The sequence below is a fragment of the Vombatus ursinus genome, unplaced genomic scaffold (genome assembly GCF_900497805.2).
Source record: "Vombatus ursinus unplaced genomic scaffold, bare-nosed wombat genome assembly UNPS02014847.1, whole genome shotgun sequence".
Taxonomy (NCBI): Eukaryota; Metazoa; Chordata; class Mammalia; order Diprotodontia; family Vombatidae; genus Vombatus; species Vombatus ursinus.
In genome coordinates, this window is record NW_020954625.1 from 5749964 (window position 1) to 5892147 (window position 142184).

The following is a 142184-nucleotide window of genomic DNA, read 5'->3' on the forward strand; positions in this document are numbered from 1 at the left end:
CGTGTAGGCTCCGCCCAGGGCCGGAGCTGACAGCGGGGGGCGGGGCGGGGCGAGCCGGGGAGGGGGCGGGGCGGGGGAAGCCGGGGAGGGGACGGGGCCGGGCGAGCCGGGGAGGGGGCGGGGCCGGGAGCCTGGGCCACCCTGGGACTCTCCCTGACATCATGGGCTGCCCAGACTTCGGAGACCATCAGCGGCAGCGCGTTCTGGGGGGAAAGCCCTTAGAGGTCTGGGTTAGGACCCTGCCCCCCGCCCCTCCCCCCCGTACCTGTACCTGATGACCAGGTTAACCTCCTGAGCTTTCTGGCCCAGGCGGGGATGACGAGGCTGAAGAGGAACGCTTTGAATGTCTTGACGCCGGGTATAAACGTGCGCTCCGGGGCTGCTGCGACCCTCCGACGGCCCCTCTGCCGCCCTCCTTTCTGTCTGACACAAGGACAAAATCATCTCCTAAATCACAGGGTGGATGAGGTCATTTCACCACTCGAAAACCTTAGTGACTTCCTGTTACTGTTGTTTAGTCGGTCAGACTCTGCCAGACCCCATTTGGGGTTTTCTTGGCAAAGGTACTGGAGTGGTTTGCCACTTCCTTTTCCAGCTCATTTTACAGATTAGGAAACTGAGGCAAACGGATATGTGACTTGGCCAGGGTCACACAGCTTACTTAGTAAGCCAGATTTGAACTCAGGAAGATGAATCTTCCTGACTCCAGGCCCAGAACTCTATCCCTGGATCACCTTAGCTGCCCAAGTCCACTCCTATTACCTCTAGGATAAATTACAAACTCCTTACCTGACATTTCAGGCCTTCATTTTGATGGGAGGCAGTATGATCCAGTAGGAAGACCACTGGTTTGAAAGTCAGAGGACCTAGGTTCAAATCATGGCCCTACCACTTAGTAACCATCACCCAATCTGAGTCTCAGTTTCCTCAAGTGGATTGCAGTAGATGACTTTGAAAGTCCCTTCTGTCTTACTCTCTGATGCTGTAATCTAGCTTCGACCTGATGTTCCAGCTTTATGGTACAACCGAAGTGGGCACCATCTATTGTACTCTATCCCCACCTCCACCTTTGAGAGGCTTTATCTTCTTGCAAGTATCAGTAAAAGTTGAACCACTGTTCCTCAAAAAACAGTTGTTAGCTCTGTCTCCCTTCTGGAGTGTTCCAGATCTCCCCGTTCTCCTTTACTTCTTATCCAAAATAGCCTTTCCCCCGGTGGAGGTAAACTCCTGGATTACAACTTTGTATTATTCTCATAGCCCCAGGGTGCTAACTTTAAGAGTAGGCACTTACACGGTTGTTGAATAAAACAGATTAGACCATCTCTAAACTCCCTTCCTGCTCTAACTTTAGGGATTGATCTATTCCACATCTTCTTTGTGTCTGGTACCCCTATGACAATCTGGTAAAGTCAGGAAGGAAGGGCCCACCGTTCTTATCAAGCAATCAGTCAATTTTTATTAAGTGCCCACTATGTGCTTGTGCTAAATGCTGGGGATACAAAAAGAGGCAAAAGACAGTCCCTGCCATCGAGGAGCTTAAAATTTGATAGGGGGAGACAAGCAAACAAATATATACAAATTGAGCTATATACAGGACAGACAGGATCCAAGAGACGGAAGGCACTGGAATTAAGAGAGGTTGGGGATGGCTTTCTGTGGAAGATGGGATTTTAGTTGAGACTTAAAGGAAGCCACAGAGGTCAGCAGTCAGAGTGGAGGAGTGAGAGCATTCTAAGCATGGGGGACAGGCAAAGAAAATGCCAGGAACCTAGAGATGAGTCTGTTATTCCTGGAACAGACAGGAGGTCAGTGTCCCTGGACCCAAGGATACATGTCAGCCAAGAATATAATAATACGTGTCTGGAAAAATAAGAGGGGGCTAGATCATGAAGGGCTTTGAATGCCAACAATAACATTTTGCATTTGCTCCTGGAGGTGATAGGAAGCCACTGGGGTTTACTGAGTAGCGGGTGTGCTTTTAGGAAAATTACTTTGGTGACTGACTAGAAGATGTGTTGGAGTGGGGAGAGACTTGAGTCAGGAAGACGCACCCATAAGCTATTTGCAGTAGTGCAGGTGTGAAGTGACGAAAGGTGGCAGTTAGAAGAGAGAAAGGGACAGATTCAAGAGATGTTGCAAAGGCAAAATAGGCCTTGCTATAATATCTTGGATGTGGGGGATGAGAGATAGTGAAGAATCCTGGATGGCTCCTATGTTGTGAACCTGAGGAACTGGGAGGATGGTGTTGTCCTTTATACTAACAGGGAAGGTAGGAGGGGCAAGGTTTTAGGGGAGAAAAGATTAAGTTTTGGTACTGATGTCTCATAATAGTCTTAAATAATTGAAGGAAATGCTAAATTTCAGTTAGAGGCTAGTGAAAAGAAAGAGGTAATATTTTTCTCATCCAAGTTCATGGACCTTTTGGGAGATGAACCCCCAGTTAAGACCTCCTGGTATACTCTAAGTCATGTAACCATTCAGAGTCTATTTCTCCTGTGCAAAAGTAAGATATGTGTAGTACCTACCCTGCACTACAAAAACGAACTGTTATGTCTATGTAAATGACTCCCCAAAATCTGTGTCTAGTTGTGATTTCTTCTGAAGTCTAACTGAATGCTTCCTCAATTAGAACTGGAAAAGAAGTTCTTTGGAGGTCATGTGGTAGAACCTAGCCTCTTGCTGTAGATGAGGTGACACAATTTACCTCAGCCACTCACTAAGAAAATGTGATTCTGGATGAGTCACTAGCCTCTCAAAGTAGGTTTCTTTTCAAAATTGGTGAAGTAACTTTGACTGCTCTTCTCACAAGGTTGAAGTGAAGAAAGTGAGTTGCTGATCCTTAAAGCACTATATAAGCGAGAGCTATTAGTGCTTACCCTGAGAATCTGTCCCTTCCCTCCTCTCCCCACACTCGATTTGACTCGTGGAAATTCCTTCCATCTTTCAGAGCCCAGATCAGGTGCTGCCATCTCCCCAGCCTTCAAATACTTTTTAGTATTTTGCCCTTACTCTCATACCTTTATGACATTCTTGTTCAAGGGTAACTGGCTATTTGCCCTTAGACGAGTAATTAATTTCCCTCTTGAGCGAGTTTTCACATCTATGAATTGAAGACTAGAAAATTACAGCTCAGATATTCCACAATTCTAATTCATGGCACAGGTCATTGTGTCCCTGTCCTTTCCCTTACTGAGCTCTAAGGTCCTTAGAAGTGTCTTCCGTCTAATCTCTTCATTTGTTCCCTTGACTCGATCACAATGCCCTGCACAGGGTACAGCAGGCGCTGAAGGAACAATGGCTAAACAGGCCTTCACAGTTCACCTGTGGCACCTGCAGGGCAAAAAAATGATGTGCACTGTATTTATGTGAAGGCCACCTTGTTCTGGATGGGACATGTTCTTCTGTGGCATCTTTCCATTAATGATAGTGAATCTTATCAAACAATCCATGGAAGACTATGGAGTGAGACTCAACTGTACTATGATCCTGGAGTTTTGCCAACATACCAGTTTCAAACAGAAAAGTTCAAAGTAACACATCAAATACCCTAGGAGCCTAACAGCCCAGGAGAGAGACGAATGCATTAAAAGGAAGTAGGCTGGTCATTTTACAAGAGAGAGGGATAGCTGGGCAATGCAGGGTTGGCGTCCTTCACCATTCAGGATGTGGACAACTCACACCAGATGAGAAGGAACAGTGCTAACTCTCTGATTTCCACCTGCAGCTCTCCTTGGTTGGAACTCTACTGAACATGAGGCCCCTACGCCGGAGACCACCTGGCGTCACCCACCCCTACCAGCTTCCTTTTATGTTGTCTTCCATTTGATTGTAAACTCATTGAGGACAGGTACTGCAGTTAGGTGGTGCAGTAGATACAACACCAGGCTTAGAATCAGTAAGACCTGAGTTCAAATATGACCTCAGACACCGAGTGACCCTGGACAATTCACTTAACCTGTTTCCTCATCTATAAAATAGGGATAATATAGCACCTAACTCAAAGAATTGTTTTGAGAATCAAATGATAATAATTGCAACGTGTCTGACATACAGTTTATTGAATTGCATGGATGAGTTGTCATCTGCCCTCCTGGAAGAAATGCCTGTTAGTGACAGCACAGATATACCGAAAGCCCTGGTCCCTTTATGGCTAGAACCATATGCTAAAACGTTTTTTTCCCTTACCACTCACTACCCCTCTCCATTATTACAGAGAGGTCAGTTACACGGCCTCTTCCGATGCCTATTTTCTCTCCCAAATGTACAAAGCATTTGTCACCTTCACAAAACCTTGGAAAGAATCAATGGAACATGAGCGTGGCCTTTGTACAAATTCGGGTAACATTTCCTCAAATGCCCTTTCAGGGCCTCAGCACCCAAAGGTGGTCCTGGGTTCTTGATGGCTACGCCAGTGAAGCCCAAGCTCTCACAGGGCCTACCAACTCAAACAGGTGAGGGATGTGAGCAGGCCTGGCAGCCGACTCAATGTTTACTGCCTGACAACCTGAACTGGACAGAGAAATGTCTACCACCTGAGGCCTGGCTGGTTTTTAGCTACAGAAACTCAAAGGGAGATTCTCCCTAGCAATTCCAGGTGTCCAAAAGATGGCAGGCTGTCCATCTAAGGGGGTGGGCTGGTTCTCTGTCCCTGGGTTTTCAACAAAGGCTAAAAGATCTGTGGTCAGGGTCTTGTAGAGGGGATTTCTGTTCAGATACAGGTTGGACTCAAGGACTTTGGAGATCTTTTTTTCATCTTGAGAATCTGTGAGCCTGGGTAACAAAGACAGTGGGTAGAGAGACAGGACCCACACCAATAAAGTCATGGATTCATGAAGTATTTAAGCAAAGGGAATGAGAAGTTTTGGAAATACTCAGTCTTTACACTTAGTGAAAAGAGACAATAAAAGTTTCTTTTTATTCAAAGGTATAACTGGATAAGTAGATTTATTTTCACACGAATGGTTGGAATGTTATTTTTGAAAAATATGACCAAGTGCTTTTACAAACAGCGGATACATCCCTCAACTATGAAGACCCAATTTGTGGTGAATGATACACATGATCTGACCCAATTAACTAGCTTATATTGGCAGAATTAACTGTTGGAACTTCGTTTCTTGCCCCGACTTCTTGATCTATTTCCACCTCCACGCCTCCTGTTGTCTTGTCGACTCCTTGATCGGCCACCACCCTGCCGGCCACCTGACCGGCCACCACCTTGCCGGCCACCAGAACGGCCACCTGACCGTCCTCCTCCAAAGCGGCCACCTGACCGGCCACCTCTCTGTCTTGTGTTGGATGGTCTCCTTCCGTCATAATATTCTTCTAATTCTGGTAACGCATCTGGCACTGATAATATCCAGTCTGAATCATTCCACTCTGCCTGTGAGGACAATTTACGGGATTAATAAAAATTACACACAATGATTCCAGAAGTAAGCAGAAACCCCTTTCAAAAAACTGCAGCACCCCATGTCATTCAGGAGTCATTTATCCAGCTAGCTAAAGTAAGAGGATGTAGACAAAAGCCAGGAAGTGGAAAAGGGTCTCTGAGAAGCCCAAAAATAAGAAACAAAGCTCATGAGTGACAGCCCTTGAGAGGCTCTGAATCTCTTTAATTTTAGAATTATTTAATAGAGGGGTTTGTAACATAAGGTTTGTGAATGTTTTGTGTTCCCTTTGTAATCCTGTGTTTTATGTATTGATTTATTTATTTTTTCCATATATACTCAATTTATTGTTAAAATACAGAATGCTGCAATATACAAAGTTGGTTTCAGACATTTTTCTTCAATCTTAGTAGCCATTTTGGATTTTTTCCCCCTTTATTTTCAGTTTTCAACATTCACTTCTACAAGATTTTGAGTTCCACATTTTCTCCCCATCTCTCCCCTCTCCCCACCCAAGACTTCTGAATACCCCTTCCCCCAATCTGCCTTCCCTTCTATCACACTCCCCCCCCATCCCCTTCCCCTTCTATTTTCCTGTAGGGCAGGATAGATTTCTATACCTATCTTACGTATTTTAAAACATTATTCTATTGGAAATTGAGAGGATGCCCATCAATTAGGGAATGGCTGAACAAGTTGTAGTATGTAAGAAATGATGAGCTGGCAGACTTCAGAAAAACCTGTAAAGACTTGTATGGTCAGATGCTGAGTGAAGTGAGCAGAACCAGGAGACCGTTGTACATGGCAACAGCCATGTTGTTCGATGACTAACTTTGACAGATTTAACCCTTCTCAGCAATGCAAGGATCTAATTCATCTCCAAAGGCCTCATGATGGAAAATGCTATCCACATCCAAAGAAAGAACTATGGACTTTGAAAGCAGATCGAAAGCATACTATTTGCTGTTTTTTTTTCTTCTGTTGTACTTTGTTTCCTCTTTCTGGTGGTTCCTCCTATTGGTTCTAATTCTTACTTACAACATCACTACTGTGAAGATAGGTTTAATAGGAATGTATATGTATAGTCTATATCAGATAGCGTGCTGTCCTGGGGAAGGAGGTGAGGAGGGAGGGGAAGAAAACTTAAAACTCAAAAGCTTATGGAAGTGATTGTCAATAAATCAAAATAAATTAATAAAAAAATAAAAAATAAATAAAAATTAAAAAAAAAACAAAAAAAAAACATTATTCTAAGAGGGGGTCCATAGGCTTTACTAGATGGACACCAAAAAGGTTAAGAACCACCAGTCTAAACCAACTATTTAGGATGTCAATTTTCTATGCTCTAAAGCATAAGAAAAAACATCATCTGGAATGAGAAAAACCAGGCAAGAGACCAAACCATGAAAAGCTCCAAGAATTTAAGACACAAAGTACTAACTAATGCTGACAATGATGTTCCAGGCAGTACAAGGACCATTACTGCCGCCTGCCTATATTCGTACAGTGAGGCAGGATTTGCTCAAGCCCAGGCCTTCGGACTCCAATGCTAGACCCTTTAGAAGGCCATGAAGTGTGCAATACTTCCAAGGCCTGCAGTTCTGTCCGTGTGGCATTACTTTTTCCACATGGGCAAATCCGAACCTTCACGGCCCTTAGTTTGGAAGGCTGCAGCAGCTGATACATCCATCATCTTTTGGCCGAGCTGCTGATGCCTCCCTCACAAAACCAAGTCAAGCTTGAGCTTCAGATCAGGAGTCCATCACCTGTCCTGTCCTGGAAATCCTTCCAGTGTGGTTGGACTAGCCCTCAAGAAGCCAGGGTCACCTCCATGTCACAATGAAGCATCAGAGCACTACATCAATCAATAGAATTTGTGATGTATTCCAGAAATATTAGCATCCCAATAGTTTTGTTTTTTATATGATGGCTAAAAGGGAAAGTTCAAATTACCAAGGGAAAAAGGGTATGAAAAAACTCATTCCTGATTAGGAGAAATAAATGAGCTTTCAGTGTAACACTGGAGTCAGGAGATAAGGAATCTTAAGTTTACAAACTTATGTGAGGTGTTCACCTTAAGTAGTTAAGGGATTTGATTTGCCCCATCATATCTCACTGTGTGATAATGGGTATCTACTGTTCTTGTAATGGTACACAGAAGGTTCACTGTCAATAGAAAATGGACCAACATTTCCAAACAAGTTATGATAGTGATGCTGCCTTCCCCCCATCCCCCCAAAAAAAGAGCGCCATCGTAACACTTTCTTAAACGCACAGAAGAAAAAAGTTCAGAAGGAAGAACAAGCAAGCAGGAGGGTTTTGAAAGTAACTTGAAGAATTTGTTATATACTTTTTTCATTTTTTAATAGTATTTTCGCCCAATTACGTCAAGACAATTTTTAGCATTCATTTTTACAAGATTTTGAGTTCCAAATTTTTCTCCCTCCCTTCTTCCCCCTCTTTCTTCCTAAAATGATAGACAATAATTTTATATAGGTTTTACATTTGCTATCATGTAAAACAAATTTCTGTATTAGTAACAATTGTGAAAGAAACAGATTAAAAGGAAAAAAAAGCATAAATAAGAATGAAGTAGAAAAAAGTATGCTTTGATTTCCTTTCAGAGTCCATCATTTCTTTATCTGGATGGGGATAACATTTTCCTTCATGAGTCCTTTGTATTTATCTTGGATCACTGTGTTGCTGAGAAGAGCTGAGTCATTCATAATTGATCATCATACAGTGTTTTCCTGGTTCTGCTCATTTCACTTTGTATCAGTTTGTACAAGTCTTTCCAGATTTTTCTTTATTCTGCCTGTTCATCATTTCTTACTGCGCAACAGTATTCCATTACATTCACATGCCACAACTTGTTCACCCATTCCCCTATTGATGGACAGCCCCTCTATTTCCAATATTTTGCCACTACAAAAAGGGCTGCTATAAACATTTTTGCACATGTGGGTCTTTTTCCCCTTTTTTATGATCTCTTTGGCATACAGTAGTGCTATTGCTAGATCAAAGGGATCAGTCTGGTCGCCCTTTGGGCATAGTTCCAAATTGCTCTCCAGAATGGTTGGATCAGTTCACAACTCCACCAACAGTGCATTTTAATGTCCCAATTTCCCCACATTCTCTCTCTCCAATATTTGTCATTTTCCTTTTCTGTCATATTAGCCAACCTGATAGGTATGAGGTGGTACCTCAAAATTGTTTTAATTTGCATTTCTCTAATCAAGTGATTTAGATTACTTCTTCATATGCCTATGGATAGCTTTGATTTCTTCATCTGAAAACTGCCTGTTCATATCCTTTGACCATTTATCAATTGGGGAATGAATGGGCTTGTATTCTTATAAATTTGACTCAGTTCTCTACATATTTGAGAAATGAGGCCTCTTCCAGAGACACATGCTGTAAAGATTGTTTCCCAGTTTTTGGCTTTCTTTCTAATATTGGTTGCACTGGTTTTGTTTGTGCAAAAGTTTTTAAATTTAATATAGTCAAAATTATATATTTTACATTTTCATAATGCTCTCTTATCTCATTTGGTCATGAACCTGTAACTCACTTAACTTCTCTAAGAATATGGATGCCATGCCACTTGGTGCATGTGTTTAGTATTGATATTACTTCATTGTCTATGGTATCTTTTAGCAAGATGTAGTTGCCTTCCTTATCTCTTTTAATGAGGTCTATTTTTGCTTCGTCTGAGATCTGGATTGCTACCCCTACTTTTTTGCTTGAGCCAAAGCATAACAGATTCTGCTCTAGCCCCTTACTTTCACTCGGTGTGTCTCTCTGCTTCAAGTGTGTTTCTTGTAAACAACACACTGTAGGATTCTGGTTTTGATCCACTCTGCCATCTGCTTCCGTTTTATGGGAGAGTTTATCGTGTTCACATTCACAGTTATGATTACTAACTATGCATTTCCCTCCATCTTTTCCTCCTGTTTGCTCTCTCTCTCTCCTTTCACCTCTTCCCTCAACAGTGCTTTGTTTCTAAGACCTCCCCCAAGTCTGCCCTCTCTTCTGTCAGTACCCCCTCCCCTTACTTAATCTCCTCCCTTCCTACTTTCCTGTTGGGTAAGATAGATTTCTATATTCAACTGACTGTGTTTATTATTCCCTCTTTGAGCCAATTCTGATGAGTAAAGTTCAAACAATACCCCTTGCCCCACCATCTTTCCCTCCACTGTTTAATAGGTTTTTCACATTTCTTCATGTGAAATAATTTACCTCATTCTATCTCTCCCTTCCTTCTGCCCCCAATGTACTCCTCTTTCTCATCACTTAATTATTTTTGTCATTCCCTCAAATTCACCTTATATCAGTACCCTCTGTCTATATATAATTTCCTTCTAGTGTACTATTAGTGGTACAATTTTTTAAAGTATTACGAGTATCGGGGCAGGTAGGTGGCGCAGTGGGTAGAGCTCTGACCTTGGAGTCAGGAGGACCCGAGTTCAAATCCAGTCTCAGACACATGATGATTGCCTCACCAAAAAGCCAAAAAAAAAATTTACAAATATCAAACCAAACGCTTTTTTTGGAGGCAATTGGGATTAAGTGACTTGCCCAGGGTCACACAGCTAGTAAGTGTCACGTATCTGAAGCTGGATTTGAACTCAGGTCCTCCTCACTCCAAGGCCAGCGTTCTATCCACTGCGCCACCTAGCTGCCCCTAGAAGAATTACGAGTATCATCTTCCCATGTGGTGACGTAAACAGTTCAGCTCCATTGAAACTCTTATGTTTTCTTTCCCCTTTTTAGGCTTCTCTTTGATCTTGATATTGGAGATCAAATTTTTTGTTCAATTCTGGTTGTGTCTTTATAAAAGCTTGAAGTCCTTCTATTTCACCGAATGACCATTTTTTCCCTTGATGTATCATGCTTAATTTCGCCTCATAAGTGATTCTTGGTTGTGGTTCCTGAATATCATTTCCCTGACCTCCAATCCTTTCATGTTACAGCTGCTAAATACTGTGTAATATGATTGTTGCTCCCCAATATTCGAATTGTTTCTTTCCAGTCACTTGCAGTATTTTTTTCTTTACCTGGTAGTTCTATAATTTGGCTATAATGTTCCTTGGAGTTTTTATTTTGGGATCTCTTTCCTGAGATTATCAGTGGATTCTTTCAGTGTCTATTTTGCCCTCTGGTTCCAAGATATCAAGACAGTTTTCCTTCTTGAAAGATCCTGTCCAGATCCTCCTTTTGATTATGGCTTCCAGGTAGTACAATGATTCTGACATTGCCTCTCCTAGATCTATTTTCCAGGTCAGTTGTTTTTCCAATGAGGTATTTTACATTCTCCTCAATTTTTTTTTCATTTTTCTGAATCTGATTCATTTTTGATGTCTTACAAAGTCATTAGCTTCTACTTGCCCAATTCTAAAAAGTTGTTTCCCTCAGTTAGCTTTTGTACTTCTTTTTCCATTTGGCCAGCTGTACTTTTTAAGCAGTTGTTTTCTTTTTCCAAGCTGTTGGCTCTTTTTTCATAATTCTCTTGCGTCACTCTTACTCTCTTTTTAAGCTCCTTTTTGAGTTTTTCCATGAGTTCCTCCTGGGCTTGAGATCACTTCCCATTTTAACTCTGGGATGTTGCCCATAGGTGTTTTGTCATTGTTACCCACTTCTGAGTTTGTGTCTTGACCTTCCCTGTCACCATAACAACTTTCTATGGTCAGATTCTTTTCTTGTTGGTTTTTTGCTAGTGATTTTTGGCTTTTTTCCTCTTTTAAATTTGAACTCTGCACCCAGGATGGAAGGAGCACTGTCTCAGGCTTCTTGTGCCAGGTGCTGTAGGCCCTGGTTGTTTACCTGGTACTACACTGATGTTGCCCTAAGACTCACGAAGGACGCTCATGTCTGGTACTGTGCTGAGGAATAGGGTAGGAGGGTGGCTGGTGGTGCTAGAGGCCATAGCGGGTCTAGCAGTTTACCTGGTGATGAGCCGGGGTCCTAGCGCTGGTGTCTGGCGTGTGCTGAGAGTGACAGGGTGTTTCTGCATTTTTCTGGGGTTACACTGAAGCACGTGGTGGTTTGGCTGCTGGCAGGTGTCTGTTTGCCCAGGGATATGCTGAAGCACATGGTTGGCTGGTGCTCATGGCTGCCTGTTTGCATAGGCACCCATAGGGTTGGAGCCTACCTGTTTGCTGGGGTCTATGCTAAAGCATGTGGAGCTGGAGTCTGTCCTTCCCCTGGCTAGGTTGAGGCACAGGGGAGCGAGCGGGAGGGTGTTCCTGGAGTTGACATTTGCCTGCTCCATGGCTCAGGATCTCCCACTGGTTTCCTGAAGTGGGGCTTGCTGGGACACTTCCTGTCCTAGACTGCATTCCCCTTTCACCGGAGTGAGACAGACCTTTCTTCTAAGTTTCTTGGGCTAAAAGATTGTTTCACCCCATCTTTTTGCTGGTCCCTGCTGTTCCAGGATTTGTTTGGGGATGCTATATTATAGTTGTTAGGAATGTTGTAAACTTTTAAGAGAAGAGCAGGGAGTGTAAGGTGGAGATCTGCGATGTCATGTAGAATCCTATTTGTGTGCTTTACTGTGTATATGGAAATGTTATTTTTTCAGTGTTTAAGTTCAGAATATAGGAAAGTTTGTTTTTTTTTTTTAAAGCAAGCAACAACTTGCAGCAATCAGTTAATTTCACGGTACAATAGTACTCAGAACAGCTGGTTTAATATTCTTCTAAAAGTAGGCATAAAAAAGATTACCTGCATCAGTTCTGACTCACTTGTTGGAATATCGAAGCATACACCCTGGAAAGAGAATGGTAAAACTTTCTTTAAGTTTGAAATATTTAGGAGGCAATCTTCCCTAAAATAGGCTTTGATGGTAATCTCCCAGCAGTTTACATTTTTTTTTAAGAGAAAGGTTAAGTGAAACCCCATCCAAGTATAATAATAACTTTAAAAATGGGTAGTTTTATGTCATTGTCTCTAAGGCCCAAAGTTACAAAGTGTAATCAAATACCTACCCCTCCTCCAAAACTGCCTATGTGTTAGGATGCCAGACCAAAACATCAGTCCAACTTGAATTAACAGAAGTTACTTCAAAGACTAAGAAATTATGCCTACTTCTAAGGAATTTTGGATTTGGTGAAACAACAAGAGTGACTTTTAGCTTTCTATGGAGATTTTATCAGATATAAGCTAGCAAATCAGAAATCATATTTTCTGTACTGTAAAAAACAAAGTCCCAAACCTGCTAACCTTCTAAACAGTTTTCATTTGGTTACAAAGCTTTGTAGAGGAATTGTGACACCTACCATTTTCCCTTTTAGGAGGCACATGCGGACTATTCGGGACATGGTGTCACTACTCAGCTTCCTGCTGAGCTCCTTCCTAGCAGTGCTGATGTCCTGTAACTCTTCTGGACTTTGCAGAATCATAGTCACAAATCCCTTCAGGAGTAAAGATCACAGTCAACAGGGAGTATGGATTTTAGGATAATGAAAGAAAGCAGATTTTGCCTTTAAAACCACATGCATGAAGCAAGACAAAGACATTATGAATCACATGCTAATGCAGATCTTGCAAACACTCATAATTACAAGCATTTTCATTTTGGTAAATTAGCTAGAAAATCCATTAGGCAACATAACTTTTGTTTTCTAATATAATTTAAAATATAGAGAATTACTATAACAAGACTGAGCACCTAAAAGTCATTCAATATGCCCCACAGCATCTGGCAGAATATCTCAAATAGAGGATTCAGCATTTACTGAATAAATCAACAAACAGCGCCATATTATCTGCATTGTTCATTTGCTGCAGCATTTTAGTAGTTTTTGAAGCAGTTAGAAATTTCAAAAAATCAATATTCAGTAAAACACTGGTATATGCTTCTTCATGTGGCAGACAGACAATAGCGCAGCAGGAGGTGGAGGACGAGGTTCTAGGCCCAGCTCTTGGTAGCGCTCTGCTACTTCTTATGGTGTCACCACAGACAGGTCCCACAAACTACCAAAAGTAGGAAAGGAATGAGGATGTCACCCCTTGTTGGCCTCACACTGCGGAGGGTCAAATGAGGTAATGCACGTAAAGCTGTTCTGAACACTATAAAGCACAAAAGAGTAAGGCATTATTCAAATGGGAACAAACTGGAAAAGAGGTGGTTTATACTGCATATAAGAGACTTCTTATATGAACAGGCCAGATGACCAAAATGTCTCATTAATACAGAAAACAAAATGAAAAGAGGAAGACCGCTGTAGTAGAACTGTCGCTTTCTGCTTTTGAAGTTCACTGCATATTTAAAGAAAAAGAATAGGTTTTAAACTGCTCAGTTCTTATAAATTGAATGTTACTCAGATCTCAGCCTGCGGCCCTGAGCTAAAACCAACAACACAAAAGTTAATAGAGAGAAACAAAGTTGTGCGTTTTGGGTTCATGAAATCAACTCCAACACTTCATAGGAAGATCCTTCTGAGACAAGATCACTACTATGAGAAAGACAGGTATCTTAGGTTGCATTAACAGAAGTGAAAGGTTAGGGTCAATGGAAGTCACAATTATATGCTACTTGGCTTGGTATTGTCGAAAAGTCAGAAGAGCTTTGGATTCTGTCCCTCTGGTTGTGTTACCATGGGTAAATGTGCTTTGCTTTTCTAAGCCTCAGCTTCCTCATCAGTAAAATGGGGATAATAATTACATCTGCCTCGAGGATTTGTTAGAGGCAAATGAGATAATGTATGTAAATCACTTTTGTAACCTTTAAGGCTCTATGTACAAGGTCAGCTATTACTTGTTCTCCATGTGGTCAGACCACATCTACTGCACTGTGTTCAATTTCAGGTACTACATTTTAAGACAGATACTGATAAACTAGTATCCCAAAAAGGTAACCAGCCAATGAGTCAACAGGCATCTACTAAATACCTATTAGAAGATGGAGACGAGGGATAAAAGGGGAGCCAGGTGGCCCCATAGTGCACAGAGCTCCAGGTCTGGAGTCAAGAAGAGAAGTCTCCCCGAGTTCAACTCTGGCCTCAAACACTTACTAGCTGTGTGACGCTGGGCAAGTCACTCAACCCTGTGTGCCTCAGTTCCTCATCTATAAAATGAGATGGAGAAGGAAATGGTAAACCATTCCAGTATCTCTGCCAAGAAAACCCCAAATGAGGTCATGAAGAGTCCGACATGACTGAAAAATGACTGACCAACAGGATATCAGGACCAAAATAAAACCGTCCCTGCCCTCATGGAGCTTACATTCTAGCAGGGCAGCCCATATGTATATAAATAAGTATATTCAAAATACAAAGTAAGCTGGGAGGGAAGGAAGGACGGCCAGGACAAGCTTCATGCAGAAAGTGGCAAACGATCACGGTGTCCCACAAGGCAAAGGTGCGGTGAAGGTGCATCTCCGGCCAGTACAAAGGCCCAGAGGCATAGGAGTGTTAAATGGGTGAAGCAGGCAGGAAAGTTCAGCAGGACAGCAGAATTCAGGATGGGAGAAAAGTCTAATGAGGCTGGAAAGGAAGGTTGGAGCCAGGTTAGGCAACAGGGAGCACTGAGTACTTTAGAAATTTTTAGTTCTGTTCTTTAGGTCACTGAGTGGAAGATGCACCAGAGAGGAGGATGAAGGATAGGCATGAACGTGGGAGCAGAGAGAAGAGGGCTACAAGCAACCATGAACAGAGAAACATTGAGATTTGATGACAGGGTATCAGTGGGACCTTGGGGAGAGGAGAAACAGACGTGGTTATCTGCAGGGGCTGAGGTGAAAAGGAGAACAGCTAAAAGACAAGATCAATCCAAGGGGCTTCCCTGAGGGGAGCATGGCAGCACCAGGACCACTGTGGGGAAGTTTCAGGGAAGCACATCTCCCCTCCATTAAAGGAAGATCTTCTGAGTGACAGGCCTGTCTAGAGGGGAAGTCCACGCTCTCCACTGCTGAACATGTTTAAGGAGAGAGTGGATGGCCATCTGTCAAGGTTGCTTCAAAGAATTTTTGTATTTGGGTCCTTCCCAAGATTATGATTTGGGATAGATGTATGACAGCATTTCCTGAAGGAGGAAATTTCTTGAGAGAGAATGCCTAACAGCACAAACATGTTTTGCTGACACAGGACACAGGAAGCATGGCACATTAAGGGAGTTAAACAATCACAGTACTAAGGCACATTTATCGAGGTTCAGTTAGAATCTGCTGCCCTCCATCATCGCTGCCCCAAGGATTTGTACCTTATCAGAGTTGATCAAGGATCGAGGTTCGAAAGAGGAGGCCCCTGAGATGTGCGCTAATGCTGCTGCCAATGCATCCACTGCCCCCTTCTCCTCTATCAGTCTCTGAGCTGATGGCCGGAAAAATTCAACAGCAACAAAAGAAACTGAAGCCAGGGACCTACAATTTTATTTAATATAACATTTTCTTGGTTATAATGCAGAATTTTTACTTCCAGGTAAGACTGTAGAATTTTTAATCAGAATACAAGTCCATTAAACTGTTCCTTCATATTTAATGCTTTATCCATTAATTATATTTTCAGAAATGATTTGAAAACACCTGCAAAAGTCTAGTGATATTTTGCACATATTTAACTTTGATATGTTTCTTCTAGATTTTAGTATAACATAAGTCATATCATTATTTTTATTTTTGCAACACCAGAATTTCTCCAGATATCCCTCCAAGAGCCATCTCATATAACGAATGTTTTTTAAAGAAAAAACAAAAAAGAAGAGAAACTGGCAAAACTAATAAATGGCATAGAAAAGGTCTGAAAAGATACACAAGGTAGCACATCCATGGAACTGCTGCTCTCAAAAGAGCAGAATGGAGATATCTTCTTTGGGGCCATGCTTGGTTGTAATTTTGCCAAAGTCACTTTTAATTTTCTGGTTTTCTTTCCATTTACGTTGCTGTAGTCAGTGTGTCTGTTGTTTTCTTGGCTCTGTTGACTTCCTTCTTCACCAATGTTTCTCTGTATTTATCACACACATTTCTCACAGCATAGTAAGATTCCATGACGGTAATGGGTCTAAAGGCAATGATTTCTTGCTGGACAACTCCAAATTAATTTCATTATTCTTCATCTCTCTCTGTGTTGTAATATTTTTCACGGACCATAATTTGACAGCTTTATCAATCGATGGGCATCGACTTTGTTTTCAATCCTTTGCTATCACAAAAAGTGCTGCTATATTTTGATGTATATGAAGACTTCTTTATCAATCAAGTCCTCATATTATAAGCCTAGTAGTGGAATCTCTGGATCAAAGGGTATGGTCATTTTAATCATTATTATTTGCTTAATTACAAACTGCTTTCCAAAATAGTTTTACTGATTCACAGTTCCACCAGCAATGCACTGGTTTACCTATTGTCTCAATAGCACCTCCAACATTTTTTTGCCATTTCTGCCAATTTGCAAGGTATGAGGGGAAACTTCAGGGTTGTTCTAATTTTTATTTGTCTTATTATTAGTGATTTGGAGCCTTCTTCCATCTGGTTGTTAGTAATTGGCAATTCTTTTAAGAACTGTTTGTTCATATCCTTTGATTATTTACTGATTAAGGAAATGAATGGATTCTGCTCATATAATGATTATGTATCTTGGATACCAAACCCTTATCTGGGAAATTTGATGCAAAGAGTTTTTTAACCATTTATCTTGTATGTATTAATTTTGTTTGTATATCTTTTTAGTTACAAAGATAACTCTGTAGTCAAAGTTAACTATTTTATCTTTTGCAATTGCCTCTACCCCTTGCTTAAAAATATATCTCTTACCCATAGCTGTAAAAGATATATAATCTCCTTTAAAAAAATTTTTATGTTGTAATCTTTAATATCACAAATTTATTTTGAATTTATCATGAAATGTGGCATAAGATGTTATCTAAGTTTGATTTCTGCCAGACTGCTTTCCATTTTTTTCCCCAACAGTTTTTATCAAATAAGCACTACTTTTATTCTAGATTTTTTTGTTTCTTCAAATGAATTTTATCACTATTTTATTGAGTTCCATAAAGTATCACTTTAATAGACTGATAGCATTATAACTGTAAATTGTTTTGATGGGGTTGTCATTTTTATCAAACAGGCATTGCCATAAGCACTGAATATTCTTCCAAACTGTCCTAAAATTCTGTGTATTTGCATTTCCAATCAGTTATCTCTCTCTTGGGTTTTTTTGGGGTAGGTAGTACGACTTGCCACTATTCAAGTTTTTACTTTTTTGCAAATTATTTCTACTGTGCAGGCCAATAAATCCTGTTTTCATGGTTCTTATTTATCTCTTCAAACATCTGGGAATATACTGCTGTGGGTCCATGCTCCCTTGGGAATCCACAGGGTCCTCTGCCTCACCAGGTGCTGCCTTTGCTTTGTCTTGAAGTATTTATTCAGAAGTATTTGGACTTTTTTAGATGTCCTGAAGGCTATCTTCCCCTCTGTTATTAATATAGTCCCTGTTGGCTTATCTATGCACGTTCAAGGGTTTTAACCAAGTTTACTTCCTTCTGAGGTCTTTGTCAATTTCAGTCTTTTTTCCTTATATTTCCCTACTTTTCACTCTCTGACTCCTTCTTTGATGAAAGTTCCCCTAAGGACTAGACATCAAAGCTTTCTTAGCTTCCTCCCACACTAGGGAATTCACTTTTCACTAGCCTCAGTCTGTTAGACAGGTCTTCTCAAAGGACAGAAATGGCCTCGGCTGGGAGCCAGTCCCCCTTTTCTTCCAACCTGATGGAGCCTTTCCCCCATGCTGGTGTCCTGCCCTAGTTCGCTCTGTTCCTTAATTCTCTGGCTGAGTGTTGTTACAGAACAGAAGGCGAGCTTCCATTTTCTTGTACTCCGTCTCCTCCTCACAGGTAAGGATGGGGAAAGTTGAGTTTTGTTGCTTGTTGCCACAGGATGATGGGGAGAGCAGAGTAAATGGCTGAGGGGAAGGGTGAAGGTTGTGCCAGCAAAGATGACAGTAACATCAAGGAAAATGTCGAAGAGATCCCAGAACACAACCCTATGGGACCCATTATACAGCTGGTGGAGAAAGTGTTGAATGAGCATATTAGAGATTGGGATTAGCCTTCTTGGTTGTCAGTTCATAAAACTGTTACTTCATCAGGGTTCTTAGCATATCTTAATTTGCACAGATAATTACAAATGCCTTATCTTTTATTTCTGGAGAGGTCCAAGGATTCACGAGTGTTGGAGAAAATGTCTAGTCTTCCATCTTGTTGGGTCACATGACCTAGATAACACTCATACATAGCAGTCACTCTTATCTTGACACGTATCAAGTTGATTTAAATATGGATTGGTATGACCACTAACACACTTACTTTTCTCCAGATAGTGCTATAAAACTTCATTGCTGGTTTATGAAAGGGAGTAATGAGTTTAATTTTTCAGTATTGTTCTAGTTAATGAGGAATCAAGATGATTACCAAGTAGCAGTTTACACTTCTTTCTCCTCAAGAAGCAATATATGCAGATTTTCATTGTCCAACTTTGCAAACAGAAATATTTTAACGTAGCTAACCACACTGGTAATAACTGGCCACCTGAACTTTGGAAATTGGAAATATGTTAAATGACGCACTACAGGTGGTCCTTAAGAAACATTTAATGAATTGAAACTGTGTACCACGGACAAGAGAAAAAATATTACTCGATATAAAAAAAACCATACCTGATGGCATCCATACTCCGAGATTTAACTAAATCCATGGTAGTTGGAACACCTACACGTTTAAAAGTTATTCCCTGAAAATGAAAGAATCATATTAAAGAAAATGGAAGTCTCTGGAAATAATTACTAGATTAATCCACTTGGATAATTTTTATTTCCTTGGATATATACTGAAATATTTCCAAACTCCAGATTAAGGTCTATTTATGCCAAAAAAAAAAAAAAACCCCAAAAAAACAAGAAAACCCACAACAAACTGATAAAATAAAATTTTTATGATGTATTTGTTGGTTGTAATAGGATGAACTGGTAATTTCCAAAAGATGACTCCTTTGATATCAACAGAGTCTTTCCTGACAAAAGCTGCTTATCAGCCTATGTATAATTTCTTTCAGAACCTTTATTATGCCATTATTCAACAGGTGGTCCATTGAATCCCTCAGTATAAACATCTTAGACAAGCACCCCACAGATAAACAATGAAATGCACCCAGAACTGAACAGGAGAATAAGCTGGATTACACTGAGAGAGATTACACTGAGCTGGATTAAACTGAGAGAGATTACACTGAGATTACACACACTGCTTTCAACGAGCCCAAGCTGTTTGCTTAGGCAAAAACATTTTTAACACCAATATTTTCCTCCCTGAGAATCATGGAACATCAAGATCTCAGAAGAATCAAAACTGTAGAACTGGCCCAAAAAGCAATGGAAAGAAACAAGGTGGCTTTATGTATGTTGGAGCACATCATCACCAATGATTTGTACACAATAAGTAGTATGAAAGACATCATGCATGAAAGATATGACCAAAAAAGGAAGGGGGCTAGTATGTAGCAAGAGTGAAGCATAAAAAGATGCAATGCCTGATGTGCTTTTCTGGCTTCCTTAAATCCTTAAAAGTCTCAAACAAGATTTTAACTTTCTGTACATTTCATATCCAAGAACAAAAACTGAGAATCAGCAGAAGGTCCATGTCTGTGATTTACAGTTAAAGAGAGAACCTTCCCCCCACTGCAGAGGAGGTAGCAGGCCATAGCTCTACTCACCGCTTTTCCTTCCACATATTTCAGCTGACCTCTTTCATTTGGCTGATAAAAACATATACAAATCCCTGTTCGTCCAGCTCTCCCTGTGCGTCCAGAACGATGGATGTAGGATTCAACATCCTGAATAAGAAGAGATAATCCTCGTGAAACTTCTGGCATGATGCACAACAGATAACTGCATTCAGGAAGATTATTATAATAGCTATAAAATATATAAAATTATATAATAGCTATGTTATAAAAATCTTTTGATCATTTCTTCAAAAACCTTTATTGTAAAGTAAAAGTCAAAGCTTCCTCTCTACTAATGTTTTCCATGGTCTATTTCCTCCTTCTGTTAGTTTTGTTGCCTCCTACTTTGAATACATAAAATCATGGGCCACCCAAGAAGCTTCATGGACAGACTGTGAGAGTGCCAGTCAGGAAGCTCTGACTTCAAATCCTGCCTCAGACACTTCCTTAGCTATGTGACCCTGGGCAAGTCATTTGATCTCTCTGAGCCTCAATATCCTCATCTGTAAAATACAGATAATAAAAGCACCAATAACAGTAAAAGCTATTGCAAAAAGCTAATCTTTGAGAATATATAGGGGGCTAAGAAGCAACAGAAAACAACTCAGCCTTCTCTAAGCCAAAGAACAAACCACTAATGAACAATAAAGTTTATTTAAACCGCTCTCAAAAATGAAAATGGCAGGGCCTTCACATTAAAACCATACCCTCATCACCTACCTGTGGAGGTGAACTCTGAATGACAAGATCAACCTCAGGAATATCCAAACCACGCGCAGCCACGTTAGTTGCCACCAAAACTTTGAAGATGCCTTCCCTGAAGCCTTTCAATGTGATTTCTCTTTGTGACTGTGCAATATCACCATGCAAACACTGTGCATTCTATTTATAAAGAGGGAGAAAAAAAAAAAAGAAAAGTACTGATAGTACTCACTTCTGGCAGAACCAGGCCAGCCGTGACATTTTATAAGCCCTATTTTAACAACATGGCCTGGTAAAGTCCTCCTCTGGTGGGTACCTCATTGTGGCTCAGAGGTGATCCAGCACTGCTGAAGGTTCTGCCTGGGGGCGCAGGTCGTGGCTGATTCAACAAGCCGTTTCAAGTTCAGGTACCCTGGTCCCCTAAGCCAGCGCTTCTTAAGCTGTGGGTTTAAGAAGTGCTGAAGGAGCTCAAGTGGAACACGTTTAGGAAGCCCTGCTCTGAGCTGGTAGGATTGCAGGGTAGGTCATCACCCCAAGGCTGGCCATCAGGTAACGCATTGTTCTGGCCACAGCTCCGCGTGAGTGACCCTCCAAGATGTGGAAGGATTGATTGCTCTGCATCTGGAGAAGACCAGGGTCCCTTGAAGCATTAAAGTACATAACTAAAGGACTTACAACCATTTTAATGAAATGTCATCTAAATCTTTAGAGAAACAAAGCCATAATTTCATCTAGTGTTAACAAAAAGAAGCCACCAAATCATCAATGTTAACTATGTCACCTGTGTTTCACGTAGGGGTCTTCACAGCCATCTCTTTCTGGTTCACTTAAAAGACAAAACATGGCCCAATTGGTTCTAATTCTTCTTTACAACATGACTGAAAATATGTTTAATAGCAATGTATATGTAGAGCCTATATCAGATTGCATGTCATCTTGGGGAGGGAGGAGGGGAGCAAAGGAAGAAAATTTAAAACTTCAAAGCTTACGGAAGTGAATGCTGAAAACTAAAAACAAATAGTAAAAAAAACAAGACATGGTAGTTCTCACTTCGGTCACCACTAATGATGACAACACACTGTCTGATAATAATGGCAACCTCCATGTAGACTGTGTCAAAGAAGCTGACTTGCAGTTCAGAAATCTAAACAGGTTTTTCCCACCCAAGTGATGCTGCAAAAATAGGAGTTAGGTCCTCAAGTTAGCACACAAAAGCCTAAGGAGCCCACATAAGGAATTTCTATTTGGGCCGCCACTTGAAACCCAGTAAGGAGGTCAATTACTCCACTCCCGTAGTGTCAAAAGGCAACACCTACCACTGCAGAGGACTTCCTCTGGCCATCAGAAGCAGGCTCATCGATTCTTGGGCTAGGTATGTAAACTGACTTATGTTTGCATTTGAAAGTGAACTAAGAAACCAAAGGGTATTTTGGAAAGAAGGACAGTCAGGGACCTTGTGTTGAAAGAGGATGTTCCCCTTCAATTGGCTGCCCCAAAAACCCTTCATTTTGCATACAGAGATGGTCTACCTTCTACCCACATGGGCTTCAAAATGGCTACAAGTCCAAATCTGTGACTTATACAAAGAAGAATCTTTAAATATTAATGTTTAAAAACAAAAATTGCGGCTTTTGGGGGAATACTCCTAGCATCTTTTGATCAGCTAACTATCTGTTACCAATTAAATAGTACATGAATTTAAATTCTTAGGTAATTATTTTAAAGAAAATGTTTTCTTTCAAGGCTCATCAAGATAAACAAATGTCAGAGTCACTGTGGTGAAATTCTATTTTACCAAGTGGCACCTAAACTATCCAAGAAGTAGGAGCTCAAATTCTTTAAGGTACAAGACACATTTTAAATCAAGGCATTTTGCAAAACTCCTTCTTCCAACAATCATTCCCTCTGACCCAAGCACATAGGCTCAATTCCCTACAAACAGGGCTGTGTGTTCCATGGCCAAAATCAAATGCTTTAGTAGCTGGAGCCTACCTCTAGAACCTTGTGCCACTTAAGTAATGGCTGGCTACAAACCTGTAAGGACCAGAATGCTATTTATTGTACCCATGGAGTTCACAAATCATTTCTCAAGCAGGTACCAACATAACAATAACTGGGTCTAATCAAAAACTATGTGTTTCGGAATGGTTATTCTGAATAATTAAATATAGAATTGGCACAGAATAATTAAATTGGTCAAAGTAGATCCCGCCTAAAAATTCGATTCAACAAGCATTTATTAATTGCCTCTTCTAAGAGAGGCATGCTGTTACTCATTCTTGTAGCCTCACTTCTTAAATTGGGATTCTGTGTTAAGGCTGGCCCTGCCTATTTCTAGAGAGAATGTTAGGGGTTTGTAGGATTCTAACCTTTATTACCTGGAGTCCTGGTGCTATGTTCTCTGCATAGTGAGTGCTGTGTTCTTCAAGGACCTTAGGGGCAGCTCAGGCCAGAAAGCTACATACTTCCAGACACCCTAAACAGTCTGATCTACTGCAACTTGTCCCAGTCAGGTAGCTGTACAGCTCTGCAGGTCCCCCACCATGCTAAATCCCTCCCTTGGTCACTCATCTGTGGCCTGAATCCATGATCCCTATGCAAGACTTTCTGCTAGATCATGAGGACAAAAAGACCTTAAAGATCCTCTGCATTACCTTTCGTTCTGCTCTTTGTATCTGGAATCACTCCAGAAATTCCATAGGATCATTTAAATGGTCTCTGCTGAAGAACAATTACTACTTGTAACAATGCATACTTGCCATCCAACATCAAAATATAAGCAACTATTAAGAGTGCCTGTTTGCATAGGTTATTTTAAAACCACAGCTGCTTTGCATACAACAGTTAAAATGACAAATGGATGTATTCATCTGTTTAATCTTTTAATAAATCAACCCTCCTTACACTCAGAAACTCACTCAAATCTTATTCCGTTTGATCCCTGCCTCTAATATATTTCAAAAATCAAATTGCTTTGCAGTGGCTTTTAGTCAAAAACAGTAATAATGGAGCAGATGACCTGACCAGAGGGTTGTTCTTTTTCTGGCATTCAGTTCTTTGACCTTAACCGAATTCTGAATGTCAATCCACACGTCCCACAAACCAACAAGCTCCTAATCATTTCCCATTCCCACAGCCTCAACTGCCAGGGCTCTACAGAAGGTAACTACCTGCTTTATGTGAGGATTCAAGGCCATCTCAGCCACGTTTTTCTTCGTCTCACAGAAGATGATGGCTCTCCCGTCATTTCCACTGTAGACCTGAATGACGTCCCCAATCACTGCTGCCCTCTGAGACCAGTGGCACTGGATGGCCAAATGCTTTGAGAGAAAATTTCAAAAATGTGATCTACAAATCACAGAAAGACGGACCCTGTCAGCTCAACTTCCCAAATGATCGGTAACTGCCAAAAGCCTCTTCTGCCTCAGACTGACTACATCGTGAGCTCTGCTGACTGAGCCAAAGAATGAGGCTCGGTCTGCACATGTGCAGAGAATTCAAGTGATGCCCCCTAAATACTTCTAAGGGCACCCACCTCACCAGGTTGTCGTAAAATGCACTTTGCAAACCTTAAAGCACTATGGAAATGCTAGTAATTAGTTCGGCTATAAATGCATGTTTCAAAAATGAGAATTTGCTCCAATTCAATTGATACAGTAGGGAACATTTTGACCAGAACTGGTACTGAGTTTGCTTCCTCAAGATTTCTCCTCCAGAGAAACATTGGCAATGCAGAAAAACTCACCACTTCAAAAGAACTCACAAGCTGCAATCCTTCCATGCCTACTTCCACAAACAAACTTTAGGTGTTTGTCAAGGTAAATTGCCAAATTTACTGTATATGTTCTGGAGCAGTAGGAACTGCAGGCAGAGACGGGCTGGTCCTTATCCCCCACCCCCACCTCAATGGAGGCCCACTGAGGTCAGGATCTCAACCTACCTAACTGGTTTGGACTGTGGAAAGGGACGGACAGGGAGGGAGGAGGCTGAGGAGGAGGCCATGGATGCTGACACTATTTGTAATATTTCTTTTTTTAAACATTTAACATGTATAAAACTGTGCTACAATTTTCATTAGGTTCCTATCATTTTTTGACACATCACTGACAAGGTTTTCCCCCATAAGCTCTGTGGTTTAATTGCAAATTTTGCATAGCGTGATGCTTTTTGGAAACACGTTTCTCGTCATAGCAGAACTATCTTTTTTATTATTTTTAAACAAAATTCCTTACTTCCACAGTGGTTGCAGTCTTTTGAGTCATTTTCCCCACAAGATCAATCTCTTCATATTTGGTTTTCATGTATTTTTTGGCAACTTTATATACCCACTGTGGGCAAGTTGCAGAAAACAGGAGGGTCTGAGGATTGTCTTCGGAACCTTAAACAAATAAATCCGATTCAGTGTCCTAGAACATCATTGTAAGACTCTTTGAAGCTCTCCAGCCCAATCCCCAAACCCAAGATGAATGTACTTTCTAAGTTCAAAGCCCAAATATTTACGCATGCATATGCACACCTCCGAAAACACAAAGGCTTCATGAAGATTTTTTTTAATCCACCTCTAACATTATTTTGAAATACCTGTTTTGTAAGATCCATGGATAACGTCCTCCACTTGGTCAGCAAAGCCCATATCTAACATTTGGTCCACTTCATCAAGCACGACATGACGCAGTTTAGAGAGATCCAAACGGCCACTCTGCAGGTGGTCTTTGATACGGCCAGGGGTCCCAACTAAGATGTCAATACCCCTTCTAATGTGATTAACTAAGGAAGGGGGGAAAAAGCCAATAATATTTGTAAATTAAAGTCTAAGAATTTCTGCTGTTTCCTTTGCTATACCAATAATTGCATGCTTAAAAATTACCACAAACATTCACTCACTCTGGCCTTGATATGGTGTTCCTCCATAAAAACATGCCACACTAAGTTTCCGAGTTATGTCTTGGAAGTCTTTGGCTACTTGGTTTGCCAGTTCCCTTGTCGGAGCCAGAACAAGTACCTGGTTAGTGGTTTAAAAAGAAAGAGAGAAAGAGATGCATTTCCAAGACCTAAATTCACATAAGAGACACATACTTAAAAGCAGGGATTGAATATGGCATCATACATCTCTAAAAAATAAAAAGAACCACCAAAGTCTCCTTTAAAGCAGTTCTAGGGAGGAAAAAACAACTTATTTCTACCATCTGAATGATATTCTAATTTCACATGAAAAAGTGAATTGTTAAAAAAAAAAAAAAATTAGTCCCCATGAACAAGGTGTGGATTTCTAGGAAAAGGTATTACTGAATATAATTACATGTGTAAGTACTTTAAAAATAAGCTTATCAGCTTCATGTTATATGAAGTTATCAAAAAATCTCAAGACCCATAGAGAACACTAACATCCTACTTCAAAAATCTTTACTATGCAACTTCCAAAAGGTAAGAGGATTCTTTCTGAAATGTTTGCTTTGAGACCCAGAAGGCTCATTGGACTTTTTATTCTCAGATATTGAAGCTTAGACAACAATCTCTTTTCCTTCATAATACTATTTAAAGCCATTCATGCCTGTAATTGTAATGGTTACCTTTGGAGATCGGGTTTTTTTCATTTCTTCCTGATCTCTTTGGAGTTTCTCAATCAAAGGGATAGCAAATGAAAATGTCTTCCCTGTTCCTGTCCGTGCCTGAGCAATTAAATCTTTCCCTTCGTATACAGGACTAAATGTCTTCACTTGGATGGGAAACAAATAAGTTACCCCTCGAGCTGTAAAATGAAATGTTGTTAGAATGGTTCTGCAGCATCAGCTCTGGTACTTGCATGACCAATACAGATTCCTCAGGGCTTCTGTAGAGAGGCTGTCCAAATGACAGAAACACTCTTATTTATGCTCCAAAGAAGCAGGGTCGCCATGTTGACCCACCTATAATGTAGATCTGCTTATACCCACACAGAGGGTGGAGGGAACTGGTAAACAGGTTATCCTTCCCACAACTCTTCAAGAACTCCATCAATGCAAAGGGAATTCACTCCAAAGTTGCTGCAAGTAAGTTCATCAGTGAAATAAATTTAGAGCAGCTAACAATGGGGTAAGTTGTCTATACTTAAAAAGAAAGGACCAGGGGCCTGGGAGTCCAAGAAACTGCCTTTGGGACCTCAGAAAAGCTTCAGCCACTTTGAGCCTGAGCTCTCACTGTGTAAGATGGGAGGACGGGACTAAATGTTCACATGGTTCTCTTCCAGTGCTAACACTGTATGATGCCAAATGATAAAATAAATCAATGGCTCAAAAGAATGAATCTGCATACTGGCTCACCAATGGACTGCTAGCTTTAATTTCAACCCAGGCTTAAAAATAGCAGCTTAAAGGGCTGCTAGAACTGATACAATCCCAGGTTTCTTAAAAAACAAAACCCTGAAAATTCCCAGGTAAAATGAAGCAATTTCCAAAATACAGATTACAAGTACTCAAGCAAGTTAAAATTTTTAAAATGATTTTTTTTAGTCTTGATCCAATTTCACTGATACAGGAAACTTCCAATGTAAAGCCTCCACCCACCCACGCAAATCAACAACTGTTCTCAATGTATTCTGTCATCACTTGGGATGTTATGCAGTCAAGGGATCTGCCCAGGCTTATGCAACAAAATCAGTATATATCAGTCAGGAGTTGAACCCAGGTGTTCCTACCTCCTTGGCCAACGCTCTATTGATTATGCCATGCTGCCTCTCATCACTAATAATTATAATAATAATGATAAAAAAATCACATTTGCAAATAATAATTAGTACATAACTAATTCACAATGTTAAAAATAACTTTTGAGACAGGGCTCCTTAAGATAAGAGAAGATCAACAAGGACAGCACAGAAAGAAGCATAATTCAAGATCAGTTGTTTCACACTGTCTTAAATGACACTTTTCTTTTGACCAGAAAAGGCACAAGAGTAGTTTCGCTTCCCTACACACTGACCTAAGCTTCATATTACCTTTGAGAAGTTTTATTGTTTCTTCAGAGATAGGGAATCGGGAGAAGGCACCGTCTTTCTGCTCAGGTGTTTGGTCCTATCAAAATTAAATTCAAGTTCAAATATAGCTCATACTGCATTCTACATTCTATGCTCATGTAAATGTTTTCCAAGACCCCCAAGTTAATATTCACCTACTACTATTTAATTTTATAAAATGCTAAAATTTACAAAACAGATAAAGTGCCAAACTTAAAAAACCAATAAATTTAGGGGACATTATAATTACAATCTTTTAAAAAGTAAAGTGGCCTAGTTCTTTTAATACGATATTTAATTCACATTCACTACTCAAGAATTCATTTAATAAACTAAGGTATATCAATATATGTCTTATGTATATGTCTATATGTACACATGATATAGCAATATTACTACTTATTAAAGTAGAACACTGAGACAAAATACAGACCAGATCAGCCATGGGAACTAAATCAGGTATATAAATCTAGATCTGAAAGAAATCACACAGTGGACATCTTAACTATAACCCATAGCTTCATTAATTGTTTCTTCAGGTCACTAAAATTTACTGACATTACAAGTTCCATCTTTATTTTGGGTACATGGAAAAAGATAAAGGAGAATATTCAGATTAATCGAAGATCTTGCAGGCTTGAATTTGAGGCTAGCTAACTATAAGGCCGTGTGATATTCTAAGGAAACATCTCCTATGAATTCAGCATACTTGTCAATGCATAACATAAAGCAAAGTTTGTCTACAGAGCAGACATTTGGGCACAATTATCCATAAGTTTAAATAAACCAGCCTCATTTTCTAAGGCTGTTATACTGTGCTGGTCTGAATATAGGTCATACTTTCCCCAAAAAATCTGGCTTTGTATAAAACCAAGTCCTTATAACCTGTTTAATTTTTTGGTGTGTGTATGTATGTGTGTGCACGATGTCTACTTCTCACTGTCCAAAGCCATCTCATTCTAGGGATGAAATGTACATTCAGGGGCAGCACATATACACACGTCTTTAGCTTAATGTAAGAGATAAGATGTACATTGTGAACGCCACTACTCTGGCAGCCATGTGATGTTAAAAGGCCTTGGTAAAGAGCTCTAGTATATCATGGGAGTCTCACAGCATGAGAAGGTGCAAATGATGATGAACTGAACCACAGGAGGGAGTACCCACAATGATGATATCAAGGATCCACTGACGGATCTCCCAAATGACAAACGAAGCCTCCATACCTCCTCTGGCTTACTGTACTTGGTTGTGTGGCTGGAGTTGCTAAGGGACGATCTGCTCTTTGAAGTCTTTCCATTTTCTTCAGTACTGGAGAAGTCTTTCTTTTTTGCCTTCTCAGGTTTGGGTGAACCTGAAAATTCACTTGGAAATCTATCTAGCCCTTCTTTTGTGTCTCCATTTAACTTCTCTTTCCTTTTTGATTTTTTGGATATGGGGGGACTGAGTTCATTTACATCATCATTATCTGATGTTTCCAATTTCTTTTTAAAGTCATCTCGGTGGTTCAACTTCCTTTTATCACTCTGTTGATGAAACAAATAACAGTAATAAATAAATTACAATAAAACAAATTAAAAAGACTGCTACAAAGTTCTCTTATTATGCCTTCAGGTGATTTGGAGCAATGCTCACTAATTTAAGTCAACATTTATGAGCACAATGTGTAAGGCCCTGAGCTTATACTATAATAGAAAAAAAAAGCTGTTTAACACAAAAAACTAAGGGATTAGAGAAGAAATGAAGTTAAGGCAATGTGCTATTGTGTTATGAAAAAAGAGAGAGAGCACAGAAATCAAGGAGAATGTCATGGAATATTTCTCAATCTGAGCTGGGCCTTGAATAAAGACTGGGATTTTGATAGATGGGAGTCAAGAAAACAATTCACTCCAAGCATGAGTAATGGCATCAGTAAAGTCATGTAGGGAACGGATGTGAGAAAAATTACAGAGGCAACTTATTGGATATGAGAGGTGAGAAGACAAGGTGATTCCAAGGTTATGAACCTGAGTCACTAGAAGATGGTATTGCCATCAATAGTTACGGGGAGGGGAAAGGATTAGAGAAACAGATAGATAGACAAACAGAACAGAGACAGACAGAAAGAGAATATCTTGATATTTTGGACATTCTGAGTTTGAAGTGTCAGGAGGACATGCAGGCGGAAATACCCAGCAGGCAGTATAGATGAAAGTATGGAACAAGGATCCTGGGAAGAAGTTACAGTAGACGACACAGATAATCTGGGAATCACATGCATAGTGCTAATGATCTGGGACATGGAAGCAGAGAAAAATCAAAGGAGAGAATATACAAAGAGAAAACAGCCAAGGACTGCACTTTGGGTTCATCCACATCTAAAGGGTAGGTAGAAGTTAGGGAAGTAAGACTGCAACCTGCCAGGGGATCCTGAATCTTAGCTGGTGGCTCTCCAAACCAGTACCTACTGCTATGCCCTACCACCCCATTTCCCCCAACACACACACAGACACACAGACAGACAGACAGAGGCGCACACACACGCACACACACACACACCCCCCTACCCCTTGTGGAAATCACAAATAACTCCTCGAGAAAAGATTTCTCGACCATGATTTGGAATGGAGGAAAAGGAAATAAAATTAAAACTAATCAAAGAATTGTTGTATTGTCTATCTGTGGGCCTGTCATGGGAAAACCACTCAGGCCCTAGAAAACAATTGCTCGCAATCCACCTTCCCCATGTGTGATTTATGTATATAAGCTGTGTTTTTACTCCAACTTGGAGAGCACTCCTCATTCTGAAATTGATTAATTAAACTTCTCCTTAGCTACTGGCACCTCTGTCTCTAGGCCTGCTTTGTGTGGCTCTAAGCATTCTTGGGTTAGAGGCTGGCTCAATAACATCCTGTTAACATCTCCGTGCAGATGATCTCCAGATCTATTTATCCAGCTCTAGTCTCTCTTCTGAGCTGTAGTTCTCTATCACCAACGAGCTGCTGGACACTTAAAATGGATGTCCTGCAGGCATCTCAACCTCAACATGTCCAACAGAATCCATTTATTATCAAAATCCTCCCTGCTTCTGAATTTGCTATTACCGTCGAGGGCACCACCATCCAGGCTCATAACCTCTGTGTCTCCCTCAACCTCTCTCATTTACCACATAAATCCAAACAGTTGTCAGATCTCATTCTCTACATGTCTCCTTCTCTCCATCCTAACAGCCACCCCAGAAGAGGCCCTCATCACCTCCTGCCTGAACTATTCCAAAAGCCTTCTTGGTGGTCTGCCTACCTCAAGTCTTTCCCCAATCTCCTCCGTTCCCTAGTCAGCTGCCAACGTGATTTTACTAAAGCAGGTCTATTCATGTCACCTCTCTCCCTCCCCATTACCTCTAGGATGAAATAGAAACTGCTTGGTTTGGCATTAAGACTCTTCCCAATCTGGTCCCTTTCTACCTTTCCAATACTCTTACATTCTGCCTCCCTTAACTCATGCTACAATTCAGCTACATTGCTCTACTTGCTGTGGTTAGCACAAGACATTCCAGAACATTCCCTCCCCAACTCTTAGAATCTGTGCCTCCTTTAAGACTCACCTCACGCACCACCGCCTTCAGGAGGCCTCTTTTGATCCACCTTGGTGCCATTCCCTCTAAAGCATCTTCCATTTATTCTACTATTTATACTGTGTTAATTATTTTGTCTCCCCCCCCTTAGAATGTAAGCTCTTTGAGGGTAGGGACTGTTTTTGCTTTTCCTTTGTATCCTCCAGTGCTTAACACAATGCTTGGTGCATAGTACATCCTAAAAAATGCTTGTTGATTGAAAAAAAATCAAGCTCATTTTGAGAAGGCAATTTCTACATGGCCAAGAACATGAGGAGCAAGTCACTTCCCCTCTCTGCTCAGGCCACTTGCCAAGACTGTAAGCTGCAGAGGAGATGCTGACCTGCACAGGCAGGAGCTACATCACAGAGGAGTTCCCTGTGCTAATGAAATCACAGGTCTAGGCTCTTATCCCTAAAGGGGGAAACTGAGAGCACACGCTCAATGAAACATAACTTATCACTTGATTACATACTTCCCTTTGTTATTTACAAAACTCAGCTCCCAATCAAATAGACAAAGCACTATGAAATACACAAAATATAGTTTGCTGCCACTATCATTAAGCACTCTCCTGACTGCCCCAAAGGTGAGGAGGCTAGAGAGTGACATCTGATTTTTTGTTCCTTCCTCCACTTACACAGCCAACCAGATCATTCAGGCCCTCATTCCCTCTAGAGAGCTACTAAAATGGATCTTAAAGCCTAAGTCTGACCACTGAATTCTCTTGATTAAGAACCTTTAAGAGCTACCTCTAGGGGGTAAAACAAACAACCCTTAGTTTGCCAATTAAAGCCTTCTGGGCCTAGGGTGCAAGACTTCCCTTCCCACACTCCATGTCTGGGACTAAGTGGTCCATCCTCTTACTTTCCCACTGGCTGCCCCCCATCTGCACTGCCTTCTTCACCTCCAACTCTTGGAATCCCAGCACGTGTCACCTCCTGGGGTAACTGTTCCTGGTCCCCCTCCTTCCCTGAATTATCCTCTCTATCCTTCTATGTTTACATGTTGTAGCTCCCCATTAGACTGGTCTCTGTGCTCCCTGAGGGCAGGGACAGTTTTTCCTTTTGTCTTTGTATCCCTGGAGCCTGGGGGTTTGCACATGGTAGACCCAGTAAAACACCTGTTGAACTGAACTGGAAAGAGATAGGACCTCAGAGACGTAAAATTCTAGGCTCAAATCCCAACAATTACTCGGTGCTGCACCCATAGTCAAATCCCATTAAACCTGAACCTCGTTCCCTCAGAACACTCGTAACATCTCTCCAATCCTGAGGGGCTTGCAAGAGAAAATATGCAAGATCTGAGACTACAAAGCGTCCACAACAACGATCAGGAAACATTCGACGGGTGTCGTGCTACGCCTGCAGATCTGCCCTGCGCGGGTCAGAATCGTTACATTCAACGCTGCCCGTCAACACCCAGGAAATCCTGAGACCACCGGCCAAGGGCGGCGGGGCTTTACCAATGGAGGGATAAAGCCCCAAAGGCAAAGCCCCTGGGGTCGGGGTCAATGAAAGCCGCCCCGACCCACTTCCCAGACGCGGGCTGGGCAGGGGCGCCGCGGGACCCGCCCCCGGCTGCGCCCCGGGCCGAGGCGGGAGGCGCCCGGGGCGCAGGTTTCTCCCGTCACGCCCCGAGCTCCCCGGCGCGTCCTCCAGCGCCCAGCCTAGGTTTCCCCGCGAGGATAAGGGACTGGGCGGGTTCGGTCCATCCCCTCCCCCGCGAGGACGCCCCTCCCCCTCCGGCCGAGCCCTTCCGGGCTCTGCGGGGCACTCGCGGTCTCAGCAGCCGCCGGGAGGCGATGGGGGACGAAGAAGGGGTGGTCCGGAGCGGGGGCGCCGGGCCGGGCCTGCCAGGGCGGCCCGAGGCCCCGCCGCGCTCACCTTGTACCGGCCGCTGTCCCTCCGCGGGCTGTCGGGCCCGTCCAGGGGCGCCTCCTCCTCCATCAGGTCTCCCCACAGGACCTTGCTGGGCATCGTCCGCCGTCGGCTCCCTCCCGGGCCGCTCCACACGAGCCCCTCACCTCGAGCAATGGCGAGAAAAGGAAGCCGCTCGGCGTCACTTCCGCTCGGAGGCCACCTCCGCCCGCCCGCCGCGCCAACCCTCCTAGCCCGGACTGACTACTCGGAGCTGTAGAGGCCGGGCGAGCGTCGCGGCCTCGGGCCAATGGGAGGAGAGGGCTTGCTATTGGCTGCTCGCTGAGCCCCCCAGCCAATCCGCGCAAGGGATAACCGCGGCGAACTTGCACCGGAGAAAGAGCAAGCCCTGGGAAATCGACCGGGGACATGAGTGCACAACAGGTGGGTTCTTGACCCAGGCGTCTGCAGAAGCCGCACCGGTCCAATCAGTTTATTAAGTTCAGTGGACCAGGCGCTGTGCTAAGCCCGCCGAAGATATAAAGGCCGAAACAGCCCTTGCCCTCCAGGAGCTTGCAATCTAACAGGGAGCCGTCCTGCAAACAACTGGGTCACCCAGGCTGCCAATGCTGACACCTCGTGGCATACCACAGGGGGTGGGGAGTGGGCTTCCCGAGGTGCCTAGAGAACCCCTATTGCAAGGTGCCTGGGCTGTGAGCTATGTGCATGTGTATATGTGCATGCACTAGACATTACTCTTCAGCCCTTACCGATCTTCATGGTCTTCTTTTGGCTAAAGTACAAACGGGGCATAGAAAAAAAAAAAAAAGCACAGAGAACTCCAGATCCAATTTTTGCAGAGTTCGAACATTTGAACTCTTTGAATAGTAACGGAACCTCAGGACTAAGGGAATTTGGAAAGCACTGTCTCACAATAGTATTACTTATTGTTATAAAATGATTGATGATAATTTTCCCGCCAGACTGCACCACTTTGGACTTATTCATAGTGCCCGGGTGCTGGAGTACCTCCCCTCTGCGCGCCCTTTCTTCAGCCTCCTTCTCCCTTTAGATTATAAGCTCTTTGAGGACAGGGACTGGCTTTTTGCAAACATCTGTCTCTCCAGCCGTAGCACCATGCCTGGCACTTAGAAGGTGCTCAATAAATGTTTGATTGATTGAATGATTAATAAGATAAACAGTCCTTATCAAAATTTCCTAGACTGTAAGAGCTAGAAAGGACCTCAGTTTAAGAAAATTGGCCATTTGGATCATAGGGTCATTGGTTTAGATCAGAAAGGACCCTTAGAGGTCATCTAGTCCACCCTGTTATTTTTACAGGGGGAAAAACCGAGACCCAGAGAGAAGAAAATGCCAGGGCTTAGATTACAAAACCAAACCTCTTGATTTTAGGTCCAGTAGTTCTGTCTACCACACCACACTCCCTTCTCTCCTGCTCAGAAAGCCTCTATTTTTAGAAATTGAAGGACAGGAAGGGTTTGATCTGCCCCCACACATTAGAACAGAACATGTAGCTGGATGAAGTCAGTCTACTGAGTTAGTGTACCAGAGTATAAATATATATATATATGTATATATATATACATCTTAGGCAGTCACAGCAGATGGATGACCAACTGGGCCCAGGATTGAATAAGCAGAAGAATGCCAGTCAGATTGCATTTGGGAAATCACACAGCACTTTCAACGTCCAAAGCCACAACCTGACGTAAAATCTCATCTTTTAACATTAATAGTCTTAGGATTATAGATTTAGACCTGGAAGGATCTTTAGACTCTATCAAGTACAATGATCTCATTTTACAGATGAGAAAGTGAGACCCAGAGAAATGAAGTGACTTGCTCAGCTTAAGGAAGCTGATAATTGCTTGGGACAAGATTTGAACCCAGGTCTTCCAGATTCCAAGTCCAGTACTCTATCCACTACACTATGTTCTATGATTACACGTAGAAAATCCCACACAATCTACAAAGAATTAAAAATTGTGGTTGACCCAAGGTCACCTAGTAATGATATCAATAACCAACAATGTTAATAACAAACAGTGATAATAATAGCTTTTATATAATGCTTTAAGGTTTGCAAAGCATTTTGCTTATATTATCACATTTGAACCTCACAACGAGGAGGTAAGAGTCACATTGTTAGTGACTTCTGAAATAGATTCAAACTCCAATCTTCCTGAAGCTAAGTCTTGCTTTATCCACTATGCCACCTAGTTGAATAATCTAGCATATTGCCAGTGACGTCTTGTACCCTCCAAGTGGCATAGAAGACACCAAGAACTGTATGACCAGAAAAGAAGAATCATTCATCAGTAAGTGGATTAGCATTTGTGAAACACCTACTATGTGCCAGGCATTATGCTAAGTGCTGGGGATACAAAGAAAGGCAAAAATACACCCTGCCCTCATGGCGCTTACGGTCTAACGGAGGAGACACGCAAACAACTGTGCAAACAAGCTACATACAGAATAAAGCGGAGATAATCAACCAAGGGAAGACATTAGAATTAAGGGGAGTCAGGAAAGGCATCTTGTGATGCCCTGGGTGTGAGGGATAACAGACGGACAGTCTGAGTATCGCATTGGTACACAGAAGCACAGAGAAAAAACTTGAATCCATCGGGCAGTTGGCTTTATAGTCAATGGACAAGAATGTTTAAGGATGAGAAGGAGAGGATGGATAGTGACCTACATTAGTGGTAGGGGGTATACACATTGATGAGATGGAGGATCCATTGGTATTGAAATGTACATTTATAGCCAGAAAGTGGAACCAAGAGAGAAGATGAACTCAGATTTCTCTAGTACCTAGTAATTCTAGTTCACAAAGCACTTTCTTCACTGCAGCCTGCCAAAGTATTATCCTTATTTCACAGATGAAGAAATTGAGCTTCTCAGTAACTAAGCAAGTGACTTGTCCAAGGTCACATGAGTGGTAGTTGTCAGAACCCAGACTCAAACCCAGGCTTCCTGAGTATAATTCTGGCCGTCTTCCCACTAATTCATGCAACATGTTGTGCCTGTTATATCAATCTACCTGAACAAGGAAAATAGAACCATCATTTTTTGTCACTTTGCATTTCTATAATTACTAAGGATTTAGAAGATTTTTTTTCATATGATTATTGATAGCTTGGATTTCTTCCTTTGAAAACTGTCTGTTCACATCCTTTGACCATTTATCTTTTGGGGAATGACTCAATTTTACATATTTGAATTAGCTCTTTATATATCTTCTATATAAAACCATTATCAGAGATACTTACTAGAAAGATTTTTTTCCCATTACCTCTTTCCTAGCTTCTAATTTTAACTACATTAGGTTTGTTTGAACAAAAATTTTTAAATTTATGTGATCAAAATTGTCTGTATCATCTTCTGCGATCTCTGTTGCTAGTTTGATCATGAATTCTTCCCCTGTCCATAGATCTGGAATGTAACTTATCCCTTCTTCCTTTCATTTGTTTGTATCTAGGTCACGTATCCATATAGAACTTTAACGTGATGTATAGTAGAAAGTGTTGGTTTAAATCAGAGGTTTAAAGGCCACAAGCTATGTCAAAACTCCTGAAGACTGCTGGAACCAGATTAAAATATAATTGGAAAATGTTTAACAAAATAAATAAAAATACAACACATTTCTAGATAATTATCTATTAATATCTGTTAATTTGTGATTTGCTAAGTCAGTGTGCAGCTGCAGGGATCTGTTTCTATTTGAGGCTGATACCACTAATCTAATCTACTTACAGAAACATCATTTAAAAAAACATTTATTTATTTATTTATTTTTAGTTTTCAACATTCACTTTTTAAGATTTTGAAATCTAATTTTCCCCCTCCCCAACACAGCATGCAATGTGATATAGGCTATACATGTACAATCATATTAAACATATTTCCATATTGGTCATGTTGTGAGAGAAGACTCAGAACAAAAGGGAAAAACCACAAGAAAGAAAAAAAAGAGAAAATAATATGCTTTGATCTGCATTCAGACTCCATAGTTCTTTCTCTGGATGTGGACAGCATTTTCCCTCCTGAGTCTTTTGGAGTTGTCCTGGATCGTTGTATTGCTGAGAAGAGCTAAGTGTATCAAAGTTGGTCATTGCACAGTGTTGTTGTTGTTACCGTGCAAAATGTTCTCCTGGCAGAACTATCATTTTTTTTTCTAGGCAATTGGGGTTAAGTGACTTGCCCAAGGTCACACAGCTAGTAAGTGGCAAGTGTTTGATCTGAGGCTGGATTTGAACTCAGGTCCCCCTGACTTCAGGGCCGGTGCTCTACCCACTGCACCACCTAGCTGCCCCAAAACCGTCATTTTTTAAAAGCGAACCTAGTCACCATAGTCACACTAGAGGATAAGTGGGAGTGATGGGGGAGGGGGGATAACGAATGTCAACTGGTTTTGTTTTTTTTTTTTTTAACAAAATTCAGTTTGTTTTTAAATGAATTCCCTTTTCCTGACCCCTTTCTTATAATAGCTAACATTTACATAGCTCTTCATGGTTTGCAAAGCACTGTACAAATATTACCTCATTTGATCCTCACTACAACCCTGGGAGGTTGGTGCTGTTATTATGCCCATTTTACAGGTAAGGAAACTGAGGCAGCCAGAGGTTAAGTGACTTGCCCAGAGTCACCTAGCCAGTAAGCACCTGAGGTCAAATTTGAACCCTGGTTCTCCCGATTCTGAGTCCTACATTCTATTCATTGTGCCATGCTGTCTTTCTCCTAGGACCTTATGAAATTGGGTAACTCGAAAATCAGCAGGGAAAGGTGGAGTGAAAAGACTGGGAGTGAAGAGACTTTGGTTTGAGTCTTGGCCGTGCTGCGTTTCACCAGCTGTGTGCCCTTCCACAGGTTACTTCCCTTCTCTGGATCTGGCTGCCCCCTCTGTGAAATGAAGGGGGTAGACCAGGCAACCACGCTCTCCAAGTTCCCCTGCAACTCCAAGACCTTATATATGTCATACCTGCATACATATGATCCATATGGATAGGGAGTTCAATGAGTTTTAAGCACGATCTTCTCTTTTCTGTCTGCTCCCTGCAGGAGATAACTGCAGGATGAGAAAAGCACAGAAGGACGATGTGTAACATAAAAACCGAAATCCAACAGTGAATTTTCATGCCAATTCCTGAGTAATCATATTAGGTGGACTCGTTTAAGCCATCTCTCTGGGTGCGTATGTCCCGATTCACCCTGGAATTGTACCCAAAACCACCCTAACGTTCATATCAACTCTCACAGCTTTGGAAGTTCTGAATTTTTCTGTTACAGTTTTGTGTCCCATCAGCTGGGCCGCCAGAGGGCGAGACTCATCAAGAAATGCAATCTGACAACGCAAGCCATACTACACACGGTATCATCACATTCAACACAAAGATTTGCTTGAGACCTACAGAATACACTCATGAACCGCAATGCTTACAATGTGCTCAGCTAACCATGGTCCAAGTTAAGTGTCAGAAAAACCAGCTTCCTATGGGAACCCCAGACTGGTGTAGGAAAGAAAACACTGGACTTGGAGTAGGATAGACCTTCGTGGCCAAGAGCTGCCTCTCCCCCCCCCCCCCACTCCCTTTGTGACATTGGACAGCTCCCAGGTCATAGAAGGTTAGAGCTGGTAGACACCTGCAGGACGCTCTAAGCCGAGCCTATCATTTCACAGAGGAGAAAACTGAGTTTCATTGAGGTAAGATTTGGTTGAGGTGACCAGGATGGCCGAGAGCCTAGCCGATCCTCGGACTCCACATTCTATAAATGCTCTTTCCTGTTTCTGCCACTTGCCCTGGTGAAGTCTCAGTTTCCTCATCTGTAAAAAAAAGGCAACTCCCTGATTCCAGGCTTGTCTCTTCTCTGTCTACTGCTCCATTTGGAAAAAGTGCTTACTTGTATCCCCCCACCTCACAGGGTTGTTGTCAGGAATATAAATGTGAACTCATTATTATTACACTCTTTCCTGATCATCGCTCCTTATATAGGTTGTCTCCCCCAGCAGAATATAAGGCTCCTGAGGGCAAGATGTCTTTCTTTTGTATTTGTAACCCCATTGTTCAATCCAGTGCTGGACACAGTTAGCAAACGTCTTTTTATTCATTCATTCATTCATTCATTCCACAATATACACACTTTCATTTGACAAACATTTATTAATCACCTTTCATGTACAAAGTACTATTCTCTGTTAGGTCCTGGGGAAGATACAAAGATGAATAAAGCAATCCCTGCCCTCAAGGAGCTTACACTCTACTATGAGAAATACCACATTCATGAATAACCAGAATACAAATGAGATTAGGGTAAATGCATAAGTAAAGCGCAAACAATCACGAGATCAGACAAGGGAGCTCAAACTGCCTGAGGGACCCAGGGGAGGTTTCGTGGAGAAGACGGTGTTTGAGCTAGGTCTTGAAGAATGGGGAGGGTATACAGGACATCACCCTGATAGAGAAGAGATGGAACAGATTCCTAGGCACAGGGAATGGTCAAGCAATGATAATAGAGGTGGAAAAACACAGGATGTGTTTAAGGGATAGCAAATAATCCAGTCTTCCTGAAGCACTGATGGGGCAATAGTGTGAGATGGGCAGGAAAGCAGGCAGGAGGCACATGGTGGAGGGAGAAGGCAGTGTGAACCTGAATTTGATTCTTATCTGATGCCTCCTACCTGCTTGACCTTGGGTAAGCTACTCAACCTCTCTGGGCTTCAGTTCCCTCATTTATAAAATGAGGTGAGGATTGGACTCAATGACCTCTAAGGTCTCTTTCTGCTCACAATTCAAGCCAATGGAAACCCATTAAAATAGTGTCGTTCATTGTTCAAATATTAACTATGGTGTGTGGTCACAAATCAGGCTTTTTCTGGAAAATGATTTCTGTACTCTAAATAATTACTATTAATATGATTTTGGTGGGGGAGGGGAGGGAGGTCAGATCTGTAAGTCCAGGATCATGAAGAATACTTGGAGCAGAACTTCCTCCCACCAACTTGGATGAGTGATTCCAGTTTAATGTGTAATCTTAGAGAGTTGCCTGGGACACGGAGAGGTTAGGTGTCTTGCCTGTGATCTGTGTCACCAGTAAATCAATCATATTTGTGTTGGAGGTTGGATGTGAACCCAAGTCTTCTTGACTTCAAGGTCTGTGTGGCCATCTACCATTCCACTCTACCACCGTCTTTTTTTTTTTTTTTTTGCCCATTACTATGATTGCATATGTAATTCCTAGTGTGAAACTCTCTCCACTGATGCAAATCAGCAATTTATCTGCAACTGATAGTCTTAGAAAGTTATTCAACACTAAGTGGTTAAAGTGTTTCACACAAGATCAGAGGTGTTAAGACTTACAGTCTTCCTGATTATTTCCAGGATCATTTATCCATTAAACCACACTGCCTTTCCTATGTATTATTAATTTATTTTCATAAATTATTATTAATTGACATGATATTTAGCCAAAGAAAAAGGATTTAGTAGATGCTCCCAAAATGGAACCCAGCCTTTATAAATTTGGAGCTGTGGACATGGGCCCAGAGATACAAATGGATCTCAATTCTTCACTTGTCGTTTTTTCTGCTTTAGAATTTGTTTAGAACCATTTTTTACAGGTATTTGGAGGGGTTTGGAGGAGAACTCAAGCAAGTCCACCCCTAGTTTTTTCTAAGTAAGGCAGGAGAGATGGGGAGACCTATTTACGGGAGGAGAGGGGGATCTCAATAGACATGGAGCCTTGGGGCTTCCCCTGAAGAAATCCGAGTTTAATAAGACCAATACATCACAGCCAAACCCCTTTGACTAGTCAAGAAGCAAATTATATTTTTGTATCTTCCAGTGGAACTAATTGCCCTTGGAATGTTATTTCTAGGACCAATCAATGCCACTAGGAAGGGTATATGCCTGTTGTGTACATCAATTCAATTCAACCAACATTTATTCAGCACCTTCCCTGTGTAAAGCTTTGGGCTAGGTGGTTGAGAGCTAAGACAAAAAATAAAACAGAACCAAAAACTCCCAACTGGTCCTGCCTTTAAGGAGCCTCCATTTTCCCGGATCCCATTCCCACACAGTCTTCTTTTCGTAAGACCTGCTGTGGAAAGAGCAGCAGCCCTGCAATCGGAAGACCTGGGTTCATACCCCAGCTCTGGTCCTCACTAACTGTGTGAACCTTGAGAAATTACTTGATCTTCCTCAGCCTCAATTTGCTCACCTGAAATGAGGTGGCTGAACTAGATAATCTCTAAGGTTGATTCCAGGGAGAGGGACTTTGACAACCGGCTTAGATGTCAATATACCTACTGGCTTCAGGTATGTCTCTTGTCAAGGTATCTTAAGCTCACTGAGGGCAGAGACTAAAATCCCTTTTTATCTTCACATTCCCGGCTTCTCCCCTAGGCTCTGGCACATAGCAGATGTTTGGTTAATAATTGTCTAATCGACTCTCTTTCATCCACTCTTCTCAAGAACCTTTGGGCCAAGACCCAAAGGAGTGAATGGACGATGGATCTTAAGCTGTCTTGACAAGCAGCAAGTATTTTATAGGGTCAAAAGCTGGAAGTGAGCTTCGAGATCAACCTTCTCATTTCATAGATTAAGGCCCAGTGATGGGCCTAATGATGACTTACTCAAGGTCACCCTGGAAGTGAGTTACCAAAACAAAATGGGTCACAGGACCATAGATTTTGGGCTGAAAGACCTTAGCAGAAACTTAGGCCAACTTCTCTCTCCCATTTTACAAAAATGAGGCACAGGGAGGTGAAGTTAGAGGACCAGGGTCACCCTAGTGTTGGAGGTAGGATTCTAGCCTTGACTTGTAATTCAGTCCTTTTTTCACTATATCACTTTGCCTCCCTGGGAGTCATCTGACAAGGCCAATTCTGTCAACACATGCTAATTTTTTCTTTCTACTTAGAATGAGTCAAGAAAATAGTGAGTCTGCCTGTTTTGTTTTTTTGGTTTTTTTTTCATAAGCAGAGAATAGACAGTCAAAAGGAAAAGAGGTCAAGAGACCCAGTTAAAGTTTTCGTGTCAAATTAATCTATGACACTAGACGTCATATATCTTAGGGAACAATCTTCCCCTGAGCCCTGGGGAATTCACAACAATTTAAGACATTTCTTCCCCCTGTAATTCCTGTGCTTTCATGCGGTGTTTTTGAGATGACAGAGGAACATATCTGGTTTCATAGAGGGCCGTGTTGAGGACACATAATTGCAGACTTGCGTAATCCATGCTGAAAGGGTAGCTGGATGAGTGTGCACATACGTATTGGGCCAAGGCTGGAGGGAGCCTTTGCCTGCCTTCAATCCCTACTACACCAAGAAGGCCCAGTCTCCTAGGCCAAAGTCAGGAGGGAAGTCCAGCGGTTAGTGCTTCCTCTGCTCAGAGATGGCAGGACGGGCCAAAGACCAGGAAGGTCGTAGGATTATAGATCTAGAACTAGGCCAACTAGTTCAACCTCCTCATTTAACAGATAAAGAGACTAAAGCCTAAGGAAGTTAGGTGACTTGTCCACAGTCACACAGGAAGTAAATGGGGTGAAGGTAAGAATTCGAACTCAAGTCCTTTGACTCCAAATCCAGTATTTTTTTTTTAAGGCAATTGGGGTTAAGTGACTTGCCCAGGGTCACACAGCTAGTTAGTGTCAAGTGTTTGGTCTGAGGCCGCATTTGAACTCAGGTCCTTCTGACTTCAGGGCCAGTGCTCTATCCACTGCGCCACCTAGCTGCCCCCAGTATTTTTTCAATGACACCCCACTGCTTCCTGATTTGATAACCCTGGTTGACAAAGTCTCTTGAAAGAAGTTTCTCCTTTAATCACTGGAGCAAATATTCAACTAGCCTCAACTAACCTCTATGTCCTTCCTTCCAAAAATATATACTGACTTCTTGGTTTGCCAAAGCCCAAAAAATTCCTCCGAACAAAACAAAACCCTCTGGCAAAGCTATATGGGTAACATCAGGAAGAGGAATGACTACCTCCCTCTGTCCTCCAGAGTCCCAGCTGGACTTCAGTGAGGCAGAGTGGAAAGAGCCCCCTGGCCTTTGGGTCAGGAGAGACCTGGGCTCAAACACCACCTCTCACATGACCCTGGGTAAGTCATGTCCCATCTCGGAGCCTCAGTTTCCTCATTTGTAAAATGAAGACCATAATACCCATAGCACTTACCTCATGGGGTTGTTGTGAAGATCAAAAAAGATAATATATGTAAGTAAAGGGCTTTTCGAGCCTCAAAGCACTTTCTAAACCTCTCTTCCCTTACTTATAAACTTTTTCTCATATACCAGATGTCCTTTCCCAGAAAACTTTCTTTCTCATGTACCTCTCCACTACCAAAATCTGGTCATTTCATGGCCTCCCTTTTCCATCCCCGACAAGATTGAAGCCATCCAAAGTGAACTTCCTCAAGCCCCCTTCTCTAGTCCTCAGCCCCAATTCTTGCCTCAACTCCCCTCCCCATTCCACTAGGCACAGAGGAAATGCTATTCTACTCAATTGGGTAAAATCTCTCAGTGTGAGCCCTTGACCCTATGCCCTCTGGCCTGCTTCTGAACTGGGTTCTAGCACTCATCTCTGTCTCTCTCATGTACCTCTCCAGGACTGGCTCCTTCCCTTTGACCCACAAGCATGCTGAGGTCTCCAGAATTCCAAGGCAATGTGGAACGGTGGAAGGAAACAGATTGAGAGTCAGTGGGCCTCAGTTTCCCTATCTGTGAAGTGAAGAGTGTGGACTCACTTCCAGCTCTAAGTCTGTAGGACTCATGATCTAAACACGCCTTCTGCCGACCCATCTAACCGCATCCATCTCTCTCCTTCCCCTCACTGGCAAACACCTGGGCGCATTTTTCTATACTTCAGGGCCCCTTGCCATACACCGCCGGCTCTTCTTCCAATTTCTTCACATCTGGCTTCCATCGTCTTCACTCTGGAACTGCTCTCTGCAAGGCCATCCGGAACCAAATCCAAATGGCCTCTTTTCAATACGCATCTTCCCTTCACCTCCCGACAGCAGCAAACACCATTAACCGCCCCCTCCAAACTGGATGTCGGCTCCTCCTTTGGCTTCAGAACCGCCATAGTCTCCTGGTTCTCCTTCTTCCCCAACTTCCTTCACTAGCTACCCATCCTCGTCCTGACCCCTGCATGTGGTGCTGCTAAGGGAGCACCTGACCTTGGCCATCCCCCTTCCCTTCTACACTTGTCTCTCTACACCAAGGGGGGAGCTCGTTGGCAATCTCAGAGTTGGAAGGGGCCTCAGAGGTCATCTGGTTCAAGTATGACCTAAGCAAGGATTCCCTCTCCTCTCTACCATTCCTTCCGAGGGGTTCAACTACCATCTCTCTGCCAAATTCTCCCGAATTCCTATCTCCAGTTGACCATTGGAGGTCTCCACCGGGATGTGCCACCAGCATCTCAAACTCCTCATGTCCAAAACCAAGGTCATCATTTATCCCCCCACATCCACTCCTCCTCTGGAGGTGGGTCACTTATCAAGGACTGTAAATTCTACCTGCATAATATTCCCTCATCCTTTCCTTTCTTATTTCCAATGTTACTATATTAACAGAGCCCCCATGACCACCCACACAGACTATTACAATGGCCTTTGAGGTCCTTCGACCTCTTTCTCCACCCCATACCACTGCTGAACTAATTCTTATACATAGCTCACATCATTACTCCAATAGAACAGAAGCTCCTTGAGGGCAGGGAATGCCTTTTTGTCTTGGTATCCCCAGCTCTGGCACAGTTCCTGGTATACTGTAGGCACTTCATAAATGCTGGTTGACTGATTTACTTGGCTTTCAGCAAGGAAAGTTTGATCTTTTATCCTGCACAAGGCCCTTGAACAATAACCCCATCCTACCTTCCCAGCCTCGTTCCCTGCTTCTCTTCCTCCTCGCTCTTTATTCTAGTCTAATTCCTTTGCTTGTGTCATTGGCCACGCTCTTACTGTTCTCCTTCCCAGCCTCCCCCGTTGACTTTTCCCCCACCCTTTATTTTTTAATAGTAATTTCCCCCCTATTACATGTGAAGACAATTTTCAACCTGCCACCCTTTAAAGCCCAAGTCAAGCGCCCCTTCCTCCAGGAAGCAAACCTTCCCCTATCCCTACACTCTCTCTACCTAGTAACAATCTTTTTTCAATTATTAATGTGATTGTAATTAAGAAATCAATGTAATTAAGATCAGTACTTGTTATTGACAAGGCGGTGTGGCTCGACAGACAGGCACCGGACCTGGAGCCAAGAAGACTGGGCCCAGATGTTTATTAGCTGTGTGACCCTTAATTTCTCAGTGTCTTCAGCTTCCTCATCTGCCATTATTTGGGGGGGTGGGCTACATGTCTCCAAGGTCCCTCGAGTCTCTAAATCTATAATCCTATAAGCACCACAATATCTCAGGAACTGTGCTAGGCACTAGGGATACAAAGACAAGAATGAAAGTGCCTGCCCTGAAAGGGCTTACGTTCTACCAGTAATTGGTTGGATTAGGGGCTCCAGATCCATCCAGGATGTATCCTACTATGCCAGGCAGCACAAGCATTAATATTACTGCCATTTGGCAGGACACTCCGATAAAGAGAGGTCACAGAATCGGGGAGGCTTAGAGGCAGGATACAAACTCTGGCTCTGCCTCCAACTCCCTCGTCCTTTTTTTTTTTTGGCGAGGCAATCAGGGTTTAGTGACTTGCCCAGGGTCACACAGCTAGTAAGTGTCAAGTGTCTGAGGCTGGTCCCCCGACTTCGGGGCCGGTGCTCTATCCACTGCACTGCCTAGTTGCCCTTCCCATGTCCTTTTGACTCTGCTGCACAGCAAGAAAAATGACTAATGCCATGTCTGTTTTTCACTTTTTATTGTAAACATTCTAATATTTCCAATGACTCCATACCCAAATGCATTGTTTTTAAAAGTTTTTTTTAAAATCAGAAACAGAACAAAGTCCGTGACTAGAGCACAAATATTCAAGAATTATAAAGTATGTATGTAAAACATGGGCGACTGATATAGGCAGTGGGTTAAAACATTTACAGTTAAGGCTGTACATTTTTTACAAAAAAAAAAAAAAATTAGCCTCAAGTCCCCAGAGAAAAAGAAGACTCAAACGTTTATCACAGGCGTCAGCTGGAGTAAGGAATTTGATGTAAGCATCTGTCCGTTCCTCGTGTTGTTTATGCCTTCAAAGCTCTGCAGGAAACTCCGTCTTCTCTTCAGCCCCTCCAGAATGACAGAATTATTAGATGCCAGGCTCTGTGTCCTAAAGATATCGAAAATTAAATAGAGCTGTTACTTAAAAAAAAAGAAAGCGCTTTGGGTTTCTGTTTATATTAACCAAGTAAGGCGTTGTACTCCCTGGTTATTCATTACTAGGAAAGAGTAAAAAAAAAAAAATCCTGCTAGGTCTGAATTGTATTTTTAAAAGAAGTCAGCTCCTGAATCTCAAGTATTCTTCATGCTTCACATGTTCCACAGATGACCCTCTATGATATCATCACATGTATTGCATATGTAATTCAATCCAACGAGTACTTATTAAGGATCCTCCCCCTTTTTTTGCAGAGGTGGTGGACCACAGGTGTTAGACACTGCATAGACCGTCAAAGTCCATTGACTTGTTGGTTAGTTTTGTTGAATTGATTTATTTCTCTTTCTTTTTAATTAATTGTTACAAAGGCGGTATTGCTACATAGGGGAGGGAAGACTGGAAATGAAAATGAGATAAAAAAACATTAAAAATGAGAAATATTAAAAACCCAAGCATTTGGTAAATGCCTACTTATGTGCCAGGCTTTGAGTTAAGTTCTGGAGATTGAAACACAAAACTGAACTAGCTCCTGCCCTCAAAGAGCTTACATTTGACTGGTGTTAAACAGACCTTCTGTTCTCCAGTTCAACAGCAGGCATCTAATTAAATTCCAATGTAGTTCTATTTCTAAGGGACTGAAAAACTAACCTTCAGTCATCACATGGTTACTTGGCGTCGTACAATTTCTCTTAAAGAAATATGGCAGCTTCACCCACATATTACTCTTTCTAGATAGTAAGAGATAGCCTCGTTGCTCTAGCCAAATCCATCTTTCTCCTATTCCCTTCTCTCTTTTTTTTGGCTAGGCAATGGGATTGAGTGACTTGCCCAAGGTCACACAGCTAGTAAGTGTTATGCGTCTGAGACTGGATTTGAACTCAGGTCCTCCTGACTCCAGGGCTGGTGCTCTATCCACTGCGCCATCTAGCTGCTCCCCATTCCCTTTTCTACCTCTTTCCATACACTCACTTGACATTCAGCCCAGAAGAATATAAGGTCCTTGAGGGCAGAAATGGTTTTGTTTTGCCTTTGTATATCCCTAGCACCATAGTATAGTGCCTTACGCATGTCAGGTACTTAGTTAATGTTTCTGTTGTTGACTTGAATTGATTTCTGCTCCCCCAACTTCAACTTCACCTTTGTCTGTGGACCCCAGGTTAAGAACCCCTCCCTGCTCTAAGACTATACATTGCTGAGATGCCAGTCTATATTCCAATGAAATCACTGGCCTAGTCCCTATCTAACAGCATCTACTTCACAAAGCTATCGAGAGGACCTGGGGCAGCTAAGTGGTAAAGTCGATAGAGTGCTGAGCCTGGAGTCAGGAAGACTCATCTTCCTGACTTCAAATATGGCCTGAGACACTTACTTGCTGGGTGATCCTGGGTAAATCACTTCACCCTGTTTGCCTCAGTTTCCTTATCTGAAAAATAAGCTGGAGAAGGAAATGGCAAACCACTCCATTATCTCTGCCAAGAAAACCCCAAATGGGGTCATGAAAAGTAGGACATGACTGAAAAATGACTGACCACCACCACCAACAAAATGTGGAGGACCAAACAATGATTGTAAAGTGCTAATAAGTAACTTTAAACATTGCACACATATCAGCGGTCATCTCCAATGCCTAATGTTCTCATCCCCTTTTCATCATTATTTCATATTCATCACTTGGGGGCTCACTAGATCACGGGACTTAGAGCAGAAAGGGACTTTACAGATCTGATCATATGATCCAAATCGCTCATTTTGCAGAGTAAGAAACTGAGGCCCAAAGAGAAGTCATTCATACAAAGTCCGAGGGAAAACTTGTGTCCTTCAAGAATCCTCCTCTAGACCCCTTCCTTCTCCTCTGTCCCAGGCCTCTAAGGTCACAATGGGTCATCTTGTCCTTGTTCCTGTGACCTGAAAATTCTTCCCCTAGACCAGGGGTCTAGACCTGGGGTCTCCGAATGTTTTAACAAATATTTTGAGAAACATTTTGATTTAATTGAATTCTTTTGTAATCTTGTATATTTTATTTTATGTATTTTAACATTATTCTGTGAAGAGGTCTAGGACACACACACAAAGCTGTAGAAGCCCCCTTCCCTACTCCTTCCATGTGCACATTTGATCTATGTGGTTAAATGGCCAACATGAAGAGATCAGGACAACATTTGCTACTTTCTTGACATCTAGCCACAGAATGCCTAGGAAAATGCTGCTCCTTCCTCCCTTCTCCAGCTTCTGGGAGGATGTAAGAGTAGCCAGTGGTGAGGATGGTAAGAACAATCCTTAAAGTGACTGTCAATATGTCCCCCTCCTTCTTCATTATAAACATTCTAGTGACAACCACCATCATGCACGTGTAGGACCTGCTGCCAGAGTACATGGTAGGTGCTTAATAAATGCTTATTGATGAACTGATCATTACCCACCCAAAGTCTGTTTATCCAAATTACAGAAGCTTCCACATGTGAAAATATGATATTTTATGAAAATGAAAAACTCACGTGGGATACTCTGTATCCTCATCATAAATGCTGATGCCTACACATCTACCATGGGACTCGGGAGAAAATTGAAGGTTGGGGAGCTTCTTTCTACAAGGGTCTTCAATATCTTCTAGTGGAATCACTGACCTTATTCTTTAATTTAAAAGCAATTAATCCCTTCGTTCTTTATTCATCAGCTTAGAGGGTTTTTTTTAAAAAAAAAAACCTTATAAAAGACTGAATTTTAATTAGAACATAGAATCATAGAATTTGGGGTTTCAATTTGAAGCGTCTTTTGAACTCCCCTCCCTCCCCGAACTACTACGAATTCTTTTTGAGGAAGATGGCATGGTGGAGAGAATGCTGGACCTGGAGTCAGGAAGAACTGAGTTTAAAAACTGCCCCAGACATTTACTAGCAGTGTGACCCTGGGCAAGTCATTTCATCTGTCTGCCTCAGTTTTCTCATCTATAAAATGAGGATAATAACATTGCCAACTTTCCAGAGTTGTTGTGAGGATAAAATGAGGTAATATTTGTAAAGCAATTTGCAAACCCTAAAGTATTATCTAAATGCTGGTTGTTATTACATATTCTATATATGTTCATATGCTTACATGTTATTTCCCCCACTAAGATGTCAACTCCTTGAGGATTTGGACGATTTCACTTTTGTCTTTGTATCTCTAGCACTCAGCCCAATGTCTGACACACAGAAGGTGCATAATAAGTGCTTGTTGATTGATTAATTAGAAGGAAACTTCGAGAGCACATGGCCCAACTCTCTCATGATGAGGAAACTGAGATCGAGAGAAGGCAAATGACTTGCCCAAGTAGATAAATAGCTTGTCCTTCTTATAAAAAAGAAAGAATTGGGGAGAAATGAATAGAAACTGGTCACGTTCTCATTTATGCTTTTTTTTTAAACACCTGATTTTCAGCAGGTAGTAATAGATGGTGCAGTGGATAGCGCTCTGGACCTGGAGTCAGGAAGACCTGAGTTTAAATCCTACCTCAGACACTTACGAGCTGTGTGACCCTGGGCAAGACACTTAACCTCTCTCTGCCTAAGTAACTCCATGCATAAAATGGGAAAAATAATGGCACCAACTTCCTGGAGATATTTGCAAAGTGCCTTTTAAATTTTAAAGTGCTATATAAATGATAGTTATTATTCTTATTATTATTCTTTTTATCCTAGGAAATCCAGGTACCCTTATGGAAATGACTGGGATTTCATTTAGGGTAAACCAAATGCCATTGAGGTATAATTCCTTAACTGTTTGACATCTCTCAAGGTTTTTTGTTAACATTCATAAAAATTTTAAATGTTTTCAAATGACCACATGGCAGTTCACTAATGGTTAGCCTTGACAACCCTACCAAAATGCTCTTTCAAGCACGTCTCTTTAAATTGAAACTGGGGGACTCCAATGCCAACAAGGCAATTTTATTTGTTCAAAAGTAGGTAGACAGTGGACAGACCCAACGTTATATGACAATCCCTCTGGGTCTCTGTTCTAAACCTCAAGGACATCTGGAAGTTCCTGGCAGTCTGCATTTTTCCTTCTTTTTCCAGAGATGTCTCAATGAAGCTTTAACTAAAGAGCAGATCAAAAATTTCTATCAGTTTTATGGACATTATATTTGAAATAGTTCCTTAAGTGATGCTTCACTGTCCCTTTAAGAGATGGTTGCAGTACAGAGAGACTCAACCATATCCTAGTGATACGCTTCGGAGGAAAGCGCTAGTCCTGACAATCTCAGGCTGTCCTTGGACCCCCCGGGTCCCGTGAGAGACCGATGTACTTACCGTGGAGAATCGATTCCACTGTCTCCTGTCAGACTGTGGTTTTCAGTTCCTTCCGAGTGATTCTGCTCCTGCTGCTGGACACGCTGGGCCAAACTCGGCATCCGTGAGGCGCTGAAGGGCTCTGGCGTCTGCCTGAAATGTTTCCTCACTTCCTCGCCCTGTGGCCCCAGACCCCAGCAAGCCGCTGTCTCCCCCGTCTCCCTGGCAGAGTTCTGCAGTGTCTCAGCTTCAGAGTCAGCCTCGCTGGCGTTGTAATAGTCAAATATACTGCCATCGACAAGCTCTGAAGAAGCCTGGGCCCTTGGGGCCGCACCAGCTTCCTCATCACAGCGATAGCCACGTGGATGGAGGCCACGGTTATCTCCTGAGAAATCCATCTTCTGGCGCCCATCCAAGCCAGCAGGTCTGTGATAGTCATTTCTTTCAGAAATCTGAGCCTCAAACTGTTGTATTTTGCTGCTGTAATCAGTTGGGTCACTACTTATCTTCCAGTGGCCCAGGGGTCCCTCGTTCACGTTAGTTTTCCCTAAATTGTCCCACAGGCTTCCCTCTGTAAAGGAATATGGGATGTAGCCTGGCCGAGCCGGACACAGGATGTGTTTCTCGGCAAAGTCCTCCTTGTCTTCCTCCTCCTCCTGCAAATACAAAGAGCTGCAGGCATCCTCGTCGCCATCCATCTCCTTCTGGTACAAAGCCTGGTGGTCATCCTCGTCAGTAACTCCTTCATTCTCGTGACTGAGGGTCTCCCAGCGTGTCACAGTCAGCTCCTTTGGGGCGTCTCTGCTTTGCCTCTCGGGCTGTCTGATCTGGTGGGCGCTGCTCAGATGATGGTCCAGAAGGCCAAGATTCTGGAACTGACACACAACGGTCTGATCCATCAGCTCACGCCCAGGGACTTCGTGGTTTACTAAACAAGAGGCCTGGGCCGCAGAACAATGCATTTCAGTTTGGGTCTCCCCCAGTGGATCAGCACAGGGGTGGATTTTCCACTGGACTTCACGGATAGTCTTGTCTTGGGCAGCGCAGGCATTTTGCCCAGGCTGGCTTTCTCTGAAGGGATGGCCCTTACCCCTTGTTCTGAAAAACCCATTCTGTGAATAATTTGAGGGGCGGTCTCTGAAGCTGTCACCGACAGGTTGGACAGAAGCAGCGTTAGGGCTGACAGGCATTCCTGGCTTCACCTTGTCTTTGGGCTGCTCAGCGCATGGCTGCTGAACTTCACTGCCAACGTTTCTTGAGGAATCCAAAGACCTTGACCTTTGAAAAGACTTTTTGGGCTTCTCAGTCAGCTTGGGTTTCAGGTCACTGCTCTTCTGGCCCCTGTAGCCTCTGACTGTCAGATTCCCCCTGTGAGGAAAGCCTGGAAAAGGGTTGCTGATTCTTTTTTTGTAAATAAAATGGGGGTTGGCAGCCCCTGATTGAGTCTCCCGCAGAAGTTTCTGAGCCGGTCCTGCCTCTGGGGTCTTGGCTCTGGGCACAGCCTCCGTGGGAAGGTGCTTGGAGTGTTTCTCTGGCCTGGTGATGACTGACCTTGGCTCACTGCCCTGGGAGCCTCTCTGGCTTGAATGTCCTTTCCTCCGGTGCCTTCCAGACCTACTCTGCCGTCTCCTCACCCCGGCTTTCACCGGCTGCTGCTGCGGCTGCTGCAGCTGCTTGTGGCCGGCTGCCAGCAGGTCAGTGGATGTGCCCTGGCTCATGTATTTTTTCCGCTCTTCACATTTCTGCATTAGGACTGTGTGTCTGATGAGGTTGTCGACAGTCAGTTCGGGGTTGATGCGCTTGATAATTTCATGCTCGACGTCCCGAGGAATATTGTCGAGGTTTTCCTCATCTCGGACAGGCCACTCTTCAGGTGGGAACTGGGCAGAGAAAGTCCTGTGGTCCTTCTTGGGCCTTTCTTTTCTGGACATCTGGCGCCAGAGGAGACGGAGACCAAATTTCTTGCTCTTTTCTTTGTCCTTGGTGGGCGGCAGGGGTTTGGGCCGGTCACAAAGGCGCTTCTCCTCCGACGTTGAGATGGCCTGGCTCTGCACTGATGGTTTGGCTTCCCCCAAGTTCTTCTGCCCTTTCCTACCCCTGTCCCCTGAAGGCTCTCCCGGACACGGGTCTGGGAAGCAGCGGCAGGATTTGCAATGGGAGGGGCTAGTGATACTTTCTTTGGTTAATTCTGCCTGGCCGTCCATACTGACCAGGTAAGTGACTGAAGTTGGCGGCGGGTGACCGTCTTCCAGCGGCGCTCTCTCCTTCTCCGGGGGTGCTGTGTTTGCGATGAAATAAGTCTGGGGAGTCACAATGAAGTATCCTTCTCCAGTATGGTAAATCTTCCTTTCTTTAATTAAATGGCCCAAGGTGGTGTAGAGGATATCTTGTGAAGGAGTGGCTATGCCTAAAACAAAGAAATGTATGACCTGAGATTTACTTCCATTTAAAAGAATTTAATGACCGTGATCTCATGAGATGAATTCATTCCTGATTAAAACACTTTTTACACTTTTTGTGCCAAGGAGCAAACATTAATAGCTACCAGGTCTATTGGTGACAGCAAACAATTGTAAACACCCTGTGGAATTTTAACTAAGATGGGGTGACTGTGGCTTGGCCTCAGGACACCAAAATTTAGAAGGCAAAAAAATTAAAAATTCTTTTCAAAGGGCATAGAATTTCAAAATTTGCTATTTTGCATTCTGATAGCAATTATACTCTTCTAGCAGCTCGGAAACAATTGAGCTTAATACTTGGCTGGACCAAAAGCTGAGATACAAAACTGCCACAGAGCAGGTTTTCTCAGCCCTGCCCTGTCCTTCTCTGCTCACCCATTCTCCTTGTGTCTCTGCCCAAGAATGGGCGGTATTCCTGGGCTTTCTGCACAGGGCTGGTGCTGACGTCTCTCCCTCCCTTCACTTCCCATCAGGGTGCCCGTGTCTGGAGTCTCCCCCTATATAGGAGGCGTTCCAGTGTCCCTCCCACCATGAAGCTGGTTTCCCAGAGCCTCTCCTCCAGCTCAACTGTACTTCACTAAATCGGGTCATTTTCACATCACGAATTACAAAGTCAGCTTGAGGCTACATTTTGTGCTGCCTGCCCTGGGCACCAAAATGTATAGTTACCATTCAGATGACTTCTAAGTTTGAGGACTAGAGAACGGTTGAACAATTCATGGAGCTGAGTGCAGTGGCTTGAGCCTGTAATCCACTCGGGGAGGGGAGTCTTAGCAATCTCTTGAGCTCTGTTGTTCTGAGCTGCAGTGGACTAACCCATATGTGAGTCCCAAGGGTGGGAGGCCACCACGCTGCCTAATGAAGGGAAACTGTCCCATGTTGGAAATGAAGCAGATCCAATCAGCAGTGGGATCAGGCCCACGGGTGACCAGTGAGCTTCTAGCCGGGGTGAGATAAGGAGACCCAGCCTCAAAAACTAAAAATATTACTAATATAAATTATCTAATTAATATTATCTAATTATAATTTAAAATAATTTAATGGTAATTAATTGATAATAATTAATCAATATTTTGCATACCACAGGAGTTATCCAGAAAACAATAAATACATGTATAGTACAAGGAAATATAGAGAGATGCAAAGTGAGATCGCCAGAACTAGATTAGAAATAGAGTGACTATGTAACTACATATTTGTTTGTTTGTTTGTTTGTTTGCTTATATATTTTTAAAAAGAAAAAGTAGAAGCCGCCATGCTTCAGAGAGACCTAGATGGAGACAGAACAAAATCAAGTGTTGGCTTATCTGTTGTTTCTTTATTCACTTGGTTCTACCCTGTTAAATGCTAAGGATATTACCTAAGGTTCTGCCTCTTAATGTGTATGTTAATTTGATTTGTTTGCTTTTTTATTGCCAATTGTTAAGTTTATAACAAAACCAATTTTTGAATAACAATGATACTTCAGCCAAAGATTACACGTTTGAAGCTGATTTAGGGCAGCCAGATAGTGCAGTGCAGTGAGCACTGGGCCTGGAGTCAGGAAGACTCCTCTTTGTGAGGTCAAATCTGGCTTCAGACACTTACTAGCTATGTGACCCTGGGCAAGTCACTTAACCCTGTTTGCCTCAGTTTCCTTATCTGTAAAATGAGCTGTAGAAGAATATGGTAAACCACTTCAGTATCTCTCCCAGGAAAACTCCAAAATGGGGTCACAAAGAGTCAGACATGACTGAACAACAACAATATAATGGAAAGACCATGGCACTCTGTAGTCAGAAGACTTGAATCTGTCATTTACTGCTTGGGGTAAGTCCCTTCCCTGCTCTGGGCCTCAGTCTCTCCTCCAAAAGGAGAGGACTGCACTTCCCTAAGTCACTACCCAGGGCATACTCTTTGACCCAGCAATACCACTACTAAGTCTCTACCTCCAAAAAGATTAAAGAGAGAGTAAAAGGATGCATATATTAAAAAAAAAATTCAGATTAGCTCTATGTGTGATGACAGACAACTGGAGAATAAGGGGATCCCATCTATGGGGTAACAGCTGAGCGAATCACGGTATATGGATGTAATGGAATATCATTATTCTGCAAGGAATGGCAAAGGGAATGCTTTCAGAGAAATCTAAGACTTGCATGGGCTCAGATTATTAAGATCTGGCCCCCTTGCATTAGCGATACAAATGTTTAGATTCCTTAAGAGTCTGCCCAATGTGACGATGTTCTAATAAAACTTGTCTTTGGCTGAAAGAAGCCTTGGGCCGAATTCATTCGGGCAGGACCTGTGTGTTGTGATTTCGGGGTCCCAGCCCCCCTAAACCCCTAAACCTCAACATTTTGGTGGCCTGTACAGGGAAAACTGCCTAACCCCAAGTTCTTCTCTAGCCAAGACTGGAAGGTATGTAAGCCTCTCCCCACTTCTTTCTTGCCCTGCAGTTGGGGTCGCTCTCCAAGCACCTAGGAGGGCTTGAAGGTGCTTTTTGGGCAGACAGTTACGAGGCTGTCTTGCACTTGGCCTGACACTCTCAAGCGCTCCGTCCACTGGCTCGCTTTGAGGCCATGGACCTGGGTACACCTTCGGCAGCATAGAGGACAAGGACAGATGCCATATGCCCAATTCTGCCAATTCTCTCGGCGCAAGGCAATTGGGAAAACTGCAGGTGCTTTTTGGTTCCCTGAGGCTTACTTACTCCCTTCCCTCTACACCCCTGAATCCTTCATGGAGGCTACAGGGAAAAGTTAGAACAGCTGAAAACATCTTAGCAGATTCTGGAGGTTTTGTGATGGATCATTAAGGATTTTGAAACACCTCCTCACAACCCTGGTCACTCCCTTCTCCTACTCCCTTCTCTTGAATCAGGAGGGTATCTATTAATCCCTCTCACAAGAGAAGACAGTTTCACCCCCTCCCCCCACCTCTGAACAGAACAGTTCCACACATAAAAGGAATTTCCACTATAGCACACCTGATGAGTGGTCATCCATCTTTGGCTTAAACACCTCCAACAAAGGGAAACCCACCACCTCTTGAGGCAGACCTTCCCACTTTTGGACCACAAGGCCCCTTCCAGCTCTAGAACTACGCCCCGATAATTCTACACTCCCTCGTTTTACAGATGAGGAAACTGAGACCCAGGGAGGTTAAGTGACCATCCTGAGATTAACCAGGTAATGAGTGTCAGAGGTAGGATCTGAACCCAGATCTCAATTCCAGAACCTGTCATCTTTCCACCAGACTATCCACCATGACAATAATTTAATTTAGATAAATAATTCAAATAAATATGTTAATTTAAATAAATAATTTCATTTAAAACACTCTATAAATAAATGTCAATTGGCCATTATGACAACAAGGATTTCAATATTCACAGCGAACAAGGATGAAGTGCCATAGCAAAGATAAGGTACTCGCCACGGTTAAGGTTCCCTCGGCCTATGGCCTCTGATTCCTAAGAGTTTTGTTAAGGCGGCCTGGAACAGTGTTACCAACCAGCCCCCCACAGCGCATCATTCATCCTCAGCAAAGGAGGGAGGTTTCTGCCTATACCTGGGTAGTGTTTCACCAACTGATCCATCAGGGACTCCTGGGTCACCACAACATGAGCCGCATTCATATCCGCTATAGCACAGCAAAGGACCTCCGCCAAAGGTATAAACTGGGACTGAGTAATTGGATTCATCTGTACTGGAAAAACATCTCCTATGGAGAAAAAACAAAACAAAACAAAGCTTGAAAATTCACAGTATGAAACGTCCAGATAGGCCAATCAGGACGACAAGCAGCTCTCAGCAAACACTTCATTTCTCTCCCCTTTCATGGAATCAGAAAGAACCAAACTAAGGCTTGCCAGCGGTGGGGAAAGTGGGAAGACCGAGTGGCTACAGATGGAGGTCTCAGCACTTCCTTGCTGCGTGCTGGAGGGCAAATCATTTAACCTCTCTAGGACTTGGTTTCTTCAGCTATAAAATGGAGCAGGAATATCTGCAGAACCCAAAACATAGGGATAATGGATTGGAAAGGCCTTTGCAAAACTTAGAGGCTCTGGGGCCCTCCCCAAAGGGCCTCCTTTCTGGTGACTCCCTCTGTTAGCCACCATTTTAGGAAGGCCCCTTGCCAAGCTTTACAACTCATACCTGACCCTCCCTAGAAACCTTTTCTTCCTTCCCCTGCTAAAATAGTCCTTCTCCCTCTGCCTTGTAGCCTCCCATTAGAATGTAAGCCCCTTGAGGGCAGAGATGGTTAGATTGCTTATATCTGGATGCCCAGTGTTTAGCACAATGCCCGGCACATCCTCTAAGGCTGTGCTGCCGTCTTCTCTACCATGCCTCGGAAACCTCTTCATCCCGGGAGTTCACTCCAGCCCAGGCATTCACACATTAGAAGCACTCTCAGTTCCTGTGGTCTCTTCTCCAGACCACAGGGCTCCTCTCAGAACCTCTAGGTCAGCGACGGGGTTCTGCCCTTCCACACCTTCATTTCAGGTTCCTCTTAAAGGCTATTTTCCCATATTAGAATGTAAGCATCTTGAGGGCAGGGCCCATCTTTTTGTCTCCTAGCAGTGTCTGGTATATGGTAAATGCTTAACGCTTGCTGATCTTGTACTAGTAAGCGCTCAATATATACTCAGTCTCTCCATTGCTGGGAATGCGTGATTTTGTCTTACCTAGGCTGATGGACAATTCCTGACCTTCTCTGCCCAGTGACTGAGGAGAGTGGTGGACAGGCTTCTGGGCCACTGTATGTTTTAGAAACTACATAAAGACACAGCCTTGATAATCAAGATGGGGAAATTACAGCCTTAGTTCAAAGGACTATAGAATCACTGATTGAGAGCTGAAGGACACCTCACAGTCTAGTTCAGGGATGGGGAACACGTGGCCTTGAGACTGCAGGTTCCCCACCCCTGGTCTAGTCTGTTTAACAGATAAGGTCACATTGACCCCACCTTGGGGGACAAAGAGTAGCTAGGTGGCACAGGGTTTAGGATGCTGGAGTGAGGAAAGAATTCAAATCCTGCCTCAGACACTTATTTAGTCAGGTGACCTTGGGCAAGTCACTTAAACTTTCTCGGCCTCAGTTTCCTCATCTGCAAAATGGAGATAATAGTAGCACCGCCTCTCTCGGGGTTGTTGCAAGGATAAAATGAGATTAATATCTGTAAACACTTTGTAAACCTTAATAAATAAGTAAATAAATGTTGACTACTGCCTTCTCAGACTCTGGACTAGCCAGGGGCTCATTAGAGAATCACTGAACCTTGTAACTGCCTGGGGCCTCGGAGGCCATTTAGGGCCCTGAACACTGAGAAGGAGGAACGATGGGGGTGGGAGTGGGTGTTTAAAATGACATTTTAGTCATTCCATCTAAAAACAGAGCTGGTGCTACCCTCCCCACCCCACCCCCTCCGCCCCGTGTAATCTAGCACCTTCCCAAGATACTTCAAGTGGGGCTTATTGTGCAAAAGTGACATGAGAACCTACTTCTGTTGGGGCTGCGTGCCTACACAGGCCAGAAGCTGTAGAAAAAGGAGATAAGCCTTATTAACAGCAAATCCCTGGGCTGGCACCTCATTGCTAGAATGGGGCTCTTTGCAGGAAACAGCCGTAACCACCAGTTGGGCCAAGAGAATACTCTCAGCTGCCCCTGACACAGAGGACAGACGGAACATTACAGGAAGCTAGGTCTCCCATGTGCACAGCATGTCACATAAGCAAAGTATTTACCTTCCAACAACCCTCCAAGGCAGGCATGCTAAATACCACTGTCTGCATTTTACATACTACATCCACTCTGGGGATTCATTCAGGATAATTTTCAAGTCCTTCTTATGTGCAAATATGCACTGGAGAGATTCTCTATCCAGGACACTCATGTTCTTGGCTCCATTAGAGAAAAATTAGCACTTCCCCCCTCTGTTTTAGGGTAGACAATTTGGACAGATGATTTTTCTGGTATGTTTTCTTTAAAAGTTAGACCAGGTCTTCTAAGATAACCTTTGCTCATTTGAATGCTTAAGCACTAAGACCTGAATCCTTTACAAGTATGAAAGGTAACATGAGCAGTATGGATTTTGTATCCCTAAAAGACTAGTACTAGGCATTCGCCTAGTGCACACTATGATAGCTAGTAAGTTTTTTTTTTCTTTTTAACCTAGACTTGTTTGCCCTAACTTCAAAAAGAACCCAGACAGCTTGTCTGAGATCACTGGGTTGCAGATCTATAGGATAAGGTTGGCCTGCAAACCCTGAAGAGTTAACTCTCCTTACTTCCCTCTTGGGATCCCCCTTCCTCCCCCCCAACTTAGGGGCTTTTCTGAGTTGTTTTCTTTTAAGCTAAACCAGCCTATCTTAGTGAGAGGTGATTTAGGAATTCCATTTAGATTGCCCTAATGAATTGGCAAGGATTCCCTGGGGAAATTTCACATGACTTCTAGTGAAGGGACCCAGAGGAAATCTTTATCTGGCCCTCCAATGCACAAGAGATCGCTGGAGAAATTTTAGTAGGTCTTGTACAGAAAGAGACAATTGGAGATATTTTGTTTGAACCGCCCCCCCCCATTGGACTTCACTAAAGGAAACCATGGAAGGGCCCAGGATCATTTGGTTTCTCATCCAAAGAATGAAGAGGTCATTTACAGTTGATCCCCAGTCCCTAATCTTATGGAGGGAACCCTGTATGTTCTGGGAACTCAGAGGGACCAAGATTTCCCTTTGAGATGAGAATTTTGAGGGGCAAGCTAGATGGCATAGTGGATAGAGTATTGGCCCTGGACTCAGGAGGACCTGAGTTCAAATCTGGTGTGACCCTGGGCAAGTCAATGAACCCCAATTGCTTCACCAAAAAAAAAAAAAAGAGATGAGAAATCTGATTTTCTCTTCTTTTTTTAAAAAAAATTGTTTTGAGGTTGGGGAAGGCCTTTGTAAGCATCAAGATAAATGTCAACCTGTGAGAATTTTACGAAAAGATATCTGTTTTTCAGGTTGTGTCACTACATATTTGGAATCTTAAAGAATGTGAATTTCCAGATTAATTAGTGAGCCAAAGCACAGAAGTTTTTCCAGAGGTTTTTTTTAGTAGAAAACACAGCTGAAAGCATCCAAAAAGGATCATGTTGCGTCTCTAGAGTTTCTAAGGCACTAGAATTAAGCGGGGTTGAGAAAGCCTCCCTATAGAAAATAGGGTTTTAGTTGAGATTTAAAGGAAGTTGGGGAAGCTGGGAGGTGAAGATGAAAAGGGAGAGCACTCCAGGCATGGGGGACAGTCAGAGAAAATGCCTGGAATAAAGAGATGGAGTGTCTTGTTCATGGAACAGCCAGGAGGCCAGTGTCACTGGATCAGAGCAGCGTGTGTGCTGGACAGCAAGGTATACAAGGAAAAGTAAGGTATAAGGGGGCTAGGGAATGAAAGGCTTTGATCACCAAACAGAGCATTTGGTATTTGGTCCTGGAGGTGACAGGAAGCCACTGGAGTTTATTAAGTGTGCGTATGTGTGTGTGTGTGTGTGTGTATGCGTGCATGTGCATATGGGGTGGGGGGGTGACATGGTAGGATCTGAGGTTTAGGAGAATCCCTTTGGTGGCTGAATGGAAGACAGACTGGCCTGGAGGGAGCCTTAAGGCAAAGCAGACCCAACAGCAGGCTATTGTAAAGTCCAGGCTGGGGTGATGAGGGTCTGCACCAGAGCAGTGGCCATATCAGAGGAGCGAAGGTGGAGATGTATTTGAGAGATGTTGCAGAGATGAAGTCAACAGGCCTTGGCAACAGCTTGGATATGGGGGAAAGGGGTGAGAAATAGTGAGGAGTCCAGGATGATTCCTGGGTTGTGAGCCTGAGGGACTGGGAGGATAATGGAGGGAAGGTGGGAGGGGGAAGGGTTTAGGGGGAAAGAGAATGGGTTCCATTTTGGACACATTAAGTTTAAGATGTCTATTGTACGTCCAGTTTGAGATATCTGAAAGGTGGTGGAGATGTAAAATTGAGCTCAGCTGATTGGGTCAGGTGAAGAGAGGTAGTTTTGAGAATAGTCAACATCGAAATGGTGATTAACGCCATGGGAGCTAATGAGATTGCCAAGTGAAGTAGTACAGAGGGAGAAGAGGCCCCCGGACAGAATCTGGAGGGACATTGAGAGTTCGAGTGTGATCCAGAAGAGGATCCAGCAAAGGAGAATGAGAAGGGGCAGTGTGAGAGGCAGAAGAATCAAGAGAGAAGGGGGTCCCAAAAACCTAGAGAGGTCAGAGTATGGAGGAGGAGAAGGCCATCAACAGGGAGGTCGAGGAGACGAGGGTCGAGAAAAGGCCGCTGGATTTGGGACCGAAGAGAACCTCAGTAATCTGGAGAGCGCAGTTTTAATACGGTCAGTGGCCAATTGTAAGGGGTAAGAAGAGAGAAAACGGGAGGACAGAAAGCAGAGGCACCTACTGCAGGCGGCCTTCTTAAGGAGTTTGGTCACAAAGCGCAGAAGACGTAGAGGAAGGAAGTTAGTGGGGACGGAAGGATCGAGGGACGGTTTTTTCGGGCTGGGGACGATTGTAGGCTGTAGAGAACGAGCCAGTAGAAAGGGGGAGAATGACAATAAGTGGTAGACTGGGGATGCCAGAGGGGGCAATTCACTGGAGGACGTGGGATGGAATGGGGTCACTTGAACAAGCAAAGGGCTTAGCCTTGGTGAGGGGTAAGGCCACCTCTTTGTGGGAGGCGGGGTGAAGGAGGAGAGAGGGAGGGAAGGTGTCTGAGAGACAGGAGATGAGAGGAAGAGGGAAATCACAATGAAAGAATTCAATATTTTCTGTAAAATAAGAAGCAAAGTTCTCAGTTTAGAAAGGGAGTGGAGGGCGAGCCATGGGAGGTTTGAAGATGGATGGGACAGTTTGTAAGAGTCACTATGTGAGCTGAAGAGTGAACTGATGAGGGAGGTAAGGTAAGATTGCTCTGTTGACATGGTTAGAAAGCAGTGGGGTCAGCATTTGAATTCAAGTCTTTTGACTCTAAAACACTTTCTACTAAACAGGGAATATTATCTGAAAGGCTGAGAGATCATTAGCTAGGAAAAGACAGCAGCTGAGGTTCACACAAAGGGCTGCACCCCAGTGATACCCCTATCAAGAGGGTTTTGTTTTTTGTGTTTTGTTGATTAGTGGTGTCTGACTCTTTGTGACCCCCGTGGGGTTTTCTTGGCAAAGATGCTGGAGTAGTTTGCCATTTCCTTCTCCAGCTCATTGAGCAGATAAGGAAACTGAGGGAAACAGGATGAAGTGACTTGTTCAGGGTCACACAGCTAGTGCGTGTCTGAGGTGGGATTTGAACTCAGGGAGATGAGTCTTCCTGACTCCGGGACTGACATTCAATCTACTGTGGCACCTAGTTGCCTCATTGTTGCCTTGGTTACGCTTAATTCCAGGGTATCCTGCCTGAGAAAAACAAATAAATCCATAATAACCCATTTCTAAATGACACAATCATTTCAGTGAGGCTGCCCAGGCATTTCAATTAACTTGGCATTAGCTTGGCTTTTTTTGGCATTCCACCCAAACCCAACTTTCTGTAAAGAAAACAAAGTACGTATTTAAGTGCGTTATGGCCCAGCGGAAGGAGAAAAGCCCCTTGGCTTTGTCGCCTGGCCGAGTAATTGAGTCATACGCTTGTAATGAGGCCCTTGGAGAGGTCCTTCATTGCCACAGGAAAAAAGGGATCAGGAATGTTTAAGGCAGGGTATGGGAGAGAAAGGCAAGAGACAGAACCTTGATCAAATACCACCTGCAATTTGAGGAGTTGTGGGAAAGAGGCGCCACCCACTAGAAGAATGACTTCAAAATAAGTTAATTAATTCTTTGATTCAATGAACATCAACTAAGCTCCTACTGTATACAAAAGTACTAGGGGAGATTCAGAGTGGGGATAAGGCAAGGTTTCTGCCTTCATAGAACTCACAGTTCAACAGAAGTACAGAATCCCAATCCTACAGGTCATAATGCACTGCACCCCTGGGGGGGCAGCAGGGAGGGCTTCCAATTACCACCAAAATCAAAAACAAACACCTGAGCTTGGCATTTGAAGTCCTTCCTAACCTGATTCATTTTACCTTATTTAGTTTCTAAAGCCCTATACACCTACTCCCGACCTACCTTTCCAGCCACATTGGACATTACTCTGCCATCCAGTGAAACTGGGCCTTCTCTTTGTTTCTTGTACCTGACATTCCCATCTCCTCGCCTTTGCACTGGCTGTGCCACATGCCTAGAACACCCTCTCTTTTCACTCTCCCCGCAAAGAGTCCTTTTCTTCCTCCAAGACAAGGCTCAAAGACCATCTTCTGCAGGAAACCCTAATTTACTCAACTGTTGGTACCATCCCTCCCTTCCTGCCTTGTATTTAATTACTTCGTACTTGCATTTATTCACTTTATATTGATGTGGTAGATATTTATATGTATTTGTCTCCCTATTAGAATGTAAGCTCCTACCCACTCCCTGACAGAAAGGTGATGAGCTCATAGCAGATTGAGACTGTATGTTCTTTGGATGTGGTCAATACCATTTATTTTGCTTCATTATGCTAAGGAGGAAAAGAAGGAAGAAGTGGAGGGGGGAAGAAGAGAAATAAGAGAAGAAAGAGGAGGAGGAGGAGGAGAAGAAGGAGAAAATGTTAGCTCCTTCCAAATAGGAAGAGTGTCATTCTTTTACTTGAATCCCCACTGCCCACCACCGTGCTTGGTACGCAGTAAGCACTTCATAAATGCTTCTTTATTGATTCTTCTCTCCCTCCTCAAATTAGCTTCTATTTTCTTATCTGTTTCTATGTGGTAGACTATAAGCTCCTTGAGGACAAGAATATTTTTCTTTTTTTGTCTTTATATCCCCAGCATCTAGAATAATGCTTTTCACACAGTAGGTACTTAATAAATGCTTATTCTTATTGAAAAGGAGTGCAACGAAAGGTTCAAAGGGAAATATCATTACCAGCCCTACAGATCAAGAAAGGCTTTCGGGAAAAGATGGCATCTGAGGTTGTGAAGGATGAACAGGAGTCCCACAAGTGAAGATGGCGCTTTGGCATCTTGACAAACTATAACCATAGATGATGCATTAAAAAAAAATGGGGGAGGGGGAGGGGCAATTAGGTGGCACAGTGGATAGAGCACCAGTCCTGGAATCCAGAGGACCTGACTTCAAATCCAGCCTCAGACACTTATTAGCTGTGTGACCCTGGGCAAGTCACTTCATGCCAACTGCCTCCAATTTTTTCCCCCCAGATTTCATAACAGCTTCAAGTTGTGACTCAGTGTCTTCAAATATATGCGGATTATCTATAGGGGTATAAATATGATTAAGAAGGCAGTGAAATGCTAAAAAAAAATGGGGACACAGCACTATGGGAATATATGTTTATAGTGGGGAGGAGATAGGACATCTAGAATGGATGAAACCTGGGAAAATAACCAATAAAAATTGATAATAATAATAATAACAGCTAGCACTTGTATAAGGTTTGCAAAGTGCTTTACAAATATTATCTCAAGATTTCCTTTGAGGAAAAAGAAGCAGATGACGGCTCCGGGGGATAGCAGTAACATCTTAGCAGAAAAATGACAAAGGGGTGAGAGGAACCAGCATCTCTGGGATGGAGAACAGCAGTTACCGGGAGACAGAGCTGCGAAACACAAAACAGTTTGAGTGGAATCCTAGGTGAGTGAGTTATGCAAGAAATGATCCCTTTCCTACCAAAAAAAAAAAATGATCTGTGGGAGATCCTATCCCATCATGAAGGACGGGAGAGGAGAAGGAAAAGAATGATTCTGCCACTTGTTTTTCTCTTATTTACTTTGCTATTCTGCCTTAATTAAAAGCTTTGCTATGTGGCTTATGGTTCCTGCCTGGTCTATTAAGAAAGAATGAGTTAGACAGGGTGTGGGCTGAAATTTGCATGATTATGATTAGCTACAGCACCAGTCGCTGAACCTGTGGTAGCGTGCGGGACGGACAGCAATTCCAAGTTGAATTTGATGGGTTTGGTGGGTTGTTTAATTAAGAAACGTCCCCAGATTTCTGGATGGGGCCTGGAGCCAGCAGAGGTGTGAAACTAACCCAGGCTCTAAGGGTTACACTACTCAAGGCTCCAGTTCAGCTGAGATCTTCTCAGTGTGGATATTCCTTCCATAGGTGTAGACTGAAACCCATCTACAATCCCTCCTTCTTGGGGATTATTGTCTACGAATTTCCATGATGCATGAAAACACTTCCTCTCATTCTCTTAACGGTCTGAGGAAACCAGACTGTCCACCTGTGGGCCTTTACTCTTGATACGACACAGGCCACATTCCTTTCTGGCAATATGCACTCATGTGTTTTACAACCATAGAATGATATTTCCATGCAATATATATTCAGAAGGTGAGTCTCCCTGAGTTAGTACTATAGGATGGCATTATTATTATTTTTAGTACAGCGCCTGGAACACAGTAGGTGCTTAATAAATATTTATTGATTGACTGTTTACTGACGGAAGGAAAACAGACACAAATTAGCTAAGAGACCTAAAGAGGGAATGAGAGAAGACAGAGCCAAAAATAGAATCTACCCTTGCTAACATGATTTTTTGCTCAGACCACTGGGGACACTTCTCAAGCATCTTTTTCAAAGTGGGACTATGTTTTTGATTTTTTTTTAAAAAATCATCTTAACACTCTGTATGAAGTCTACAGAAGGCATGAGATGCAACTAGACTGAATGAATCTCAAGGAGAGGCAGCCTCAGGTAGAGCTGAGGTGTCAAAGCCATATCCCACTGGTCACATGCAGGACCCACGACACTCCAGAAAACAGCCAAACCAATTAAAATGGAGTTAAAATCGGATTTTAATGTGTTGACACATTAATAAAAAAGAAATCTATAAAGATGTGTGGTTTTCTTAGTCCATATGCAGCTTGCAGGGACCTTGTATACAGTTTAGGAGGCCCTATTTCTATTTGAGTTTGACTCTGTTGGTCTAGAAGCCAGGAAGACCTGGATTTAAATGCTGCCCCTCACACACGATGGCTGGGTAACCTGGAAAACCACTTTAACTCTCAGTATTCTAGGCCAGTGGTGTTGATCTCAAATAAAAACAGGGCCATTGAACCTCCCTGTGGTTGCATGTTGACTTAGAAAACTACATATGAACATTATCTATGTTCTATTGTATTTTTATTTATTTTGTTAAATATCTTCCAATTATATTTTAAATGGTGGGCAAGCCACTTTTTGACACCTGTCCTCTAAGCAGCTCTCTAAGATGGAAGATTTTAACCTGGGGTTCACAGACAGATTTCAAGGGATCTGTGAAATGGGAAAGGGGAAAAAATTACATCTCTATTTTCACCAGCTTTCCTTCACTTTTGAATGTAAGCCACCAACCATGATTCTGAGAAGGGTTCACCAGACTTCCAAAGGAGTCTAATGATCCATAACCTGCTCCCCTTCTGTCTCCCCCATATTGAGGGTTTGCCCAATGCACTGAGGCTTCCTTTGAGGGTTGTCTGGGTACGGGTAGAGTCCTCAAGCTCTCTGGCATCCTTCACAATCACTGCTCCACCTCCTTCTCAATCAACACACTTTTGTTGATGACTGAAGCATACACTCCATAATACGTTAATGATTATTCTTCCCTTCCCCCCAAAAAGGTGCAGAAGGCAATCGAGCACAGTACCGGATTTGGATTCAAAAGTCCTGGTTTTGAATTCTGCTGTCCTCGGTTTCCAGCTTGGTAAAATGAGATGGCCAAATTAGCTGGCTCCCATGGCCACCATCCTATAATCCGCATGTTGAATTCCCTCGTAACCTCATTTTTAATCCCACCATTTTAGTTCTGGATACCGAAAGTAATTTTAAGGTATACGCGGTTGTATGCACACTACCAAATGTGTGAGTGAAACATGGACCACCTCCCCCTGGAAAGCAAGCAGTCCCTTTGGGATGTCTGCATTCACGCCCCAACTCCACGCTTGCCCTGGGGTCAATGAGGGAGCCCAGCCTGGCAAATCCTAACCCTAGTGAGTTTATATATAAAACAGAGAATTTTCTCTATTATAAAAAGTTCGGCTCATTCAGAAGTGTTTGTTGACTCTGAGCTAGGCAGCCTGCCAGAAATTCATGCATTATTGACCTTCAAATACTTCAACGGAGCCACTCAAACTCAGCTAATTACCCAGCCGGTGAAATCTGAGACCATCTTTTCCATGGCCTGTATTGAATCACACTGTGGGAAAGGTATCTCCTATGTGTGTTACTGATGACCAAAACGGCCGGCAGACACACTCGAGGCTGAGACAAAGGGATGGTTTGTTCTGTGTAACTTGAAGACATTTCCTTGATTTTTAAAAAGCACTTTTATCCAGGGCAGAATGTCCACCCTTTTTTTTTTCAAAAACATTAAAAATAATACTCAACAAAAAAAAACAAAACACAACCCAACGGTATATCTTATAACAATGTGCCCCTCATTCCAAGATGGCGATAAGATACCATAGCTGAATCAACAGGGCATGAGATAGTGAAGGCCATTGTTATGTGGTTATAATAGATTCAGAAAATCAACTGAAATTAAAACACAAACACAAACAAAAAAAGGGTTAGCCCAGTAACCCTAGTCGGCTCTCTCTTTTAACAAAATCAAGTAGTGAAGACATCCTTCTATGTTTGAGTGTCAAAGAGTTACCCATCAGTGGAGGTCAGATATGCATCAAGGAAAACAGAGACCAAGGACACTAGACATTGAAGGTGTTTATCAGACACAGTCACAAGTGTTTGGAAAAAGACAATACTTTATATTCAATTGGCTCCCTCCTAGAAATTGGTATTCTGTTGAACAGTTAATGGGTTCATTCAAGAGAAGAAAAAAAAAGAAAAACAACCCTGGACAGGAGCTTTTCAAAGGGCTTGAGCAAAGATATTCAGGAAATCTATGCCAACCGAGACCCTGTTGTCGATGGGAATCTTTGCACCATTAATTGATTGGCAAGCATGTATTAAGTACAGACCATGTGCCATGCACTGATCGCTGGGGATATGAGAGGCAAAAAACCAAGCAATCCGTGCTCTCAAGGAGCTCAGTCTGATGAAGCAGACAACCGTTACATACAAACTAGATATATTCAGGATAAATCGCGGATGCTCTCAGAAGAAATGGCAAATATTAAGGAGGACGGGAAAAGGCTTCTTGCAGAAGGCGGGGCTTGAGCTGAGACCCGAAGGAATCCAGAGAGGGCAGGAGGCAGAGATGAGAAGGGGGAGTGTTCCAGGCATGAGGAGATGGAACAGCAAGCAGACCGGCGCCCCTGGGTCACTCCGGTCCATGAAAGGGAGTAAAGGCCAGTGAGACTAGAAAGGTCGGAAGGGGCCAGGTTCTGGAGGGCTTGGAGAGCCGAGCAGAGGCTTTTATATTTGATCCAGCTAGCTGCTGGAGTTTACTGAATTGGGGAAGAGGATGGGTATGAAGTGAAGCAAGTTCCTCAGCTAGAGCTGAAACGGATTCTCGATATGGGGGTCACAGGATGAGGAGGACAGCGCAGGTCATCCAACTCCTTCACATTTCACAGAGGAGGAATCTGAGGCAGCCCAGAGAGGAGCAGACACTTACCCACAGACACACAGCCCACAAGAAGCCTCAGTCTTTAAAACCTCCATACCCTCCTGCCCATCACACCCCACTACCTGACTGACCGGCCCTCCTATGACTCAGTTTTCCCTTTAATGTCCATTTTACCTCGATACAGATTTTGGGGTGGGGAGAGCCATAGGAAACCATGGGGTGAGTCAGCCCCTAACCGCTTCTTCCTCTGAACATTCCTGTCACCTCTGTACCCCCGGGACAGTCCTGAGAGCAGTCACGCGTGAGAGAACCTCAAACCTTTGCCCTTCTAGTAAACCAGAACGGTGCTCTTAATGGGATATCTCTTTCCTCTGGAGACCGTCCAGGCAGAGAACCCTGGAATGGACTTTGTTAATAGCTAAGAGGAATTTTGCCTGCTCTTTCTAGGTAGTTGTCTTCTTAAGTATGTTGACTGAGGGTCAGAGTTAACCCAGGGGTAACTGAGGTCATGTCCTGGGAGAAGTTATTTTTATGACCTGCTATTATTATTATTATTATTCTGGGATTCCCTCATCCAACACAGGGTCAGCACCCGCTCTCCCACTTAGAATGTTAGGATGGATTCTCTCTAACTGAAAAAGCAAGCTACTGACTCAAGGCTCCACAGCTAGGATGAGTCAGAAATGGGACCTGATCTGATGCTGAGTGAAGTGAGCAGAATCAGGAGAGCGTTGTACACAATAACAGCCACGTTGTGTGATGACTAATATTGATAAACTTAACCCTTCCCAGCAATGCAAGGATCTAAGACATCTCCAAAGATCTCGTGATGGAAAATGCTGTCCACATCCAAAGAAAGAACTATGGAGTTTGAATGCAGATCAAAGCATACTATTTGCTAAATTTTTTTCTTCTGTTGTGTTTTGTTTCCTCTTTCTGGTGGTTCCTCCTATTGCTTCTAATTCTTTCTTATAACATCACTAATGTGAAAATACATTTAATGGGAATGTATATGTATAGCCTATATCAGATTGTGCACCGTCTTGTACACCTTCCCTGTGCACTGGTGGTGGGGAGGGAGGGGGAGAAAAATTTTAAACTCAAAAGCATATGGAAGTGATTGTTGATAAACCAAAATAAATTAAAAATAATAAAAAAGAAATGGGACCTGAACTCATGTTTAGAAGAGGCTGGCTCACTATCTATCCACTACTCCACAATGCCTTTGTCTGTCATCATTAAGTCTATCTTGGGACTTGACTGATAGCCTGGTGCACTGGAAAGAATGCTGAGCTTGAAGTCAGGAAGGCCTGGGTTCAAATTCTGCTTCTGTGACCCAGGGTAAATCCTTTAACCTCACCTGACCCCAGGCAACTCCCTGGGACTTTTCAACTAAGCCATAGGCTTGATTGCAAGAATGTAGCCCAATGCTTATTACTTGCATTTCTTTTTAATCAATCACTAACATTTATTAAGGCCTACTATGTGCCAGGCACTGTCCTCAGAGCTGGTCTGGAAGGACCACTGGAAGCTCACATTTATAAAGAGTGACTAGGAAACAATGAGATATCCTGGTTACTGAAACAGTGCCAAGCCCAGGGAAAAAGCCCTGGGCTGAGGCTCAGGATGTGGGGATCATATCCCAGCTCCAACCCTTAGCAGCTGGATCCCAACCTTTTCAATCCCTACCTCACTGAGCTAGAGGAAAGGTAAGCAGGAAAACACTACCTGCAACCCAATTAACAAGAACTTACTTAGACACTAGTTCTCAAACTGGGGTCGACGGTCCCAAGGATTCCTTGAGACCCTTTCAGGGTGCCCACAAGGCCCAAACTATTTTCATTACAATACTAAGATGTATTTCCATAACCCACTTAAACAAGAGCGCTTTGGTGCCCTCAATGATTTTTAGGAGAGTCAAGGGGTGCTGGGGCCAACAAAGCTTAAGAACCCTTGATTAAGTGCTTACTCTGTGCCAGACAAGGCAGCTAGATGCACAGTGGACAGAACGCCAGGCCTGGAGTCAGGAAGACCCGAGTTCAAATCTGCCCTCAGACACATAACACTCACTAGCCGTGTGACTCTGGGCAAGTCACTTAACCCCATTGCCCCCCCACACACAAAGTTAAAAAAAAAGAATCTTGCCTTCAAAGAGCTTACATTCTAATGGGGGGGGCACATATATGTAAATTAGAATGTGCAAGATATATGCAGAGTAGCTAGAAAGGAATCTTAGAGAAGAACAGATGGGAGTTATTATCCAATATGTCAGCGAGTAATGTCATCGTTGCACATTTCAAGGGCTCATCCATCCCAAATCACTTCCGACATCAGTTATAGTGGACGTTGCTTAGCTTTGCTTTTCTTATGCAAAAGGTGCTTCAGAACTCTACAGGGTCCCAGGGTGACCCGAGGGATACCAGCCATCTTTGAAGCGGGCCCTATATAGGAAGCTGGATGGGGAGCTGGGAGGGTCCTCAGAGCCATTGAGGTCAAACTCCTTATCTTCCAGAGGAGGGAAATGAGGCCCTAGGAAGGACAAGCAACTTCCCCAAGGTCACATGGGTAGTGAGAGGCAGAGCCAGGACTGGAATTCCAAATCTGGTCCTTTTACTTTTTTCTAACTATCTGGATGTTTTTTTTAACGATTGTACTGAGACTGTAATAATAACCCTTGCCTGAGGGCATAGATGGATTGGGGTGCAAATCTAAGCTCTGAACCATTCTTGCTGAAGACCCTGGGCAAATCATTGTTCCTCTTATCTATGAAACAGGGATAAAGTAAAATGCCTGAGGTATCTATCCTGCAGTGTTCTTGTTTTGTTCTTTGCTTTTTTTGGTGAGGCAATTGGGGTCAAGTGACTTGCCCAGGGTCACACAGCTAGTAAGTGTCAAGTGTCTGAGGCCAGATTTGAACTCAGGTTCTCCTGACTCCAGGACCAGTGCTCTATCCACTGCGCCACCTAGCTGCCCCTATCCTGCAGTGTTCTTGTGAAGGTCAAATGCACTATAATGTTTGTGAAATGCTTGCCAAACTTTAAAGTACTATATATACATATATTATTATCATCATCATCATCATCATCATTTTCACTGTTGTTTACCTACAACTGATGAGTGATCCTTGCCCCAAAAGTTTATCTGTGAAGTTGGCTTGTTTGGAACATGGAAAGCACCACGGAAAGCACAAGGCTCCAGAAGCGAGGTCAGCAATGGAGGTTAGGTTTCCAGGTCTGCTTAAAGTCAATTCAAAGCCCATGCTGCTGAACTCTGGGGTTAGAGGTGGGGGCCATGGGCCATCTGGTGCCCCGCAGGAGGGGCTTAGGAAGGAATTCTCACTTTCTGCTGCGGTGGTGGGGAGCCTGCCCCTCACATTCATGAGCACTGGAATCAGTCCTTGTACAGAGCTGAGATTCCTGACTCACCCAATGCAGTAGCAGGATGGGAGCCTTGTACCCTCTGTCATCCAGTTTTTCTAGGATTCAGTACCTTTCAACACTTACAAAGCGCCAGCTGATGTACAGTGAGAAAAACTTTGGAGTCAAAGGTCTAAGGTTCAAATATTGGCTCACGAGCTGTGTGACCCTGGGCAAGTCAATGAGCCCATCTGAAAAATGAGGCAATGGGAATGAATGCTTTCTAAGGTCCCCCACAGCTACAAAGTTTCAAATATATAATCAAGATCTAGGGTCTAGGTCAAAGGCTGTGGATCATGGCATGAAACAAAGCAAAGCTAACACCTTCCACCCCGACCCCCCAAAACTGGACCCATGACCTAAGGTATGTATGCTCCAACCTCCAGCAGCACAGCTGGAAAGACCCTGGAGTCCCAAGGGAGCCAGGAGACCCAGGTTCTGGTCCTAACTTCCAACATTAAACATCTATGGACCTGAGATACAGTAGTTCTTCTCCATGGCCCTCAGTTTCCCCATCTGCCGGATTAGGGCATTAGGTCAGACCCAAGATTACCTTGTATTTCCATTGTATAAATTCTGTATCTACTCATATGTAGAAACATGTTTTTTCCCATAGAATGTAAATAAATTCCTGCAGGTCAGGGCCTGTTGTTTTGGGTTTTGTATCCCCAGGGGCTTAAAAGATGATTATTGATAAACTGATCTCACACCTGCTATCTCTGCAACTTTAAGTCACTTTTCCTTTTTTTGGCCTCAGTTTCCTCTTCTGGAAAACGTAAAAGGGCAGGGTGGAGAGGGAGGTGAGTATAGATCATCTCTGAGGTATCTTAGCTCTGACATTTTTTGATGCTAACCAGTTTGACATCTCTAGCTGAAAAAAACATGGCACAGGGAACTTGGAGAAGTGGGCTGACATTTGGCAAACAATTCATAAATTAAAAGAATACCTAAACCATCCCAGAAAGACCTTTGCCCAGAGCTCCAGGACCACACACACACACACACACACACACACACACACAGAGACACATACTCATATACATATACACATACACACACACTCACAAGCACACATACCACACACACCACACACACATACACACCATCCAAAACTTCGCTTTCCATGAAAAAAGAACTTTCTAGTATCAAGACACAAAGCCCAGCAAACCACCACTGCCCATTCCTTGTGCTCAGTGTTGGAGGCAGGGGACCCCCATTCAGCTCCCAGCATTGACATTCCCTGCCTCTGTCATTTTGGGCCAGCCATTTCACTTCATTGGGCTCTGTAAGATGGGGTGGGCGGAAGTCCCGAGGTCCCCTCTGGCTCTACATCTCTGAATGATGAGCATTGTCTTAAGTATTCTCTGCATCAAACATCACCTGTTCCTTCAACTGGTTTTCTCCCTCATCTGGACTGCCTTCACCATCTTGGCTACCTTTCCTCTAAATGGGCAGCATGGTACAGACCATTGACTCTGAAGTCGGAGGAGCTGGGTTCAAATCCTGCCTCTGACACATACTATCTATGTGACCCTGGTGAATCATTTAGCCTCCCTGGGCCTCAGTTTCCTCATCTGTAAAATGACAGAGTAGTCCCTGAGTGGCACAGTGGATTAAGTGCTGGGCCTGGAGTCGGGTAGCCAATCTGGTCTCAGACATTTACTAACTGGGTGAACCTAGGCAAGTCACTTAACCTCTGTCTGCCTCAGTGTCCTCAACTGGAAAATGGAAATGATAGTAACAGCATCTACCTCCCAGGGTTATCACAAGGATTAAATGAGGTAATATTTACAAAGCATTTAGCAAAGTGCCTGGTCCATGGAAGATGCCTAATAAATGTTTATTCCCTTTCCCTCTTAACACCCCTCCTGGCTCTAAATCAACAAACTCTTAATAATGTTCTCCCTCTCTCTCTCTCTTTTTTTTTTGCAGTTGGGGTTAAGTGACTTGCCCAGAGTCACACACTTACTAGCATAAGTGTCAAGTGTTTGGTCTGAGACCGGATTTGAACTCAGGTCCTCCTGACTTCAGGGCCGGTGCTCTAACCACTGCGACCCCGAGCTGCCCCAATAATGTTCTATCTCAAATGTGGAGCTGTAAACTTGTAAAAAATTGAAATTAGGTGAGAAAAGTCACTAAACTCTTCATAACCTTCTCCCAGCAATCCTGTCATTGGGTATATGCCTCGAGGAGATCAAAGGCGAAGGAAGAAAGAAAGGCCTCGTAAAAACCAAAACATTCACAGCAGTATTTTGGAGGGTTAGCCACAGCTGGAAACAAAGTGGGTACCCATCAACTGGAGAATGGATGAACAAGCTGGTATAGGAATAGAATGGAATATTATTGTATAGTAAGAAACAAGTATGAGGAATTCAGAGAGAATAAGGAAGACCTGAACTGATACAAAGCTTAGAAAAGTAGAACCAAGAAAACAATATATGCGATGACCTCAATAATGAAAGGAAAACAATATTGTAATAAATACAAATTAATATAATGAACAGATTATATATAACGATTATACATAACATATGCTTATATTTTAATATATAATCTGATAGAATAAGATTTTATTGAAATCCAATTAATATAATTGGCCAATCTCTATTCCAGGGTAGATGACAAAATACTCTTTTCTCTTTATTAGAGAAGTGTGAAATACTGCATATGCTACAAAATCACATTGATTCATTTTATTTTGCTTAATTGTTTTTATTTGCTACAAGGGAGTATTCCTTGGGAGGTGAAGTGATTACTGGGACATGTTAGTGATATTTAAAAAAAAATGCACCAATAAACATTATTTTTAAAAGTATGGTACTACATTCTCCTCTATCACAAAATGAATAGATTCTGCTGAAAGTTGCCATAACCTGGAATTATAGGGTCAGGAAATCAGAATGGTAACAGCTGCTAAGAGATTCCTCTTATAATAAAGACCAGTTATACCCTAAAGAAACAAGGAAACATCTGTAAAGTTCTTAGCACAGTGCCTGAAACATAGTAGGTGCCTAATACATGCTTGTTCCCTTTCCCATTCTTTCCTTCCTGAAAGGAAACCCGTCATATGGAGCCAATAAATGAATGTCCCTGTTAAGATCCACAAGGGACTAGCTCAGGATTTAAAGAGACAAACAAGGGCTACCTCTTTGTCTGTTTCAGGGGTAATTCTCACCATTTGCCCGAGGAATTTACTGACAATCAGTTCCCAGCTAGTCTGAAGTACCTAGCAACAGGCCTCCTAAGGCATCTTGCCTGAGAGCTGTAGAGCAGTAGGGGGGCTCTTGCACCCCCAAAGAGGGCTGTATCTGCTCCATAGGAGGCAGACGTAGCTTTGCCCACTTGCCTTCCAAATATAGAGACTCACTTCCACACTTGAGGTATCAGATTTCATTGGCATGGGTCCTCCTTCCCTCCTGCCACCAACATAGGTGGCAATTCAATACAGAAAACACATATGGAGATGCCGGGGTTTAGCTGAGCGGAGAGCTGGCTTTGAAGTCAGAAGACCTGGGTTCAAGGCTTCTTCGGACACGTCCTCTCCTCAACACCAAAGGACTATTTCTAACCATAGGTCTGTCTGACCCCTGCTCTGTTTCTGTGCTTGGATCCCCCAGGCAAGTCCAGCATAATGCCTGGTATACAACAGGCACTTAAGAAATGCTTATTGGGGCACCTAGGTGTCACAGTGGATAGAGCATTGGCCCTGGATTCAGGAGGACCTGAGTTCAAATCCAGCCTCAGACACGTAACACTTAACTAGCTGTGTGACCCTGGGCAAGTCACTTAACAACCCCATTGTCTAGCCCCCCCAAAAAAAAATTAAAAAAGAGAAAGAAATAGAAATGCTTGTTGACTGACTGTTGATTGACTCTGTTGCTGATAATCAATAAATTCGAGTTGCTGGCATTCTCAAGCTGGGGTTGGTGGAATTGTTTTTTTTTAATTATTTTTAAAATTTAAAATTTAAATTTAACTAAATTTAAAAATTAAATTAAATTTTAATTTTAATTTTAAAATTTAAAACTTAAAAATTTTAAATTTAAAAAACTTAAAAATTTAAAAATAAACTATATAAAATATATTTTAAAACATATTTGGATAATTGTGTTTCAATATAATCAGATGCCTTCATAATCCTCTATTTTATCTGATGCATTAAAATCCATGATTCCCAGATGGGTTAGCGGAGAGACTCTACCAGACACTGACCCAGGGGTCCAGGACATGAGCAAAGTTAGGACCCCTTTCTCTGGGGTCAAATCCAATCCACTTGCAAGTCATGACATCACCTTCCCGACGTCCTGGAGGTCCTCTTCGAGAACACAGGACAAACATCAACAAGAAATACAAACCCTCGTTTTGCATTTCCAACCTCGCTCCAAGCTCCCCTTCTGGGCTTAGGATGTCACTCTTCACACGTCCTCTGTCCAAACCTGCTGTTCCTCACACACCATATTCCATCCCCCACCTGTTCTCTCTCAAACCTGAAATTCCCTGCTCCTCCCTCATCTGCCCCTCTTATCGGGGAGGCCTACCTGGCTTCCAAGCTCAATGTCACCTCCTACTTGAAGCTGCCTCTGATAGTAGCCCCACCCTGTTACTAAACATATACCTTCATCTCAAACTAATCTCTTTTTCTTTTTGGTGGTGGTGGGGCAATCAGGGTTAAGTGACTTACTCAGGGTCACACAGTAAGTATCTGAGATCACATCTGAATTCAGGTCCTCCTGACTCCAGGGCCAGTGCTCTATCCACTGCCCCACCTAGCTGCCCCTCAAATTATTCTTTAAAAATGTTTTTATATGTACTTATGTGTACATACCATCTCCTTCAAAAGAATATAAGTTCCCTGAGTGCTCAGACTTTTATATCTTTGTCTTTGTACTGCTAGAGAGTAGCCCAGTGCTGGCCCAGAGGAAGTACTTACTAGACGCTTGCTGACTAACTGAGATTTTTGAGGTCCCGTATGGATTCATTTTGGGGTACGCTCGTATCCCCAAGACCTGGAACACAACAGGTACTTAATAAATGTACGTCAATGATGTGTACGATTATCCGAAAGGCAGCAGAGCCCACCTTGAGTGAGGTAGGCTTGAAAGTCTGGCCTCTGACACACAGCCGATGTGTTACCCTGGGCAAGTAATTTCCTCTCTAAGTGCCCTGGGAGGTTAGTCTTAAAGTTTTGGGACTTTAAGATTGCAAAACAGTCCCTGATTTAAATTGGTGAGGGCAGTCTTCTCCATAAAAGTTGCCCATAACCAATAACATCACAGGTCTGCATTGGGGGAAAAAAAAAGGTGATTATAAATGCATTTTTCAAATCAAGATACCAGCAGACATTCAGCCCCAACTGCTGCAATGGTTGGTTCCCTTTTCCATAAGAAGTATGTGGGAGTAGGGGCGGGGAGTGGCCCATAGACAGAAATGAAAGGGGATCTGGCCGGGAATCAAAGAGAGCTAGCCCTAGAGAGGCTTCCCTGGGCGTGGGCATGGACGTGCTCCCCTGGCATCCCCCAAGCGGGCTACTGGCCTATTCAGGGCTCTTTCTGTCTCTGAAAGCTTCTCTCCCCAATCTGGAAAGCATCAGCTTCTATTTCAGGCTCAAAGATCTCTTTCACTTGGGCTCTGGGGGATTTTGCCTCCCACACTCCCAACTGGGCTCAGACTGATCAGAGAATATATGAAAACGGGAACTTTTCAGGGGAGATAAAAAGCAGCTTTGGGGAACAGGCTTCATGGAAGCAAAGTTATGGGGAAATGCCTTTGTGGGCTGTTGGGAAGCTGGAAGCCAGGAGGATCCCAGCTTAAGCCCCCTTGAATTTTCTTCAAATCTTCTTAGTCACCCTCCCCCACTCACATCTTGGCAGGGCAGGCTTTTAGGATGTTTCTACAATTCAGCTTAATAAACATTTATAAAGCCCCCACTATGTGCCAGGCACTATGCTATCAGCCCACCTCCATACAAATAGGAGGCTAAAATTTCCTTCTTTTCGCAATTCAGCTGAGAAGAGCCAATGGGTCTCACTATGAGATCCACCTCAAGGCTTGCCCCCTACAAACAGGTCGGTGGGTCACTCGACACCCCCCCCTTCCAGCTAATCCATCCATTATTACTACCTCTGACCTGGGACAGCTAGGAAGCTTCCTCAGATTACAGTCACCCCCCAAGAGAAGAAAGGCAAGGCCTACATTTACACCAGGTTGTTAATGAGGCCCAGCCAAAACCCCAGGGCCCATCTGCTGGAGATATTGGCTCCCCTGCCCCCACCAAATGTTTACCCACCTCCCATCCCCCTCCAGAACTGAAGCTGCAGCCCAGAGAAAGGCCTCCAGCCTAGTAAAAGCAGAGCTGCCCCCCTTCCCCTCTCACCAGATTCTCCCCACCCCCCTCCTTTTTCCTTTACCCTATCTCACTGGGCTATAGTGAGGAAGGAGCTTGGAAAGCCTTAATAATCTATGTAAATGTCAGCTTTTCTTCTTCTTCTGAGGGCTGAATCTTCCTTCTTTCCCTTGTGCCACAGAAATTTTTTTCTTTTTTAAATCTTTATTGCTGTCTTTTGTTTTTGCATGACCTTCATTTCCAGATATCTCCCTCCCTGCCCCCTGGGAAGCCTCCCCTGCTCAGAGAGTGACCCCTTGTCACAAAGAATAGAAGAAAAGGAGGAAAAAAGGAGTAATTTCAGTAAAACTAATCCACACAGTAACCAAACCTAATAATGTATGCAATGTTCTACACCCATCCTCCCTCCCCTCTGCAAAGAAGAAAGGATTTCTTTACTTGCCAGTTAAAGAATGAATAAATGATGGAGCATTTGTTAAAGACTCACTATGTGCCAGGAACTCTGCCAAGCAGCTGGGCATAAAATATAAGAAAGCCAGTAGCCCCTGCGGTCCAGGGGCTTACATTCGAACAGGGTAGACGGCACATAAAGGAGACCTTGGGCTGGGTACGTGGGGGGCATACAGTACTAACCATATAGCCCTTGTAAAGCTCACAAAGCACTGTCTTCACCTGGGCCTCAGTTTCCTCTTCTGTAAAATGAGGAAGATGGAGTCACGATGGGAGAAAATTTGGTGCAGTAGAATGAAGGCTGGGACTTGGGTAAGAATTTCAGCTCTGCTATCTACTACCTGGGTGACCTCAGGTAAGTTACTAAAACCCTTTGCACCAAAGCTTGTTATCTGTAAAATAAAGGACTCAGCCCCTCACCCCTTCCAGGCCCCTTCCAGCCTTCAGTCTCTGGCCTTACAGTTAGCCCCACCATAATCCCAAGAGTGGCAGCAGTTCAAGTGTTCACTTTACAGAAGAGGAAACTGAGTCTCAGGGAGGGTCAACCATAGCAACTTGACAAGAATCACACAGCTCAGTTACTTGAAAACTGAGCCTCAGTTTCCTCACATGGATAATGGAGATAACAGAAGCTTGATACTTAGCTCACCAGGGCTGTCATGAGGCTCCCATGGAAGAATGGAAAGCATTCTGCTTTACTATATAAAGTCAGTTAATATTATTGTTTATTATTACTATTATTATTTCTTCTCTTCACAGACCCTGATTTTCCCCTACTGAACATAAAAGGTATCCGAGTATATTGGAGAGAATGCTGGCTTTATAGACAGAAGACCAGAGTTCAAATCCTGGCTTTGCTACTTACTATCTTTGTGATATTAGGCAAGTCACTTAACCTTTCTTACCCTCAGTTTCCCTAAATGTAAAATGAAGGGGGAAGGACTAGATGGGGCCTAAGGTCCTTCCAGCTCTTACAGTTATATTCCTGTGATCTCTCTTCCCTTTCCAGACTCCCAGGCCCTGGCTCTGCTTTCTCCCCCGTCCCCTTCAGTTACCCAGGGACCCCAACTCTTCTTTTGAAAAAAATTCTATCTAAATCTTTAGAAAAGGAAAAGGGAACAGATCCTAAAGAGTATAGTCAGCTGGGTTTCTCTTGTCATTTCTATGAGTGTGAGTGTGTAAGAGTGTCAGAGTGTGTGGAAGAGGGAGTATATGTAAGAGTGTGAGTGTTGTAAGAGTGTCAGAGTGTCAGGGTGTGTGTGTGTGTGTGTAAGACTATGAGTGTTTTAAGAGTATCAGAGTGTGTATGTAAGAGTGTGTGACTGTGAGTGTGGGAGAATGTGTGTAAGCATAGGAGTATAAGTTTTGTAAGAGTGTGAGTGTACATAAGAGTGTATAAGAGTGTTTATAAGTATATGAGTGTAAGACTGTGCGTGTGTAAGAGTATACATGTTTTAAGAGTGCCAGAGTGCATAAGAGTGAGTGTGTGTGTCAGAGTGTGTGTATGAGAGTATGTATAAGTATAAGAATATAAGGTTTGTAAGTGTGTGAGTAAGATCGAGTGCACATAAGTGTGAGTGTGTGTAAGTGTGTTGTAAGAGTGAGTGTCAAGAGTGTCAGAGTGTGTGTGTGTAAGAGTACGAGAGTTTTAAGAGTATCAGAGTGTGAGTGTATGAAGAGTGTATAAGCATAAGAGTATAAGGTTTGTAAGAATGTGAGTGTATGTAAACATAAGAGTATAAGGTTTGTAAGAGTGTGAGTATGTGTAAGTGTGAGTGTGTATGAGTGTGTATGTGTATACAGAGATACAGCATTGGGTAATACCAAATCCCAGCAGTCCCAGAGCTCTCAGGGAACTGATGGGGGCAGAGGGGCGGGGGGTGGGGGCACAGCAGAAAGATCTCTGGCTCCAGAATCACCAGACCTGGGTTTGAATCCCAGATGACATTCCCCAGGGTGACCTTGGACAAGTCATTTCCCGGTCTGATTCTCAATTTCCCTATCTGTATGATGAGGTCTCAATGGCCTCTGAGGTCCCTTCCACTTCTGGATCCCTGAGCCTCAGTACGTAGGTGATAAGAAACCTATAGAGATAATACTAGGACACATTAAGGCAGCTGGTGGTACAACGGATAGAGCGTTGAGCTGGAGGCAGGAAGACCTGAGTTCAAATCCTGCCTCAGACCCTTACTGGCTGGGGGACCTTAGGCAAATCACTTAGGTTCTCTCAGCCTCACTTTCCTCATCTGTAAATTGAGAATAATAATAGCCGATCAATGAGGATCTCATGATATCAACACATAAAGCTCTCTGCAAAATCTCAAGCGCTACATAAGCGCTAGCTAGCACTAGGAACTGGCTCTGCTGTACAAAATTGGCAGACGATTAAAAGAAGTGATGAATAGCGACATATTCTGAATCCCGCCACCTTCACTCTGTAGATACCAACGGGCACCTAATGGACCTGCGGCTGCGGCGGAGCCTGCCAAGGGTCATCTCACTTTTGCTAGGAAATCTCCCAGGAGGAGGACGCTACCGCCTCTTGCCGCCGCCCATTCGGCTGCTGGACAGCTCTCCTCGGCAGGAGTTTTTCTGACCCTCTCCGAAGCACCTACCTGCTGCTCCTGGTTCTGCACCAGGCCATGCTTCCTCGAGCTCCGGCATCAGATTGGCTAGCGCGATACTCCAAGACCATCTACTGGTTCAGCAAAGTTGCCATCCACTGGATTATAGGAGTACTGAATCTTGGACCTGGAGCCAGGACAACCTGGGCTCAAATGCTGCCCCTGGGACCCGTATGTACAAATCTATTTATAGCCATGGCAAAGAACTGGAAACTCAGGGGATGCCCATCAATTGGGGAAATGGATGAACAAGTTACGGTATGAATGTGATGAAATGCTATTGTTCTGTAAGAAATGATGAAGGGGATGGTTTCAGAGAAACTAATGCAAAGTGAAATGAGCAGAACCAGGAGAACAATTTATACAGTAACTGAAAAATTGTGAAGATAAACAGCTGTGAAAGGCTTAGGAACTCTGATCAACACAATGACCAACCAGGAATCCAAAGGACTCATGATGAAATGTGCTTCTCACTTCCAGATAGAGAACTGATGGACTCAGAGGGCAGACGGAAACCTATTTTCTTTTCTTTTCTTTCTTTCTTCTTCTCCATCCCTCCCTCCCTCCCTCCCTCCCTCCCTTCCTTCCTTTCTGGACATGACTAATACAGAAATTTGTTTTGCATGACATACATATTCATTTAGTTTTATATGGAGTTTTGTTTTTCTTGCCTTCTCAATGGTTAAGGGAGGGGGAAGAAAGAGAGAAAGAATCTGGAACTAAAAATAAAATAAAATCGAATTTAAAAAAAACGACAAATCCTGCCTCTGAAACTTACTAGCTCTGCAACCTCGGACTAGCCATTTAATTTCCATTGGCCTCAGTTTCTTCATCTGTCAAATTAAGGGCTTGGACTAAAGGGTCCCTGGGTTCCTTCCTGCTCTAAAGCAGTGCACGTTTACAACAGTGACCCAGTGACGACAGGACACTGGGAACAACGCTTGCTTTATTTCTAGCCCCTACCTCTACCCAGGAAGGGTAACTAACCCTGGGTAAGGAGCAGGCAGGCTGGTGTAATCAATCGTCCCTGAGAAGTAACAGCCAGCTGCCTGGGAACTCTCTGAAACGTCCCCCGATGAGAGCTGTCTTTGAGCCTCTTGGCTGATTTAGGGGACCCGCCATGGGAACCTTCAACAGCCTCCCTGAGAAGACCCCCTCTGCAGCCCTCTTTCCTCCTTCCCAAAATAAAACCTGATTTTATTTTGGGAATGGGGGAGGAAGAAGAAGAAAATCTGGGAGCTAAAAGTTCTAAGTCCATGCCCAAATGAAACCAAACCCAGGAATGATGCCCCGAGCCAGGTATAGAATTAATCTGGTTTAATTTTTAAACCTGTGCTGCAGAAAGGATCAAAATCTGGGATGGAGATGAAAGAACTGTAACCATGAAAGGAATCCAAAAAACACATGTCCCACCTCCTGCTGAGTGCCTGCTCCCGCCATTAAACGTGTGCCCTGTGCAGCTGGCCGAGATCAGCAACTCGGGAAGGGGAGAGGGGAAGGGAGAGGGGGGTGGAGCTCAGGAGCCAGAGCCCCTGCAAGCTCGATCCCAAGCATTCACTTCTACCTTTCCTAAACCCTTATGGACACAGGGCCAGGTGCTGGGCATTCAGAGACAAAAAGCAACTGTCCCTGCCACCAGAGAACTCACATTCTCCTGCAACACCGAATTCAGAGTGGGGAAAGGAACGAGAAAGCACCAAAGCCCAGCTCCTCATGATAGCATCTCATTCTCCTTATCTCCTTCTGAGAGTTCAGATAGAAACATTCCTGGGACAAGTGGTTCTTCTGCTGATTCTTTTGTTTAATGTGCTCTGGAATGCTGTGCAGGCAAATGAAACGACCATACTTCATAATTCTATAAAAGTAATGGGATTTAAGCGCCTGCTATCGTTATTTTGGGCCAGAACGGCAATTTCCTTAGTACAGGGAAACTCAGTGAAAAAATTCTCTCCACCAATGCAGATCAACCTACAATTTAAGGTCTTCAAGAGCCATCTTGCTCGGGGTATTAAGAAGTAAGTGACTGGCCCAGTGTCACCAGGCAGCATGGGTCAGAGATCGAGGGCCCCGGATCTTTATAACCCAAGGATCAGCCCTCTAGCAATGATACTGAGGGAAGGGATTATTTCATTTTCCTCTCCTATCCCCAGCATCCAACACAGTGAGCCACACATACTAGGTGCTTAATAAATGTTTGTTGATTAGTTATTATTGTTGGTATGATGCCATCTTTTCCTGGGCCCTTGATGATCCTACAATAGTAGGTCTGCTGGTTATGGCTTCAGGGACAGCGATGACATATTGTCATGGAACTGCTTTCAGGGGACTGTGGGGCACGTGTGATGTTCTGTAACTGGTTTCCAATTCCCAATCACATGGTAAATGGTGGTCTCTTTGATTAGCTGCCATTCTCAATCCAGCACTGGGAATGACTTTGAGAAACCTCAGTTGGTCTTGGCCCCTCTCTTCAGCCCGCTCTCTCTTGGTCTGGCCCCAAACAAAACCCTGGGCAAATCACCCCACACTTCAATGCCTCAGGTCACTCTCTAAAACTATATCTGATTGTAGATCTGCCTCAGTGGAGTTTCCTTGTCTAGGGTGCCCTACAACAAGAAATTGCAGGTCTGAAATAAATACAAAAGAAATCATATAGTTCCAGGCCCTCACTTTACAAATGAGGAAACTGAAGCCCAGTGATATTCCTGGAGTCACCCAAGGTGGTGCTGGCAGAATCAGAATGTGAATATAGGTTCCCTGGCTCTAAATCAAGCATTCTTTAAGTTACATGTATCACATGAGTCAAGGGATGTAAGATTAAATCTCCACTACTACTTACACTGCTGTGAGCCTGAGCTACTCATTTGACTTTTCTGGGCCTCAGTTTCCAGAGTCTGGACGAGACGGTCTCCAAAACTACTTCTAGCTCTAAATCCCCAAATTTTCTGAGCCAGAGGTCTAACTCGGAGCTTCTGCCTTCCAGTTTGGTGGATTTTCCTTAATAGGATGCTGCTGGGCCAAGATTGGGAAAGTCAGTTCTAAACGAAGCCCTGCTAGGCAATGGGCTTAGACAGCAGGGAGGAAAGGCCTCAAGGCTATTGGGAGCTTGTTTGGAGAGGTTAAACTCACAAAAGGGAACAGGGCTGACTTTATTGCCCACAAATCCCAAGACAGAGGGATGATCAATCTGTTTCAAGATGGCGGCCTTTCAACAGGAAAGTTAATGATGTAGGATTTGTGTCTGATATGAGGGATGTTCTTCAGGATGGGTGTTTGTTTTTGTATCTCCAGCACCTCCCACAGGGCATGGCACACAGTAGGTGTTTAATCTTGTTGATGGACTAATTGATTGATTGATTGATAGATTGATAGGTATTAGATACTGATAACCCACAGCCAGGCAATTAGGATGGCCAGACCTCATGGTACTCCACCTCGGATGCCATTTGCTTATACAAACAAACCAATCAATGGCTCACAGCAGCTCATTCTCCCTGTATGATTGTGAGTTATTCTAATATGGTGCCTCTAAATCTTCTCTTCTCCAGGCTAATTATAATACAACATAACATATTGGGCTCAGATTCTTAAAATCTAGCCAATAGCTCACTAATGTTCAAACTCCTTAAGAGTCTGGCCAATATGGCGGATGTTCTAATAAACCTTGTCTTTAGCTGAAGGAAAAAAAAAACAAAACCAAACCATAACATAATGTAAAATATTATCTCTCTCTAAGGTTGAATTTCCTGGTTCCTTTTTTGATGGAATGAGAGGGAGGCAGCTTGATGGGAGGAAAGTACTAGATTTGGACTTAGAAGATATGGGTTCAAATCCTAGTTCTGTCCTTAGCTAATGGGCCAGTCAGGGAGAGTTTCAAGAGTCATTTTCCTCATCCATAAAATCAGGGCTGGACTCGATGATATCCAGGGTCCCTTCTAGAATCACTGACACTCATAAAGGACCTCAGGCACCACACCATGGACTGCAAGGCCTGAGGCAGCTCAGCTGTGCCTGGAAGAAATTAGCACCTTCCCCTAATTTAGGTTAATTTGCTGGTCCCTGCTCCAGACCTCAGGTCTAGGGGGCTCCTGGGGTGTGAGGCTGAGAGAAATGTGGGGAAAGGGAAGTAAAAAGAAGACAAAAGGTTTGGAGCCAGGCCAAAATGAAATGCTCTACAGGTCCCTGATAATAAGCCTACGTACACAGAGTCCCAAACTATGGCTCACCTTCTCCTTACAGGATACAGAGAAGTAGATGTTAGAGATACATGGAATTTAGTCTTCTGCATCTTGGACAAAGATAGACAGTGTGGAGGGGTTTAAAGTCACCTGGATGGAAGCCCTGAATGCCCTAGTGCATCATGAAGCAAACAAGCCCTAGGAAGGGGCATAGCTCATTTGGAAGACGGTCACTGTTGGTGGAGAGGTGCACTCCTGGATAGCATGGTTAGTACCTTCTAAATTTCAGCCTCCCAGGACAAAGTCTAGTTTGCCCATCCTTAGAGCTCTGCCAGCTTTACCCTTAATTCATCGAATGACATCTAATCACCTTCTCTCTGTGCCTCAGTTTCCTCATCTGTCAAATGAGGGGGCTAGATACGATCTTTGAAGATCTAGCTCCTAAAACATTATGGCTGGGTATCGGTAGTGAAAGGAGCACTGGTATCTTGCGGTCCGAAGATCTGGGTTCAAGTCAGTGTTTGGACACTGGTGATATGACTCCAGGCAGGTCATTAACCTGAGTCTTCAGTTTTCTCATCTGTAAAAGGGGGTTAATCATACTTAAAGGTCTACTGCATTGTAAATTCCTTAAGGGCAGAACTCGGGTCTTCTGTAAACTGTGTCCCACTTAGTGCCAACAGAGATCTACACACAGCAGTAATTGCTTCCTTCCTCCCTCCCAGGGCTGTGGTAAGGAAAGTTTATTTTTTTATTTTTTATGCCAGATCTTGATTTCATTGGTATTCCTACAAATTATGAAGCTGCCTGGGGCCAGGAGTGGTTAAATGATTTGCTCAGGGCCGTAGAGGCAAGACTTTGATCCAAGTCTTCCTGAATTTGAGGAAGGCTCTGTATTCTACACCAAGCTGGGAAAGCACCTTTCCCTCAAAACCCTAGAGAAATGAGGATCACCATCATCATTACTGCTGCCCTGCCCACCTCCACTAGACATGACTTTCCTAGCTCAAGGACATATCTCCTGTGTGACTTTGGATATGTTACTTGCCTGCTCTGGGCCCAGCTCCCTCATGCGTAAAAGGAAGGGTCTGGACTCAATGACCTCTAAGGTCTTCCCAGCTCAGGGTGCTGAGATCCTGCTCTTTAATGCAGCAGAAGAGCTTTGAAAACTGCCTGTTTTGGGCTTCTAGAAAAAAATGAGGCAGCTTGTGGCCAAAGGATATAAAGAAATTTTGTATTCCTAAATGTTTGATGAATTAGGGAAAGATTTCAAAAGGTTACAGATTTTGGGCTGGAAGGGACCTCAGAGCTCACCTAGGCCACAGTGGGGACTGACTTTCCAAGGTCATAGAGACCACGCAGCAGAGAGATTTGAGCCCTGGTCTCTTTGATTGTAAACCCTGCATCTCTCCCACTACACCACGCCGCCCTGGTCACATTTACAAAATATTTAGCTTGGTTTTCATTTTCTCCGTACCGCTGCTACCACCACCTAAAAAAACAAACAAATAGAACTCTGCCCTTGATGTAATATTATCTTTCACAGAAGTGGCTGCTTTAACATGAAACCGAGGCCTGTTTTCAGGATCGCCCTTTCCCACTAAGATAAACCTCCCCCTTCCAATTCTAAGGGCTCTGTGGATTTTCTCTCTATCCAGACAGAATGCGATTCTTTGTCTGGCTCTCCCTCCCCTTTACCAGGCATCGATTTAAACGGGCCTTCTGGGGTTTTCAGCCTCCTTCTTGCCTGGAGCACCTGCATTGGGTCACCTTTAGAACCTGGAGGGAAGCCAGTGGCAGGGAAGGGGGCTTTCCAGCCTCCACAGGTCAAATGTCAAGGCTCAGGCTCCAAAAAGGATAGGGGAAGGATCGAAGAGGCTTACTGTGCCTCCTTATGCTATGTGAGCCGGAAGGCCAAAGCAAGCCCCCACAGATGTGGGAAGGAAAAAAGTCCTCCTCTTTGGACAGCAGGCCTTGAAGCTGAGGAAAGACCTGAGCAGGAACCTCAGTCTCTCCCCTCATCACCTTGGGAAGTCCCAGCCACCGCTGACTCCAACGATGGCATCCACTCTGCCAGAGCTTAAAAAGAACCACATCTGGGCAGCATTTCAGGGCCCCGGAGAGAAATTTTGAGGCACCTCCTTCCCTGGATAACCGCAAAAAAGGGCAAGGGTCTGAGTTTAAAAGCCCATCTTATGACCTTGACTCCATCTCTCTGAGCCTCAGCTTCCTAATCTGTAAAATGGGCCATTTGGACTAGATGGTTTCCAAGGCCCCTTCCAGCTCTGAATCAGTGGTCCTACAAGCATCCACCTCTGGATGCTCTGTGGGCACGTTACTTCACCTCCTCAGGATTCAGTTTCTTCATCTATAAAAATGAGAAGAGGGGGCAGTGCTGTGAATCCAGATGCTGGGGTTCCCTGGGGAAGGATCTACAGGTAGAACAGGGAAGACAGCTGCATTACTGACCACACGTAGATGAGAATCCTATTAAGCAGTACTAAAATAAGTACTTGAACATAATAGCGATGATGGTGGTGATGATCAGAATAACAGCTAGCATTGATACAATGCTTTAAGGTTAACAAGACACTTCACATATGTTCTTTCATTTGACCCTCACAATAATCCTGGGAAAATGTAGCTATTTTTACCCCCATTTTATAGACGATAAAACTGAGGCAATGGTGCTTAAGTGGCTTACCCAAGGTCACACAGCTGGTGATTATCTGAGGCAGAATTTCCATACCCACTGTATTCCTTAGCTTCCCTTAAGTGATTGTTTTTTTGGGGGGAATAGATGACATTCAATGCTTGATGGAACCGTGTAAGTCTTAAGGGCAGAGTGAGGTAGTGGATTCCCACCTCTGCCATTTCCCATCTTTGTGGACTTGGGCAGGGCCCGTGGGCCTCATGGGTTCCTCCTGTGCAAGGTGAGAGGGCTGGACCAGATGGTGTGCACATCTCTTCCTTTCAGGTCTAAATTGTACAAAGTCTGTCCTTTCTGGTCTGAAGGGGCAGCAACAGGTCAGCAGGAGAGAAGCAGCTGGGCCCTTCTTTGGAGAACAAGTCCCTACCCCTCCCTGGGCCAGGTTGCCCTCTCTAACGTCCCTTCCAGCTCTAACTTTCTGGACTCTAACAAGCCTCTGGAAACAGCTATTTGACAAGACAAGACACCAACTACAATCAAGTAAATGCAAAGGATGCTAAAGGGAAGCCAAATGTTTAAATCATGACTAATCTTAGTCCAAGAAAGAAAAGATAAGGCATTAACTGCCTTTGTTCAGTCGTGTCTGACTCTTTGTGATCCCATCTGGGGTTTTCTTGGCAAAGATACTGGAGGGGTTTGTCATTTCCTTCTCCAATTCATTTTACAGATGAGAAGACTGAGGCAAACCAGGTGAAATGACTCACCCAGGGTAACACAGCTAGTAAATGTTTGAGGCCGGATTTGAACTCAGGTCCTCCTGGCTCCAGGGCCAGCACTCTATCCACTCTATCCCAGCTGCCCCAAATAAGTGCCTCCCTCCCTTTAAAAACACGTGTGTAGGATGGGGTAAGGGTGGAACTTACGGGTATGGCATGGCGCATATACCACCAGATTTGGCTACTCTGCTCTGTTGGCCTTGCTTAATTACTTGTCTTTGTTACAAAGGAGGGCTCATGGTGGGGGTGACCTCTAAAGACAACTGTGACATAAAAACAAAAGGCAACAATAAAACGTGTTTTTTAAAACAAGCCACAAAAAGAGACATCTCTGGCCGAGCTAGCTGATGCTGAGAGTAGATCTCTACAGGGGAGGTCCTTGTGAGCCTCGTACTACGGCTTCCTGGTCCATCCCAGAGGTCCACGTCACCCTTTGGGCCTCAGACTTCTGGACGTTGCTGGGGTGTTAGCCACAGTGCCACAACTTGGCTTCTGCTCATGTGTTTACAAATTAGGGGTGGGAAGGAAGGAGGGACGTGTGAATTGTTCAGCCACAACAATGATCACAGACCATTTACCAAGCTCTCAAGGCAGGGAGAGAACCATAGGGACAAGGGAAGGATCTCAGTGACAATATCTGAAATCAACACCTTCAGCTGGTTCCAATCCCCTCCCCTACTGCAAACGTCGATTTCATAGCCCATCTCACCGGCCTCTCTGCATTTCCTAAAAGGGACCCCAGGAAACCAAAAAACATCCATAAACTTAAAAAAAAAAGAAGAGAAGAAAAGAAAGGCAGCCCTGGGGAATGTCACCAAGCTGCCCCTCCACTTGCACATAAACCCGAACACTCAGACCCATCTGCATTTACTTAGCATCTGTCCTTGCTATCTCTGTAGGTATTGTTTACTGCCGGCTTTGGTATGGAAGCTCACTAGGGCAAGAGCTTAGGAACAATCCCTCACAGTTAAGGAGTACTTGACAGGCTCAAAAAAAGAGTGGGACAGCCCAGGAGGTGGAGGCAGGGGCTCTGGCTTCAAAGTCCTGGCCCTGCCCCCTTGTTACCACTGTGACTTTAGGGAAAGGGCTCTGGGACTCATTTGTATAATAAGAGGGTTGGATTTGCTTGTTTCTGGGGTCCTCTCTCATTCCAGATCTCTGGGGTCCCAAGATCTTATGCCTCTATGGGCCTCAGTTTCCTTCTCTGTAAAATAAAAGGATTGTGCCTCTATCCCTCTATGGGCCTCAGTTTCTTCTCCTGTAAAATGAGGAGGTTGAGTATGTACTCTTCTTTAGGTCGCAGTTTCCTCTCCTGTAAAATCAAAGTAGGGGTGACGGGAGTATTGATTAATGATCCTGGAGAACAGATAATTCATAACCCCTCCTGTCTGCTAGAAGGCAGGTGACTGCTAAGGCAGAATGGTCTGTGCATTTATCAGGTGTGCTTAATAAAATGTTTTTTCTTTCTTTTTTCAAAACAGTTTTTTTTATTCCGAGAGGGTTGAATATTGAAGGAAAATAGAAGGTATTTCCAGAAATGACTAGATGTAAAAACAAAAAGTATTAATACAACCAATTTTTTTTTTTAATGAGAGGCATTGTGTTACAGTGGCCTTGAAATCAGGAAGACGTGGGTTCAAATCTTGCCTCAGACATTGACTAGCTGTGTGCCAATGGGCAAGTCACTTACACTCTCTAGGCCAAGATCCTATGAAATTAAGTAAAATGAGGGAGCTGGCTATGACTTCCAAGCTCCTTTCTGTTCTAAAACTCCATGACTCTCTGAATTTCAGGTCCAACACTTGGCAAAACACAATTATCAGGTTTCACTTCCTGCCTCCCGGCACAGTGATGAGCACAGCAGAGATGTTACTACTCCTCACTTATATGGCCTCATCTGAGCCTCACAAACCCAAGGAGATTGGGGAGTGGGGCAGGGAGAGAGAGGACAGAGGAACAGGATTGGGATGACTATCGCCATTTTACAGATGAGGGGAATGAGGCCCAGAGAGGTGAAAAAAAACAAAACAAAACACCTGCCCAAGATCAAAGATAGTGATGGAGCCCTCTGCCCCTTACCTGGGATACCTCACCACAACCTGATGATTACAATGCATCAGCTAATGGGTACCTATTACATACCCGGCTGGGGGTCTCTTGGGAGCTCCCATAACCTGGGGGGAGACTGAGTCTGGCTGCCTCCATGAGAGATGCCAATCTGAAGGGGCAGAGGGCATCAGCATCTGCCGAACACAAACCCAGAGCGTGTCAACAGGCTTGTAAACATTCCAATACCCACACCACTGGAGACAAGGGGCAAAGACAGGCCCAAGAACTCTATCTTGCCTAGACAGATAAAAGTGGCTTCCTAGAGACAGAGTCTTGGAATGATATTAAGAACCTCTTACCTTCCTGGTAAGAGGAATGAAACTTGATTGTTAATAAATCATAAGAACAAATATTTAGAACTGGAAGAGACCTTTGAGGTCCACCTTTCATTCTTTCTTTCTTTCTTTCTTTCTTTCTATCTTTCTTTCTTTCTTTCTATCTTTCTTTCTCTTTCCTGCCTTCCTTTCCTTTCTTTTTCTTTTTTTCTCTTTCTTTTTCTTCCTTCTTTCTTTTCTTTTTTCTTTCTGACTTTGGCTTTCAGGGAGTATAGGCCCACTAGTGGGATTGCTAGGTCCAAGGATAAAGATACTTCAGTGATCTTTCAAGTTTAATTTCAAATTATTTTCCAGAACCAACCCCTTCATTTGCCTGAGCACAGAGAGACCCAGAGAAAAGAAGTGAAGCATCTCACTGCTGCTTTATCCTCTCCTCCTGCTCCCCAAAGCAGCTCTTTCAAACCTTTTCATCCCTTCTTAACTCTCCCACGACTCTCCTCCTCCCACCATCTCAACTGAGAACTTTGCTTCATATTTTACAGAAAAAATTCAGGTCATTTGATGTGCAATCATCCACTCTTCTCCCCCCTTCTTCATCTCATATCACCCAGATGCCTTCGGCCACTCCCTCCTCCTTGGCCCATCTCACATGATAAAGTTACCTTACTCCTCACCAAGGCTCAAGCCATCCCATTCCTTCCTGTTGCCCCCAACAGATTGGCCCTTTGGTCATCCACACTCCAACACTTACTTCCAAATGTCTCCCTGTCTACCAGCTCATTACCTACTGCCTACAAACATGTCCATGTCTCCTTCATCCCTCAAAAACCCCCACCCACTAAATATTGTCTTAGATCTTTTCTGCCCTTTGTGACTAACCTCCTGGAAAGAGCTGTCTACACAGGTGCCTCCACTTTCTCTCCTCCTCCTCTCTAGTGGTCTGACACTTTAAACTCTACTGTCTCGAGGTGCCACAAAAACCCAACATTCACAAACAGAATCAATTCCGGCCAGTTTATGTTTAAGACTGAGCCCCTTATCATCCACCTTCTGACCTTATCATTCCACCAAAGGTATCAGTGATCCCAGCAGCCAAATCCAATGACCTTTTCTCAATCCTCATTCTCCTTGACCTCTCCATGATTTGAGATGGAATGTTAAATGTTAACTTAGAATATAATGATCCCATCTTCCTCCAGTGCTCCTGGGAGGGGCTGGCACATGGTGGTAAGTTGACTCTAGTTGGAAGAAGACCAGGCCTAGGATGTAGACACTGGTGGGGCCGGGCAGAAGAAGGGCATAGTCGGTCAGAGTTGCCAGGAGTCTGAGAGGGGTTAATAGCCACGTGATCTTGAGAAAGTCCTTTGCCTGTCTGGGCCTCAGTTTCTTCAGCTGCAAAACAAGGGGACTGGACTAGATGACCTCCAAAAGTCTTTCCAACTCTAAAATCCTGTGATCACAGAGAAGAAGACTTGTCTGTGACCCCATAACCAGATAGTGGCAGAGCCAACACTAGAAGCTAAGTTTTTGAACTTAATCTAAACCGGCACTCTTCTCTGACTGTGCCACCTCTGTAATGGAGGAGAAATGGACTGGAGTCAGGGGACCTAAGATACAATCCTAGGTCTGCAATTTACTGCCTCAGTGGCCTTGGGTAAGTCACTTAGCTTTCCAGGCCTCAGTCTTCTCTTCTATCAAATGAAGGAAATGGCCCCACTGACCCTGAAGGTCCCTTTCACCTCTGAATCTATGATCACGGGATTGAGCAGTGAACTTGGGGCTTGAGATACAGAGTAAAATGCAGATAAGCGTGCCCAGCCTCAGAGAATTTCCAATCTAATAAGAGACCCTGGAAGGACAGAGAGGCCTCCATTCAACACAGTTGCACATGTTAATACAATGATCAACAGCCCTGAGATGGGGAAGGACAGGGGGAGGGCACTGGGAATCCTGAGGTCCATTCTTCCCTGCCCCTCTTTCCTCTACCCTCTGACCTCCAAGGAACAGGGAGACACATGTTATAACTGACTGGGTAACGATTCAGGAAAGACACGTGAGCTGAGTTCAAGTACCTGAAGGGCTGTCCCATGGGAAGAGGGATTGGATTTGTTCTGCTGAGCCCCAGCAAGCAAAAATAGGAGTACAGAGTGGGCATTGCAAAAAGGCCCATTTAGGCTTGTTCACAGGGGAAAAATGAGCAACTAGGACTATCTAAAACTGGACTTTCTGCCTCCAAAAGTAGTGGAATCACCTCCTTGAAGGTCTTTAAGCAGATGACCGCTTGTCAGGTTTGGTATAGCGGGATATACTAACTGTATATACTAACTGTGGCAGCTCGTTTGAACCTGAGTGCCACCGAGGTCCCTTTCCCACTCTGAAATCCTCTAATTCTGGGCCATATGGTGCACATGGCCTTGCAACCCCACAGCTGTGTGAACAAACAAAAACCAACTGAGACTGGGGGCAGGAAATCCAACAGATAGTGCAAGAGTGAGCTCCAGGGCCTGCTCGCCATTGCAATGGATGGCTTCCCAGCTGGCTAGAGGTGACACATGATTATAATTCTACCAATGGGCCAACCCCAAGGTAATGAAAGAGAGACGGAGCTGAAGGCAGCATCCTCGTCCCAGAACACCATTCTGCCTGGAGACTCCAGGGTTGCTGAAGAGGCTAATAGTGATGCCAGGGAAGGAAGTAATTTCTCTATCACTAGGAAGTTCTCAATCAGAAGCTTGTCTTGGTGGGGCAAAAATAGAAATGGGCTTGGGATCATAAGTCCTGGGTTCAAATCCTGACCTTTGATATGTTGTAGCTATGTGATCATGAAAAAAATCACTTTTGCTCTCTGGGTCTCAATTTCCTTTTCTGGAAAATAAGGGGATGAGAACAGATGACTTCTAAGATTCTTTCTCATTTTCACAGTCCATGAGACCTTAATTCTATGAATCCCAGCTCCACCACTGAGTGGTTATGTGACCTTGGGCAAGTCATTAGCCTCTCTGAGCCTTAGTTTCTGCACAGTAAAAGGAGAGAGGTAGCATGGTATCATACAAAGAGAGCTGACTCTGGAGCCAGAGTACCTAGGTTCAAATCCTACCTCTGACAGTTACAGTATGGCCCAAGGCAATGGGTCTTAGCATTCTCATCTAGAACCCCAAGATGAATGGGTTGGACTAACTGAGGCCCATCTAATTCCAGAGGGACAATCCTATAATAATCCCAGCATGACCTACCTCCCAAGATTACTTTAAGAAAAGCACTTGGTAAACCTTAAAGCACTATGGAAATGGAAACTATTATTAAGAGAGGGTCCTGTTAAGGGGCAATTTGGACCAGATGACCTGAGGTCCCTTCCAGCTCAGCATCCCCCATCCCCCGCTGCCACACAGCGGAGACTCAGATGGGAGAACTGTTTCTTCTTAATTTGATATGCTACATGCTTCACCACAGACAGTTATTAGACCCTCATTTACTACACAGACATGGTCCCAGGCTTGGCTGGCCTAACAGCAAAAGAATCTGTGGATGTGTTCACCCAGTTTTGGATGGGATCCCTCACGCAGACTCAATCCCTCAGCTGCCGTGGAGCTAAGCAAGGTAAGAGGTAACATCTGGCAGCTAGAAGAAAAACAGAAAAAGATGTGGGCCAGGAAGTCTCCTAGGTGGGGAAGAAGGGGAGCCTGAGGCAAGGGGGAGAGGGAGGGCCCCTACGAGGAGCAGCTGCTTTTGCTATTTCCACTGCCTTGGGGTCCGACAGTATTGGTCTGACGGTGATCAAATAACCACACTGGGAGTGTGAGAGGCAGTGCTGAAGACAAGCAGAGACCAGGCAGAGATGCTGGGAATCCAGTAAGGAAAGGACATTGAGCAGAGAAGTCAGAAGACCCTGCCTCTATCTCTGTCTTTGCCACTAATTAGCTGTGTGATCTTGGGCATGTCACTTTCACTCTGGGCCTGTTTTCTCATGTGTAAACATGACTAAATGATTATAATGAAAAAGCTTACCCCAAAGTGGAATTGCTAAAATGCACCTCCCTCCCATCTTTGAAAAGGTAGGGGGCTAGGTGTACATATACCATCAGACATGGTTGATGTGTGGGTTGGTTTGGCTGAAGTATTTTTCCCCCTTTTTCTTTTAGAGTCTTTGTTACATGGGATAGTTTGCTATGTAGGGTAGGAGGAAGGTAATATCAGGAAAATAAAATAATCAGATACAAAGTCTGTGCCTCTGAGACATAAACAGACAGTGGGGCTTGGGAAAGAGGACTTTCATTACATAGTGATGGGCTATCCAAGTTGGCTAGGTGAGGCAGTGCATAGGGTGCCTGGCCTGGAATCAGAAAGACTCATCTTCCTGAGTTCAAATCTGGCCTCAGACACTAACTAGCTGCGTGACCCTAGGCAAGTCACTCAAACCTGTTTGCCTCAGTTCTTCACATAGAAAATGATCTGGAGAAGGAATGGCAAACCAGTCCAGTATCTTTGCCAAGAAAACCCCAAATGGGTTCGTGAAGAGTCAGACATGACTGAAAATGACTGAACAACAAGAAGTCCAAGTTGGCTAATGTCAAAAACTAAAGATACCAGTGAAAATGACATTTCAGTAACTAAATGATCTCTAAGATTTCCCCCTTTCAGGGTTAACTTTCTATATTCTAGTTTCCTGGCCAAATTTCCTGGTCAAATACTCAGAGGCACACTTTTTTGTGTAAGCCAAGAACTGGAAACAAAGTAGCTTCTCATTAATAGGGGAATGTCTGTACTAAGTGTGGCACATGAATGCAATGGAAAACTCCTGGGCAGTGAGAAATGAAGATGAGAAAAACTAGAGAAGCCTGAGAAGACTTGCATGAACTGATGCAGAGGGAAGTGAGCAGAACCAGGAGAATATATACAATGATTACAACCATGTAAATGGAAAGAAAGATCACTAAACAAAGGCGACCATGGTCCTGGAGATGAGACAACGAAATATACCTCCACTGACGATGAAGAGTAGAGTGTTCATACCTTGTCAGATGTGGTCATTGTATCAGTTGATTTTGTTTAACTGTGCTTCTTTGTTATAAGGGAGGGTTCAAGTCCAGGACTAGGCTAGGAGATACAGCCAGAAAGTATTGTAATGTTAAAACACAAGGCATCAATAATAGGAGTTAGGAAAATGTGAGTATACATAAGTCAATAACTCAGTAGGCACACATGAAGTGCCTACTGTATGCTAAGCACTGTCCTCAGGAAAAAAAACTACAAAACAGATTCAAATACGAAAAATAATACAAAATACAGAAAATTTGTTTCCTGAGACTCAAGTGGGAAAAGGTGATTTTTCCATTGGGAAGCACTCATAGAAGGCTTGATTTCCCATCACCCACTTTGCTTGGTTTCTACTCCATGAACTTCATGCCTCCCTCAGGATAAGCTCATCATCTGAAATCTCATCATCTTAGAGCCTGATTCAACTTGGATACTCAAAACCTCCTTAGCATTCTCAGTTGCCTCTCCCCTCTAATTGGAGGGCTGCAGGGCAGAGTAATGAATTCCTCCCCAGGACTCCCTTTATGAGGGCCCAGACTTTTACAGCTAAATTCATTTCCCATCAGGGTTTCTGCTTGGTTTTGACTCCACAAATATCATGCCCCTGTACCAGCGACCTTCTGGTAGATCCTCTTTCCCTTTTCGTGTTTTGTCTACCTCTTTTAGATTGTAAGCTCCTTGGAAGGGAAGGAGGATGAGAGGAAGTAAGGAAGGAAAGGAAGGAGGAAAGGAGAGGAGGGGAGAAAGGAGAGTGAGAGAAAAAGAAAGAAAAAGGAAGGATGGAAAGAAGAGAAAAAAAGAAAGACAGAAGTCAGAATGGAGAAATAAAGATCAATAAGACATTTAAGAATATGGATAAGAAAGCAAAAAAAATTCAGAAACATACTAAAATGAGCAATTTTGGTGCTACCTTGTAAAATTAAAATACACTTGAAAAGCAAACAAGTAACTAAAATTCAGTTTCATATGTAACTCACTTTTTTAATTCTTTGTATACAGAAAGGTTTGCATCTGCTGATGATTGTTGAGTTAAAAATACAACAAAAAAATTAAAAAGCCAGTGTGATGTTATACATATATTATATCCCAATCCCAAAGGCCATACTGTGCTACACTTGATAAGAAGAAAATGGCGAGGCGCAGCTAGGTGGCACAGTGGATAGAGCACCAGCCCCAGATTCAGGAGGACCTGAGTTCAAATTCAGCCTCAGACACATAACACTTACTAGCTGTGTGACCCTGGGCAAGTCACTTAACCCCAATGCCTAGCCAAAAAAAAAAACCAACAAAAAACCAAACACACAAATAAAAGATGAAAATGGTGCCAACTTCCCATTTGGGAAGTTGTTTGCTAGGAGGCACCTAGAAATAAAGAAACTTGTCTTTGATGAAGTCAATCCTGCCATTTTGTTTTCATGCAAAAAAAGGAAGTTCTAAGGCTTTGGGTAGAACCTGTCTGAAACACTTATGGAAAGTCCCACCTAGACAAACACTGTCCAGGACAAGAAGACCCATATGGGTTTCCATCTATACCCACCATGTAGAAGAAGCACCCACCATGGAGGAGATCTCCTATCCCCTAAAGCACCAAAGAATGAAGATACTTCAAATTTGGGGGGCAGGTGGGGGACATAACAGAGTTCTTCAATCATGTCACATGGCAGAAAACTGCCTCAGCTGCCTAGAAGGAAGGAAGGTTAGCCACCAGACCAGCAAATCACAAGAAGCTGGGACACAGGCAGGATAGAGCTTAGAGCTAGAATTGTGAGCCTTTCAAAAGTCACCTAAACCAACCACCTATCATCTTACAGATATGGATACTGAGACTCAGAGACAGGGAAATGACTTATCCAAGATCATACCCGGGCAGTAAGGAGCAGATCTGGAATATTAACTCAAACCCAATGCTGCTTCAGGGTGGGCTGGGGCTATGCTCTGTTACGTCACCTCTAGACCAGGGGAAGGAGGATATTCCTCTTCCAGAAATAGACCTTGGGGAAAACAGGCTAATTCCAGATTTAATGAAAAGCCCATTTTCCCCTCAAACACACGGGAACATATGGAATACAAGACAAATCAAGGCAGTTAAAGGGAATGGGATACATGAGCTCTCCAGGTGTCTCCCGACACTTTTATGAAGCGACAGGAGACTAGAAGACAAAGGCTGGAGGTGAAGAGACAACCCAGCTATAAATTTCGGAGTGGGGGAACTGGAGGACAAACTTGTTTGGCCAAGTGGCTGTTTTTATGTCTTTTCCCTGAGTGGCTGTTCTGCAAGCTGTCACCATTAACCTTTCACCTTCCTAGAACACCTTGTAAACCCTAACGTGCCATAGAAATGGGAACTGTTATGATCGGCAAAGGATCTGACCTTAGCTCCTGCTGACCAGGTCGGTGGGGAGGGGGTGGGAAGGAGGTTTCTGGCTCTGATACAGTCCAAAAGAATTAAAGGTTCATAAATCTAGAGCTTGAGGTCATCTTATCTAGTCCAATCTCCTCATTTTAGAGATGAGAAAATTGAGACCTGGGGAAGTTAAAGTGACTTACCCAAGGTCATACAGATGGTCATCATCAGAAGCAGAATCTGAACCCAGGCCTTGTGACTCCAGAGTCAACTCTTTCTACTTTGGCTCCAGGGCTTTCTGGAGTACTTTCTGGAGTCAGAAGACCTGGCTTCAAATCATATCTCTGTTACTAGCTTTATGATCCTGGGCAGATTACTTCATCTCTCTGAGCCTCAGTTTCCCCACCTGTAACAAGGGAATACTACCAGGGTTGTTGTGAGAAAAGTGTCTTAAGCTCTATGAGGAAGCTAGGTGGTGCTGTGGATAGAGTGCTGGGCTTGGAGTCAGGAAGACCAGAGTTCAAATCTAGCCTCAGAAACTTACTAATTGTGTGACCCTGGACACACCCTCTGTTAACCTCAGTTTCCTCAACTATAATATGTGAATAATAACAGTACCTACTTTGCAGGGTTGTGAGGATTAATGTTGGAGGCAGAATTTAAACCCAGGTCTTCCTCACTCTAAGTCTGGCACTCTGCCCACTACCCTCCATGCTTCCTCCCATAAGGAAGTAACAAAGCAGATCTTCTGACTCCAAATCCCTCTACACCAATTCTCCCTTCTTTAGCTCTAACCATAAGGGGTTACCATAGTCTAGTGCCCCTGCCCCTCCGTCCCTTCTGACCCCTGGTCACCACAAATTCCAGACGATACCAGCATATCTCCAAGAGTTATGTTAAAAAGGAAAAGAGTAACATAAAGAGTTGCAGAGAATGCAAACTTTGTCCCAAAGATTTCTATCTTTCCTAAAGAGGTGAAGCCTAAATTCCCCAGCTGACCGGGTCTCTACTAAACTTCCCTCTGACTAGCTTCATCCCCACCCCCCTCTCTAGTGCCAAAGCCCCTACCAGGCATCCATGTTTATGGCCCCAAAGAGAATGGGACCTTTCTAACCAATCCCCTCTCATCGCTGATTTGGGATTTGCCTACCCTGGGGCACCAGATCTAATTCATTTACCCGTTCTACAATCTCAGGGTCACTCTCAGCCAATCAAGAAACCTGCTGACTCCATAGTGGGTTTTTGAGTATTTCACTCACATACCTACTCAACTCTTGGCTAACATCCTCTCCCCTGACCCAAGGGAAGACACAAAAATACCAGCAGGTAAAGGCAGCACTTCCCCCACACCTAGACACAGAGGTCAGGCCCACAGTTCACAAAGACAGTCCTTTTTATTCTGGCATCAGATTCCCAAAGACTGGTTATGATCCATTCTCTATCTCTTGCCTCCTGACTGCAAACAAAGAATGTACACATCTCAGAGGGCACACAGTTCACAGCCGTCTCCCTCTAGATCCTGAGACCCACCCCTTTGGTTGGCGAATGAAAACAAAACCACTCTGGGGACCAGAGCATAAAAGATCATGAAAATGTACCTCTTGGGTCCAAGGCTCCAGTTTGTCCCCTTGTTTTAGGGGAAACTAACAATCAGCTACCACCAAAGAGTGTTAGAAGTTAGGAAGGGAGAAAAATAAAATCACTAAACTTGGAGGAATCTCAATTCTGGAATTAGCATGGCTGCCCACAAGTTCACACCTTCAAACAGAGCTGAGGCATTAAGTCTGCTGCTGCTGGGAGTATCTGCTTAAGGAGTCCTGAATTGTCTGCTCTCACCCTTTAATAAATCAAACAACAAACATTTGGTATGTGCCTACTAAGCGCCAGGCACTGTACTAGCTACTGGGGATACAATGACAGTAATGAATCAGTTCCTACCCTCAAGGAGCTTGCCTTCTACAAAGTATATTTAAAATAAAGACAAGATCATTTGGAGAGAGAGGCCACTATTGGCTGAGGGGATCTGGTAAGGCCTCATGGAGAAGGTGGTACTTGAGTTAAGCTTTGAGAGAATGCAGGAGATCCAAGAGATAGAGACAAGGGTCCTTCATCCACTCTCTCCGTGGCCTTGGTCGAGGCCTCGATTGGGCTTGTCCACATATCCATTTCTGAACCATAAAAAGGGAACAGCTGGTCATGCACAGGTCCCCTGGACCTCTGACTCCATCCATCCCAGAAGCTTGGTGTTAGCACAACAAGGGAGGCAGAGAAGCTGAGCTGAGGAACAGGAAGACAGCAGCCATTACCAATGGCCCGAACAAGGGCACTATATCTGCTCTGAGACAGCAGAGACAACTTGGTCTGAAGTCAGATCTTCATTCGAATCTCCCCTCTGCCACTTACTACTTGTATGACCTTGTGAAACTTACTTCCCCCTAACCCAAATAGGGAACATGCTTTTCCCTCTCACGTCCCTTCTAACTCCAGAGCTCACGATCGCTTTGGGCCTCCTTGCGCTCACCTGAAAAATGAAGGTCTTCTACAGCTCTAAATTTCCACAAACAACTAACTCAGAGAGCCTGGGCTCCCCATAAGGATGGTCCACCGTACTGTAATGACAACTGAATATTTTAGGAGAGAGAGCCTGGTGAGACTTTTGCAGCAGAGCAGGGCATCTCTGGGGAGCCCCCTGCACGACAATGTTTGTATTCTGCGCTTTGTCCCTAGAGAAGGTCTGACCATATTGGGCTGTGCTGAAAGCTTCCTGAGGTCTCAGGCCCAGAGAATACCAAAAGACCGGGGAGGATGAATCTCTCTCAGAAGTCAGCAATAACAACAAACAGCTTCTGTTCATTTCTCAGGCACAACTGCAGGGAGATGTTAGCAGGACCCTGACAAAATTACTTAAAAAGCAAAGAAAGGGGGCAGCTACATGGCGCAGTGGATAGAGCACCAACTCTGGAGTCAGGAGGACCTGAGTTCAAATCCGGCCACAGACACTTGACACTAACTAGCTGTGTGACCCTGGGCAAGTCACTTAACCCCGATCGCCTCGCCAAAAATAAATAAATAAATAAAGTGACCAAAATTATCTACGCCCTTTGACTTAAGAGACCCCCCTGCTGGGCATACACCCCAAAGATATCAATGACAAAAAGAAAGGCACCATATGCACCAAAATATTTGTAGCAGCAAAAAGCTAGAAACCAAGTAGATACCCATTGGTTGGGAAATGACTCAAGAAGTTACAGGAACAGAATGGGATATTATTGTTGCTATCGAAATGATGAATATGGTAAATATGTAGAAGCATGGGAAGGCTTAATGAATGCTTGTTGACTGAGTGACTATATGAACTAACACAAACCAAAAAAAAGAACAGCATCAAGAAAACCATGACTACAATGACGTAAACGGAAAAGACAACAGAACGAAAGAAAGCGAATGTTTGGAAATTATATGGATCAAGGCTGGCCCCAGAGAAGAGACAGGGAAAAGCCTGGCCCTCTCCTCTTTACCAAGGTGGGGGATGTGGGTGGGAAACACTAGGGGAAAAGCAGATATTTTTGCTGTTGGTTAATGTTGCTGAACTGCTCCCCCCAGCCCTGTTTTTTAAAAAATTCTTTGCTATAAAAGGCAGCTCTTTGGGAAGGAGAGGGTGAGAGAGAAATTGGGAAATGCAAGACGTGTAAAAAAACCAACGGTATCAGTAAGAATTTAATGGTGGGTTTTTGTTTTGTTTTGTTTTAGCACTGAGGGCTTGAGAAGGCTGATCTCTCCTTCCTCCCTCACAGCCTGGTTCACTATTAACACCCTCCAGCATGCAAATTCTTTTATGTCTGGTTAAATCAAGCCTAGATTAACAGGCAAGCAATGAAATTAAGAGACAGCAACAACACTGTGTGGATAAGATCCAGGGTTGGTTTTTTTTCTCCCTCTTTCAGTACTGGTGCATTTGTTTTAACTATTATTACTATTATTCTTTGCAGAAATCGAGAACGAGAATGAGACCAAGAAAACTAGAGAAGGATGGGTGGCGCAGAGAGGGAATTAAAAGCACAATTCTCCTCCTGTGAGAGAGAAGGGAATCCAGGCATTCCACAGGAGGGAAGGGAAAAGCGCATGGTATCCCCTTTTCCTCATCTCCTCTCTCTACAGCCAGACCTGGCCCCTGGTCTGGGATCCATGGCTCCCAGCTCTTTCCAGCCTCTGAGCTGGTGCCCTAGGCCAGCCATCACCACACTGGTCCCTCAGGACCCCCTGGTCTCCCTCCCAATCTGGCCTGAGGTGGGTAAAGATCTCCCTCCTAGTCCTCCCTTGACAAGGATGCGAACAGTCAGCACTGCCATAGTCCAACCCTCTTATTTTACAGAGGGGGAAACTGAGGCCCAGAGAAGTGAATTGCCCAAGTCACCCAGGTGGTAAGCAGGGGTTGAGATCTGAACCCAGATCTGATGACTGAAGAATCTTTCCATTGTCCCACCTCAGCTGGAGTCCTGGCTTTATCAGTTCTCCACTCTGTGCCTCAGTTTCACCGCTACTGCAGTTCCTCCCCCAAATCATTATCTTTCTTCAACGCTTACCTGGAGTGCTGCCTCCTCCTAGAAGCCTTCCCTTATCCTTCTAATTGTAATGCGCTTTCCCTTCTCAAATGAGCTTGTATTTAGGAATCCTCCTCTCTGTTCCCAGTGCCAAATAACAGCTCCCATCTACATAACTTTACATCAGCTCAGTTGTTCCTCACAACAACATTGCTGGGTAGGTGCTATTATTATCCCCATCTTCCCAGGGAGCTGAGACTGAAGGATGTCAAATGACTTGTCCAGGGTCACACAGCTAGTAAGTGTCTAGGGCAGGATTCAAACTCAGGTCTTATTACCCAGTGTCTAAGTACTCTATCCACTGTACCACCTACAGTGCCTGACTTCTAGAAAGTTGAGGATAAATTCTTGTAGATTGTTAGACACGGTCATAATCCCCTGTAGTATGTAGGGCTCCCTGAGGGCAAGATGCTGCTTCATTTTCCCCCTTGCTTCTCCATCAGTGCCTGGCACAGAGACACAATAAATATTTGTGGAATTAAATTCTCGGAGGTTCCCTTGGGGTGCTAATGTTCTAGCACTAGGATTCCATATCTGGAATGTACAGGCCTGGCTCACTGGGGGTCTTCTGGCTTTGCCCAAGGTTGCCCTGACTGCAAGGGCCACAAACTTACCCAGACAACCAGCCCCAGCAGAGAGCAAACAGCCACCTGGGATTGAGAGCTAAGAACTCCAGTTACCATACAGAAGAACACTGAGGTCCACAGAGGGAAAGGGCTCACTTTTTGAGATCACTGTGGGTAACGAGTGCTTTTGCCTTGCAGCACCAACCAATGCTGAGGCTTCTGGTCCCTTTTCCTCTGATGTCTCTGTGCTTTCACAGGCCACTGAGAGGCTGCCTGAATGTCCCCACATTGGATCAATCAACTCTGCTGGCAAGAGCATCGAAGGCCACCACCAAATTCCAACCTCCTTGGCCTGGAGGACATTGAATTTCTCAGGTTCTCCTTATAAGACATTTCATCAAACTGCTCTATAAATCTTCTAGCTATTTTCTGGTCTCTTTGACACATCTGGCTATTATTCATGGCTGGGTTCTCACAAGCAATGGCCCTAATGTGAAGAGTTTCAGACTTCATGCCTATCACATGTCCTGCTCTGGGGTTCAGTTCAGTTCAAGAAATGTGCTTAATGCAAGAGCTCAGATGTGGAATCCAGGCTCTGTCCCCAATCAATTGTATGTCCTTCACCTCGTTTTTCCATCTCCCCGGCTCTTCATTTTCTCATGTGGACGTGAGAGGGTTGGAATAATTGCCTTCCTATGGTGTTTTCAAGTTTATCGATAATGATAAAAGGGTTATAACAAAATATCTATTATGTATATTACAAAATAAAAAATAATAAAAGAACAGATTTAGAGCTGGAAAGGACCTTAGAAGGCATTGACTTCAACCCCTTCTTTTTACAGATGAGGAAATGGAGGCCCACTCAGAAGTTCTGTGACTTGTCCAAGGTCACAAAGCTAGAACGTATCGATGGCAGAGTTTGAACCCAGGCCTTCGGGACTTGGAGTCCAGTGCTCCATCTACTCCCTCTCCTGTATCTATCCACTGCCTCTCAACAACCCCATGATTTAGATGGTACCAGTGCAATTATCTCCATTTTTGCAGATGTGAAAAGTGAGTCTCAGAGAATGGAACTGACTTGCTCAGGGGTCACGAAGCTATTAAGGAGCAGTGGTGGGATTTGAACCCAGATCATATGACTCCCATTCCTATCCTCTTTCCACTGCATCAAAGTGCCAAAGGGGTGAGGAGGGAGATGAGGTATAGAAGTTAGGTGGCATCTGGGTTTGAAGTCAGTCTTGGGCATTTCTAGCTGGGTGACCACAGGCAAGTCCTTTTGCTTGTCTAAGCCTCAGCTGCCTCATCTGCATAATGAGAATGATAACGCTGCAGCTATTACACCTACCACAGCAGTGGTAGGTATAATACTACAAAGCTCAAATGAGATCATTGTTGTTTTCCACGTTGCACAATCCTTAAAAGCCCTAAAAACATATAAATGCCAACTATTATCACTGTTTTTGGTATTTCTGAGTAAGGGACTAAGAGGACCAGAGCTGGACTTTAGGGCTTGGGGTTTAGAAGCCCATTCATTGCCTTTCCACTCTTTCAAATGTTCCCTTAATTATGGCACGGCTTTCAGATGTCAGCGAATGGAGCCAAGGGACTGAAGGCTACCACCACCTAACTGGTACCTTATGTCGTGTCATCATTATCGGCTCTGATTTACCCACTCCTCCTCCATGATCTCACCCTAAGCACAGCACCCCCTCCTCAGCCCAGCCTCTGCCCCTCTGGTGCATTCTTCGAACTCCATTTAATATTGGAAGTACCGGACCTAGGATGGCTAATTCAAACCAGAAAGAGAAACAAGAGACCAGCGGATAAAGGGTTGGGAAGGAGGGAAGACAGGCATGGATAGGGAGCACTGCTGGAAATCGGTGGGCTTGATAAGATGTAGGGGAACTGCAAAATATAAGTCCCCCCTTCTCTGCCTCCGTTCCATGACCTGCCCAAAGGATCTTTAAACAGACACAATAATCAGGATTATGATCTAGTGCTTTGAGAGGCGATGCAGCGTAGTGCATAGAAGGCGGGCCTCTGGCACATGTTAGCCCTGTGCCTCAGTGGCCCCAGGCAGCTCTTTCACACTGTAAGTTCTGGAATAAGGAAACTGTTTAGGGAAAGTGTAGAGAAAGAGGAAGTGAGATTCTTCTGGATTAGGGAATCGCTGCATCACAACATTTAGAGTGGGAGACGGCTGCCCGATAATCCGGCTCCAGTCTTTCACTGGACAGAGAGGAAAAGACATCTCCAAAAGTAGAAAGTAAGAGAGTGGAGATTTGAATCTGGGTCCTTGGAATCCAAAGTCCCAGCTCTCCCACTGCGCCAGAGTGCCTCCAAACCGGGAGGTGGCTCAGCTAATGACCTGTTAACAACCTGCCTTCAAACCAACTACAGTCACAAATCCATGCAGATATAGTACTACCATACCTTTATACCATATATATAGACCCCCATATGGGGTTGTGACCCACAGTTTAAGAAGCACTGGGTAGTGCAACCAAATATTCACAAGAAAAACTTGTGGAAATTTCAGGCAGCACCAGAGAAAAGAGCCCTGACAGGGGTGAACCAAAGACCTGGGCTCCTTCACTGAAGGAAACTCAGGAAACTTGTCGGCTTCTCAAGTCTCAGTCAACACCTCTGGAAAAGGAGAAGGTTTAACTAGATGTGGTCTCTGAGGGGCCTCCCAGCCCTGACATTCTATGTTCCAGGGTCCCTCTCAGCCCTGACATTCTATGTCCCAAGGTCCCTTCCAGTCAGGACATTCTATATCCCAAAGTCCCCTCCCAGACCTGACATTCTATGCCTCAGGGTCTCTTCCAGCTCTAACATTCTGGGCCCTAAGGGCCCTTCCTACACTAACACTATGTTCTAAAGTCCCTTCTGCCTGGCTCTGCCGTTCTGGGTTCTATGACTGTCTATCCACAGGACCGAAGGCAGGGTTTTGCTTGAGAATCCAGTCCAAAGATATTTTGCACAAGTAAAGAGCGACCCTTTGGAAAGAGGACTCAAGGAAAGCATTAAAGCTTTCTACCTTCTAACAAAGCACACAAAAAAAAAAACAACCAAAAAAAAAAAAACCTCCAAGAAAAAGTCTGACTGACAGCTGGTTCTTTAAAAAAAAAAAAGGAAGAAAGAAAAGGTCAGGCAGCGTTTGCACTCAGGGGCTGGTAATGTGGGAACTACTTTTCCTGTTTATTTAGCTGATGAGCTGTCAGGAAGGCAGCTACTTCAGTTGCTTTGCTGAGCATTACCAGCTTTAAGCAGAGCCAGGTGAAGGTGGGGCCCACGCCCCGCCCCTGAGCACCTCAATCTTCCCAGGTCAGTCCAAGCACTGGGGCTCAGTAGCCAGATCAGTCCAAAATTAAAACAATCCTAAGCATCTACTCTGTCCTAAGCACTGGGGATACAGAGGAAGTAGGCCTTGCCTTCAAGGAGTTTACATTTTGAGGAAAGGGATAGAACAGATGTACAAACAAATAGATACAATGTGATTTGAGGACAGAAAGCAAGAACTGGGAATTCCAGAACGCAAAAATCTCTGAAAAATCAGAATTCTGACCACTTGAAGGGCAATCTTTGAAACGCATGAAGGCTGCAGCATATATCTGTAAATTATAAAAAGCAACCATGGTCTCTGAGAAGGAGAGAGAATGGCCTTGGAGTGACATGAAGGGAAAACAGATGGACATGGTGAATGCTGCAATTCTACCCAGGGAATGTTCAAAGACGCCAAGGGAGGCTGCCAGCACCTTTGGAGGGGGTACCTTCAACTAACAGAATTTCCAGGGTATGAACAAGAAGAACCCACGATGGTAGGAAGGCAAGATGGGCTTGCTACATCCTCAGAGGCAGCACTCACATGCAAAAGACCACAGATTTGAAGTAGTCTAAAGTGGGTTCTGAGGACTGGAAGCCATGATGGCACATACTCTCCATTGCAAAGAGCCTCATTGCATATACATAGGTATATATGTGTGTATGTGCAATGAAGTATATGTATTATATATATATATATATTGTGTATAGCCATTGGAGGGCTGTGTTTTGCTTGATTATGAATATTTGAAACAAAAAAGTTTTTTCTTTTTTTTTCTTTTCTCGACAGAGTGGGGAATGAAATGAAAAGAAAATCGATTTCTGTTCATTTTTAAAAAAACAGAGGAAGGGTATTACAGATGTGAAATGTGTGTACTTTCAGATGAGGTCGCTGTATTATTATACTTAATACTTAATTTTATTATAAGAGAAGTGGGAGTAACATGTAACATAAAAATAAAATACATCAATACAACTATAAATGGCAAAAAAAAGATACATGTTGGGAAGAAAAAGAAAAGAAGGCACTCTTTTCAGCATAATAATAACGACCAAACTTGGCCTTGAGAAGAACTGAGAAAATTCAGCTCCCCCCCACCCTCTGCTGCGGAGGGGATGGGGGCAGGGGAGACGGAACACTTCAGCTATTGTCAGTCTTGGTGTAAGTGTGGCCTTTTTTTCTCTTCCCTTTGAAATCTTTGTTACAAGGGATGGCTCCCCGAGCGGTGTGAGGGATATATTCAAAAATGAGGGTGACGTAAAAACCAAAGGTAGCCACAAGATAATTTTTTGAATAAAAAAGCTTTGTCTTCGGAAAGATTTAGAAATCCTTTAGTCCAACCCCCTATTTTACAGAGGAAACTGACCAACCCCATCCCCTTCCCGACTGCCCGCAGAGAAGCCCTCGAGTTGCAGCTGAACCTGTACAAAACACAAGTGGGGCTTTCGCGTCATGTGGGCTGAACTTTTTCAAGCTCCGCAATAAAGCCCCTAGAGTAGTTTAGGGGATCCCAACCTTCCATTCTCTGGACCCCTTGGCTTTTGCAAACCTTCCCCTGCCCCACATTCAATGTGAAAAGAAATAAACGGAGAGTTTACCGTTCATATGCTTACAAGAAATACAACATAATCATTTACCAAATATTCCCCGCACGCCCCATGACCACGCCTATAATCGCGATTCTCCTCTCCCCTGGATCGTAGGTGTCCACAGGAGGGGGAACCGCTGGTGTAAGTCCAGTCACTGACGTACTAGCTGGGTGACCCAGGAAAAGTCTCTTGCCCCGCTCAGCGCCCCAGGCTGCGTTCTGAGACCAGTAAATTGTACATTAGTGGCCAGTCTGCATCGATGGCGAAGGTTTCCTTCTTCCAAGGAACGAGGAGTTCCCTACTCTGATGAAATCACAGCTCTGAACCAAATGGAAGGGAGGGGTGGGGGGGGAGAGAAAAAGAGGGAGAGGGGGAGAGGGAGAGGGAGAGAGAGGGAGGGAGGGGGAGAGAGGGGGAGAGAGAGGGAGAGAGAGAGAGAGAGAGACAGAGAGACAGAGACAGAGAGACAGAGAGAGAGAGACAGAGACAGAGACAGAGAGAGAGAGACAGAGAGACAGAGACAGAGACAGAGACACAGAGAGACAGAGAGACAGAGACAGAGAGAGACAGAGACAGAGACAGAGAGACAGAGACAGAGAGAGAGAGACAGAGACAGAGACAGAGACAGAGACAGAGACAGAGACAGAGACAGAGAGAGAGAGAGAGAGAGAGAGCCACCCCCGCCCGCCCACCCAAGGGGGCCGGGAAGGGGGCGGCTCTTTGCTCCCAAAATCTTTGGTGTCTATAGGAGGGCCCCGACTAGATCGGTCCCAGGAGCTGCTCTGCGGAGAGCTCACTACCTAAAGGGAAAAGTCCCGCGCTTGAGGGAGCGAGGCGTCGCCTGGTAGGGACACCAAGAGAAGCCGGTCAGGTTCCCTCCTCTGCTCGCCTAGCCCCTCCCTCTCCAGAAAGACCTGATGCGTTCCAGAGCCAGGCGGAGTTGCCCGCGCCCTCTGGAGCCCCCGTCCCCCCACTTCGCCAGCCAACAGGTGCTCGAGCCCCTGGTCCCCAACTCCGGCAGCGCCCGTCTTCCTCCCCTTCCCTGCCTCACGCGCTCACTCACCCACGGCTCGGATGCGGAAGCCCCGGGGCGGGCGTAGTGCCCGGCGCAGCCAGGCGTCCCGCAACACCTGCAGGCTGCCGGGCGGCCCGTGTACCAGTAGCACCCCGCGCCTCAGCCAGCCCTGGAAGGCCAGCCGGGAGGCCGCGCGGGCCAGGCGCGCGTTCCAGAAGCAGCGCGCGTTGGCACGACGGAAGGCACGGAAGAGCGCACGGCCTCCGGGCTCCCCATCTTCTGCCTCCGGCGACCCCGGGGCCCCAGCTGGCAGCAGCTCGTCCAGGCTCGCGTCGGCTGCCCCGGGCTCCAGCTCCGGGTCCGGTTCCGGCGCCCCGGCAGCGCCCCGGTCCCGCTCCTGCCGGCACAGCACCAGCGCCAGCGAGCCCGGGGCAAGCTGCACGGGGCGCGCCATGTCGCCTGCCCCGCAGCCCCTGCGCAGCCCCGGGCCAGCCCGCCCCGGCGGCCGCCCCGCAGCTCACAACCCGCAGCCCGCAGCCGGGGGATCGGCTTACTGGGCAGCAGCGGCGGCTGCCTAGGGAACGCGACTTTGGGGGCGGGGCCCAGGGCTCCGGGGGGCCGGGCTGGGGGCGGAGGCGGGGACCCGAAGGACCCCGCCAGGGGGCGGGAAAGGGGCGGAGCGGGGCGAGGCGAGCGAGCAAGTGGGCTGGGGCTGGAGCCATAAGTCCACTGAGTGTGGGGGGAAAATGGGGGTTCAGCAGAAGGGAAGGGGAGCCCCCTGCCCAGGAAAGGGCCCGAACGTGGCCCTGAGAACTAAGACGGTTAGAAAGGTCAACTTCCAATGGTGACCTTAGAATACAGAACGTCGGAACGTTGAACCCAGAATTTCAGGGTGAAAGCACCTTCCAATGCAGAATGTTGGAACATTCTGTTCTAGAATGTTGAGCGTAGAGTGTCACAGCTGAAAGAGATCTCAGAAAAGGGGTTCCTCATCTGGGGTCCGTGAATAGATTTCAGAGGGGCCGTAACTTGGATGAGGAAATAATTGCAGCCTTAGTTTACTAACCTCTCAGTGTAGCATGTCCTTCAAATAGGAATGTCGATAACAGACGTTCTGAGAAGGGATCCATGGGGGTCACTAGACTACCAAAAAGGTATCTGACACACAAAAAGGTTACACACACACACACACACACACACACACACACACACACACACACACACACACACACACATCTGCCTTAACGACGCTGAATGGAGAATGTCAGAGCGAGGAGAGCTTAGACCTCAGAATGACCTTAGAACATGAAATGTCAGAGCCGGGAGGGTCCTCGAAACCATCTAGTGGACACCCTCTATTGAGGGAAAAGGAAACTGAGGGTTGGAGAGAAGGGACTTACCCAAAGGGTATAGCTAGTTAGTGTAGAACTCGGGCAGCCAGCCTCCTGACTCCTATTCTAGTATTTTTCACTACGTTGCTGATCAGTCCTTCCTCTCCTCTCATCTGCCTCAAATATCATCCTCATCCTTTGGAAGCACACGTTTGGCCCCCCAAGGAAGATCCATTGTTCTTGGTAGCTCAGTGGGACGATATAAACATTTTTTAAATCTAACTTCCTCATTTTGCAGGAAACTGACCAACCCCATTTCTTCCCGTGCTGCCCCTAAACCCTTGAGTCTCAGCTGAGTCGTCATAAAAAAGGATTTTTCCCATAAAAGCTAAGCTGCTTCAAGCTAAAGCTCCCCCAGCTCATGAGTGAGGGGCATGGAGTCCCACAAGGGCCTATCCTATGTCATTAGGAGAAGCACCCACAGAACAGAGGAGGGTAGGAGCTCAACCTCCTGTGATCATATAAAACTCAAATCTTCAGCATGGTGAAAGGAAGAAGGGACTAGAGGCTAGTAAGCTGTGTTCTGGTCCCAATTCTGATGGCAACTTTTTGTGACTTTGGGCAAATCATGTCCACTCCTCTGCGCTTTAGTTTCCTCTGGTCAAATCCAGGAGATTGAATTAGAGTCTAACAACTGAACACACATTTACAAAGGTCTACTGTGCCCAGAACATCGTATTAGGGGCACAGTGCACATTGTGAGGATCCACTGTGCCCAGAGCTTTGAGCTTTGTCCTAGGATGGGAGGGACAGGTTGTTAAGCATAACCTAATGAACGTGTAATACATCTGGGAGTTCCTTCCATCTCTAACATTCTGTGACTTGAAGGATTTGGAGGTCGGTGCCACCACTGGGGCGGACAATTGCCATAGGGCTTTCATGGGGTTACAGAACCAAAACACCCAGGCCCAGTAGTGGGGTATCCAGGACACCCCAGGATGTGAAGGAAGCAAAGGGACCTCACTTGGCAGGATGGGGACACATCTCTATCTAGCCAATTGCTGTACGAAGGGATGTTGGTGATTCAGAATCATTGGCTCTAAAGCTGGAAAAGATCTTAGAGACTGTATTGTCCAACTCTCCCACTTTTTAGATGGAGACTTTGAGGCCCAGAGAGAGGAAATAATTTACTCAAGATAGACTTGAGCTCAGGTCTTCTCACTGCAAAAAACAATGTTCTTTCCACTATAACATAATATTTGCACTATAAACTGCCTCAGTGCCTAGGAGGAAAATGTTTTGAAAACTAAACCACTATTAAAATACAAAAGTTCCCCTTCCTAACTTACTATTTGTGTGACCCTGGGCAAGTCACTCAACCTATTTGCAATCCACTCCTGTATCTTTGCCAAAAACAAAACAAAACAAAACAAAAACAAACAACAACAACAACAAAAAAAAATAACAGAGGCAGCTAGGTGGCGAAGTTGATAGAGCAGCAGCCCTGGAGTCAGGAGGACCTGAGTTCAAATTCGACCTCAGACACATAGCACTCACTAGCTGTGTGAGTCTGGGCAAGTCACTTAACCCAGATTGCCTCACCAAAAAAAAAAAAACAAAAAAAAAACCTCCATGGAAAAAATAGTCCAAGGGTTCACAAAGAGTTGGACAGGACTGAACAACAATAACAAAACAGGACTTGGACCTAGGCCCTTTTTTCCCCAAGGGCAGCTCTCTGTACACCCATACATTTTCCCAGAGCACATCTTTGTTTTTTCAGGGGATTGGAGGCAACAGACCTATGATTTCATCTGTGTAGGGAATTCCTGGTGAGGAAATTCTCTTCTCTGACACAGGCATCTGCTTTGCAAATTATAGTCTTAAAGAGCTGTCTGAGGGCAGACAGAGGTTGTTATACAGTCACACAGTCGGTGTATGGCAGAGACAACCCCGAGCCAGGCCCTCCTGACTCTGCAGGCCCCTGGCTAGCTTCGAGGGGACGCAGCCTCTCTTGGTACCATCCTTATTATTTGCAAAGTTTTGCTGAAGGCAGAGGACTGGGGTCCACCCTGCTGTTGTAGGCTCCATGAATCTATACCTCCACTCCCCTGCCCTAGAGTCAGGATCATTCCCTTTTCTTTCCTGTGCTAAGGATGGTCTTCACCTGGGGCGGAAAACCTGTTTGGTGACCTGAGGCACAAAGGAGAAATCTGACCTGAGAGCAGAGAAGCCAGGAACTCCCACAGCTGATTCTGATCTGTGGCCTTGGACAATGCCAGCATTTAACCTGCGGGTCTCCCCCCTGGGAAGAGGAAGATGGCAGCGAGATCTTGTGCGGGAGGAGGACTGAATATGCTTAGAACTGAACGTGCCAGAGGCAAAGACTGCCCCTGCCCTTCTCCCAGATAAGAAAAATACCAGCCTCTGGCAAGTCCCAGGACTCTGACACACTGGAATAGTCAGTGCCAGTCTTTCTCTCTGCCCCACCCCCTCTCTTTTTCTCTCTCCCTCCCTCCCTTTCTCTCTCCTCTTCTCCTCCTTCTCTCCTTCCTTCTTCCTCTCTTCATCTTCACCCCTCTCTTCTTTCCTTCCCTCTCTTCTTCCCCCCCCCCCCCCCCTCCGTCTACCTGCCTCTTTCTCAATTTGACCACTGATTTTCAAAGAATATAGAGCCAATACTTAAAAAACATACCCATGTGCCTAGATTTAGGGGAGTATGGGAAATCTATCCACCACCAAATATCCCAATCTATCTTTAACTCAGTGGTTGCATCTTTGAAGGATTCCTGTGGCTCAGAGGTTGTCAGTCCTTACTGTTTGAAAGGCATTGTGCTAAGCTAAGGTTAGTGACTTGCCCAAGGTCACAAACTGTCTGATGGGGGATTTGAGCCCAGGTCTTCCGGACTCTGAGTCTACAAATTCATTCCTTTCACCAGGTATTCATAACCATTTTAGATCACGAATCTGGTGAAACCTAGAGACCTCTTCTCAGGATCATGTCTTTAAATGTATAAAATAAATCGTCCAAGATTACAAAACAAACCAATTAAATTAAAATACAGTTATCAAATTTCTTTTTTCAAAACAAGTTTCTGGACCCTAGGTTGAGAGCTCCTTCCTGTAATACACAAAGCTGCCTCAAAAAAAAAAAAATAGAAAAAGAAGCCCATGGTACTTTGAATTCTTTCCCATGTTTTAGAGCCCACATTGAATGATGCCTCTTCCAGAAAGCCCGTGCTGAACCTGCTCACAGGTGATAGTCTACCCCCTCAGACTTCACAAAGCACTTTGTTCTGTACGTGTTCAATGAATTTTATCAGGAATTGTCGCCATATCCAAATTATCTATGTTTGTGTCTGATCCCCATCCTAGGCATTAGCTGGGGTTGGACTCAGGAAAAGGCCTGGTAGAAAAGTGTATGTCCTATCAGGGTGACTCTGAGCAAACCCTGGCCCCTCTCTCGACCCCCTTTCTTTCTCAACTCTAAAATAAACAGGTTGGATTAGATAACCTCAAAGGTCCCTTCCATCTTTAACAAACTGTGAATTAATCAGATGGATTCCAGTTACTAGCTGTATGGCCCTGAGTTAGTCATTTCTTTCTGAGCCTCAGTTTCCTTATTAGCAAAATAAGGCAAATACTTGTAAGGCAGGCTTGTTGTGAAGGACAAAAGAATGAAGATATGTTAAAAGTGCTTTGCAAATCTAAAATCACTAATTCCTACTTTCTTTCTTTTTTGCTAGGCAATTGGGGTTAAGTGACTTGCCCAGGGTCACACAGCTAGTAAGTGTTGTGTGTCTGAGACCGCATTTGAACTCAGGTCCTCCTGACTTCAAGGCCGGAGCTCTGTCCACTGCGCCACCTAGCTGCCCCTAATTCCTACTTTCTTTTAAAATTCAGCTAGGACAGCAAGATGGTGCAATGGGCTGGGCCTGAAGTCAGGAAGATCTGAGTTCAAATTATAGCCTCAGACACTTACTACCTCTGTGACCCTGAACAATCTAGTTAACCTTTGTTTGGTTCAGGTTCCTCATCTGTAAAATGGGGATAATAATAGCATCAGAGTTGTGAGGATCTGATGAGATAGTAATTGTAAAGCACTTAGCCCAATGCCTGGCACATAATAAGCACTACAGAAATGTTAATTATTATTATTAGTTGTTATTCAGCCTAATCACAACCTTCTAGTGGAGACCTTTCCTGATCCCCTCCCCAGGTCCACTCCCGCTCCCAGTTGCTAGTGCCTTTCAAAGGAGTTACTTTGTTTTTTCTGTGTATTTTTGTATTTAGTTTTATTTGAATATGTTGTCTCCTCTGTAGAAGGTAAGCTCCCTGAGGGCAGGCTCTATTCCATGTTTGTCTCTGTATCCTAAGTTCCTGGCACATAGTAGGCTGGCTTGATGTTGTTGTATCCTCAGTGGAATAATATTAATTATAGCTAACATTTACATAGCATTTTAAGGTTTAAAAAACATTTTACATATATTCTCTTATCTGGGGACAGGGATTGTTTCATGTTTGACCCTTTATTCCTGTCACATTGTGCCTACCTCCTTAATAAATACTTGAATGAATGAATGGATGGATGGATGGATGAGTGGATGGATGGATGGATGGATGGATGAATGAATGAATGGATGGATGGATGGAAGGGGCAACAGAATGTGCAGGCTTGGGATGCAGAAGTGCTCTGGCTTCATATCCCCCTCCTGTCCCTTGCTACCCCTGTGACTGAAGGCAAGTCATTTAATCTCTTGATCTTGGCTTCATCATTTGTAATATGATGGCCCTAGACTAGCTCACCTCCAAGTCCATTTCACTTGTAGGTCAATGGTCCTCCAGAGAGCCGTGAGTGGTTGTTATTTCTGAGCTCTAGGAAGGCTGGCAGTATCCAGCGTGAAGTAGGTACTTGTTAAAGGTTTGTTGACTGGATTTTACTTTTTGAAAAAGCAGCCCCTCGGTGCTTGGCTCCTCCCGGGCCACACCGACCCAGAGGAGGCCAGCTAACAAGGGGAGGGCCTCCGGCTCTTCCTCCCCTAGTATTAGAATGTTCTTAATAAAGGCTCATTAAGGTAGAGGTCAGAGGGGAAGTTGATGGGATTCAAAATAGGGGGTTAAGGCATCTTCTCAGGGGAACCGAGGAGACGGCCTTCAGGGAAGAATGCCTGAGCCTGCCCAGATGTTCTGCCAGCCACAGACAGTCCCTGGGGACCAATGCAGTCTTGACGTTGACACTGACCCTCCGGCTTTTTAAACTGGGTGCTGGCAAACAGAGCCCCGCAGGGCAGGTGGGGGTCAGGTGGTCAGGCTGAATCTCAGGCTTTATAAGAGAAAGGGTGGCCTGAAGAGCACTTCCCACCAAGGAGGAGGAGGAGGGTGCAATGCTAGGGTAGCCCTGGTGGCCCCCTGGACCCCATTTACATGCAAATCCTCTGAAGGGAGCTGGCTCCCAGCCAGTTGCCCAAGCCCGGCTCAAAGGAGCTCAGTCTCCCATCCCTCCCCCCTGCCAGCCTTGAGTCTCTCCTCTCAGGCTTTTGGAAAGGAGCAGGGGGAAGCAAGGGTACTAAGGCATTTTCCTTCTGAGCCCACCATGAATATTAATGACAGAAACAAATGCAAAATACACTGGATTCATCGGAGGACTTAGGTTCAAATACCAGTTCTGCTATTTATTCTCTGCGTGACCCTGGGAAAGTCACTTTACTGATCTGAGCCTATTTTCTCCTCTGGAAAATGAGAAAGTTAAATACAATTAAAATGAGAAGGGAAACTGTTATCGGGTGGGGGAGGGGGGAATCGTTGCAGCAAGTTTTTATTACAAGTCTCATGTCCAAGATATATAAGGAAATGATTCATATATATAAGAACAGGAGTCATTCCCTAATTGATAAATGGCCAAAGGTAATGAACAGACAATTCTCAAAGAAAAAAAAAAAAACCAAGCTATCTGTGGCTAGATAACTAATAATTAAACAAACGCAAATTAAAGCAACTCTAAGGTTCTACCTCAGACCCATTAGTTTGACAAACTTGACAAAACTAACAAATGTTGAAGGGACTATGGGAAAACAGGTGCATTATGCACTGTTGGTGGGGCTGTGAAGTGGCCCAGGCATTCTGGAAATGAGTTTGGAACTATGCCCTCAAAGTTACTAAAGGCTTTGACGAGACACACCAGTACTTGGTCTATACCCTTATCAAAGAAAGAGGAAATGGACCCATATGTGCAAAAATATTTATAGCAGTGGCAAAGAATTGGATATGCCTAGCAATTAGGGAAAGGCTGAACAAATCATGATATGTTAATTCCAGTACCTGCCCTCTGTTATTTCCTATTTATCCTGGGGTCTATGGAGTGTTCAGGGTGGATCAGCACCTCTGGTGTGAGGGCTTACTGAGCCCTTTTCAGGGCTGCTCATCACCTTTGGGGTCTACCTGTCACCCAACTCTCACCTCTGACTCCAAAATATAGTTGGCACAGTGGCCGCACCCCAGTAAAACCACCTCAGCAGATGGGCTAAACCAGGTTGAGGGTGGCCAACAGTCCTCAAAACCATTGGTGAGTTAGGGGGATGTCTACCCCAAATATGCATTCCAACAGAATGGGTGGATGAGAATGATTTGTTTCAATTGGCCACGAAAGGTGAAATAGGCGGCATGGAGCACTTAGAGCTTGGTCAGACATCAAAGAAACCAAGGTCATCCACTGCATCCCAGGTCCTTACCAGTGGTCTTGATTTTTGTTCTGCCACTGGACAAGAGAGAGTGAGGCTGACGACTTTGTGCAATTCTGCCTCACTTAAATCCAAATTCATAAGCAAGTCAAGACCTCACCCTGTGATGTCAATGGTCCTCTTGGAAAACGAAAGACAAGCAATAACAATAACGACATTTATCCTGTGTACAGCTTTGTTGTTGTTCATTTGTTTCAGTCGTGTCCAACTTTTTGTGACCCTATGTGGGGTTTTCTTGGCAGAGATACTGGAGTGATTTACCATTTCCTTCTCCAGCTCATTTTACAGATAAGGAAACTGAGGCAAACAGGGTTAAGTGACTTGCCCAGGGTCACACAGCTAGTAAGTGTCAGATGCTGGATTTGAATTTAGGAAGATGAGTGTTCCTGATTCCAGGCCCTAGTGCTCTGTTCATGATGGTGCCACCTAGCTGTACTTTGTATTTTTTTGCATGTTGTCTCCCCAGTTGAATTGTAAGCTGGTTGAGGTCAGGGAATATCTTTTGCCTCTTTTTGTATCCCTAGCACTTAGCCCAGTGCCTGACACATAGTAGGTACTTAATAAAATATTAATTGATTGATGATATGAGTTTATTGGACTACCATTTTGTCATATGGAGTGACAAAGGGGATGGCTTTAGAGGAACCTGGGAAGATACTTTTGAATTGGTGCGGAGTGAATTAAGTGCAACCAACAACAATGTAAAGAAAAACAATTCTAGAAGACCTAAAAGTTCTAATCAATGTAATTATCATCCACAATTCTAGAGTCCCAGTGATGAATCATACCATCCACCGACTCATGGAAGTGATGGATTCAAAACGCAGAATGAAACATACGTTTTTGGACATGACCAACATGGGAGTCTGTTTCGTTTGACCATGCATATTTATCACATGGGGTTCCATTTGCTTTTCAATGAGGAAGAAAGGGGAAAAAGGGATAGGGTTTTAAAAAAAGTGAGAAGAGAACTGAAGAACCACGGACTAGCAGGACAGCTTTGAAAGCAACGTGATACATTTGTTACATACTTAAAAAGAGAAAGTGAGTTCTGCATAGCAGAGATGAACAGTTTCACGTATCATCCCGTTTTTCTGTTCTACAATGTATATGGAAATGCTCCTGTGATTTGGTATTTAACACTGGAATAATAATTTTTTTAAAAAAGGAAATGAGGGGATTAGGTCTTTAGACCCTTGCAAGCTCAAAATTCATGATCCCATGACTGAGGGCCTGGCTGAAGACACATCGTCACTATCTCACAGATCTTAGGATAATATGCCTCAATAAAATCAAGTCTTTTTTTTTTAAATTCTAGTCAATATCAAGATTCAGAATAAGACACATTCAAATGCGGCCAATGTGTTTTGCTTGACTATGTATATTTGTTACAAGGGCTTGGTTTTTTGTTTTTCCATTGGGAGGGAAAGAAGACAGTGGGAGGAGAAAGGAAGAGTAAGAAGGAAAAAAAGAAGCAAAAGAGGGTCATTGAGGCATCTTTCAAAAAACTATGGAGAAGAGACCTGAAGGAAGGTCAGAAAGAAGCATAGATAAGTAGGTTAGCTTTGAAAGCTACAGACTGAATTTGTCTTATACTTAAAAAGAAAGCCCAGATTGCTTTTCAGTTTTTGAAGTTGTTTTTGACAGATACCGCGTTCTTATCCCTGGAGTGGGAATCTATGGGTTTATCAATCATCTGACTCCTCTATTCTTGACTTATGTGCCTAATCTGCTCCGCTAATGAACCTCTCTATTTTTTTTTTATTGAGAACCAAATCGTTTTGATGCTTACTATTTTGTAGTAGAGTTTGACATCTGGTAGTTCAGTTGGCTGGAGGAGATGGAAGAGAAAATAAATTCTTGTTCGTTGAGAAAAAATAATTTAAAAAAAGAAAATCAAGCTGTACATAATAGAGTTTCATATACAATCTTCTCTGTTCTATTATGTATATGGAAATATTAATTTTATTTGGTCTTTGTTAAGTTCAGAATAAAAAATTCTACTAGTACTACTACTACTACTGACTTATTATTATTATTATAGCTACCATTTATAAAGCACTTTAAGGTTTTAAAATCCTTTTACATCTGTTATCTCATTAGATCCTCTTAACAACCCTGGGAGGTTGGTGCTATTATTATCATCGCCATTTTATAGATGAGGAAATTTAGGCAGAAATAGATTAAGTGACTTGCCCGGGGTCACACAGCCAATAAGTATTTGGAGCAGGTTTTAAATTGAGGTCTTCCTGATTTTCAGGTACAGCATCCTAGCCACCGCCCCATCTAGTTGCTGACACGTAGATGACTTTGGTGGGGTTGCAAAACAATGAAATTTGGGTTTCTGTGCATCAACTTCATCATGTCAATGATGACAACAATAATGATGATGAAATAATGAGAAATGTCACTTGAAGGTTTGCAAAGTACTAGATTTGCACTCAGGAAGTCCACAGGCGTCACTTAGCCACTCTGCACCCCATTTTCTCCATCTGTAAAAGAGAGATGAGGGTAATCCTAGCATTTACCCCAAAGGCTTGTTATGAAGATTAAATGAAAATGCAGGTACTTTGAAAACCTTCAAGCACTGGCAGTTATCATCACCATTATTATCTCATTGGTCAATATAATTATTATTCCCATTTTTCAGAAGAGGCAACTGTTCCTCAGAGAAGCAGAAAGGATCAGAGGCAGAATTTGCACCGAGGTCTTCCTGACGCCTACGTCCAACCACCTCACTATTACACTATGAGAAAGGTCTTCCAGGAAAGCTAATTTTCATTGTTCGTATTGTCATGGCTTCACAGAACTTTCTGAAGTAAGGTAGGGCGAGGTCCTGGGAGATGGCGGAAGGGGGGATGTTGGCTATTCCCATTGCAACCCACAGCAACAGAGGATTTCTGTTTGGAAGAGCCCTTAGAGATTATCTCTTCTAGTCCCTTTATTTTATCGACAAGGAAACTGAGGCTGAGTGTGGTCATGACTTGTTTGGGTCACGCAAGTGGTAAGAGGCAGAGCTGAGCCACAAACCCAGGTCTTTTGACTCCAAAGCCATAGTTCTTCCTACTATGTACCCCACTGGGGGAAGTTGAGGAAAAGGGCCTTACCTCTACCAGCACTCGTAAGCCCCAATTCTCAGCTGCTTCAGAGAGAACAGCAAAGAATTCCCAAGTCCATGCCTTTGGAATTGAGGAGGGCAGGACCTCTGTCTCCTTTGTACCCCCAGGCTGACGAGGCAGACTTTCCAAAGATGAAAAAGGGGGATTTTCAATCATGTTCCCACTCACTGCCAGTTCAATCCTGAGCTTATCTGCTGAGCTTGTCAACAGGGAGAGCAATTAGTGCCAGCTTTGATTGGAAAAGCAGTCTCTCAAGGAGCTGGCTGAGCACACCAGCTCATTTCACACAGGACACAAACAATCTGGGGTCACAGGGTTGACTTGGACTAGATTCAAACCAGGGTTCTGCTCTTAGCAGTCCTCCCCAACCCCCCTAACCCTCTAATTTAAAAAAAAAACCTCATTTACCAGGAGGGAAACTATGTGGTGGGAAGAAGCCAATGTGCTCCACAAATTTAATACCCCCTACAAGATGCCGCTCTAATTTCCTACAGATATTTATGACAAAGCTTATTAGAGCCAAATGCTTTCATCCAATTGGCTCAGAATCCTTTTACTGGGTACCAGAAAGTGGGCCTTAAGCTTTATAGCCCTGGGTTCTTAGAGAGCCAGAGAAAGATGGAATCTCATACTTGAAAGGGAAATCTCATCCAATCTAAACCTGAACAATGATCCCCAACACAAAAAAACCCCAACAAGTGGGTCATTGCAGCCTTGGCCCAAAGTCCTCCAACCTCTCCCAAGGCAGTCTGTTCTGTTTTGGGATGACTCTAATTAGTAGGAAGTTTTCTCTGACATCAAGCATAAATTTGCCCCGCTTCTGCACCTCATCCTGCCCTCTGGGGCCAAACAGAACAGGATTAATTCCTCTTCCACATGCCAGCCGTTCAATTACTTAAAGACAGCTAGTATGTACCTCCTGATTTTTCTTTTCTGCAGGCTAAACATTGCCAACCAGTTTCTTCACCTGATCCTTCTGTGATATGAACTCCAGGCCCTTCACCACCCTGGTTGCCTTCCTCTGGACTCTCTCTAGCTTATCAGAGTCCTTCTCACGCTGTGGCACCTGGACCTGAACACAAGAGTCTGTGGTCTGACCAGGGCAGGGTTCATAGCTATCATGATCCTCCTCACTCCTAGGACCCCGGCCCGTCTCAATGTAGAGTAAGATTTCGTTTGCTTTGGGTCACTGAGTCACACTGTTGACTCGCAGTGAACTTCCAGTCCCTTTTAAAACCTCAGACCTTTGGGGCAGCTGGGTGGCACAGTGGATAGAGCACCAGCCCTGGATTTAAGAAAGACCTGAGTTCAAATCTGGCCTCAGACACATAACACTTACTAGCTGTGTGACCCTGGACAAGTCACTCAACCCCATTGTCTAGCCAAAAACAAAAACAAAACAGAACAAAAAAACCTCAGACCTTTTCCAAAAAATAGCTGCCTCCTCCATCCTGAGCTTCGATGTTTGTTGGGTCCCTTACTCAATGTCGTTTCCTTAGCCCCAGCCCAACAATTCTGCCCATCGAAGTCTCTTTGGATCTTAGCTCATCCAGGGACTTAGCTGTGTGTCCTCCATGCATCGTTTGATAAGCACACCACCTATGCTTTTCTCCAAGCCATCGAGACTATTCTCCAGCTTTTCTCTCTACGTGACAGCCTGATCCTTTTCGGTCCCCTCATCAATCATGCCTTGCCTCCATTCACCATTGTATCTCAGTTCTTTCCTCTGCGTTTGGAATCTAATCAGATCTCTCATAAATCCAACTATTATCTCTCTGTTGGTAACAAGATCACATATCCAGCCCTAACCTCTCTCTTGAGTGCCAGTCCTAAATCTTTAACCGCCTTCTAGCCATCGACACTTGAATGTCCCGAAACTCAAACTCAACATGTCCAAAACAGAACTCATCTTTCCTCCTAAGTCCACCCATCCTTCTCATTTTCCTACTTCAGTCTAGGGGGCAGCAGCATTCATCCACTTATCCTATGGGCAACATAGAAGTCACCCTTGACCTCTTCCTCTCACTCCCCACGCTATCCCCCATATCCAATAAGTGGCTGAGTGCTCACAATTCCACCTCCTCAACATCTCCTCCATCTTTCCCCTTCTCTTTACTCATACCAAAACCACCTCAGTCCAAACCCTCATCACCTCTTGCCTGGACTGTTGCCAAAGATTCCTAACTGGTCTCCCTGTATCCGGCCTCTCCCTCTCTGATTTATCATCCGTACAACCAGCAGCCAAGCTAATATTCTTAAAGTACAGGTCTGGCCATGTCACTCCTTTGCTCTGGAGGCTCAAGGGATTCCCTGTGCCTCTTGGAAAAATACAAACTCATCTGCTCAGCATTTAGAGCCTTTAACCATCTGTCTTGAATGTGGAATTCCAGGCTAATTACATGTCCATACAGGTGACTATGATTATGCTCATGCATTTTACTTGCTAATCAAATAGCATGACTTGCTTTCTCTCTATGTGACCCTCCATGTCCCACCTCCAGACCTTTGTACAGGCTGTGCCAATGCCTAGAATGCTCTCCCTCTTCCCCTTCACCCCGCAGAAGCTCCAGCTCCCTTCAAGGCTCAGCTCAGATGATACCCCTTTTAGGAGGCCTTCCTTGATTTCCCCTGTTGGAAGTGATCATTGCCTTACCCTTCAAGCAAATCACTGGGTATTAATTTTATATGTATCCTATATTTACTTATATGTAAACACTGACAGACAAGATGAGTTTTAGACCAGGAGTCAGGGAGACTAGGGTTCAAATCCCACCTCAGTTGTTGAATAGCCGTATGACGCTGGGCAAATCACTCTCTCATTTCAGTTTGTCCATCTGCAAAATTAGGGGTATGAACCTGAGGGTTCTTCTAACTGCAAATCTATGATTCTATGTCATCTCCCCCCAGCAGACTATAAGGAAGGGCAGGGGCTGTGTCCATTTTTGTCTCTGTATCCTCCCCCCTACTCCAGGAGAGTCCCTGGCACATAGTAGGAGTTTGAGTAAATACATGTTTTTGATTATTTGATTGATTGACAAAAATCGTGAAGACCCCCAAAGGGACCCTGGGTCCAGGAGACATGTTTCTTGATGAAAATGGAAATATTTTCATGCCTAGATAAAGACTATGTCATAGGTGAACCTTTCATTACAAAATATTTCCTGGAGTCTCTGGAAAGTTATAAATAAATTATTTTTAAGTAGAAATTATATTTTATAAAATAAAATTTTATTGGTATATTTTGTTTTTACATTGTCTAAATTTCCCATTTATCCATTCCCCAGCCATTTTTATAACGCATGTTTCAAAAAATTTCAATCAGATTTTAATCTACGGTAGAGGCATTAATTAGCTACTTGGATCTCCTTTTTTCTATAATGACACTAACCTCTCATTAATTTGGAATTGGAGGTTACCAACAATCTTTTAATTACTAAACCTGACTACCTTTTCTCAGTTCTTCCCCTTCTGGACCTCTCTGAATCTTACCTAAACTCCCTAATTAATGCTAATTCACTCGTAATCCAGTGCTCTGCACCCAGTAGGTGCCTAAAAAACATTTGTTAATTGAACTGAATCTAGCCTAAACCCTTCATTTTACAGATAATTCTGAACTGCGGTTTGGCCCCTTGTGTAGATACACTTGGGGGTAACCCATGTTCCTCACACAGCCTTTCAAAAGCTGTAACATAGAATAACATCTTTATTACATAGGTATAGGGGACATAAATTCTAACCTATTAAACAGAGAAATTACTGGAGGCAAGATGTATGAACTTAGTATATAAAGTAATGCTTGAATTTTGTACAATTAAAAAAATCTAAGAAAGGAAAGAAACAGATTAGGGGAAATTTTTTTTATTTAATATGGCAGATAGAAGTTTGGCATCCAGATTTTATGGAGCAGTGACACAATTCTATAAGGGCAATATTCTATCTCTAAATAGAAATGTTCAGAAGAAATGAACACAAAAAGGAAACATCAGTTGTAAGGAAGCGATGGGAAAAGTGGAGATTATCCTGTATTAAAATGACAAAAGCAAGGTACCACTGCACGCCTTTCAAACTAGCAAAAATAAATAAAAATAATAAAGCATGATATTAGTGGAACTGTGGGGAAGCAGATGCATTCATACATTACTGGTTTAATTGAAATTAGTACAGTCTTTCTGACGAGCAATCTGGCAATAATTAATTAAACTTAAAGTATTAAGCTATTAATTAATTAAACTGAATGTATTTAAGCTATTAAGGCTTAAAACTACACTGGGACTTTTGGGACACCTTGTACCTCTAACTTGATGTTTGACCATATCACATCTTCAGTCTCTCCTTACCTGTAGGCCTGTAGGCTCTTTTCTTGCTTAAAAAAAAAAAAAAAACTTTGACCCTGACATCTCCTCATATTATTATCCTGTGTCCTATATCTCATCCCATCCCCCCTTATCAAAGCAAGACTTGTAGGAAAAAGCAGCTATACTCATCTTTTGCTCATATCTCACTTCCTTTTGAACCTCTTGTAATCAGACTTTCTTGCCATCACTCAATGGAAGCTACTCTCTGCAAGCTTTCCTATGAATTCAGCTGTATGCTAAAGCTGGCTTGTGCCAGACCTCAAGAGCCGAATGTTAAATTTTTAGGAAATTCATAAGCCTGTTGTAAAACATAGCCCATGGACAATTCAATCGACTTCTAGACCAGTAATGCTATTTGTGATTTTAAAAAGCTTAGTGTCAGCCACAGCAGAGCATATTTTCAATACATTATTGTCTATTTTAAATGATTGTGGCTTTGATAATGAATATTTGAAAGTGATTTTAATGTATTTTGTTCTGATGGAGGGAAAAAGAAGCATTTTTAAGTACTTACTAGGTGCCTGGCACCTGTCCTAAGCACTTGCCAAATATTACCTCATTTCTTCCTCACAACTACCTACCCTTGAAGAAGGAGCTGTATTGTCCCGTTTTACAGTTAAGGAAACTGAGTCTGAGAGAGGTTAAGTGACTTGTCCAGGATCATACAGCAAGTTAGTGTGTGAGGCAGAGTTTGAATTCAAGTCTTCCTGACTCAGCCCAGTGCTCTATTCACTGCGCCACCTAGCTATCAGTAATGGGACTGATACAATGCTGGAAAGAAAGTCTGGAGTGTCTATGAAGTTGTTAGAAATTTTTCCTAAAATCATCATTTGGCACTTTTTAAATCGTTGATTGCAATTATCATTTGAAAATTTAATACCTGAAATAAAACAAGTTAATCACTTTAAAATAGTTCTGGGTAAACTTGATTCAGTTAGTTTATCACTGGGCTTGGATTCAGGAAAACTCATCTTCCTAAGTTCAAATCTGGCCTCAGACACTTCCTAGCTGTGTGACCCTGGCCAAGTCACTTAACCATGTTTGCCTCAGTTTCTTCATCTGTAACATGAGCTGGAGAAGGAAATGGCAAATCACCCCAGTATCTCTGCCAAGAAAACCCCAAGTGGGCTCACAAAGAGTAAGACGTGACTGAAAACGCCTGAACAACAGCAAAAACAATAAAACTCAAACCACGATAGAAATTATAGCTAAAGAATTTGAAAATTGAAGTGATTAAATTGGTTGAGTCCTGGGACCAGGATGAGTGGAATGTGGGCCAAGCCTAGCCACTAAGAATGGGCTGCATATCTTGCATCAAACGTGCATTTTTCTTGTTCTTTTCATCCTGGTTTGACAAAGAGATTAGCTAACACTAATTTCTTTCCAAGAGCTTACTTTAATAATTGACATTCTTGAAGGATTTTCATTGCTTTGAACTGCATTAATGCCAAGATGAACAAACATTCCAAAAGCCACCAAATTAATCAAATGCACCATAAGAGCTTTGGAAAATGTAAAGGTTGGTGCTGGAAAGTATGGATCACAATTTAAAGATTGCGATTAAGTCAGATGAACTTAAAGACATTCCATTGAACAGAAATAATCCATTTAATGCTCTTCTTAGTAATATGTTAACTGGAAAATATAATCTAACATGTGAACTTATATCTTTTATCAGATGGAAATGATGAAAGCAATTTTAATTATTTTGATTTATTACAGCCATCTACTTGGCCTTATGAAGAGCTAACTACATCATAGATAGCTGGTGAAAAATGTTATTTCATTTAAGTGAAATTTTAAAACATGAAATTGATCTGTATGGTTTTGGAGGTTTTGTAGATAATAATATTACATCAAGCAATATTCCACTCCCTGAAACTATACAGAAAGACAATTAGTACTGTCACTATCAATAGCTCTGAAGGGGGAAGAGGTTTCAGTTTAATGAATATATTTTGTACAAGGGTGAGAAGTAGTTTAATGATAGGCCACACATCAGATTTAATGACAATAAATTTATTGGAAAAAGAATTAGGGGATTGGGACTACATTTTCAAATCATGGTTGAACTGCAACCATAGATTGGCTATGGACATGAGAGATTGGCAAAAATCATTGAAAGCATTGTATGAGAATCAATTCGTTATATGGAATTTACAACAATGAGTATTGTAAATTTTATTATTATTTATAAATTGTGTGCTACACCCATCCTTTATATAAGTAAAATTTGTAATAAATTTACATATATGTATATATACACAGTTTTTTTTAGAAAGCAAATTGTTAAATATTGATCAACATACCACTGTCTACAATCTCTTCTTTGCTAAATATGATGACCTTGTTTTTCTCAGTCCTCGTCCTTTTTGACCCCTCTATAGCCTTTGAAACTGACCCATTCTCTCTTCCTAGATCTTCTCTCTTCGTGAGGTCTCATGACTCTAGTCTTTTCTGGTTGCCCTCTTTGTCTAACTGACCCTCTTCAATCTCCTTTGCAGATCACAGACAATCTCAGGCCCCCCCACCCCAAACACAGGTATTCTCCAAGCAAGGCTCTGACTTGAGCTCTCTTTTGTCTCTTTACTTTCTCACTTGGTGATCTCATTTGTTCCCGTGGGTCAAAAGACTATCTCGTGGAGGTGATTCCTGAATCTATATATCCAGTCCTTACCTCTTTCTAGAGTTACAGTAGCTAGGTAGACCAAGCGCCTGGAATCAGAAAGACCTGAGTTCAAAGGTGGCCTCAGACACTCATTAGCTATGTAACCTTCAGGGAGTCACATGAGCTTTTTGTCTGCCTCAGTTTCCTCAACTGTAAAATAGGGATAATAACAGAATGTACCTAGCAGGGTTATTGTAAGGATTAAATGAGATTGGAGTGCTTACTTAGCACAGTGCTGGGCACCTAGTAAGCTTCAGGTAAATGCTTTCTCCATTTTCCCAGGGAATTTAGAACAACATATTCACACTGGAACACTCTGGCTGGGCAAGCTTCGGGCTTGAGTTTTTCCAAGGGAGGAGATGAAGGCCTTAAACCATAAGCTCCCCCCGCCATTCCTCACCCCTTCCCCACTTCAGGGGCTTTCAACTCTGCTTTTATTTTAAGAAGTTTAATAAAGAGTTTTACTGCTAACATAAGTAAGCACTGGTAAGTCACAGCTGGCCTGAATTTGCATTTTTACAGTTGGGCAATGGAGCTGGAGGTGGGGCTCTCACAGCTGGAACATACTGGGTCAATCAATCCCCTTTTCTCTCCAGATGCACAGGACTCATTCTCAGCATTACCTTCTTCCAACCTTATGGGCCCGACCTACAAGCCACTTTTCTGTCTTGGCAAGGATAGTTTGGATTTCACATATAAGGAAAGTGAGGAGTAATTCTCCTTCTAGCATGAGAATGTCATACCCAGAGCACTGGATATGGGGTCATTTTGTTGTTCAATCATGTCTGACTCTTCATGACCCCATTTGGGGTTTTCTTGGCAGAGATACTGGGGTGGTTTGCCATTTCCTTCTCCAGTTCATGTTACAGATGAGGAAACTGAGGCAAACAGGGTTAAGTGACTTGCCCAAGGTCACACAGCTAGTAAGTGTCTAAGGCTGAATTTGAACTCAGTTCTCCCTGCCTCTAGGCCCGGCGCTTTATCTACTGTGCCAACTAGCTGCCTCATCGGATTTGGGGATTTCAGTTGAAATCCCAATTCTACCACTTGCTACTGGGTGCCTTTGGGTAAATCGATCAAAGGCTCTCTGAGCTTCATTGTTCTAAAGTGAAGGGGTTGGATCACAGGACATCTAAAGACTCTTCAACTCTAAAACCATAATCTTATGATCAAAAACTTTTTTTGGCACCTGAATCTGGCAAAAAACCTACCTGGAAAAATGGAATGCCTGAGGACACCCAGCCTGGCCAAGCCGAAAAAATCATTACTAGTAGTTTACAATGATCAGTTCAGCATTCGGAGCCTTTCATAACCCAGCCCCTCCTACCTTTCCAGGCTTCTTACACTTTACTACCCCACCTCTTCAATCCAGCTACACCAGCCTCCTGGCTCTTCCACTGGCTCTGGGCTTCCTCTCTGGCTGTCCTCTGACCTAGAACGCTCTTCCTCCTCTGCTCTGCCTTGCGACCTCCCTGGCTTCCTTTAAGTCCCAACTAAAATCCCATCTTTTACCGGGACCCCTCTTACTCCTAGTGCCTTTCCCACTTATCTTGTATATAGTTTACTTTGTATATATTTGCATGATGTCTCCCTCATTAGATTGTAAGCCCTTTGAGATCAGGGACTGTCTTTTACCTCTTTTTGTATCCTGGCACACAGTAGGTGCTTAATAACTGCTTACTGATTGATGAGTCTCCTGCTTACAGATTTAGAAAAGCACTTTATAACACCCTGTCATTTGATCTTCACAACGACCCTGTGAAAGTATTATTATACCCACTTTACAGATGAGAAAACTGAGAGTCACAGAGGTGTAGCAATTTGCTCAAGGTCACACATTTAGTTAATGGCAGAGCTGAGACTCAATGCTGGGTCTTGGTCAGAAGTGTTCTTACCGCTATAACACAGCTGGAGAGGGCAGAGTGGATGAGAACAAAGGGTTGACTCATAGGAAACTCACCACCTTTCGAGTAAAAATTTCCCTCTTCCAAGAAACACTGTGTTTCTTTCCACTTTCAGTTAACAGCCTGACACCTTGAATGTAAATCACCCTCCAGGGGCAGCTTCTGAAAACAAAGCTCAGCCCTGGTCACAAGTGTGTCCATGCTAAAAGAAAACATGGTGAGGAGTTCCAACCTTAATGTGCAAAGACTGGATGGATGGCGTCCTTTTCCCTGGGCTAGAAGAAGCTAAAAGTCTCGGGAGGAACATGGGTTCGATGGATGTCATCTGTCTTCCACCTGTAAACACTGCATTGGGACCTCTTGGTGTCTGGCAGGGAGTTACCGGACTAACCATCGGAAGGTTATATGGCTTTCTTGCTTCTAGGAGGGTTAACACTGAAACTAAGTCAGAAATAGAGGGTCTACTATGGTTCCTTTTAAAAAAATCTCTATCAAAGCTAAGAAAGTAATGGGAGTTGAACAAGAAAACGCCAGGGCTCTCTCTAGCTCTAAAAACTCTAAAAACAAAGAAGTTGACTCCAATGAGCCATTCCATTTTAGGCCTTTCTTTCTTTCTCTCTTTTTCTTTTCTCTCTCTTTCTCTCTCTCTCCCTCTCCCTCTCTGTCTCTGTGTGTTTCCTTCTCCCTTCCCCTCCCCAACTATGGATGTCTTATGTCCTATTACAGCCTAGCTTCCTCTTTGAACACAGCTTCCTTTCTCACACTCTGCAATCCAGCCCAACTGGTCTTATCTCTGTTCTTCACATCTGACAGTGCTTCCCATCTCCCTGCCTTTCTGCTGGCAGTCTCCCAGGCCTGGAATGCACTCCATCCTTCCCTCAGCTTCAGAGTCACTCTCTTCCCTCAAGATGCAGCTCACACACCATCTTCTCCAGGAAGCCATTCCCTATCCTCCCAATTGCTAGTGTCCTCCCACCCAGACTACCTTGTATTTAACTACTTTATATTCATTCTTTTTTATTTATGCTGTATATATTTTTTTACGTGTATGTTGTCTCTCCCATTAGTGATTCTTTTTTCTCTGTACTTGTATTCTCTGTGCCTAGCACAGTGTCCTGGCATGTAGCAGGTATTTAATGGTCAGTAAGTCAATAAACACTTATTAAGCACCTACTGCATACCAGCCTGTGTGCTGAGAGCTGGGGATACAAAAAGAGGCAAAAGACAGTCCCTGCCTTCAAGTAGCTTTCATTCTAATGGGGGAAAGACAGATAACAAGCAAACAAATGTGTGCAGGTAAGCCACACACAGGATAAATAGGAAATAATTAAGAGAGAGAAGGCACCAGAATTAAGAGGGGTTGGGAAAGGCTTGCTGTAGAAGACGGAGTTTTACTTGGGATTTAATACACATTTGTTGCTGGAGCGACAGTTATTGGTTGATAATGACAATCTTCCCCACAGTCTCGATTTCTTGGTTGTTTACTAAGGATTCTGCAGTAACAAGAAAGAATGATCTATATTCCTCAAGAAGTCAATGTAATTTAACTCAATAAACATATATTGAGGGCCTACTGCAGGTCTACTGTCAGGCACTGAGGATTAAAAGAGAAAACTGAACACAGTCCCTGCTCTCAAGGAGCTTGTATGTTACAGGGAAGACAAGAAAAGTCTTGGGTCAAAGAGTGTTCCGTCTCATTCAATTGTTAAGGGCAGGAGATTTCTCTTCTTGGCCATCAGGGAACACAAGGATGAAAAAATATCATGGCCTGTGAAGGACCTCATACTGTGGAAGGAATGAGAAGAGCACTCCTTTGAGGGGTCCATTTTCTCTGTCATCTCTTAATATGGAACCCTTCCTCTTGGAGTAATTGACAACCACAACAAACCAAGTGGTCCACACCTTCCAATCTTCAGATAGGAACAAAGCCATGGTGGAATTTGAAGTTGTAGCTTTGGGATGCCAAAGTAGATTCCTATTTTCTAAGCATCCAAATCTTTTGAGAATGGTTGGTCGGTTGCATGGGCAAAGAAGGGGCCTCCGTTTGGATTGGGCAGCAGCTACTGGCACTTTAACATTCACCTTTTGGAGATACCTTTCCCATAGCCTCAGCCCAGGGTATCCCTCAATGCAAAAAGCTGATAAAATCCTATGATATGAACCAGATGGGCTCAGAATTATTTTAAGCACAGCCCTTGGCTACAGTACCCTGCACACTTGCCTTTTTGGAAGAAAAGCTTCAAAGGTGGTTTTCCTTCCATTAAATATTTATGCTTTGGAGCCAGGAACAGACAGTGGCCTTTGTGAGGCCAAAGCCCTGTTTGAAAAGGGCCATTTGCACAAGGAGGAATGATTCACAAAACATTAAATATTAATTGTCCAGGTGACACACAGGACCTTGCCTTTTCCTTGCCTGAAGGGAGGTGAAGAGCCTAGCAAGCTCTGGAAATGGAATGTGGATGCGACCAATTTGGCAGACCAAGCTAGGAGGTAGTAGAGAAACAATTCAGTTCACTCTATTACCTTACATTTAATTGTGGTTGTGTAGCTTTGTATTTATTCATTTTATATTTAGACTGTGTATATTTATATATGTCCTTAAATCTCTCTCTCTTCCTCACCCCCTCTCCCCTGCCCCCACCCCCGCCTTAGGATGTAAGCTCCTTCTGAGCAGGGATCGCTTTATTCTTTGAACAGTGTTGAGCACAGTGCCTGGCATAGTAGGCACTTAAGAAATGGTTGAATGATTTGACAAGTATTTATTAAATGCCTACTGTGTGCCTCACAGGAGGTAGGGATTTGAGATGCCAATCTCTATTTCAAATTCAGCATAGGTAAAACAGTACTCATTATGTCTCCACCTGAACTTACTCTTCATCCTAACGTCCTTCCAGTCACCCATTATAGCAACCTGGAAGTTATTTTCCACTCTTTGCTATTCTCCACCCCACCAACCCAACCCATTGCCAGGTCTTGATGACTCAACCTCCAGAGCATTTCTTGAACCCATATTCTCTCCATCACCCAGTTACCATCAGCCCTCATCATCTCTCCTGTAGACTGCTGCCATAGATTCCTAACTGATCTCCCTGCCTCCACTCTCTCCTGACTCCAATACATCTTCCACACGCACAGCTGCTTGACAAAGCACAGCTCTGACCACGTATATCACTTTCCTGACCATGAAGCCGCAATGGCTCCATATTGCTTTTGGGATAAAACGTATAAACTCCTCTGCTGGATTCTTAAAGCTTCTCATAATCTGTTTCGAACCTACTTTTCCAGACTCATTTCACATTGCACCCTTTTATTTTCTCCACATTTTTAACTGGCCTCCTTGTGCTTCATCATGACATTCTAGCGTTCATCTCTGTGCCTTTGCCCAAGCCATCTCCTCATCATGCTGCTTACACTCTGGCCACCATCCCAATCTCTGCCCCCTCCAACTTCTTTTTTTGTTTGTTTTTGTTTTTGCTAGGCAATGGGGTTAAGTGACTTGCCCAGGGTCACACAGCTAGTAAGTGTTATGTGTCTGAGGCCGGATTTGAACTCAGGTCCTCCTGAATCCAGGGCTGGTGCTCTATCCTAGCTGCCCCACCCCCTCCTGCCAGCTTCTAATGCCACCAGGTTCCTCCCAAATCTAAGGGGAGATTTGCCTTATCTTGCCCAGAATTAGGCAATAATACCACATCCCTTCAATCTACGCACACCTCCTCTTTATCTGTAGTTTTTCTTAATTTGAATGCAAGATCGTTGAGGGCAGGGACTTGTTCTTGCTTGTAGCTGTATCCCCAGCTTAGCACAGCATCTAGCAGTCGTCATTGTTGAGTCGGTGGAGGACCAATGACATCACAGGGTGATGTCTTGACTTGCTCATGAATTGGATATAAGTGAGGCAGAGTTGTACAAAGTCGTCAGCCTCACTATCTCTTCCAGAGTCCTCACAGTCCAGTGGCAGGACAAAAGTCAGGATGACTGGTGATGGCCCCGGATGCAGTGGATTACCTTGGTGTCTTTGATGTCGCTCCCCAGCGCCTGCTCCATGGCCACTGGAATTGATTGTTCTCATCTGCCCATTCCGCTGGGGGAGTCTCCACATGCTTGGGAAATAATAAGCACTTAATAAATGCTTTATCTGTAGATCTGTCCAGCTGCCATCTTCCATGCCCAAAACATTTACTTATTCATGCACAAGTTATTTCTTCCCATTAGATTGTAAGCTCTTTGAAAGTGTTGTTGTTCAGTTGTGTCTGATTCTTCATGACCCCATTTGGGGTTTTCTTGGCAAAGATATTGGACTGGTTTGCCATTACCTTCTCCAGCTCATTTTACAGATGAGGAAACTGAGGTAAACAGGGTGAAATGACTTGCCCAGGGTCACAAAGCCAATAAGTGTCTGAGACCAGATTTGAACTCAGGTCTTCCTGACTCCAGGCCCAGAGCTCTATGCACTATGGTGCCACCAAGATGCCCTCTTTGAGAACAGGTAGTTTGTCTTCATATCTCCAATGCCTACCACAGGGACTGGCATCCTCTCAGGGTTTAATAAGTGTGTACTGAACTAAATTGAATTGGGAATCGAGCAGAGCCCTTAAAGAAACTAAGCATCCTGGGAGGAGGCAGAGGGGAGGGGGGGACAACATTCTAGCAAGAAGAACAGCCTGTACCCAGGCCCGGAGGCTGGAAATCTGATGCTCAGAAGGCGAAGGGACCAGGTCAGAAACAGCTTAGGAGGGAACAGGAATGAGCCCTTAGTCCGGGAGCCTTGGGGACAGCCACTTCTCCTCTTTAAACCCGTTTCCTCCTCTGGAGAGCAGCTGTTAGTGTAGAATCTCTGGACTTGAAAGGTGGCTCCCTGTGACCTATAACAGAGTCTGCTCCGCAGCATCCCTGAGTGCGGCTCTCCAGCTTCTCACGAGGACCTGTGGAGATGGGGAGGTTTCAGCAGTGCAGGAGGAAGCCCACTCCATTTGGGGTGGTCATTAGAAGCCTTCCTTCCCAGTCTCCTCATTACTCCTGGTCCTGCTATCTGGACAGAGCTGTATGGGATGAGCAGGGAGTGCTAAAATGGAGGGAGGTACAATCTCTTGATAGCATTCCAGAGACCACCATCCCTACCCCTCATGATCTAGGGCAGGTGGTGAGGAAGACAGTCCTGGGGGAGGCCAAGGGACCAGAGGTGTAGGGCATGGGCACCTCCCTATCCCAAATGGGTCACAACTGTGGTCAGACTATCTCAGTGTCCACTCTCCCAATCCGACAGCTGAATTTCCCCCTAGTACTGGGCTCTCCTAGCTGGGGCTGTGCCTCTGGAGCCAAGTAAAACAAGTCCAGCTCCTCTTTATCATGACCATCCCGGGCTTAGTACGGTGTTTGGCACATAGCAGGTTCCTAATAAGTCTTTACTGACTAACGGACTGCCTGCCTTCTTCTGATGCTTGAAAGCAGTTATCAGAGTCAGGGTGGAACATAATAAATCTTCTCTTTTGCAGGCTAGACATTTCTGCTCTAATTGTTCTTGTTTCAAGCTTATATGAGTTTTTCCCTAAAATGCGGCATTCCCAATATTCCAAATGTGGCCAGAATGGAGCAGGGTACAGAATGACTCCCTCCTCCAAACCATAGCTCTCAATGCAGTCTCCAGTAGCGCTCAGCTTTTTTGGCGGCCAGGCCAGCCACATTATTGACTCCTGTTGCTCTCACAATCCACTAAAACCCCCAGTGGGCCATTATCTAACCAAATCTTCCCTGTCCTTGGATTATGCAGTTGATCGCTTGAACCAAAGTGTTTATTAAATTTAAACCATTTCCCCTGAAATGAACTAGAGGCCTTTGCAAACGAAAATTTGTCACTGGCAGCTGGTCCTAAGTGACTTTTCAGGTGCCTCAGTTGTCCTGAATCTGAAATTTAGAGTTTATGAAATGTGGTGCACAAACTCTGTGTTTTTTCTGCTCAGATTTCAGAAGTCATTTAAAGACTACTTTAGCTATAGACTTACTTTATAACAAACTTCATTTAATGGCTTCCTATAGATCACATTTAACGAGCTGGGTTCCTGAAAAAATTATCATTAGATGCTTCATATGCTCTTTTCAAGTGACCCTATGGTGTCTAACTTCATTTGGGTAATTTAGATGGAACTGCCTAGGTGACCAAAGGCCAAATTTGCCCCTTAGAGGAGCTGTTAGGGCAGTGGCCGCCCCGAAAATAGCAATAAATGATCCTTTACAAAGCCAGCAGCGGAAATTTTTTTTTTTATTTTAAAGATAAACATATCCCCTGAATCTGAGGGCCCTCAACATACTTCAGATGGCAAAGGACCTTATTAACCATGTGCCAACAATAATGAGACTGCCGCAGTCCAATAAAGTGAAAAAATTAAAGCGATTATATGGCGGCCTTTGATGTTTGGCCCAGGCCACATGGGTTCTGGGCCTGGTGAAATGGAAAGCCATCTGCTCTCAAGATATTGTATAGTGATGCCGAGAGCTAAACATTTATAGGTAACTGTGATAGCCAAACCTAGACTTAAGGAATATTTTAAAACTTTAAATGGCTATTATAATCTAGGATGGATGTTTTAAAATACGCACTTAGAATCAATGAGCACAAGAATTTGACATGGTATAGGGAGAGACTTCAGGCAAGGGACTCTTCAGAAGACTTTTGTCACCATTGGGCAATGGGCGCCCTCTTAGCACAGGTTCCTGGGACTGGGAGACAAGAAAATTTAGAGATTATTTAATTTAACCATTTCCTTTAACCAAAACGGAAACTGAGATCCAGAATGAGAAGTGACTTGCCCAATGTCATACAGGTAATAAGCCTCAGAGCTGAGATTCAAATTCAGTTCATGTGATTCCAAATCCAGAGCTTTTTCTACAACATAAAAATTATCATTACTGGAATTCCTGGAGCACCCTGAGGTTTGCAAAGCGCTTTTGTCCCATTTGATCCACAGGAGAACTCTGTGAAGTAGGCGCTAGCACCGTTTTACGGGCGACTGAACAGACTAAGGCGCCTGGAGTCAGGAAGGCTCATCTTCCTGAGTTCAAATCTGGCCTCAGACACGTATTAAATGTGTGACCCTGGGCAAGTCACTTCACCCTGTTTGCCTCAGTTTCCTTATCCGTAAAATGAGCTGGAGAAGGAAATGGCAAACCACTCCAGTATCTGCCAAGAAAACCCCAAATAGGGTCACAGAGGGCAGGACACAACTGAAACAAGTGAACAACAGAGGCCGGAGAGGTTAAGAGAAGGAAACTGAATGTAAGTTTGCTTCTTACTTCAGAACTCTTTCCAATTCCCACTGAGCCTTTCTCTACTGCCCCAACTCCCTTCTCCTCTAGGCCTTCCCAAAGGCGTTCAGAGCAGCCTCAGTTCTGCCCAGTGCTACTCTCTTCTAATTAATTCTTCCTTCACATGAACGCTCCATCACACTCCCTCTTGCAGAGATCTAACCTGATGCTGTTTTAAAAAGTGTCTGTGGTTCTCTCTGATTAAAGACACTCTTAACCTGGCATTTGAGGGCTCGCTCATTGGCATCAGGTGCCAACCTTCCATTTTAGGCTTATTGGGTTCTATTCTCATCCACATACTACATTCTAGGCAACCTTTAACACTCCGTGTGTCCCAGCTCTGTCCTATTCTCTCCCGCTCAGGCTTGCACTTGGGTCATTCTCCATGTCTGCAACAAAATCTTCCTGCAGCCATGGCTGTGGAAATCCTCCATTTCTATGGAGCCCCAGGAGTTCCACCTTCATTCAGAAGCCAATGCCCACCCCCCCACCCCCAGCTGAAAGTGACCTCTCCTTTGCATAGATCACATTCTGCTCTTTTCATTATATTTGCGAGCAAATGAACACAGAATTGATTATAGGACTTGGAAGTGGATGAGACAAATGAAAAAGTGCTATGTACGAAGTACCATACTAAGCACTGGGGACATAGATTCAAAACATAAGACAATCTCTGTCCTCAAGGTGTTTACATTTTTTTTTTTTTTGGTGAGGCAATTGGGGTTAAGTGACCTGAGTCACACAGCTAGTGAGTGTAATGTGTCTGAGGCCGGATTTGAACTCAGGTCCTCCTGACTCCAGGGCTGGTGCTCTCTCCACTATACCATCTAGCTGCCCCTAGGTGTTTATATTCTAATAGAAGGCGACACATATATATGACTAATTTTTATAGGAATTTACCACGTGCCAGGCACTGTGCTAAGAGCTTTACAATTATTAACTCATTTGATCCTCACAACTCTGTGAGGTAGATGCTGTTATCATCCCCATTTTACAGATGAGGAAACTGAGGCAAAGGTTAAGTGACTTGCCTGGGGTAACTCAGCTTGTAAAGGTCTGAGGCTGGATTTGAACTCAGGTCTGTTTGCCTTAGTTTTCTCATCTGTAAAATGAGCTGAGGAAGAAATGGCAAACCAATCCAGCATCTTTGCCAAGAAAACTCCCAATGAGGTGACAAAGAATCGGACACAGCTGAAAGCGACTGGTCAACAACTTCCTGACACTAGACGTGATGTTCTATCCACTGCATCACCTCGATGCCCTTGCCAGGAATGACAGTGACATCAATCCCAAATCTCTGACCCAAAATAAGAGGTAGAGGGATGGTGGCCAGAGACATCATAGCAATAATAATGTCTGGATTAGTCTTTCAATCCTGCCCCCCCCCATTTTACAGGTGAGGAAACTGAGGCACAGAAAAATTAAGAAATGCACTTTACAACTGATTCAAGCGTAGCTTGGCTTTGAAAACAGAGGACACAGAATGGCATTAGGTAGCAGGGCATTTTGGAGTTGACTCAAATGAGTTGAGTTTTAATTCCAAGTTGGCTACTTACTCTCTGCATGACAGTAAGTCATTTCATCTTGAAATGCTGATTTATTCAATTATAAAATAAGAGTCAGACCACATGATCTCAGAGCTCTCTTCCAGCTCCACAGCTAATGGTTCTATGAAAGGCAGAGAAATTCCTGAAAGTGTATGGGGCATGTGCTAAGTAACCCTGAGTAATAGAAATGTGTTATTTTCTATTTTATGAAGTAGCATCCATAGAGCATACCATATGGCGCCCACCAGAGGTAGCTTTCTCTACCCTAATTTATTTTCCTGCTAATTCAGGGAAGTTTCTGTCCAAGGGGTCTGACAAAGAGTTTAGCACACTGGATTCAATGCCAGGGGTGGTGGTAATTAGGACAATCACCAGGACCTAGTGAGGGGTGGAGTGGAGTGGTCAGCCCCCACTGGGAAGTGGGTAAGAAATGAATTAGGATACAGCTAACGCTAACATCTAAAGCCAACACTGAGATAGGAACATGGGACCTCTCTGGGGGACTGAAATCCAAGGGATTGAGATGGGACAGGAGTCCAGGTCCAAGAGCAAAGATTTAAGCTAAGGAGATATCCCCACCTCTTTGTGGAGGTGTGCATGGTATTGGGTCTCAGTCACACCAACACGGCTGTGAGTCAGACCAAGAACGACCCAAGTACGCAAAAGAAACCCTTCTCAGTTATTGAATGATGGAAGACGGGGTGAAGAGGGGGATTTCCCAGAATTTTCTCTAAACTGGCTCTAAAACTATATCACAATTTGTTACATAAATACATCACTGTTAGTTATGAGTAAGTGGAAGAGAATCTTCCATATCATAGTCTACCTACAGAAGTGGGTTAAAAGCCACTAAAAAGTCACTTCTAAGACCATATTACTCTTTCATTTTTTCCGAAGGAACAGCTATAAAACACTTACCCCCCGAGAGAAAACCAGACTGCCCACAGGTGCAAAATGACAGAGACCCAACTGTGGATAATCCTTCTTTCTCCGGCTTTATCCACATATAAACATCAAGTGGGCAGACCCGCCCAGCCTAAAATCGCCTCGGCTTGGCATAATGATCAGGTGTAGATCTCCTCATTAGTGAGTTGGCAATGAGGCCCTTTGGAAGGACGGATTCTGTGGTATAAATCAGCTTGCCTTTTGGCTTAATATATTCGCTCCTGCATTCATGGATACCCATAGATAAAAACTGTTTCAGATGGAAACAAGGATGTCTAAATTTATGTCTTCCTTCAGATACAAGACTGAGGCTTCCTTTTGTAAGGCATTTCAAGTGACATACAGTACCAAGTGTTGGAACACCCAATGACTGGGTGTCCCTGGACAAGTGACCCAAGTTCTCAGTGCTCCAGACAACCAAGGCTTTCTTTCAGTTGTGAAGAAGGTACTGAGCTGCCCGGCTACAAGGAGCTACTACCCCAGGGAGTTTCCCTGTGACAATGAAATCACAGGCCCAGGCCCTATCCTGAAAATACCAAGGGCAGATCAGTAACAAGTAGGAAACGAAAGCTGGGTAGTGAAGCGTCCTACCTCCTACACACTGGGCTCTGCAGAATGGCTATGACATCTAAGCTCCCAGGTCAACCTCATCATTTGTTTTTTCTTTTAAAAAACTCTAGCTAGTAAATGGCTAAGGAAGGGACTTTGGACCCCAGAGAGCTTAGCTCTAATTGACCCCCCAAACCCTTCCTTAAGCAGCCCTGGATCTGGCCCAGTCTTCTTGGGGTCTGTTATTAGCTGGAGTCAGACCTCCTGGGGACCAAAGTAGATTTAACCTGTAATTATCTATTTCCCAAAGGGTAATCACATGCCTGCTAGCGTTTTGCTGACAATTCTACTATGGTACTTAGGGAGATCCTTTATCTTATGACAAATGGCAGCTTTGCCTGCTTTTACCTAGGACTTTCATGTGGACACATCCTGGACATGGATGCCACCCTTCAGTTCTGGCGGGTAGGTTCTCACGACTATGGTAAGTCTTAAAAGATTCATCAGCATGAACTGTAATGAGGTTTCTTTCATCTTTAATATTTTTATAATGGATTCCTTTTATCCTGAGACTAGACCTGTGCACGAACATGCCAATCCCTAGCTCATGCTAGACAGACACTAGGCTAAGTCCCAAAAGCACTTTGACAAATACTAAGTTTTACATGAACACTAGGTGGTGGAGGAAAATCATTTCCAGGACAGTTTCAGTTCTCACATCTCTGAAGGAATAACTACCACCCTGAATACATGCTAGGTGTGTTCTCCACCTACCATTTTATTCTTAAAATGCAGGTGTCTGATCACACACAATACTTTCAGGGTGTCCCTTTCAAAACCCTTGTCATACTGGCAGCTGGTCTCCCCTACCAGTCTTCCTATTCCATAAATTGACAAACTAAATGATTTCTGGTGGGCACCATGTCTTGCGGCACCCCATACTCATTAAAATACTTATCATTGCCTCATCATTTTCACTGGTTTAAAAAAAAAGAGGTGGAGGTGAGGGAGTCCTTTCCTATGTTTTGGTTAGCACTGAAGACCAAGTAGTAGTGATGGGGTAGCAGTGAGGGGAATCACCTCAGTGATGATGTTTTATGACTGTGGCTGCCAGGCTCAATCTGAAACAATGGGTGCCTTGTTCATCACTGCCTACCAGTAGCCAAGAGATAACAGATTCCGGGCTTTTCCTGCATTTATCTTCTAAACAGATAGACCTTAAAAGGGCTCGAAGGGTGTCTCCCAGCTAAAAGAGACCCTCTAAATATTCAGAAGTAACCTTTTGAACTAAGCTCTATGTAAAAGGTGTACATCCAATCAATTCAAGGCTGTCTTCAGCATTAAACCAAAGCATCTTTTTTTTTTTTAAAGTTAGTAGTTTTCTGAATTCTCATGTCCTATTCAGTCTTCTTTCAGAGGCTAAAGGTAAAGCAAATTCTTAAATTTTAGCATTAGATAGGCAATTCCTAAGTTATGAAATTTGTATCTTGGTGGGGGAGGAATCCCTCATAGACTTGTTGCTATAAAGAGTACAATTTAAGGTAATCCTAGCATCCTGA

At 43.8% G+C, this 142184-nt stretch overlaps 2 protein-coding genes across 2 annotated transcripts; both read right to left on the reverse strand.

The window, feature by feature from the left end:
• Positions 1-4896: 4896 nt before the first annotated feature.
• On the reverse strand, positions 4897-33436 carry DDX50 (DExD-box helicase 50). Its single transcript, XM_027840638.1, has 15 exons — positions 33278-33436; positions 29026-29325; positions 27782-27857; positions 26379-26557; positions 25693-25810; positions 25390-25575; positions 25041-25186; positions 23979-24128; positions 20827-20988; positions 20095-20214; positions 19043-19116; positions 15591-15750; positions 12668-12802; positions 12114-12158; positions 4897-5383 (listed from the first exon to the last, which is right to left on the reverse strand). Exons 1-15 carry the CDS (start codon positions 33368-33370, stop codon positions 5096-5098), a joined length of 2232 nt encoding a protein of 743 aa, XP_027696439.1. The 5' UTR covers positions 33371-33436; the 3' UTR covers positions 4897-5095.
• Positions 33437-46169: 12733 nt separating this feature from the next.
• On the reverse strand, positions 46170-110628 carry STOX1 (storkhead box 1). The gene is made up of 5 exons (XM_027840637.1): positions 110548-110628; positions 110223-110457; positions 56865-57017; positions 50875-53260; positions 46170-46537 (listed from the first exon to the last, which is right to left on the reverse strand). Exons 1-5 carry the CDS (start codon positions 110626-110628, stop codon positions 46381-46383), a joined length of 3012 nt encoding a protein of 1003 aa, XP_027696438.1. The 3' UTR covers positions 46170-46380.
• Positions 110629-142184: the final 31556 nt, after the last annotated feature.

Excerpts from the sequence above, each read along its gene's own strand:
- DDX50 (XM_027840638.1), bottom strand. The coding sequence starts at position 33,370 with ATGCCCAGCAAGGTCCTGTGGGGAGACCTGATGGAGGAGGAGGCGCCC. Across the intron at positions 25,187-25,389 it reads CCATGGATCTTACAAAACAG|GTTCCGAAGACAATCCTCAG; the intron begins GTATTTCAAAAT and ends TATTTGTTTAAG. Across the intron at positions 12,159-12,667 it reads GCCTCCTAAAAGGGAAAATG|GGTGTATGCTTCGATATTCC; the intron begins GTAGGTGTCACA and ends TTCTCTTTCCAG.
- STOX1 (XM_027840637.1), bottom strand. The coding sequence starts at position 110,628 with ATGGCGCGCCCCGTGCAGCTTGCCCCGGGCTCGCTGGCGCTGGTGCTG. Across the intron at positions 110,458-110,547 it reads GGGACCGGGGCGCTGCCGGG|GCAGAAGATGGGGAGCCCGG; the intron begins GCGCCGGAACCG and ends GGGTCGCCGGAG. Across the intron at positions 46,538-50,874 it reads AGTGGAATCGATTCTCCACG|GACACAGAGCCTGGCATCTA; the intron begins GTAAGTACATCG and ends CGATATCTTTAG.